Source organism: Amphiura filiformis, chromosome 13, assembly GCF_039555335.1.
Source record: "Amphiura filiformis chromosome 13, Afil_fr2py, whole genome shotgun sequence".
Taxonomy (NCBI): Eukaryota; Metazoa; Echinodermata; class Ophiuroidea; order Amphilepidida; family Amphiuridae; genus Amphiura; species Amphiura filiformis.
This window is the reverse complement of record NC_092640.1, coordinates 43,463,055-43,564,214: the sequence shown is the minus strand read 5'-3', so window position 1 is coordinate 43,564,214 and position 101,160 is coordinate 43,463,055. Positions and strand designations below refer to the sequence as shown.

Sequence of the window (101,160 nt, the reverse complement as noted above, 5' to 3'; positions counted from 1 at the left end):
TTCTCTTGTTCAAATTTTATTGACCTGACCAAGATTATCTTGACCTGACCCAGATTATCTTGACCTGTCCAGATTATCTTGACCTGTCCAGATTATCTTGACCTGTCCACATTACTTGATATAATCAACAGTTGACCAGACTTTGAACAAAAGAAATACAATAGATAATGGAACAAAAGAAGAGGGCTAGACGTATATTGGAAGATAATGATCGAGTACAAGTTACATTAATTACGTCATGGATCAATATACACACAGCGCGGTATTCCCCATGTTGATACCATGCTTGAGGATCAAATAAAACGCCGACGTCAATGAAATTGACCCAATTAGTAAGTTAGGAACAACATTTAAACCATTTTGCTGATAAAATTTTGTCTGATGACATAAACTTTTATTTATTCTTAGACTTCCATTTATAGATGCACGAAATTGGTTTTAATATAATATTGGTTTACTTAAAACAAATAATTACCTCACTCCTCAGTTTGCTTTGTAGCGCCACAATCGTGAAAATAGCGCATTACAGAAGAGTATGCATGTCAAAATCGGCCGTTCGTGGTGCGGCTTATATGGCGGTGCGGCTTATACGCCGCCGTTTGAATCTTATTTTAGCATTTTTTCGGACCTGCGGCTTATACTCCGTGCGGCCAATATTCCGGAAATTACGGTAGTAAATTAAAATCCGGATCAGTTTAATAGCAGATAAGCCGTTACCGAATCATTCACAATCTCTCTTATTTTCAAATTTGTTGATTCTTGTATCTTGTTACCTGAATGGGTGATTCCATTTGCAATCTACACCCCCTGTGTGAGAGATTAAGGTCATGTCTTTCATAAGGGGTGTATGGATTTCAACTGGAATAGCGATACCTGACACAACCCTTGTAAGAGCAGAGAATGGGACCAAAATATATGACTGCTCAGCTATAGTCTGTCTTGTCTCAAGTTGAGAGTAACGGCACGTTTGATTTCAAAGTGGCAGATTCAAATTGCGCGCTAACCTAATTCACAGGACATACTGGCACAGAAGGCTGTTCGTACGCTGCTGATGCAACCGCAGAAATTGCATTGATTTGAGTGTGCCACTACAAAATCCAACATGATGTTACTCTCAACTTGAGACAAGACACAGTATAGTTGGTACTTCACAATATGACAGTAAATGGAAAGGCAAGTGGAAATGTTTGGCATTTTTAAGCTTTTCAGATATTGACAAATTTAATTACTGCACCTATATTTGTTTGATATGTATATTACTGTCAATTTGTAAAGAAATGAGTAAATCAGCCTTGATTAATAGCTATTTTTATGCTGTGTTATTTGAATATGAAAACCAAGATGTAAAAGAAAATGTAATTGGTGATTGTAATTCATGTAAATGTGTATAAAAGAAGAGTAGATTTTGTACAGAAAATGGCAGCAAGAATGGAATTTTCTTGTTTAGGATCAGATTGTTGTGCACAAATTAGGACTGGATGCATATAATGTATATTATTGGCTCAAATATGCTACAGACAAAGGTGGATCTAGGGTGGCATGCTCCCTCCTCCCATAAAAGAATTTTTTGATTTCTTGATGATTTTGATCCCAATTTTCAAAATTTTCCAACTCTTAGAATGGCCAATTGGTTTGCATTTTCATAAGTGCCCACCTTCAAAACTCTGAATCCGCCCCTGGCTGCAGTCTATGGTCGTAAGTCCCAATCGCTTGAATCATAGACCACTCATATATAAAAGTGGTACCCATGCTCATTTATCAACAATCAAAATGTGACTCTAAATGCCGTAACAAATGGTAGCAAATTTGCTATCCTAAATTGATTTAATCGTCTAATCAGTTCCATCTAAATGGCGTAACATCATTTGATGGTTAAATAGAAACACCAAAATATCAATATGGCCCCAAATGGAACCGTAATTGGCAAAAACATTGTCACCTCTGTTTGTGCGATTTTGATCAACATGGATACGGAGCACTTTTATATGCAAGTGACCCCTGAGATCTTAGAATTATGGGATCACTTATGTGTCTTGAAAAATTGTCATGATTTTTACAATTATGGCATTGCTAAATATGTTTAAACATATGCTTTTTGTGATCAAACTTTTACATTTATAGTCACTGTAACCCTCCACAAAAATATTACAATAGATTGGTATTACAATAATACATATTTGTACAGCCACCTGTATTAGTAATATCTCCTATCAATGTTTTTGTGGAGGGTGTCTGCCTTTGTCAAAAAGACTCATTTAGAGGCATATGCTTGCAGATGGAATTCTACGGTATTACAGTCAAATGCTCTGTCATATCATATCAATTCCTTTTTCTCAAAAAGTCGAGCATTGTTCTCACTATGCACTGGAAACTCATAGTTGCATTCCTGGTTGCATGCATGGTCATTATTAACCAAAATTTGTGACTGCGCAGTGATGTTGGGTATCAAACAATACTGTGTCGAAGACTACTATGCGAGCCAAAATGGCCCTGCCAGTAACTGCAAAATTTGTCGAAACTTGTGATTGGATTTCTTGATATCATTGGAAAGGAAAATATTTTCTTTGATTCATGGCTTTCAGGCTCTGTTCAAGAGCACTACTTCCTGTTAACCTTGAAGATTGCTAGCAGGGGAACACCAAGGACTGCACAAATAAAAATCCCTTTAAAAAGGGATGTGCTGGGACAAGTTGCTCACAATTAAAAACGGATAAATTTTTGTAATTGGTAATACTATTAAGGGTACAATTTAACACCAGTTGCGATAATTTTGAAAAGAAATGATTTCGTAACACAATCTGCCTAGCTGAAAACTAGTTGTATAGAACATTGTGATATACATGTTGTATTTAAAAGTAACTTGTGTGTTATTTTATTGACACTACTTTTTTGAAAGCAACGAAAAAGAGATATTAAAGAACACAAGCATCTTGTAATTTTGAATGCACTTTGTCATTGATTTTGTGTCTTTACCTGTACACACTCCTCCCCTCCCCCACAGGGGCCAGAATTTGGTAACCCATGGTGTGCCCGTTCTTTGCAGCCCTGGAGATTGAAAATAAACCTTTACAGGTTGGTGACCCTCTCATGAATATGGATAGCCCTACAAACCATTGTTGACACTTGTGGCAGAACCGGGTGAGGGGGAATTGCTCCCCATACTTTTTCAACTGAAGGGCACCCCACTTGTTGGGCCCCCATGGAAGAGGAGAGAGAACAAAAATGAAGATGAAATTATGTGCAAGGGGAGGGTGGAGAAAGCTCAAAGCCAGTATATCCTCACAGTGGCGCTACCTCTGGACCTGGCTGGGCTTTGCCCCGACCCTGAGCTGTTATTTAAAAGAAACCAAAAAAATATGAAAAAGTAGGACCTATAGGACTTATTTTGAAAAAAAATTCCAATTTCTGATGGGGCACATCTACCGTCAGACACCCCCTGCAGCGCATCCACAACTCAATTGGTCCTGCTCTCACAACATAATGTTCACCAATCTTCGCTGCCCTTGATTTTTGAACATAGTTATGTCCACTAATGATCCACCCCACCCACCCCCAAAACCATTAAAGTTCTTGCCAACATTATTATCGAACATCAAAAAATAATTTTCTAAAATCAGACCATATATAATTTTGTATGATTTTACCTGGGGGCATAAACAGTGAAGAAGAGGCAGACTACCCTTTGGTGAAAAATGAGTTCTGTAGAATGCCGAATATCGATTTGTCTTTGTTAAATGGCATGTTACACATGAATTCTCTTTAAATTATAAAACAGTGATAACCAGTGCAGCACTGCACCATGAACTAACCCATGCCATCCTCTTTCGCTCACTTATCACTGTTAAATTGATATGTGCCCTCTGGCCTCTATTAATTCATGAATTTAACAAAGAGACAAATCGCTGTTTGACATTATGCCAAACGCATAACGATAATGCTAAATGAGCTTCATGGAATTTCTCCCTGGCATGCTTATTTCCACATGGAATGACCATGGTTATGTACTGATCTACTCTCTTGTTGCACGGTAGGATTATACATAAGATCCCCCCTACTAATACTAAGAGACAGACAGAAGAAAGGGAAGGGAAGAGGGAGAAAAGAGTAAACGAATGTAAGAGAGAAATGAAGAAATGAGTCTCAGCTCAAAGTACGGCATTGGCTGAAATTCCACTTTTTGGCGGGGAATACGACGTTCAAATCCCCCTACCGAATTCACATCCCTGCACGTACCCCAAGAAAAGATAGTGCTGCTACTGGAAGCTACTGGAGGGAGTGTGAGAGGGGGAAGTAGTGTGAACTGGGGGAAAGGAATGTGAGAGGAAGTCAGGGGAGTCACTGTGAGAGGGGAAGAGTGAGGAATGGAGTCTGTGAGCAGTGGCGGCGCCAGGAATTTTTTTCGGGGGGGCAGGGGGGGGGGGCAAAGTGAATTTCAGGGGGGGCAAAATTGGCAAATATTGCGCAAAATTGCAGCAAAAAGAGGAAATTTACGTGATTTTGGGGTTTTGCCTCAAAAGTGGGGGGAGGGGGCAAACTAGGGGGCAAGAAAAATATTTGGGGGGAAAATGACCCCCTTGCCCCCCCCCCCTGTAGCGCCGCGCCGCTGTCTGTGAGGGTGATTTGGAGAGGGGAGTGACTGAGACAAAAGGGATGAGAGGAGAAAGGGGACTTCCATGCCCTGTCACACTCTTCCCATGAGTTTTTTCCTCAGTGGTAACTGCCGTGCAATAATTATCTGCCCTCTGGACAAATGTCAAAATGGCATACCAAAAATGCTTGCCCCTCCTCTCAGTGTACCAACCTCTCCGGCTCCCCCTCCCCCCAGCCTGCCAAAATTGCTTTCCCCTCCTCTTGACCTGCCAACATATTTGTAGCTCCTCCCCTTTGCACATGCCAAGTTTTTTTGGGACCCAATTTGCAAACCTATTGTTGTAGATATAGGCTTAAAATGTGAGCATAGCGAGCAGGAAATTTTCCAAACCTCATTTTTTTCAACTGACACATGCTTCCCCTCTTGACATGCCAAAAATCTCTTATCTCTCCTCCTATCGACCTGCCAAAAATTGCTTCCCCTCCCCCCTCTTTTTGCCCTGCCAAAAATTGCTTGGCCCCTCTAACCCAAAAATAATTATCACAGCCCTTTTAAAGTTTGTGTGAAGTTTTATTTGTAAAATTTGTTATTGCTTTTTATTGAAGTCCCAAATCATTAGCCGGTATTAAAGTGACGTATGAATTGGCGTACGTGGAAAATCTCTACTACATACTCGGGTCTGAAATCCTGAGGTGATGCTATAATATGACACAAATTTATACGTCATTAAGAATGAATGGCGTATGAAATAGAGACCTCCACACAGGTGCCTTGACCAAATGTGATAGATGCATAATGTTGAAGTTAAAATTATACGTCGCTAAACATGAACGGTGTAGGCAAGTGGACGTATAATCAAGACGTATAATATCTGAATCCGATGTTGTTCAGTATGAACATAATTTTTAAATTATTAAAATAACTTCATGAGGGCAGAGAAGGTGTCTAACCAGGGGAAGGGGAAGCTGTCCCCTCCCATACCAAGTCATGCTACCCTCTTGCCTCAGTTCCTCAGGGGGATACTTACCCCATGATATTTGGGTTTTTTGCAGTTTTTTTAGCCCTTTTTAATGTAATTTTTAGCTCATTTTTGACCATTTTTGTCAACCCCCTAAAAGTTGGGGGGGGGGTGTGTCACACTTTCATTATAGGCCTATCAGCCCTGAAAAGTAGATGTCTTTCTGTTAAAAATAATGTTTTAAAAACTGAAAAAGGGGTATGATCAAAGTGGATGCCATTGGTGGAAGTGGTCATTGGGTATATAAGATTTAAAAAAGAGGAGAGGATATCATGAAAGGGTCACTGAAAATGAAGGTCACTCAGGATCACTTGGGAAGCCGATTACAAAATGAGGGCATCATTGGCCCAGGTCATTGGGTAACAGGAATTAAAAAAGGGGGGTCACTGGGTAATAGGGTAAAAGAAAGCAGTCATTGGCTAGATTTGTCCACCCCCCCCCCCCCCCATCCTGCATCCTGGCCCCGGTTCCAAACAGAGACAAAAAGGCCTGTATGGCAAGGGAGGAGCAGAGTACCCTGGTCCCGGTGGGTTCAGTTTGTATTTAAAGGTAGGACGTATGACCGTTCCAGATTTAAAATGACCCCTATTTCACGGGGAATCGAGGACATTTGCAGCAATTTTACCCCCTATTTTGCGCGAAATCAAGGAAAATTTTCCCCCAAATACCTCCCCTATTTTTATCATTTTGAGGACGCATTTTCATTTCACCCCCTTATCACAAGGAATCGAGGACATTTTTCCAAAATAAATACCCCTATTTTTACCATTTCAAGGACGGTTTTGAATTTTCCCCCCTATTTCACGGGGAAATGAGGACAATAAGGAAAACTGTAGCGGTAAAACGCGGATGAAAGCCCTATTTTTCATATCAAGGACAATTTTGCTCCAAAACACCCCTAATTTGGACAATCGCGAACAATTTTGTCCTCAAAAATTCCGCGGACATTTCTTGAAAAGTACCCCTAATTGGAACCATCATTGTCAGTGAAGACTGAACCCACCGGGACCCTGGTGGGAATAATTTCCTGCACAAAATGTATGAAAATTATGGTCTGAATTTGGGTTGATTGACGACCAGCTGACAGTGACGACACCAGACTTTTTCCCGTGGGCCAGGGGGCATGGAGGAAGTGATTTACTGAGGGGGGGGGCGGGAATCCCCCCTTGTGCAATTTGAGATTTCCCCAGATTTATATCGTTATGAATTCGGCAGAGTGACGAATCGCGAATTTTGAGCAAATTTAGTTTTTGTATCGTTATAATTATGTTTCACGTTATCTTTCATTTCCACCAAAAATTAATGGTAAATCTTACTCACCGACGTAGTTATTGAAATTTTGATTTGGACGAATCTCTCCCCCCAATTTGACATGTCAAAAATCTCTTGTCTCCCCTCCTATCGACCTGCCAAAAATTGCTTCCTCTCCCCCCTCTTTTTGCCCTGCCTAAAATTGCTTGCCCCTCCCCCCCAGATAATTATCACAATCCCTTTAAAGATTGTGTGAAGTTTTATTTGTAAAATTTGTTATAGTTTTTTATTCAAGTCCCACATCATTAGCCGGTATTAAAGTGACGTATGAATTGGTGTACGTGGAAAATCTCTACTACATACTCGTCATAATTCAGTATTTATGAACATAATTTTTAAATTATAACTTCAGAGAAGGCGTCTAGCCAGGGGAAGGGGAAGCTGTCCCCTCCCATACCAAGTCATGCTACATACCCTCTTGCCTCAGGGGGATACTGACCCCCGGGATATTTGGGTTTTTTGCAGGTTTTTTAGCCCTTTTTTTAGTAATTCTTAGCTCATTTTGACCATTTTTGTCAACCCCTGAAAGTGGGGGGTCACACTTTCATTATAGGCCTATCAGCCCTGAAAAGTAGATGTCTTTCTGTTAAAAAGAATGTTTTCAAAACTGAAAAAGGAGGTATGATCTAAGTGGATGCCATCGTAGAAGTAAAATGGGGGAAGTGGTCATTGGGTATATAACATTTAAAAAAGGGGGAGGATATCATGAAAGGGGTCACTGAAAATGAAGGTCACTCAGGATCACTTGGGAAGCCGATTACAAAATGAGGGCATCATTGGCCCAGGTCATTGGGTAACAGGAAATAAAAAAAGGGGGGTCACTGGGTAATAGGGTAAAAGAAAGCAGTCATTGGCTAGATTTGTCCACCCCCCACCCCCCAATCCTGCATCCTGGCCCCGGTTTCCAAACAGAGACAAAAAGGTCAGCCAAGGGTCCCCTGTATGGCAGAGTACCCTTGTGGGAATAATTTGCTGCACAAAATGTATGAAAATTATGGTCTGAATTTGGGTTGATTGATGACCAGCTGACAGTGACGACACCAGACTTTTTCCCATGGGCCAGGGGGCATGGAGGAAGTGATTTACTGAGGGGGGATTTCCCCAGATTTATATGATGGTAGGACCCCCCATCGTTATTCCGAAGGGTCGTTATAAGGTTCATTACTCCGAATACGGTAAGATTTATTATTCTGAAGGATCATTACGTCAAAGGTGCATTATTTTGAAGGGTAATTACTCCGAATTTATGTTTGTTATTCTGAAGGGTCGTTATTCCAAAGGGTCATTACTCCAAATTTACGTTGAGGGTTGTTATTCCGAGTAAAATTCAGAGTAATGACCCTTCGGAATAACAAGACTTAATTGAAATTCGGAATAACAAACCTAGTTCGGAATAATAAGCCTAATTTTAAATTCGGAGTAATGACCCTTTAGAATAACGAGCCTTGATTTAAATATGGATTAATGACCCTTCTGAATAACGGGCCTTCCGAATAAAGAACCTTCTGAGTAATGACCCTTTGGAATAATGAACCTTATTTTAAAACCCTTCAGAATAACGATTCCCTTCGGAATAATGACCCTTTGGAGTAATGACCCTTTGGAATAATGAACTTTCAGAGTAATGACCATTTGGAATAACAGTCCTTCAGAATAACGACATGCCCCAAGTGCAGCTATGATTTGCTGTGTCATTTTTAACAGTATTTTTAGAACTAGTAAATAAAACAAAGTAAAGCAAATAAAACAAAGCAAAGAAACAAGATCATACTGATTCCATTATGTTTGCAGTTTTTATTTGATATTGTACAGATAATACACTTGAACAATATATTTGAGGAATATTGCACTGATTTATATAATACATTACACTTACTTCAAAATACAAATATTGTTATAGTATTAATGTGTTTATAGACGAATCCAAGTAGCCAAGTCATGGTCAGGATTTGGTCGGACATCTTTGGGTAGCCGCTAGCACCAATCTGGTGTTTTGAGCGCCCCATTGTGCAAATAAAAGCCGCCTAACACCTAGAGAAGATGCAAGGACGAGGAGGGTTAATAGAATAATAGCTAATAATATATACGCTGGCGAAGTTACGTAATTAATCGGATTTACTACCATAGCAATAGGTACAAACAATTTTGAATATACCGCGCTGCACTACAAGCAGGTTGCACTCATCACCTGTCGTCAATCATATAGTAGATTGAATACAATACCGCTCTTTTCAAAGAGACTAATCTTACAGGTGCAAGTGTTTAGCATTTCTTTGATATCTATGGTTCAATGCAGAGGTACCGCATGAACGTAGTAGTCCAGCGCGATATAATGAAAAATTGTTTGTACCTATTGCTATGGTAGTAAATCCGATTAATTACGTAACTTCGCCAGCGTATATAATGGAGATAATTCCGCAGGTAATCCCGTCACATCTATTCATACATTTAAATTCCTTTTGTTTACAAGTACATCAATGCATTGATACCGCGTGTAGTTAATCCGATTATTATATGTCACTTCAACAGCGAATAGTCCAGCTGTGTGTTTTGTCGAAGGGAACTGTATTGTGTTGTAAACTTTAATCTTTTTTTTTCTACCTGTGTTTTCGCGGAAGGTGTAAAACGGGTGATGGAATGCAGTTTAAGTTTTCCGCCAAGGCCGAATCATTTCACATTTTGAGTGCATTGTAGCCGACTGCTACCCAACTAAAGGCTGCTAGTCAGGTGTAGGAGTGCGTGGATTTGGATTCGTCTATACCTAAGGTAACAAAAAAAACCCGTTTTACGGGCGGACAAACTTTTCATGTAGGGTCAATTTGTTGTTTTTTAGGCCAAAATGGCCTGAAAATATAAGGCAAAAATGTGATGATTTTTTGCAAACATCTTTTGAAAATATTCAATTTTGAAAAATGTTAGTCAAAATTAATCAATTTTGGCCAAAAACACAGCTGATTTTCAGTACATTTCGACCCAAACCTGAAACTGTACTTTAAAAAGGTCAAAAAACAGATGATTTTACATGTTTGCAAAATAAACAAAATTCTCCCCAAACATGAAAATGTACTTTACAAAGGTCCAAAAGGATTTTTTACATCATTAGAAATTGTGAAAATAATCAATTTGAAATAAATTGTTACCTCAAGATTGTTGACCCACATAAATAATACTTTATTATATGCAACACTACTTGCTAGTTCTTACCATTTGAGAGTGCACACCTGTAAATAGGGATCCCCTATACCTTTGGAGGAAAATCAGTGTTTTGAAAAGTGTTAAAGTGAAATGAAACTTGAAGTAATACTTTAGAAAAACGGTTAAAAACCACCAATTAGTCCATGATTCATTTTTAATCCTCATTTAGGAATGGGTAATAGATTGTCTTTGAAAAATGAGCAGGATCCAACTTTTTATATATTTTGGCTAAGCTTTCAAAATATGCTACATTTCAGAAACACCCGGGCTATTTGTGAGCTGGCATAAGCTGTGTGGCCAAATGTCATTGGACTCTGTATGTTTCACTGCACTGACCTTCAACTTGCAGAAAGTGTACGTTTTGAAGAGCTGAGCCATTCTCAAGTCAAGAAAATTATGCTTTCCCAGACCCTGTTTGTACAGAAAGTCAATGGGGCTTTACTGGTATGCACCCTAAAGCAAGGACAGACCCACAAAATGAAATAACCAAGGCTAAAACTGGATTAAAATATAAAGTATTTTTCAGGCGGCGAATGGCATGATAGAGCCGGCAACTTGTGAAACCGCCCGGCCGTATGGCATTTTCCATATACTCGGTTAGTTTTGTGGGGTTCATTATCGAACCCCAACGGTTTTAGCATGTATTTATATTATTTGTTAACATAGGCCTATTTGTTTGTGATATTTCAAGCGTTTTAAAATTTAAAAATAATCCCATTCAATTACACGGTTGACGATGAAAATTTACTGAATTTAGAGAATGCAATGCGACCACCACCTGGTATTTTTGCATCATTTGCAGGGGGGTTGCATAGGCATGCACCCTCTCTTTGGTATCTTTCGCACTTAAATTACTTTAAAAAAATAGGGGGAAGGGCAATATTGACATTGTTTTTGTCTTGCATTTGATTTCCTTCCATTTCATCACAACAAATTTCTTGAGGGCAGTGGCATCATAACATCAAATTCACATCAAGGTAAATATACAAAATAGCTACAACACAAATTAAATACTTCTATTTGAATGGAAGACACACTATTTAACAAAATGTATATGAAAAGAACTTATTTAATACAAGAAGAATAATACTATATCTGATTCTTACAAATATGTTATTTCTAAATCAACATAAAAATATGACAAATAATTCATTTTTTAAGCTCTTTGGTAGGTGAAGTCTTCATAATAAATACATTTTTTTATTAAATAAAATATTTTTATTTTACACAAGAAAAATCTATTCTCCGTTGCTTCCTACCAAGAATGTTGTGTAGGGAGAGACCAGAGGGGAACGTCCCTTTGGTATATATGTTCTTGCAATCAAACTACTGTAAAAGTGGTAATTTTCGAGTGTGTAATGTTTCGTGCTGTGCCAATTTTGAACTGCATTTTACAGTATTTTTCAACCCCTCTAACGTTGTACAGTTTGGACCAACTGGATTAGCTAGGAGTCTACTTGAAACAAGACACACACTCACATTATTTCTTGCAGGCAAGACCCTGTAGACGAAGTTGAAGTTACAGCTATAGGAATCATTTGGTTTTGCCAGACATAATTTGAAATTATCAAAATTCTTCAAACCTACAGATGTGACCAGATCAGGCAAAATGATGGCAGTGGTAAGCTGTTCTGGAGTTACAGAAAATTTACTAACACATCACATTATCCCTATTATTATGTGACAGTAACTCAAAATCTATGTATATTTCAAATGGAGTTGCCCGTTCAGGTAACCCCATTTGAAATTCATACACCCTGGGTGGGAGATTAAGATCATGTCTTCCACAGAGGGTGTATGGATTTCACCTGGAATAGCCAAATTTCATCCAAGTTCTTTAGATGTTATTGTGACAAATCACATCAAAAGGGTGGACTTTGAAATCTTGCATGAACAAATAAAGAACGTAGAAAAAATCCTGACTTATCTTCACTTATAAAATCAGAATGTCTTGATCAATTTTGACAAAGTGATGTCTCAAAATAAAGCTGACCATGAAAGTGTTATTTCAACTTAGATTTCTTCTACAAAAAGTACCCTTTTGATGTGACTAGGCTCAGACGATTATTTAATTTTTCATAAATAATCCGTTTTTGTTATTTGTGTACCGGATGGTTTGAAAACATTGTATCACAAGTATTCCTATTTTTCTGATTCTTTAAAACAATAATTTTTTTCTGTGATCGTCCAGAACACACCTGTCTTGGACATGTGTTAGTGAGCCACCTATTGGCAAAACTGCATTAACTGGAATTTTACTTCCTTGAACAACAACAAAAAGGCTGTCATAAACAATCAAATGAATGTTGTGTCGGTGCATGTCGCTGCAAAACTGCAGCTTTATATTATATGCATGTGGACGTGAACATTTGCAGATTTTTGCAATTACTAATAAATAGAATCTGTACAATAAATCGTGATAATCGATTGGTTTTAACATACGCCTGAGGCTGATGTGATTGGTCATGAATATACTCAAATTGAACTGATTTTGTGACATCATTACAATACTTTGTATTTGGAAGAAACAAAATTATACAATATTAGGCTATACCATTTGAAATCCAAACACTTGCTTTTGGAGGGCACAACCTTAATCTTTCAAACAGGGGGTGTAGTTTTCAAATGGAGTCACCCATTCAGGTAACCCCATTTGAAATTCACACTCACTGGTCATGTCTTCCATAGGGTGTGTGGATTTCAAATGGAATTGCCAATTGTAATATAATACTAAATCTATACTAAATTCACGTCAGTTTGTACTCAACAGGCTACTCCATTTAAAATCCAAACTCCCCATGTGGAAGATTTGGAATATCTGCCACAGGGGAGTATGAATTTCAAATGGAATGAGCACATTAGGCAGCTCCCTTTGAATTTCATACACCCTCTAAGAAAGATTCAACCTGAATCTTCCCCTGAGGGAGACCGAGTATCAAATGGAGCTTGCTTGAACAGCTAATGTGCTAATTCCATCTAAAATTCATACTCCCCTGTGGAAGATATTTCCAAAATTTTCTACAGGGGTAGTGTGGATTTTAAATGGAATAGCCCAATACAGAGGAAAACAAAATAATGAATTTATTTGAGATATATTCCTGTACTATTTAATAAATGGAAGATACTTAGAAGGCACAATCTTGTATCAAAAACATAATGGGGAAGTCCTCATAAATATTGCATTCTGTATTGCAAATAATGGACGGCATGAAATAAGTCACTTTGGTGTTGGAAGTAATGAAAATATTACTGATTACATGTACATATGTATTACAATATAAATATTTTAACTACAAGTATGTGTTATGGTTAATAGAATAAACCAAAGAATTAATGAGATTGTATAAACTTAAGGTAATACACTATTTTAAAGTGTTGCGATTTGGTAGTTCACAACATCTTGCGAATGGTAGTGAGCTTTGACAAAAATTGTATTGCTCATTTCCTTGCGAGCGTATAGAAGAATTCAAATATCACAGAAATACTTTTGTAAGTCATGCGGTTCTTGAGTTACGTTGTAAAGAGGGCTGAAACAACAACACTTTTGTAAAATGTACATAACTCATTAAGGGATCTAAAATGAGCGTTTATTATGTTTCGACAGTATTTTTGTGGGACATGAGAGCACCTCAGACCTATCGATTGCATTCTGAATACAAAGCATGTCTTTCTGATATCAAATAATTTTCATTTTTGAAAATCACAATATAATACAAATTTTATGACAAATTATAAAAATTTGATATTTTTCAAATTTTGATATTTAACAGTACTCAAAAGTAAACTTTATAAATCTGATGATTTATACTTAATGTATGTAGCAGGGAGGAAAAGCCGACGGTCAATTGAAAATTTTGACCTTTCATATTGAAGATATAGATTTTTTCCCAAAAGACCTAATTTTTTTGGTGTTTTGGGAAAAAAATCCATATCTTCAATACGAAAGGTCAAAATTTTCAATTGATCGTCGGCATTTCATCCCACCTACATACGTTAAGTATAAATCATCAGATTTATAAAGTTTACTTTAGTACTGTTAAATATCAAAAATATCAATTTTAATGATTTGCCATAAAATGTGTATTAAATTGCGTAATTTCAAAAAACAAAATTATTTGATATCAGAATGACATTCTTCGTATTCAGAATGCAATTCGATATGTCTGATGTGTTCTAATGTCCCAAAATAAATACTGTCCAAACGTTCATACCCCAGCCCTTAACAACAATAAATTAAGCAAGTTTTCAAAGTACATGATTTGTAGAATTAACTTTTGCAAAATATCAAAGTGTTATTTTTCAATATATATTGATTTAGACAATAAAAATCGATTTTTTGGCTGCTTCGACCAACAATACCGCATCTACCCTTAACTAGTTTCATTATACAGCTAACCACCTCCCCACCTGACACAAAACCAAAAGTGGTACACATTTTAAAATGAGTAGACATAAAATATAATTCTAACCCTCTTTCTTCCCATCAGTGCATTTGTCAGTTAGTCCAAATTATACCCAGCAAACACAAAACGTTTTACAGAAAACCTTTCATTGTCGGGTTATATAATGGGTATAAAACGTTTAAATAACATTCCAATTTTTGTTTTGAAAACTTGGTGTAAAACATTCTAACATTAACCCTACCCCCCTCAGGGCTTTATCTGTGAATGGTCCATCTCTGGATGGGGTAGTGCAGGGTCAGAAATTCGGCGAGAATCCATTCTCGCAAAGATTCTCGTCAACAAAATTGCAAGAATTTAAATGGTTTCTTGTAAATATTTCAATTTATCATACAAAATTATATGGCGAGAATCCATGGATTTAAAATTCCACTGGGAGAATCCAAAAGTATTCTCGCACTTGGTTGCAAATTTCTGACCCTGTAGTGTATGCCACCTGACTCCCTCCTTCGATCTGTTACAGGTGATAAGACTGTCAGAAGCATGTTGATTGTCTCAAATCCCATTTTTTACCTCTATATGATCACCTAGGAATTACCACTAGAACTAGGTGTTCTAACTCACTTTATGTGAACATTTTGTAAAAGCCCACTACTTGTTTGCAGCTCTCTGAGTTTGTCTTGATTAGGGGTAACTGCACATCAGGAATTACTCACATTACTGATGGTTAAACTGGCAACACTGGTACCACCCCATCAATACATCACATGTATGAGTTACCACCGGGCCTAGATGTTCTACCTTACAGTATAGATGAATCCAATTTCACGCATTCCTACACCTCAATGGCAGCCATAACTGGGTCCCCCCTTAGGTCTATTCCACCTAAAATGTGAAATAATGTAGCCTTGGCGGGATATTAAACTGCATTCCATCACCCGTGTTACACATAGACAAAAGAATGATGAAAGTTTACAACACAATACAATTCAACATCGATTTTTAAGCGGATTTAATCCACCGAATTGGGCAGTAACAACAACAGTTTTGTGCAGGCGGGACCCAGTAATGGCCGACTGAATTCTGACCATCATTTGGCTCGTTGGATTCGTCTATATGAACATTTTGTAACAGTCCACTACTTAACTGCAGCTCTCTGAGATTGTCTTGATTGTGGACAATTGCATATCAGGACTATTTCTGATGGTTAATCTGGCAACACTGCCATTACCATCATACATCACCTATATGAGTTGGCGCCAGATCTAGGTGTTCTGCCCCACGCTACGTGAACATTTGTAACAGTTGCCTGCTTGGCAGCGGCTCTTTCCTTATAGTGACTAGTAGGGGCTGAGTTTGTCTTGATTGGGGGTAATTGCACATCAGGACTCGAGTAGGAATTACTCCTATTTCTGATGGTTAAACTGGCAACACTGCTAGCACCGTCAACCGATTGCAGTTCCATGGTTGGACTAGCCTGGAATGAAAAAACAGAAGTACAATAATGAGTGAAATCATGAATTATAAGACCCTTGATTCTCTTTGTAAAACATATATATCTTATAGGTTCCAGCCTCTAAGAACTATTTTGATTGGCTATAAAGAGGGTTATATCATGTATTCAGCCAATCAGAGATGTGGTAAGAATAGCAAGGGGGTTAAGCAAAAAATTGCTATAAAGAGATCTAAAAGCTCTCTTTTGATTGGTTACTCAGATGAGTATATAATGTAATTAACCAATCAGGGGATCTGTAACAAAGATAATATATAGTGTCCATGGGGTTGAATGAATTAAGATTTGAGAAAAATACACAATAAATGTAAGCCAACAACAGTTAATTATCAGGATAAAAGTATGAAATTTGCTTTGCCATTTATTTGTGGAGCTAAAAACAAACAGTCAAAGAAACAATCACATAAAACAAAACATTTGTCCGGTAAAGAAAAGGGTTATGGGTATTTGGTCCACATCTCATTATTTTCTTTCAAATAATATTTCAATTAAAGACCTACCATGAGTTGCACCCTTCCTCCTAGTATAACATCTGGACTCATATGAGGCAAATTAGGCTCACTATTGCTCTGCCTTATACAGGCCATAGGGATACAGTAAACACTTACCATGAGTTGCACCCTTCCTCCTAGGATTACATCTGGACTCATATGAGGCAAATTAGGCTCACTATTACTCTGCCTTATACAGGCCATAGGGATACAGTAAACACTTACCATGAGTTGCACCCTTCCTCCTAGGATTACATCTGGACTCATATGAGGCAAATTAGGCTCACTATTACTCTGCCTTATACAGGCCATAGGGATACAGTAAACACTTACCATGAGTTGCACCCTCATATGAGGCAAATTAGGTTCACTATTACTCTGCCTTATACAGGCCATAGGATACAGTAAACACTTACCATGAGTTGCACCCTTCCTCCTAGTATTACATCTGGACTCATATGAGGCAAATTAGGTTCACTATTACTCTGCCTTATACAGGCCATAGGGATACAGTAACCACTACATCTGGACTCATATGAGGCAAATTAGGTTCACTATTACTCTGCCTTATACGGGCCATAGGGATACAGTAAACACTTACCATGAGTTGCACCCTTCCTCCTAGGATTACATCTGGACTCATATGAGGCAAATTAGGCTCACTATTACTCTGCCTTATACAGGCCATAGGGATACAGTAACCACTTACCATGAGTTGCACCCTTCCTCCTAGTATTACATCTGGACTCATATGAGGCAAATTAGGTTCACTATTACTCTGCCTTATACAGGCCATAGGGATACAGTAAACACTTACCATGAGTTGCGCCCTTCCTCCTAGGATTACATCTGGACTCATATGAGGCAAATTAGGCTCACTATTACTCTGCCTTATACAGGCCATAGGGATACAGTAAACACTTACCATGAGTTGCACCCTTCCTCCTAGTATTACATCTGGACTCATATGAGGCAAATTAGGCTCACTATTGCTCTGCCTTATACAGGCCATAGGGATACAGTAAACACTTACCATGAGTTGCACCCTTCCTCCTAGTATTACATCTGGACTCATATGAGGCAAATTAGGCTCACTATTACTCTGCCTTATACAGGCCATAGGGATACAGTAACCACTTACCATGAGTTGCACCCTTCCTCCTAGTATTACATCTGGACTCATATGAGGCAAATTAGGTTCACTATTACTCTGCCTTATACAGGCCATAGGGATACAGTAAACACCTACCATGAGTTGCACCCTTCCTCCTAGTATTACATCTGGACTCATATGAGGCAAATTAGGTTCACTATTACTCTGCCTTATACAGGCCATAGGGATACAGTAAACACTTACCATGAGTTGCACCCTGCCTCCTAGTATTACATCTGGACTCATATGAGGCAAATTAGGTTCACTATTACTCTGCCTTATACAGGCCATAGGGATACAGTAACCACTTACCATGAGTTGCACCCTTCCTCCTAGTATTACATCTGGACTCATATGAGGCAAATTAGGTTCACTATTGCTCTGCCTTATACAGGCCATAGGGATACAGTAAACACTTACCATGAGTTGCACCCTTCCTCCTAGGATTACATCTGGACTCATATGAGGCAAATTAGGTTCACTATTACTCTGCCTTATACAGGCCATAGGGATACAGTAAACACTTACCATGAGTTGCACCCTGCCTCCTAGTATTACATCTGGACTCATATGAGGCAAATTAGGTTCACTATTACTCTGCCTTATACAGGCCATAGGGATACAGTAACCACTTACCATGAGTTGCACCCTTCCTCCTAGTATTACATCTGGACTCATATGAGGCAAATTAGGTTCACTATTACTCTGCCTTATACAGGCCATAGGGATACAGTAAACACTTACCATGAGTTGCACCCTTCCTCCTAGTATTACATCTGGACTCATATGAGGCAAATTAGGTTCACTATTGCTCTGCCTTCCTGTCAAACCATGAGGATTGATGCGGGAATCAGACACTTCCAAATCACCAACCTGGTTGTGCACCCATCTGTGTATGAAAAGTTGTATGGAAAAAAAATTAGATTATTGATGAGAGCGAACAGAATGATTAAACTTTTCAGAGCTGTCAACATCCACACTACTCCAGTAATTGCCAAAGAAATAAAGGTCCCTGTGAACCCAGTGCATTAACCCCATGAGAACTACCTGCCAATTGGCCAAAAAGAAGTTTTCATTATCAATTGGCCCAATCAGCAACATTGAAAGAATAATTTCACCACACAAAAAAAATTGGGGTGGATTATTTGCAAAGCTCCATTCTGATTGGTGATTAAAGTGAAGATATCATGTAATTGACCAATCAGAGGCAAAGTTAGATCAGCAGGTAGTGCTCAGCGGGTTAATCAATCTTGACACCAGTACCAAGCCACCGGTCTCTCCATCATTTTGGACTGGTTTTACATATCCATTATTGAAAGTGTCTGGAGATATTGTTTATTACATGTGTATGTTGGGGAGGGAATGTTGCAAATGAGGATTGGTAAAAAACTGATAGAATACCGTAAAAATTCGATAATAAGCATATGTGCCTATTAACGAGTTGCTTGGATAAGACAAATAGTCATTTCTTTCTTTTAATTTCTTTTCTTATTGAATTTTTACGGTAGTGAATGAAACTGACAGGATCATAGGTCTGTCGCGGCAGTAACTTTAAAGCATTCTATGCTGGTCTGTTGAGTGCAAGAAGCTGACTGGTGTGATGATGGATGACTCTGGTCATCCACTCCACAATTTCCTTATGTCAGGTGATTCCCAGATCTGACCTATGCCGTGACTAACCGATATCTCTCCTCCTTCGTTCCGCAGGCTATCAGACTTCATAAACGGGGCACTATTCTTAACATGTAATGGATTGATCTTTATCCTTAATTAGGCTGTTTCAATGTAATTAATATGTGTGTATTTTTGTATAATATAGTAGCTAAATGCACAGCTGAAAGAGTGCTCAATACCTAGGTAGAGCAAAAATACATAAATTTAACACATTTCCATGATATGGGTTGGTACCCTGGGTTTCACGTCCGTTTACTACGGGCGATCATCAGCCAACTGATTATTTCTTTTTTACACGGCTTGTTACCTTTCTCCTATGACGACAAGTCGATATAAGTTCAGATTTCTTATTTAAAGTGTTTTGATTATTGATGATTTCGATTTTCTCCTCTAAGCAAAGGTTGCATAACCCGATTGACGATCGATGTATTTGACTTTTTACTATATCCCATCAATTTCAAAGTCCCTTTCCTCTTTCTTTAATTTCCATACAAACTTGGAAAGTTCTGTTTCAGTTGAGTATTTTTCGTGCCGGAATGATTTCGTATGATTATGGTAACGTATTTTAAATGGGCCACCAGATAGGCCTACATATACATTTTCTGTGTCATCTGATGACACTGTAGCTTTGTATATTATGGAACTGACGAGGCAATTCCCACGGAGTGGACATGACCCTTTGACCCTACAATTGCACATTTTTTTGGGCGTGGTTTCCTGTTTTTCATTCCTGATTACTCTGGTGTTGTGCGCTGATGATCGCCCGTAGTAAACGGACGTGAAACCCAGGGTACCAACCCATATCATGGAAATGTGTTAAATTTATGTGTATTTTTGTATGTATATTTACTTTGTATGAGCACTCATGAGTGAAATTTCCCTTGTGGATCTAATAAAGTATTACTTGACTTGACTTGACTGTGAGTTGGCACCTGGGACAGGCAAAATGTATGCTCTTGGCAGATGATAAATTATCAAGTGTAATTGGGTATCAAAGACAGAATTACAGACTAGTTTGCATCTGACGTCACTGTCAATCAAACTTGCCATGCCCCTTGATTGGTTAGTAGCGTGTAAAAGCAGGGTTGATCACCTGGTGCCTTCATCGGAGAAAAGGAATCACATAAAATCACAGAAGCTGACATGGTGCCTTCAGGAAAGAAAGTTTGCTATTACTAAGACTTTACTATATATCGTTTTCCAAAAGAAAGTCTTCACTTACTCAAAAGTTCTGCTTTTCTTTTCATGGTCTTCTTCTTTCTTCTCTTGGTATGCATGTTCTATTTCTTCTTCACGGGCTGTAAAGTGGATAAAAACAGATCCATAAATAAAGTAGATTTGGTATTGTATAAGTGCCAAGTGGCGCGTGTCTGACTTAGATCGTACATCAAATGAGCACATACAAAACTGTGTAGGGAATTTCAACAAACATAGATTATCTGATGTATCCAAATATGGTAAATCGTTATCCAAATAAGGCAAGTCGTAATAAACAGCGCCACTCATTGTGACGTCATTGATCATGTGATGTTTCGGGAAAATCAGAGTGCTGGGCGAATCAATATATCCAGATTGGCAAACATTGACTTCCCATTGCAAACCAATAACGATACCCTTCTGGTGTCGTCTTATCTTGCACTATATGTTTTGATCAAGATAGTTTTTACCCTGGTGAATTTGGACAAATGTTACCACACACATACCCCTGAGCTGTACTTCAGAGGATGTGTTTTAGCACACACAGTTATTCCATGGACATAACCCTTTCAAGTTTGGTGTCCCTTGAAATGTGATGATACAAGCTTAGACTGTGAGTGGGTTGAGTATGTGTGTATACATTCTACACATATTTTTTACAAGATCTGAAATTCATCCTGCTGAGGAAACTGCACTGTGTATGGAAAAAAAATCATGAATTACCTTTAAAGTATTCTTTCCTTTGCACTCCTTTCTTTGGTACTTGTGCCACCCTAGATGTGCTGGTATCTTGTGTTTTCACCATCTTCTGATATCGCTGTATTGGATCTGAAAAATATGAGACTAAGTAATATTAACATTTCACTGTTGATAATATCAATAAAAAGACACTTCTGGTTCTGGTTCTGTTCAAATACTTCCCAAGGCTTCATATGAAACCAGGCGAGAACTTGCTTACCCTTTAGGCACAAATACTTCCCAAGGCTTCATATGAAACCAGGCGAGAACTTGCTTACCCTTTAGGCACAAATACTTCCCAAGGCTTCATATGAAACCAGGCGAGAACTTGCTTACCCTTTAGGCACAAATACTTCCCAAGGCTTCATATGAAACCAGGCGAGAACTTGCTTACCCTTTAGGCACAAATACTTCCCAAGGCTTCATATGAAACCGGAGAACTTGCTTACCCTTTAGGCACAAATACTTCCCAAGGCTTCATATGAAACCAGGCGAGAACTTGCTTACCCTTTAGGCACAAATACTTCCCAAGGCTTCATATGAAACCAGGCGAGAACTTGCTTACCCTTTAGGCACAAATACTTCCCAAGGCTTCATATGAAACCAGGCGAGAACTTGCTTACCCTTTAGGCACAAATACTTCCCAAGGCTTCATATGAAACCAGGCGAGAACTTGCTTACCCTTTAGGCACAAATACTTCCCAAGGCTTCATATGAAACCAGGCGAGAACTTGCTTACCCTTTAGGCACAAATACTTCCCAAGGCTTCATATGAAACCAGGCGAGAACTTGCTTACCCTTTAGGCACAAATACTTCCCAAGGCTTCATATGAAACCAGGCGAGAACTTGCTTACCCTTTAGGCACAAATACTTCCCAAGGCTTCATATGAAACCAGGCGAGAACTTGCTTACCCTTTAGGCACAAATGCTTCCCAAGGCTTCATATGAAACCAGGCGAGAACTTGCTTACCCTTTAGGCACAAATACTTCCCAAGGCTTCATATGAAACCAGGCGAGAACTTGCTTACCCTTTAGGCACAAATACTTCCCAAGGCTTCATATGAAACCAGGCGAGAACTTGCTTACCCTTTAGGCACAAATACTTCCCAAGGCTTCATATGAAACCAGGCGAGAACTTGCTTACCCTTTAGGCACAAATACTTCCCAAGGCTTCATATGAAACCAGGCGAGAACTTGCTTACCCTTTAGGCACAAATACTTCCCAAGGCTTCATATGAAACCAGGCGAGAACTTGCTTACCCTTTAGGCACAAATACTTCCCAAGGCTTCATATGAAACCAGGTGAGAACTTGCTTACCCTTTAGGCACAAATACTTCCCAAGGCTTCATATGAAACCAGGCGAGAACTTGCTTACCCTTTAGGCACAAATACTTCCCAAGGCTTCATATGAAACCAGGCGAGAACTTGCTTACCCTTTAGGCACAAATGCTTCCCAAGGCTTCATATGAAACCAGGCGAGAACTTGCTTACCCTTTAGGCACAAATGCTTCCCAAGGCTTCATATGAAACCAGGCGGAACTTGCTTACCCTTTAGGCACAAATACTTCCCAAGGCTTCATATGAAACCAGGCGAGAACTTGCTTACCCTTTAGGCACAAATACTTCCCAAGGCTTCATATGAAACCAGGCGAGAACTTGCTTACCCTTTAGGCACAAATACTTCCCAAGGCTTCATATGAAACCAGGCGAGAACTTGCTTACCCTTTAGGCACAAATACTTCCCAAGGCTTCATATGAAACCAGGTGAGAACTTGCTTACCCTTTAGGCACAAATACTTCCCAAGGTTTCATATGAAACCAGGCGAGAACTTGCTTACCCTTTAGGCACAAATACTTCCCAAGGCTTCATATGAAACCAGGCGAGAACTTGCTTACCCTTTAGGCACAAATACTTCCCAAGGCTTCATATGAAACCAGGCGAGAACTTGCTTACCCTTTAGGCACAAATACTTCCCAAGGCTTCATATGAAACCAGGTGAGAACTTGCTTACCCTTTAGGCACAAATACTTCCAAAGGCTTCATATGAAACTAGGCGGGAACTTGCTTACCCTTTAGGCACAAATCTAAGAAGGCACCCTATAACAATGTATATCTATTCTCCAGTGGCATAGATTTCTTTTTGACATTGGGGGGGATGGAGTTGGAAAAAAATTTCTTGGAATACAGTGATGGTACAAATGCGCACAGAGGGCGTGAAAAATTTTGCCATTTTGAAGCTAAAAAAATTGGGCTTTGGGGGCTAAAATGGCCAAATATGAGATTAATTTGGTCAGAAACCCACATACAGGTGTCAACATTGGGGGGATGATTGTATGAACCATCCACCCTGGCAAAATATTGGGGATAAATCCCCCCATCCCCCCCCCCCCTCCGGATCTACGCCTATGCTATTCTCATATAGAGCAATTGGAGTGTCAAAGAAAGCACAGGCCAAAACATAGGCTCTCAGTCCATTTATTTTTATACCTTTCTCAACCTGTAACTGGAACATCCTGCTGTGTCTGTCAATTTCTCTCTCATTCCCTCCCCCCCTCCATCTCTCACTTTGCTTTTTTTTTATCTCTAGCTCTGTCTGTCTCTCTCCCTCTTTGTTTGTATCTGTCTGTCTGTCTCATTCTCATCTATAGTTTTTGTCAGAGAAGAACAGCATAAACACAAAATTGGGTTTCTGATTGGCTGAATCAATTGTCTGACAATCATAGCAACAGACCGATAATCTGATTGGCCGATTGTACGTCAAATCGTTGGTCGACGACCTTGAAGTGAACACAAAGCTCGGCGTATTTCACTCATTAACAGGGTGCTCGTGTTAATCTGACCAAGGGACTGCTGTTCTTCTCTGACACCCAGTGTACAACTGTATATGTGTCGATTTCATTATTCCATTTGGATTCGAATGGGGTACCAGTGCTCCACCATTTGAGCTATCCAGCCCTATGATGGATGGCGACCCCAATTACCAAGATCTTTGCTCAGGCGCTGGTAAGAGCCATGAAACCGTGCTATCATGTGGCCCCGGTTCACGCCCACATTACAATACAACCCGAGAAGCAACAGTAGAGGGATCAGTGAAGATGTGGCTTTTAAATACTTATAGTAAACAATATATACAGAGAAACTGACTGGGTAATAATATTAAATGTAGAAAAGGAGGAAAGAAACGCTCCCCTTCGTAAATTTCTGCTGTTACAAATTACCTGTTTCTCTCTCCCTATACTCTCTCTTCATTCTATTTCTATCTTTCATTTTATTCAAAAATTCCAAAATTATGCATCACTTACCAAGCATTTTCTTCTTTCTGTTCGCACTGCCTTTGTTTAGTTTCTTAGCTCGTCTCATCATCAGCTCAGCAGTAGTAGAATCTTTGAAACCCCTGTGAATTTAATAATGTAAATTTAATGACATACTATGTATCTTGACAACTGCTACCAACTGACAGCTTCACTTTGATGTGGCATGATTACGCACATGGTTTTAATATATATATTATATATATATATATATGATTTTGGAAATATTGTTATCTATATATATGTGAAATCATGTGTGAATAAATTGAATGAATGAATGAATGAAGTGAACAGCACTGAAATTGAATTGATAATGTAATTTTAGCATCTTCACTGACCAGCTCTAATCTAATCTGGATAAAAGTTTCCACTCTACACTACACAAAAGAACAACCCTTATTTTGGAAATTCCAGAAAAATTTTTTTTTTTTCTTTCAGAAATGTTGACATGCTGCAAAAGATTTTTAAATAGTTCCTGTACACTTCTAAACAGTTTAAAAACTGTTGAAGTGATAGAGTAATAAAATATCCCAATTCACACCAATTTAAGTTCACTTATGAAACTTCTTTTTTTCTCTGTCTTTCTCTCTCTCTATTCTCTCAATATTTATGTATGCTGTCTGCTCTGGGTAAAGATTAAAATGTGTTATTGCATTTTTTTACTTTAATCAGGGGAAGTATTGAAATAATACAAAACCAACATACCACTCTTCTGACAGCTTGTCCGTCTTGTTACTCCTATTACTCCTTGGTGTATCCAGCACTGTACTTGGAGACGGCGGAATCGGTGGTTTACCAAAAGGTGTCCCCTGCTGCGACCTATCGTCAAAAGCGCCCTCATTGTATCCAGTAGGGGAAGGACTCAAATTCAATCGTCCTACACTCTGTCTTGAATCCTGATATGAAGACGTTGGTGGTAATGGGGGCTTACCAAGGATGTTCTTATTATGAGGATCTAATAATGGTGAATCGGCATTCCTCCATGCTTGTCTAGGTTGTCTGCTGAGGGGTCTTTCCCCGGTGGGTGGGGATGGTTTGTGAGGGTGGTGAGGGGCTGCTGGAGGGAGGATTGGATGAGAGGAGGGGAGGACTGGGGTAGCTGCTGGTAACCAGCCTTGTTCTATACTCTCCTGTAATAAATGGTGAAAATAAAATAAAATAAAATATTGAATAGAAAACACTGTTTGCTCAGAATCTAGTAATAAACTTTTCATATAATAAAGTCTCTGTATGAAACTGCCATCGAATATTAGCATTTAGATGTGATGGAATGCCTACAATGTTCAATGGTAAAAACAAATGCATACCGCCTCAGACTTTCAACAGCAGAAGAAGAGCTTTGAGGCAACAACTTTTTAGGCCTAGCTAATTTCTATCTAACAAAAATTTCTTTACCTGGTTTTCTTCTTTCATTTATCGATCGACTCGGAACAAAGGAATCAAACAGGCGTGCTAGTACCATGATAAAGTCCATTAAATTTGATATGTTCTACTACAGTTAGTCCACTTTGAAGTACAAAGTGAGAACGCACGAGTATACAGCGCGTTAACAGTACGCAGTGCTGGGTCTCTGCTGCAGGTATGCGTGCCTTCAAAGTCGGCACAATGTGTGCGTCCGCGTCTGTACTTTGTACTTCAGAGTAGACTGACTGTGTGTACAATGTGAGGCAATAACAGAAATGTGGATATTGTTTTCTGATACCATGCATCTTTTTATGTTGAAAGATCTTTAGTAGTACGCTGTATTTAAGGTACAATGGGTCATAGGCAGAACCTCTATAAAACAGACCAATTAAATATGCTATATATACCTCATTGAATTCAAATGATGTTAAATCAATTTCTCCAAACATGTCCTCCTCCTCATCAAACTTGATGGTCTGCTTTGCCAGTTTTAATCGCTTCCGCACTGAATGACCTCTCCATAAAGCCTGCAATGCAATAGAAGTAATACACGATTAGGATACATACATGTTTACTAATTGGCGACTAAGGCTTTAAGCCTACAAATTAAAATTTTACTCAATCACATGAACAGAAAGTGATTGTTTAACATACCATATTCAACCCAAAAGTACATGGGATTATTAAAACGATGAAACAAAGTCAAAATTGAGAATTTACACACATCAACATGAAAAATACAGTGTACCTGAAGTCATAATTATCATGATCCTAAGCCAGAAGGTTTATATGGTAATTTTATTGGAACATTTGATAGAATTTAGTTGTACTACAGGTGCATTGAAAAATGGGCACTTAGACAGTTGTCACTTGAAGATTTCCATAGCTGACACTTATCAGGGTGCTAATTAAGTCAAATAAGGTACTCCCCTTTTCTTTGAAATTGATAAACATACTGAAGCAGAAAGTGAACAAACAATTGTTGGGACTATATACAGTTTGTCCAATCTGAAGTACAAAGTGACAACGCGCGTATACAGCGCGTAAACAGAGCACAGTGCTGCGTCTCTGCTGCAGGTATGTGTGCCTTCAAAGTCGGCACAATGTGTGCGTCCGCCTCGGTACTTTGTACTTCAGAGTAGACTGACTGTAGTGGCCATGCCTTGCAAAATCCCCTACCTGGCAGCAGGGCAAAACCAAAATTTGATGTCAGGCAACCACAAAATTTGACACATCAGCCCGGTCGGGAACTAGATTTAAAATGACAGATATTGAAAATGGTCATTTTAAAAATCTGTAAGGCTTGATATACTGGCCCTACATATTAACTGACCTGAATTTTGGTAGCAGCAACCATCTCCAGTCGACCCCCTACTCTGGGTGTATCATCACTCTCTCCACTCACATTCTGTACCATATCTCTCCTGGTCACGTATCCCCTCCATGCTGATTGGATGACACCTGCTGCTAGCCAGTATGTTGTATGTTGAGCTATGTCACGGCGTACGGTGTAACCACGCCAGTAAGCCTGGATTTGTGTTGCAGCCTGGTTGATTCTATCGCTATGTATGAAGAAAATAATAACCAAATTAAAGTTATTCATTGATTTTTACATATTTTCTTATTTATAATGTAAACATTTCAAAATTGAATGAGCATTTACATAGTTTGATAGTATCTTGCTAACATAAACAGCAAGGCAGTGAGAGCACAGAGACTTGCCTGACCCAGATCAGAGAACTTCCAACAAACTTATGGGAAGTTGAACGGAATTCTCAGGGTCCATGTTTTGTGTTGATTAATAATGGTAGAGTCTACATTACCAGTCGTTATCCACGGACCCGAGGAAGGGTCTAATGGAAATAAACTTTACAAGAGGCTTTCTTGGGTTATCCAAGATTGTCAAACCTGGACAAATAAATTTTTTTTTAAAGTATTCTTACCTGTTTATATTGCTTGCATTCCTTCCATCAGCAGTATTTATTCTTTTATCATAGTTTTCTGCTGGAATCTTTTCCTTGATGTCCTTTGACCCCACAGTACCCTTTGACCGTGTCTTGTTAGGTTGCCTTGCAATGATAGTCATATCTCCATATTCATGCATGTATCTATGTTCCTCTGCTTGTTTGTACATCTCATCCATATGTTTGGTTCTCAGTTGGGCTAGTCGGAGGATGTCATTTGGGTGTGTTTCAAGGAGATTCCTGAAAAAGATTAGAAATGAGAAGTTTAGAAATAATATATAAGACATATTAGTCATGGTGGTTTGTTTTTTGTATTAAGGCGAAAAAACAAAACAAAAACCTGTTCTGCAGGCCCGACTGACCCAGATTTTTAAAGAAATTGGGGAAAAATTTCCTATACAAATGAATGCCGACCCAAATTTAGAAAACATTGCAAAAGTGTTTTAAAATATTTACAGATTTTGGTGATTTTTAATATCATTTTCCAAAAAAAAGCCCACCCGACAGACTCTACTTCAAAGGTCCATCCGCCCATAGAACAGGATTTTTTCATTGCCGTATCATAATTTTGCAAAGAATTATTCAAAATCATCCCATACTGGTACCTACAAGTACCAAAGTATTGAGAAACTTGGGAAGTTTTTCTTGGAGGGTGACACATATCATAAGAAATTGAGAGTCTTTCAATATCCCATCGGTCGGCATGATGCCACTCGCGATAGATTGCCTTATCACAATGGTTATTTTTGCCAGTATTCGGCTGTTCCATCTTGCACCCTATGAAACAAAGGGGACACTTACCATTGCACTCAATGGTATGAAATTACAAAACATGCCATAAAATAAATACCTCTTGATGAAACAATTTCAAATATTTTTATGAGGGATTAATCAACTTCCAATAATTACAAAAGAAAAGGCAAATTGGTATTTTCTAGGCTGAGAAAATTGACTGTACAAACCAATGTAATAGGGATTTCGCGAGGGTGTCCTCTTTGATAGACGTGAGAAATGGGTAAGTGCAATAGATGGAACAACCCCGACCAAGAGAATACAGCTAGTAAATTAGGAAATTGAGAGCAGTTTTAGAATCTGGTAGCCACCCTTTCTAACACCCTCTGAAGTCGCTTATTATACTTGGAATAAAGGACAGCTATGGTATCAGAATATATCTTCTAGTTAGTAGTTACATTACTAACAATTTACTCACTTTTGCAAAAAAAACATTGTAACATACAAAGTGATTAAAACAGTGTTACTGTCTTTTACCAAAGGTTGGTTACCTGCATGGCACATTCTTTGGCAGAAGAAAGTATCTTGCCTCTTACTGTCTTTACAAGTTGTGAGGTCATTGACATTGACTTACTCAATTTCTGCTTGTTGCATATTTTGTAAGTCATCTTGTGCTTGCATTTGAGATAGACACATAGCTTCAATTTGACTTGGCACTGGTCCTTTACCTCCATGGTTGCTAGGCAATACATCCTCATCTAATTTCTTCAGATGAGGGGCAGCAGAGAGAATGGTTGACCTATGAAATGAAAGAATACACAAAAAGTTTATTAAATTGATATAATATTGATGATTAGGGATTGCCAGGGCAATTAAAAGCAACCGACTGCTTTTCAGCAATGATCAAGGTAGGCCTGTTTTCTAGGGTCTGTGGCCAAATTAAAACAAGGTAGTCTTGATCCGAAGTCTCAGCCTGGTTAGTATAACAAATAAAGACTTCCAGCTGGCATAGAACACCTTCTTTAACACCACAGTAACACACCCTGAACAGCATTTTGTATAACAGCATGAATGATGCAAATAATTATCCAGAGTACTTATGTGTATGTAAAATATTAAGAATGTCACTTAAAGGAGGATTTCGTGATCCTAGCATCCTCTATTTATGTAATTTTTCATTAGATATCCATGAAAAAAACCTATTCCCAAAATTTCAGTTTATTCAGATTTTATGTTCATGAGTTATGCATGATTATGTGTATTACACTGCTCCATAGACAATGCGTTGTAATTTCGTTCTGGTGCACCAGAACGAAATTCAAATTTCACGATATCTTTGCTAAACGAATTAATCTGCAAGAAATATTTTGTACATAAACATTATGTAGCCAGAGGTTTCCAGTGGTATAAAAAACCCAACTTTTTTTGAGAAAAGTGGGGGGATGAGGCTGTGGATCACGAAATGCCCTTTTAAAAGAGCTAACTTGGCTATGGTGTGCCTCCACAGAATTGTTTCAAACGATACAGGATGACGATGTATTGAGAAAACTTGCCTGCCAAGTTTTATTTCCCCCCAAAAAGGGCATTATACTCATGCAATTTTTGTCATCACAAAACCCCATTGAATTATAGGGGAAGGCTTTTTGGCACTTTCATATTTATCCAAATTCAAACATTCTTTTACAAAACATTTTCTCAACATCTATTTACAATGTTCTCAAAAGTTTCAGAAAATATTGATCATAATTTTTTGACAGAAAATGTTTTACAATAACATTTAGACAACGTTGTTTTAAAATTACTTTTTGGGAAATATGTTTTTTTATGGTTTTGGTGGCGGAGCTTACAAGCTCTTTGTTTTTGGCATTTGTTTAAATTTTGGGTCTTTCTAGATGACTGTGCATTTGCTTTGCTTATGTTCACTTGGTTTTATTGTTATTACTGTTTACTAATAATACCGTACTGACGCGAGTATAGTCCCACCTTCGAGTAAAGTCCCACCCCCAAATTTTCGAAAAATTTCTGAAATTAAAAAAAAAAAATTCAAATTCAATGCATTTTGAAATCATAAATAGAGTATAACATGAATACAAATTATCAATTTTCATATTAAAAATACAAAACATCTTGAAATTTTTTTTTTTTAGATCAACCATGAATGATCCTAGCATTTAGGTCTAGGTCCAGGGACACTACAAAACCGAAAAAATAAAAACTTAAAAAAAAAAAAAAAATTTTTTTTTTTGAAATTGAGTATAGTCCCACCCCCAATTTTGAAAAATGTTCACCCAAAAGCGGGGTGGGACTATACTCAGCATCAGTCACGGTACTACATGCAAGTAAAGTACCGTCAGGACCAGATTTACCTTTCTAGGGGTACTGGGCCCGGACAAAATTTGGAGGCCCTTAAACTCCCTGAGAGGAAGGCCTGTACACTCAAGTGGCCAAGTTTTGGGTTACGTATAAGATCGACAGTGATCTCATGAATTAAAATTTAGAGGGAGACAAAAAGATTTTGTTCCAATTCTACTAGGACATTTGCGTGCGAAACACACACAAAAAAAATCAATTTCAGACTATATTTTAGCCAAAAATTAATTATTCAAACTAACTACTAAATGTGCGTAATTTTCGCTGGAAAACTTCAACTAAGTTTCGTGACCAATACTCCTGGACGGATCTTGAGATACCTTGTTAACGAACTTCACTATCAATTTGTGAAGATTTTTGCATAAATTAGGTACCATATTCATTCCAATAAGTGCCCACGGCACTTAACAAATTCATTATGGGTGAGCACTTATTTTTTACATGGTTTTCTCAAATTTTTTCCTAACAGGCGTTTATTAGAGACAAATTTACGTATGTTACAAAAGGGTCCTGAGACGTTCTAGTAGCTTTTCTGATGCAGAAAATATATTGCATGTTTACACAGGACTTCTAATCCCCCAGCTATTTCACTGTATCGATGTCTATCCGTCACTTCAACATTAATGGTACCCTTAGCAAATTGAAATTACCCTGGGTGGGCGCTTATTGGGGCATGGGCGCTTATTGGAACGAATACGGTACTTGAATTTGCATATTTTTCACCCAAAAAGATACAGACACAGAGCACACCTGGATATCCTTCCTCCACCAAGTAGCGTTCCCATAGGTCTTACAGATCAGCACTTACAGCGTCGGCCAGACACACATGGACAGACAAGACAGAAAAGTGGTTAATAAGTCTCTTTCTGAACACAGTTCAGGCGAGACAAAAAAGTGTTTCATGTCATTTATTTCATGTTACTAAATACACTGGAAAATGTTGATTACACTGAAAGCTGTTTAATGACCCAACATCAACAATTATTTACATAAAATTTATTATGTACACTTTATTAAGATGTTTTGAGTGTCCATTAAAGCAAAACTTACAATGTTGCTGTAAGTGTTCTGTGATAAAAAATGGTCACTGTATACGACCTAATAGTACCCCTCCATTAATAAACCCTTTAGCCTATAACATATAAGAGAATGATTACTATACACACCAGGGGAAATGAGGGATTTCACATTCCCCCTTATTTTATGCAATTTCTCCATTTAAAATGTCACATTCCCCACTCTTTTCTGGCAAATATTTTGCTCACAAAAAATTTTGTTTTCACCCTAAAACTCCCATTCCCCCATAATGACCACTCCCTAAGTGAACTATACATTGATACAGAAAAGAAAAGAAAAGAAACAGCAAAATCAAGTTCAATACTGCATAGTTCACTTGATTACAACAGTGCATCACAGCACACATGAAACCGGTTTGTACCAGTACCAAAGTTGGTCAGGGGTCAATCCCACAATGCAACGCAAGCGTAAAATTCAAAACCACAAAATAGGTTGCTAATTAATCACATTTACGCTGACAATGTTCTACATGGATGCATAAAAGGGACAATATTTGACATTGTACATCAGTTTGAACAAAATCTATATATTAAAAACCAATCTGATCACCCCCTCTAAGCGCCTGGGTGCTATATATAGGTTAAAAACGGTAGTTAAAACTCAAGTTTCTTATGATAGTATTTTTATATCTACAAACTTTCACTTATAACTGTGTTTATTCTACACATATGCTGTAGACTTTAATAGTCTTCATTTCAGCTACTACTAGTTTATTGTCATGAGTAACAGTCATTGCCATTGGGTTGTACAGACTACTTGCAAGACGCGATATCAGATGTCCAGTTGTGCTGCAGTATTGATATATTACATGGTGTCCCCGCGTCTCTGAACCTCCTGCCACAAATAAGGTGTTTGTCTTTGGTTCATAACAAATACCGTGTGGTAATATCATGTCCACTGTCCATATCACTTGACCTGTTACAAAGTCTATCACATGAATTGAATTGCCATTTCTGCCTGTTGTGAATGCTATCTGCTTCCCATTGCTGGCTATGGCTTTACATGTACAGTCTACTTGATGTGTCCTAATCAACACACCATCTGACTGATGCACAGTGATGACACCTTTTGTAGTGCTGCCAATCACTATCATGTCATCAAGGGTGGTGGTGATTATATCACCAACACCAGTCAATGTCTTCTCATATCTACCTGATGGTAAGAATATCTTTACAATACGCCCACTGTGGGTAACAAAGAATTTACCTTCTGATGTTACAGCTACACTGAATGGCCCAGTTACTTTGCCATCAGGACCATCAGCTGAGGAGCCAAGACTGAATTGACGCTTGTATTCGCCACTGACTTTGTGATAAATGATAACTTCCTTGACATGAGAATCAATGACAGCAAGTAAACCTGTTTGGGTTACAGCGACTCCCTGGGCTTTCTGAAAAGCACCAAATTCATGAACCAGTTTCAATTCACACTTTCTATCTTCTACTACCTCCCCAAACCAAGATGAACTCACTGTACCAGATCCTGGGTTAAACTGAAGATTAACCAAGTCTGAAGAGGGCATTTCATGTTGGCTTATACACAGTTTGTTCATTTGATCAACAAGCGACTTGTGTTGTTTCATGAAGACGTGATCAGCTGCGGTATCAACTACATTTTCTGTGGCTGTGTAAACATTGCGTAACCGACAGACCATATCATTGGCATGATTCTGCTTTTTTTTCAGTGTGTCCATACGTTGCTGATATGTTGCTTGGATGGATGCAATTGTGTCCTTTAATTTAGCTTCTGCTTCAGATATGACTTCTTGATGTCGTTTCTTCACATCCTTCTCTGCTTGGTCTCTGGCTGCTTGTAATCTTCTTTCTATCTCATTCAATTTCTTCTCATCACCTTCTATTTTCTTCATTTTTTGCTTAATATTATCCATTTTGGCTTTCACTTCTGTTTTGCGCATTTTAGTAATGACTTTCAGCTCTTTTATTTCATGTTGTGGTCTCTCATGTTCCAGCACAAGACAGTTGTGGCATACCGTGACACCACAGGTGACACAGAAGAAATGCTGCTTCTCTCCCTCATGATTGGGGCATATTGGCACACCTTTTTGCTTTTCAACACGTTCAGCATATTTTTCAGCCATGGATTTTAAGCGAAGATTAGTCTTTAGGTTGACCAGCCCACCTTGTGGTACAATTGTGATATGGCGACATTCTGGACATTCAACTGTTCTTCCTTTTTTGACCCATTTCTGAAGGCATTGAAGACAGAAAACGTGAGGACAGTCTAGTTCCTTAGGTTCTCTTAGAAGATTATAACAGATGTAACAAGACAAATCTTCTTCCATCACCTTGATGGAAACATCTGGATCCTCTGATGCTGTTGCCATAGTAACAATTCACAGCTGTCAATCAAATGTTTTACACTTTAACAAGTCACTATTAGTCAATGTGATTGTGTACTAAATTAATAATCTGATTATTGTAGGCTAAAATTGATAATGGTGTAACTTATTCCGAGGCATCCAATATTATGTGTACGACACAGTATACATGAACACAATACTTCCTGGTAAGTAATATCCTTAATAAGCCAGTCAGAACACACACATTGCAGTAGTTCGCATATTGAGGATGATTTCATGTTGATCTGTATACTCAGATTAGTCTATCATAGCTGATAATAATCATCAAGTTCCCTTTAAAACCAATAATTGCAACAAAAGTGCCACACCTATCGCAGTAAAATACAACTCTGGCAAGTGCTAACTTTTGACCTTTCTATAATGTTCTTTCAGATATAGCGCATACAGGTATAAGGGAACAATACCACTAGTTGTTGTTGCGTAGTGTGCTATGGTGCGTGAAAGTTAAAAGTTTAATTTCACAATTATTCTTATGGTGAAATAAATGCAAAAATACATTGATTTTAAAATAAAAACTGAAAACTGAAATGGAATAGTTCTAAGAAAATGTCTACAAAGGAAATGTTTTGTAAATAAACAAATGTCACTCAGAAAGTTCACTCTTTTTGTTTTAATTGTTTAGGATATGGATTGTCTTCAAACTATACAGTCAAATATTGTCAGTGGTTTCTCGTTCTCCAGGATTTTTTTTTTGGGGGGGGTGAAAATGCTAAAATGTTGGTTTAAGGTTGTAAAATGCTCAATTTTCAAAAAAATCATAAAAAGATTGATCAAAATTCAAAATGGGTCCTAGATAATTTTATCTGTTTTTAAAAATCAAACATTTTTTTTTACTCAAGAATTTTGTAGAATTTGATGCAGAAGAATCCTCGAAAGAATAATTATTCTGGGTATAGGGCCAAGTGAAATTTTTCAATCTATACTTAGTTGAGTTTATTTGGGGTGAAAAATGCATTTTTGTGTGATTATTTCCCAATTTTATTCAAAAATGTCAATATATTCGTAGACAGTAAAATGGCAATACCTACAAAAGTAAAACTTCATATTTGCTATATGCACTGCACTGTCATATTCCTGTGATTTTTGTCCATTTTGACCCCAAAATATTGCAAAAAAAAAACACATTCATTTTATTTTCAACAAAACAAACCCTTCTATTGCAAATTTTACTTGGCCCCATATTCAGCATATCAAATGCTACAATTTTGCCAAATGTCATGTTTTTCCTCCAAAGTGCTTGATCATTTCACCAAGGCTGTAAGATTAGTATGGGAACAAAAAACCAAAAGTCTGATGATAAGGAGGGGTCAAAAAGTCTGATTATGTTTGTAAAAACTAGTCAAAGTTGCTATTTTGAAGTTGGAATTTTCAATATTTCACACTTCAATTACAGGGAGGGGGAGTGGTCAGCCACTTTCATTTATGTCATCAAACTTCTGTTTCCCAAGATCTCGCCTGCTTTCATGACCACCTGTCTTAGCATTAACCTTGGGTAACAGAAAGTTTTGTGGATAGCGTGGAGAAGGACATTCTCAAGGATAAGTTCCTGCAAATGCCTCCCTGGTGTTACTAATGATGTTATTGAATTGTGTGATGTGCCCCGAGTAATTTAATTTGATGATTTATCTTTGTTTACAAATTTACATGAGTGATGACATTTTGGGGGAATTCCCCATTCAAATTGAGCAAAACAAGTTGAATCATATCTAATTTGGAATATTTGGAAACCCCCTGAGGTTGTAAAGTGAAAATGATGTAATGGAATTCCCCTAAGGAAGTGATGAAATGAGAAAGGTTAATGTTATAATTAAGACTTGGGAATTCCCAAGATCACATTTGGCTATTAATACTTGGGATTTCCCATTGCTTGATATATAAGAAAATGTAAACACAATTATTGACACAGTTTATAGTGTTGATCTGGGCTAGCTAGCTAATATGCTTACAGTCCAATTCCTTCAAAGAAAGGAAATTGCTAACCAGAATTAATTTAAGTAGTCAATGCACTACTACCTGCCGGTGTTGTCAGAAAAGATCTAGAATACGTCAAAGAACGTACTTCTTCCAAGAAAGGAAAATATATTCTTCTGCCGATTTGCTGAAGTCTGGTTAAAGGAGCAACACAACTGTCAAAATAAGTGGGGACAACTGCATCGTAGTCCTGGTTCCTGAAGATATTGTGTGAAAGGTGGAAATAGCACCAAGTTTGGAGTAAGCAGCGCAAGGAGATAAGTTTAGAGGAGATAACGGTTTGGAGAAAGCAACACCATTTTTGTGTGAGGATTTCGCTGGACTTCGCTGATTTTCGCAGCACAAGCGAATAAGGATATATTACATCAGTCGTCCAGAACATTGCAAGAACTTTATGATCACCAAGAAGAAGAATGCTGGCTAAGTACTAAATAGATAAAGAGTGATTATATTTGATTATTGTGTATGTGCATTTGTTGTCATATATTATACCAATCATAGTTAACGTGCTTTCAATTAAAGACTTAGATTTTGTTAGCTTAATCAAACAGTGTATTTGTGTTGTGCATTCGTGTGAGTTCGGGTAAAAGGTGATTTTGGCCTTGAGTCAAGTACGACTCGTAACAATTGAATTGACGATATGTAAATACCCACCCCAATACAACTTGATTGGAATACCCTGGACAACTTTGGAACACCCCAAACTACTTCAGAACAACCCAGAACACTCGGAACACTCCAGTACACTATAGAAGACCTGAAACCCTTTGGTACACCCAGAACACTTTGGAACACCCCAGAATACTTTGGAATACTTTGGAATACATCCTTTAAATGCCCAGAGCACTTTGGAACACCCCAGAATGCCTGGAAACACCAGGGAACACTAATACCCAGAATACTTCTGGTCACCTCAGGACACTTTGGTACACCTCAGAACAGCCTAAGAGCACTTCCAAACACCACAGAACACTTGGGAACACCCGAAAACAATTGGGAACACATTGGAACACTCTATAATAGCATGGAACACTTATGAATACCATGGAGCACTTCAGAACACCATGGAACACATGAAAACACTCCAGAACACCCTGACACACTTCAGAACACCCTGGAATACTTTGAAATGCCCCATAGCACTTTGGAAAACTTTGGAGCAGCCCGGAACTCTTTGGAGCACCCCAGAATGTCCAAATAACACGGAAGCACTTCGGAAACACCAGGAACACTTCTGATCACTTTGAAACACCCAGTACACTTTGGAACACTCCAAAACACATTGGAACACCATAGAACACTTTGTACCATTACCATTGGTCTTACAAATTCCCAGTTACAGCTCCAGACAGACACACAGACAAAAAAAGTGGTTACTACGTCTCTTTCTAAACATAGTTCAGATGAGACAAAAAAGGTGTTTCATGTAATTAATTACATGTTAATTGTTATTAATAAACTCAACCCAGAAAGTATCGAAACAATTATAGATGGTCAGATATACCAGGAACTGAAATATATAGCAAAAACTTATTTAATGTATATAAAGCGCAGCTTTCTCCTGCGCATTTTGATACCTCTGTTGTTGCTCTACGAGTTCAAGTCGGATTTTGAAAGTTGCACTTAGCTCCTATTCAAGCCAAATGCGTTCGTCGTGTACACACACCCCCACACACACCCCATCAAGACAAAGGACACCGATGTGCTCTGTTTACTTAACCATGCACTTTACTTTATTTTACTCCTTCGACTTCCAACTTCAATACTTGCTACCCTTTACTTATCACTGACTTATCACATGAACACTTTCTGCTGACATATCAATACTGAATTGGTGTGCCCACCATCACTGTCTATCACTGACTGGATTCGTCATCACATGCTCTGAACAAGATGTCTTATCTTTCCTTGGTCAATGTCTCACCATTTCCTTCTAAGGTGGTGTCAGGCTTGATTGCCTCATTGGCTTTCCTCTTAAGAATGTCCCACAAGTGTTCTAGTGGACTAAGGTCAGGGCTCTTTGCACGCCACTCGGGAGTATCCACCACCTCTGTTTCCAAGAACTCTCTGGTTAGGGCTGCAACATGCATCAATTGTCATTTATTGGTCACATTACAACGCATTTGGCTTGAATAGGAGCTAAGTGCAACTTTCAAAATCCGACTTGAAGCCACTCAAGTGCCCAAAGCTCAACCAAATGGTATTGTAGAGCAACAAAAGAGCTAGGTATCAAAATGCGTAGGAGAAAGCTGCGCTTTATATACATGATTAAATAAGTTTTTGCTATATATTTCAGTTCCCGAAATATCTGACCATCTATAATCGTTTCGATACTTTCTGGGTTGAGTTAATAATGTAATACACTGGAAAATGTTACTGATTACACTGCAAGCGCAATTTATTTTTCTATGATCCAAAAATCAATAATTATTTACAAAAATTTTAAACACTTTATTAAATTGTTTTACAGCATTACAGCTATATTGAAATAAGATTGCCAAGGAACCTGTTTGTGAATGTCCAAGCAATACTGTGAGATTTCTGACAAATTAAGATTTTAAAATTTTGTTCTCAAAATGATAAACATTAGTTTTCACTATCACAAAGATTCCCTTTGCATATGGTGCCAAAATATTCACGTAAAATAGCATATTTTAGCATTTATTTGTCTTTTCCATGCAGGGAGCATGTGTGGCCGAGTGGATAAGGCGCCCGACTCATAATCCATAGGTTGCGAGTTCGAGCCCCGCTCGTGTCAACGTGTTGTGTCCTTGGGCAAGGCACTTTATCCTCATTGCCTACTGGGGATGGGTTGGATTGGATGTTTGTTTTCAATGTTGCAATATTGGCGCTGATTAAGCTGCTGCCTGCAAATTGCATTGTGTCTGTTTAGGTGTGTTTAATGTACAATTCTAGCAATTTGACTTGCGGGTCACCATTAGAATTAGAGTTTGAAATAAAACCTTCTTTACCTGTACAACTAAATTCCAACAAAATCAAGTCTAAATTAAATAACCATGTAAACTTTCAGGCATAGGTTTACTTGAGAGATTGTCACTTCAGATAAAAGCTACTGTATTTTAATCTTTCTGTGTGTTAATTGACAATTTGACTTTCATTTCATTGCTTTAACAAGTGCCCTCCCCACACAAAGTAAACATGACTGACTGATTGACAGCTCCCCCCCCCCACCCCTGACTTACCTTATCACTGATGAAATTTCGGTATTATATGAAAGATCAAGCTTTTGTGGTAACCACACTATCAATGTTTTCTCCCACACATTGCATTGTGGGTGACAGTGGGTCCAACAAATTTTACTTCTATAAAATTAGCATGCAGGGAAATTCCCCAGAAAATTCTACAAGCTTACTACAAGTTAGTAAAATTTTACTGCTTTATGATTTGGCACTATTCGATCCTGCTACATGCATGCATCTATAACATGTAAGTGATCTATAAGCTAAATCGGAATTAAAATTTGCAATGCATTGTGGGACAGTTTTTGCAGTTTTGGGACATGTTGAACTCGAACCTATCGGGAAAATTGTTTTTTGAGCATACAAAATATTGTTTAAATGTTTTACTAGAACAAAAAAAACTGAAAAAAAAACATGGTTATCTCACAAATTAGTTATTTGATAATGCAACAATAATGAATGATAAGTAAAGCAATTTCCCCAATAGGTCAGAGTTCAAAACTGCCAAACCATCCCACAATGATTTAGTAATTTGTAATGCCGATATTATTTTTATATTGATGTATATAGAATCACTATTTTTTCTCAAATGAAATGGTAAACTCAAGTTTAACACCACATACATGTAGTTCACTTGTTTACAACAGCACATACAGCTATTACAGCACACATGAAACTGGTTTGCACTGGTACCAAAATTGGTCAGGGCTCAATCCCACAATACAATGCAAGCGTAAAATTCAAAACCACATAATAGGTTGCTAATTAATCACATTAACAATGAAAATGTTCTATATTGATGTATAAAAGGCACGTTATTTGACATTGAACATAAGTTTGAACAAAATCCATGTCCTTTAAAACCAATCTGGTCATCCGCTCTAAGCACCAGGGTGCTAATAAAAACAGTAGTTGAAATTCAGTTTTCTTATGAGAGTATGTTTATATCTACAAACTTTCCCTTACAGTGCTTATTCTAAACATATGCTGTACACTTTGATAGTCTTGAAATCAGCTACTACTAGTTTCCTGTCATGAGTAACAGTCACTGCCAATGGGTCATACAGACCACTTGCAAAACGCGATATCAGACGTCCAGTTGTGCTGCTGTACTGCTCTATTATGGATTGTCTAAGCTTCTTTGAACCTGCAAGAAGGTCTTTGTCATTGGTTCAAAACAAATACCAACTGGTGCTGTCATGTCCACAATCCATATCACTTGACCTGTTACAAAGTCTATTACATGAATTGAATTGCCTGTGCTGCCTGTTGTGATTGCGATCTGCTTCCCATTGCTGGCTATGTCTTGTATGTCTTTATAGTTTACTTTATGTTCCCTAATCAACTCACCATCAGACTGATGCACAGTGATGACATGTGATGCATAGTTACCTATCACTATCATGTCATCTGGGGTGGTGGTGATTATATTACCAACACCAGTCTTCTCGTATCTACCTGATGGTAAGAATATCTTTACAATACGCTCTCTATGGGTAACAAGGAATTTACCTTCTGATGTTACAGCTACATCAAGTGGCTCAGTTATTTTGCCATCAGGACCATCAGCTAAGGAGCCAAGACTGAATTGACGCTTGTATTCACCGTTGACTTCACTGTAAATGATGACTTCTTTGACAAGAGCATCAAGTGACTTATGTTGTTTCATGAAGTCATGATCGGCTGCTGTATCAACTATATTTTGCATGGCTGTGTGAACATTGCGTAACCGACAGACCAGATCGTTGGTATGATTCTGCTTTTTTTCAGTGTGTTCATTCGTTGCTGATATGTTGCTTGAATGGATGCAATGGTGTCCTTTACTTTGGCTTCTGCTTCAGATATGACTTCTTGATGCCGTTTCTTCACATCCTTCTCTGCTTGGTCTCTGGCTGCTTGCAATTTTCTTTCTATCTCATTCAATTTCTTCTCATCACCTTCTATTTTCTTCATTTTTTGCTGCACGCTATCTATTTTGGCTTTCAGCTCTATTTTCCTCATTTTAGTAATGACTTTCAGCTCTTTTATTTCATGTTGCGGTCTCTCATGTTCCAGAACAAGACAATTATGGCAAACCGTTACACCACAGGTGATGCAGAAGAAATGCTGCTTCTCTCCCTCATGATTGGGGCATATTGGCACACCTTTTTGCTTTTCAACACGCTTCGCATACTTTTCAGTCATGGATTTTAAGCGAAGATTAGTCTTTAGGTCGACCAACCCTCCTGGTGGTACAATTGTGATATGGCGACATTCTGGACACTCAACTGTTCTTCCTTTTTTAACCCATTCCTGCAGACATTGAAGACAGAAGACATGATAACAGTCTAGTTCCTTAGGTTCTCTCAGAAGATTATAACAAATGTTACAAGACAAATCTTCTTCCATTACCTTGATGGAAACATTAGGATCCTCTGATGCTGTTGCCATGGTTATGAGTTTATCTACATTAAAGTCACATGATGATTTAGTTTCAACAATGATTTGTGATAAGTTGAAAACACACATCAATTGTCCGCATATTATGCGTAAACAAATTGATGATGGCAAAATACTTCACAACAAACACAAGTTTCAAGAGAATTAATAATGCTATAATCGGTCCCGCATTTACTAATAATAATAATAATAAAAACGCATTTATGGGGCGCCTTATGCCAGAACTGACCTCAAGGCGCCTTACAATGATATACTAAACTACAAATATAAAATATCTTAAAAGTACTATCTTAAGCTACAACAATGATAACAATATTTGCAAGCAATATATATATACAAAAGCATTTGGTTCACCACTGCGTCTAGTAAGGTCAGATGATGTGAAATACTAATACAGACACAAATAATGCCGGCTGGTAGACAAACACTACAAGTTCAAAGTCATAAATGTATAGGGTGATACAAAACAACAATAACTATCTGGTATAGAGGGATTACTTCAGAAACAGATGACCACCCTAACATAATGTTAATAATTCATAATTTTATCTAATCATATCTTGTGTAAATCCAGTAGTATGTCGCAATTTGTGAACATACAGGGTAAATTATTTTGACACAATGAGTTTTTTTACTATGCTCTACATGTGTGATGTGATCAAGCTAAATAAGTCATTTGTTGCTAATATTGATTTTGAAATACAGCCAAATAGTGCTTAACTTCTTTTGTGTTTTATTGTTCTGAGTAACACTAAGATGACCATATCTCTGGAACCGTAAGTCCAATTGTGATGCAGTTTTCATCAAAATAAAGCTATGAAATTGGGACATATGATGAACTTAAGGTAGAAACATCGGCTACGGTGTCATGCACAGATTTGGTTTAAAATGATACAGGATGTGTAGTTGGGTGAGAAAAACTTGCCTGCCAAGTTTTAATTTTTGCCAACAAAGTGTTTTTGAGTTATGCCATTTTTTATCATTAGAAAGCCCCATTGACTTTGCACATAAAGTGGTTTTGACACTAAGCCTCGTTCACTAAAATTGGTAAAAGTTTGAAAATGGATACTATGTTTAAATATTATTTTTCTCCTTTCTATCCCATTTATAGAACTGCTTTTTGGATCTTTTATTACAAAAATGTTACCAAATAATATTAGTGACTTTTTTCCAATATATTGGTCAGTAATATAGGGGATATTTGAAGGTAATGTTAGTACTTGCTCAAATTTTCTTGATTTGATCTAGAAACACTGAATGACCCAATTTCATAATTATTGTCTGAGCTAACCATAGGGCCAATTATAACAAACAAGGTGTCATATGAAAGGTTATTAAATTTAGAAACTTTTCTCGCCAGCTTTTTTTAATAAAGTCTTTCTATTTTAAGTTATGGGTGTTTCTAGATTTCCTAATTTAAAAATAGAAAAATGATTTTTCTCAAAAATAAACACTTTATCCAAAAAATCTGGCGAGAGAATTTAGGTATTAGGCTTATTAACCACCCCACAAACTATGGAGACCATATCACATTCCCTCTAGGCTAGCAATAATTATTAGTAGAAAAAATTAGGGAATTTTCAAAAAAATAAAGAAAAACATAAGAATTGTTTAAATTTTCATGAAACATTAAAAATCAGTGGAGTAAAGACTTATCTTCAATTGGTTATATATTTGAAATGGATACATAATTCTGATTTGAAATAGTGGCTATTTTCCTGCATGGGTCTATTATCCGATGCTCCTACCTTAAAAACTGAATTTTGATGTTACTAGACAAATGACTCAATTTGCTAGATCGCATCACTGATGTGGATGATGATAACTTTATCTTTGTAAATATAGTCATCATGTTATCTTTCTGAACCCATGATATTGAGTTGCATTCTCTTGAACTTTACTTCAGCTAATAACACTAGTAATTATTGTATAATTTAGGTTATCACTGTTGTACAAATTGACATAAGCCGAATGCATTGAAGAAAAAGTAAATGTAGGAAAAAAACATGACAAGAAAGGAAAATTTATTTATCTTCCTTCCTTCCTTCCTTCCTTCTTTCTTTCTTTCTTTTGGCCGAAGTCAGGCAAAACCCGGCAATAGTGCTCAGAGGCTACTAAATTACTGGGATAAAAACCTGCAAGGACGAACATGGATCAACAACCAAACTCACATGTGGCAACGTGGGGTATTGAGCCTGGGCGAAGTGGTGAGAATCGAGTGAGAAGATCACTACACTATCCAGTCCTTTCCAATGTATGTATACTACCCTATGATGATTGAACCCGTGCCGCAGTGGTGAGAATCGAGTGAGAAGACCACTACATGTACACTAACCTGTCCTCCCAATCACCTGCTACTCTTTCACCTGCTTTCACAGTCGATACCCTCACTATACCCTAAGCCTTATTCTATCAGATGACCCCTGAACCCCAGCTCCACCACAACATCCTTTGAGATGAACTTTCTTTATTTGACCTGATCATGTGGTGCAACAATTTGAAACATCCATACACACTCTATGATATGCTGCTTTGCTAATTATTCTGCCATATCCAGGCAGGCCACATCTCCCATCTTCCCAACTTCTGTAAGTTCATCATTTTAAGCGTACAAATTTTGACTATGACATATCTATGTTCACTTTTGTTAAAGTAATTTTATAACATACATACCTGCATACATCTAACTTGCTCTGGCTTAATCATAGACGCTTAAGAGATTTGTGCAAAAAGCTTTCATTGTCATGTACTATCTAAGTGTTTTCATAAATAAAATACAAATAAGAATTTGCAGTACCCTTTAAGAACTCACAATGTATCTTCACACAGAAAAACTTGGCATTATGTTTTTCTTATTGCAACATATTATTCGCTAATGAAGAATACTGCATCACTTTTCAATTTAATTTATTTCTTTGAAGGCTAAAAGCCAACTGCTATTTATTTGAGCTGCCATAAGTGAAGAAATTTAGAAGTATGTTAAAGAGTTCCAGCAATACAAATATGTGACACAATCTGGTCCACTGAAACTAAATGTGGCAAATTTAAAACTGAGATAAAGGCAAAAATATGGAGTAAAAAAACCCAATAAAATACATATAAGAAATAGACTTCACAAAACTTCTAAACTTTAGAACCAAGACCTTAGGTGTTTTCAGTATATGATAGCTAATGTATAAGGTAAGAATTATAATAACTCAATTTTCAAAAATGCCTCATTTTGACCTCCATGGACCAGATCTTGTCACATAATTCTTTCAGTACAATACCTGCAGTTTTGTTCTTCAGTGACAGGATTTCCGACAACAGAGAGTTGCTCAAGTCTATCTAAGATCTCCAACCCAGGAATAAGACAATCAACGTCTGAAAAAAAAAATATTGCAAATCATGTATATTATAAAATTTGTGATGCTTGACACAAGTATATTTTAGTAAGGATAACTTAGTCCAAATTAGTGCCCTCCTCGAAGAACTTTTTGCTTGACAACTTCCTATATTCTGATCAGCTTGTGATAGCCCGGACTCATAACATGGTGGATTGATATAAAATGGCGTACACGCAGCACCTACAAATATTGTGTGATTGACTTGCTTTTGTAAATTTACGACGGCGTAAGTTGGGACTTTATCTTTTACCTAGGTAAACAATGTAAAAATTAAGCGCACCCAAAATGACTTTGTAAGCACCCTGGGAGGTTAATGGAACAAATACGATAATTACGAAAACCTCAGGTGATCGCCTTTTCCTCGTATACTTAAGTTGTTAGAGAATAAAGGTATTATTATTAGCCACTGTCGCGCATCTATTGTCTCATCATTATTTTAAGTCAAACAACTTGGCTTTGCCTCATTGTTCTATAATAAAAAAAAATAATGATGTCACCTGTGTTATAATGAGACGATAGATGCATGACAGCGCTAAAACAATACCTTTATTCTCATTCTTAAATACTTCAATTCAATATTTTAATCATATGTATACCAAATTTGTATCAAATTAAATCCTAGATTTTACATGAGGAATTACATAGGGCTTAGAATTGAACAGTCCTGTTGTTGATATGCGCCTCTGATTGGTTCAAATAGCGCGTATGTGTATCACACGGCTAAGAATCAATAAGATTGCAGAAAGATTGATAAAATATCACATACCTGCTATGAAGTTATGACTGATGTCCAGGACTTTCAAGAGTCTGCATCCCTTTAGAATAGGTACCTTGGGAAGACTGTGAAATATAAAAGTGGAAGGGTTTATTCATACTGCAGTGTAATTGTGTTGTGGAAATCAACTATAAATTTTTGTCACATCCGCTGCAATCCTGAAAATGACTGCAGGTCAAGCCATGTCACCGCATGCAGTATGTTGCAGCGACTTGTGGTGGGATGCTGTAAGATAGAAAACACAATGTGAAAAATTTGACCACCAAACTTTAACACAAATGAAAAAAAAATGCCACTGGCATCATTTAAGCTATTACCTGTTTTGGCTGACTGATAGAGTTGTTAATAATGGTAGCCATGCAGGCATTAGTGAGGACATCTAGATTGGATAGACTAACCTGTTTTGGCTGACTGATAGAGTTGTTAATAATGGTAGCCAGGCATTAGTGAGGACATCTAGATTGGATAGACTAACCTGTTTTGGCTGACTGATAGAGTTGTTAATAATGATAGCCAGGCATTAGTGAGGACATCTAGATTGGATAGACTTACCTGTTTTGGCTGACTGATAGAGTTGTTAATAATGGTAGCCAGGCATTAGTGAGGACATCTAGATTAGATAGACTTACCTGTTTTGGCTGACTGATAGAGTTGTTAATAATGGTAGCCAGGCATTAGTGAGGACATCTAGATTGGATAGACTTACCTGTTTTGGCTGACTGATAGAGTTGTTAATAATGATAGCCAGGCATTAGTGAGGACATCTAGATTGGATAGACTTACCTGTTTTGGCTGACTGATAGAGTTGTTAATAATGGTAGCCAGGCATTAGTGAGGACATCTAGATTGGATAGACTAACCTGTTTTGGCTGACTGATAGAGTTGTTAATAATGATAGCCAGGCATTAGTGAGGACATCTAGATTGGATAGACTTACCTGTTTTGGCTGACTGATAGAGTTGTTAATAATGGTAGCCAGGTATTAGTGAGGACATCTAGATTGGATAGACTTACCTGTTTTGGCTGACTGATAGAGTTGTTAATAATGGTAGCCAGGCATTAGTGAGGACATCTAGATTGGATAGACTAACCTGTTTTGGCTGACTGATAGAGTTGTTAATAATGGTAGCCAGGCATTAGTGAGGACATCTAGATTAGATAGACTTACCTGTTTTGGCTGACTGATAGAGTTGTTAATAATGGTAGCCAGGCATTAGTGAGGACATCTAGATTAGATAGACTTACCTGTTTTGGCTGACTGATAGAGTTGTTAATAATGATAGCCAGGCATTAGTGAGGACATCTAGATTGGATAGACTTACCTGTTTTGGCTGACTGATAGAGTTATTAATAATGGTAGCCAGGCATTAGTGAGGACATCTAGATTAGATAGACTTACCTGTTTTGGCTGACTGATAGAGTTGTTAATAATGGTAGCCAGGCATTAGTGAGGACATCTAGATTGGATAGACATACCTGTTTTGGCTGACTGATAGAGTTGTTAATAATGGTAGCCAGGCATTAGTGAGGACATCTAGATTGGATAGACATACCTGTTTTGGCTGACTGATAGAGTTGTTAATAAAGGTAGCCAGGCATTAGTGAGGACATCTAGATTGGATAGACTAACCTGTTTTGGCTGACTGATAGAGTTGTTAATAATGGTAGCCAGGCATTAGTGAGGACATCTAGATTGGATAGACTAACCTGTTTTGGCTGACTGATAGAGTTGTTAATAATGGTAGCCAGGCATTAGTGAGGACATCTAGATTAGATAGACTTACCTGTTTTGGCTGACTGATAGAGTTGTTAATAATGGTAGCCAGGCATTAGTGAGGACATCTAGATTAGATAGACTTACCTGTTTTGGCTGACTGATAGAGTTGTTAATAATGGTAGCCAGGCATTAGTGAGGACATCTAGATTGGATAGACTAACCTGTTTTGGCTGACTGATAGAGTTGTTAATAATGATAGCCAGGCATTAGTGAGGACATCTAGATTGGATAGACTTACCTGTTTTGGCTGACTGATAGAGTTGTTATAATAATGGTAGCCAGGCATTAGTGAGGACATCTAGATTAGATAGACTTACCTGTTTTGGCTGACTGATAGAGTTGTTAATAATGGTAGCCAGGCATTAGTGAGGACATCTAGATTAGATAGACTTACCTGTTTTGGCTGACTGATAGAGTTGTTAATAATGGTAGCCAGGCATTAGTGAGGACATCTAGATTAGATAGACTTACCTGTTTTGGCTGACTGATAGAGTTGTTAATAATGGTAGCCAGGCATTAGTGAGGACATCTAGATTGGATAGACTTACCTGTTTTGGCTGACTGATAGAGTTGTTAATAATGGTAGCCAGGCATTAAGGAGGACATCTAGATTGGATAGACTTACCTGTTTTGGCCGACTGATAGAGTTGTTAATAATGGCAGCCAGGCATTAGTGAGGACATCTAGATTGGGTAGACTTACCTGTTTTGGCTGACTGATAGAGTTGTTAATAATGGTAGCCAGGCATTAGTGAGGACATCTAGATTGGATAGACTTACCTGTTTTGGCTGACTGATAGAGTTGTTAATAATGGTAGCCAGGCATTAAGGAGGACATCTAGATTGGATAGACTAACCTGTTTTGGCTGACTGATAGAGTTATTAATAATGGTAGCCAGGCATTAGTGAGGACATCTAGATTGGATAGACTTACCTGTTTTGGCTGACTGATAGAGTTGTTAATAATGGTAGCCAGGCATTAGTGAGGACATCTAGATTAGATAGACTTACCTGTTTTGGCTGACTGATAGAGTTGTTAATAATGGTAGCCAGGCATTAGTGAGGACATCTAGATTAGATAGACTTACCTGTTTTGGCTGACTGAGAGAGTTGTTAATAATGGTAGCCAGGCATTAGTGAGGACATCTAGATTAGATAGACTTACCTGTTTTGGCTGACTGATAGAGTTGTTAATAATGGTAGCCAGGCATTAGTGAGGACATCTAGATTAGATAGACTTACCTGTTTTGGCTGACTGATAGAGTTGTTAATAATGGTAGCCAGGCATTAGTGAGGACATCTAGATTGGATAGACTAACCTGTTTTGGCTGACTGATAGAGTTGTTAATAATGGTAGCCAGGCATTAGTGAGGACATCTAGATTAGATAGACTTACCTGTTTTGGCTGACTGATAGAGTTGTTAATAATGGTAGCCAGGCATTAGTGAGGACATCTAGATTAGATAGACTTACCTGTTTTGGCTGACTGATAGAGTTGTTAATAATGGTAGCCAGGCATTAGTGAGGACATCTAGATTGGATAGACTTACCTGTTTTGACTGGCTGAGAGAGTTGTTAATAATGGTAGCCAGGCATTAGTGAGGACATCTAGATTAGATAGACTTACCTGTTTTGGCTGACTGATAGAGTTGTTAATAATGGTAGCCAGGCATTAGTGAGGACATCTAGATTGGGTAGACTTACCTGTTTTGGCTGACTGAGAGAGTTGTTAATAATGGTAGCCAGGCATTAGTGAGGACATCTAGATTAGATAGACTTACCTGTTTTGGCTGACTGATAGAGTTGTTAATAATGGTAGCCAGGCATTAGTGAGGACATCTAGATTGGATAGACTTACCTGTTTTGGCTGACTGATAGAGTTATTAATAATGGTAGCCAGGCATTAGTGAGGACATCTAGATTAGATAGACTTACCTGTTTTGGCTGACTGATAGAGTTGTTAATAATGGTAGCCAGGCATTAGTGAGGACATCTAGATTGGATAGACTTACCTGTTTTGGCTGACTGATAGAGTTGTTAATAAAGGTAGCCAGGCATTAGTGAGGACATCTAGATTAGATAGACTTACCTGTTTTGGCTGACTGATAGAGTTGTTAATAATGATAGCCAGGCATTAGTGAGGACATCTAGATTAGATAGACTTACCTGTTTTGGCTGACTGATAGAGTTGTTAATAATGGTAGCCAGGCATTAGTGAGGACATCTAGATTAGATAGACTTACCTGTTTTGGCTGACTGATAGAGTTGTTAATAAAGGTAGCCAGGCATTAGTGAGGACATCTAGATTGGGTAGACTTACCTGTTTTGGCTGACTGATAGAGTTGTTAATAATGGTAGCCAGGCATTAAGGAGGACATCTAGATTGGATAGACATACCTGTTTTGGCTGACTGATAGAGTTGTTAATAATGGTAGCCAGGCATTAGTGAGGACATCTAGATTAGATAGACTTACCTGTTTTGGCTGACTGATAGAGTTGTTAATAATGGTAGCCAGGCATTAGTGAGGACATCTAGATTGGATAGACTAACCTGTTTTGGCTGACTGATAGAGTTGTTAATAATGATAGCCAGGCATTAGTGAGGACATCTAGATTGGATAGACTAACCTGTTTTGGCTGACTGATAGAGTTGTTAATAATGGTAGCCAGGCATTAATGAGGACATCTAGATTGGATAGACTTACCTGTTTTGGCTGACTGATAGAGTTGTTAATAATGGTAGCCAGGCATTAGTGAGGACATCTAGATTAGATAGACTTACCTGTTTTGGCTGACTGATAGAGTTGTTAATAATGGTAGCCAGGCATTAGTGAGGACATCTAGATTAGATAGACTTACCTGTTTTGGCTGACTGATAGAGTTGTTAATAATGGTAGCCAGGCATTAGTGAGGACATCTAGATTAGATAGACTTACCTGTTTTGGCTGACTGATAGAGTTGTTAATAATGGTAGCCAGGCATTAGTGAGGACATCTAGATTAGATAGACTTACCTGTTTTGGCTGACTGATAGAGTTGTTAATAATGGTAGCCAGGCATTAGTGAGGACATCTAGATTAGATAGACTTACCTGTTTTGGCTGACTGATAGAGTTGTTAATAATGGTAGCCAGGCATTAGTGAGGACATCTAGATTGGATAGACTTACCTGTTTTGGCTGACTGATAGAGTTGTTAATAATGGTAGCCAGGCATTAGTGAGGACATCTAGATTAGATAGACTTACCTGTTTTGGCTGACTGATAGAGTTGTTAATAATGATAGCCAGGCATTAGTGAGGACATCTAGATTGGATAGACTTACCTGTTTTGGCTGACTGATAGAGTTGTTAATAATGGTAGCCAGGCATTAGTGAGGACATCTAGATTAGATAGACTTACCTGTTTTGGCTGACTGATAGAGTTGTTAATAATGGTAGCCAGGCATTAGTGAGGACATCTAGATTGGGTAGACTTACCTGTTTTGGCTGACTGATAGAGTTGTTAATAATGATAGCCAGGCATTAGTGAGGACATCTAGATTGGATAGACTTACCTGTTTTGGCTGACTGATAGAGTTGTTAATAATGATAGCCAGGCATTAGTGAGGACATCTAGATTGGATAGACTTACCTGTTTTGGCTGACTGATAGAGTTGTTAATAATGGTAGCCAGGCATTAGTGAGGACATCTAGATTGGATAGACTAACCTGTTTTGGCTGACTGATAGAGTTGTTAATAATGATAGCCAGGCATTAGTGAGGACATCTAGATTGGATAGACTTACCTGTTTTGGCTGACTGATAGAGTTGTTAATAATGGTAGCCAGGCATTAGTGAGGACATCTAGATTAGATAGACTTACCTGTTTTGGCTGACTGAGAGAGTTGTTAATAATGGTAGCCAGGCATTAGTGAGGACATCTAGATTGGATAGACTAACCTGTTTTGGCTGACTGATAGAGTTGTTAATAATGGTAGCCAGGCATTAGTGAGGACATCTAGATTGGATAGACTGTTGTCATCTAAGTAGAGTTCTCGTAGTAACACATGATTGGTGAGTACTGGAATCTGAAAAGGTAAGAAAATTAAATTGCTCATTTTGTGATTTATATTTTAAAAACACTTGGAAGTCATTTTGCACTACAATTGCCAATAATAATTAGAGTGCAAAAATGACTTCCAAGACATAATTCGTCGGACGCATCACATACTGGTCTATCTCGAAAAACACGCATTTCGAGAAAATCGCAATTGAAAATCTTCGTATTAAGTTTACCTTTCTATAATTTAATAAGACTATAGATTTTCATGAAAGTGGTTTTAAATTAAATCATATACTTAAAAGACTTATTTAAGTGGAATCTTGAATTATATTTACGTATGCAATATTGCATTAAACTACACTAAAGTTGTAGTTCTGTATGTGAAATAGTTAATTTCCCTATATCGTATTTAAAGTGCATCACATACTGGTCTATCTTGTGGGCTATCTCGAGTTCGCGAACGGTGACGTGACTTTAGGCGCATCACATACTGGTCTATCTCAAGCTTATCGAGATAGACCAGTATGTAATGCACTTTAAATACGATATCGGGAATTTAACTATTTCACATAGAGAACTACAACTTACGTGTAGTTTTAAGCAATATTGCATACGTAAATATAATTAAAGATTCCACTTAAATAAATCTGTTAAGTATATGCTTTAATTTAAAACCACATTCATGAAAATCCATAATCTAATTAAATTATAGAAAGGTAAACTTAATACGCAGATTTTCAATTGAAATTTTCTATAAATGCGTGTTTTTTCGAGATAGATCAGTATGTGAAAACCGTATTTTGTAAAAATCATAGATAGTTCAAATTCAATATTTTATAACTAATTATTTAAGAAAAATTGAGGTCTGTAATTTGTTGAATTAGAAGAGCTTCGTAAAAAAGAACTATATACCAATTTTCTCAGAAAAGTAAAAAATTCAAGACAGACCAGTATGTGATGCACCCGACGAATTAAAGTTATAGTACATGTAGATACAATAAAGATACAATTTAGATGCAATTTCATCAGAATGGAAGTGGAATGCTGCAAAAGAAATTTCCAGAATTACATTGTGATAAGGTATTTTTTAACAGATTTCACTAAGTTTTTAAATTTGAACCCAATATGTCTTACTTAACTCATTCTAAAGATACAAACCTTAAATGAAGCTGTATCACATCACAATGTTTAAAATAATAAACAACCTATTTCACCGCATCAATTTTTAAATGACACTGCATATTTAACTTCAAAAGTAGTGTGAAATTTTGTGACACAAATTATTTTGAGGCTGCCTATGAGTTCCAATATCTGTGGTTAAGGCTGCTCCATTTGAAACTCACACTCCCTCTGTTGAAGATTCAGTTTGAATCTTTTTCAGAGTATGTATGAAATTCAAGTGGAGCTGCCTAATCAATTCATTTCATTTGAAATTCCTACTCCCCTGTGGAAGATATTTCCAAAATCTTCCACAGGGGTAGTGGGAATTTCAAATGGAAGAGCCCATTGTGATCTAATTTGGATTACAATTGAATACCTGAGTGGAAGAAGGGCCCAACTCCATCAAAACTGTTTTTGAGATATTAAGGAAAAACTTAATATTTGGAAAAGTTTTATGGGCAGAAGGTTTTCATCTTCAGTGGACCTTTAATACATGAATATACAATATTACATACATTCAAAATTAAATATGATGTTTCCATGGCAACGATACAGGTCTTAATACTGAACTGGAGTTGGGCCCTTCTTCCACTAATGTACTGCACTTGGCAGTTCCGTAAGCAGATGTGTTATAAATAGAATAGAAATTTGGTAATTATCCATTAATTGCACAAGTAGTAGCATGTCAAGAAGGTTTATTGTAGTATAAAGCCGATTTCATGAGTGAACAAAATTCCTGTTTAATCCAATATTTGTGGAAGAAGGGCCCAACTCCATGGAGTTGGGCCTTTCTTCCATGAAAACCATGATTAAGTGTACTTGAAAGACTATTTGGAGAGTTGATTTTGGCTCATCTTTCACACACAAGGAAGAACAATCTGCTGGCAATAAAATGCTGGGTCTAACTCATTTTTGTAAAAATTGGAGTTGGGCCCTTCTTCCACTCAGGTATTCAATTGGCCAAGGGGTTGGAGAAGAAATAGCTATCTAATACAGGGTTGACATTTTTGTCACACACAGACATTTTTGTCACAAACACACATGTAGACATATCTGGACAGTGCTTATTTCATAGTCTCCTCTTGAACAAGTTTGGCAGGATAGGACATTAAACTCATACCAGTGTTTTTATTTTGAAAGTCAAAGTGGATTTCCTGCTTGGAAGAATCACTTTCAGTGTAAATGTATTGCAACATTTAAAGAGAAATTGCAACTTGTGGTTAGAAAAATTATTAAATTCTTGTACATCGTGGAACATTCAACTACGCTTGTTACTCCGCGACTAATCATGCTAATACATGAGCGTTCAACGCTACTCTACGCGTCCATATCAGCGATGTTATCTGCGTACAACAGCTTACGACGCACAGCCACGCAAAGAGTATGTTCCACGATGTACACAAATTAAACAATTTTTCTATAGTACTAATAATCTAAATCTGAATTTACAAAATCAGATTCAAACTGAATTTTTTTTAGGCATGGTAACATAGACAGGAAGTGGTGAGACCATAAGCGACTTAATAAGTAACAATATATGTTTTGACAGGCCAGTCAGTGATGTCTGTATAGACACTTATAGCAACACACACTTTAAATGAGCTTCATAATTTTCATTACTGCTGTTTTCATATGAAAAGGCAATATGAAATATGATAGATGCAATCAGCATTTGTTGGATTATAGATTAAAATTGCCTAGATTTTCTGATTGGCAAATCCAAAATTACTCACTGTTTTTTAGACTTTTGCCATCTTGGCTGATGGCTTCTTCAGAATGACCATTGGGATCCACCTTTTCGGTGATAAGAACTAAGGGATGCGAAAATCAACAGAAGAAGTGGCTAATTCTGCTGGAAAGATGGATCTCATGTGGTCGTTCTGAAGAAGCCATCAGCCAAGATAGCAAAAGTCTAAAAACAATGAGAAATTTGAGATTTGTCAATCAGAAAATCTAGTCAATATCCTTCACTTCTAAGCTGTTTCTACTGATTTCAAATATTTTACACTTTTATAGGGATCACTGAAGTCTGTATAGTACCTTTAACATAAAAAGAAAAACCAAAACCAGTGACTACTATCCTGACGTGAATAATAAGGAAGTGAATAAAGTGCGTTTCAAGAGTAAAATCTTATGTACTTTCTACACAACCATATAATTCTTATAGCCAGTTATTGCGGGGTCCATAGAAGAGTTATTACAGGGCTATGCCAAGCTGGAGTAGCTCTGCAGTAACAGAGCTACTGCACATCTACCCCACCACGAGCTACTGCATAGTGGAGTAGCTGTGCAGTAGCCACCCACTAACTGGCCATGAGAAGATTGGTGTGTATTTTATCAACATGAAAGTGAAAATATGCCACTGGTTTATCAAAATCAATAATAAATAAATTACCGCAGATTGACAGGTAACTCGCAATTTCAGTTTAGAAGTTGAGCTAGAATATTCATTCTAAAAGAATTCATCATGCCTCTACTGTGTAACATCATTCACTTAACACTTTGTGTTTTGATATCAAAAATTCAAGTTGGACATACAACAGTGCAACAAGGTGGAGTAGCAGGTATAACAATTACAGAATGGTATGACTCTGACAACGAGCCATCACTTGCATTGACATGCCAAACTGTCTTTCCTGATGAAGCCACAGACATCACTCATAAATGGATATTTGCTGGTAAAACTCTGGCTACCAATACTGAACTAAGTGAAGCAACCTCATCAAGGTACAGAGTGCAGTTCTTACAAAACCGGAATGATCTTTATAAGCTGAGTATTCCCAAAGTGCCGACATTGGATGAAGGTGAATATATCTGTCAACTCGGTTATTCACTTAATGGCATCGCATATACATTTGAGAAAGGAGTACAAATAAATCTATCTATCCAGAGAGCATTCCTGAGATTCAGACCAAGACAGCAACCTGCAACAACAACATTGCAGTCAACAAATACACCAGAATTAGAAGACAGATCTACTGACCCCACAAAATCTCAAGAAGATGCAGATTATACTACTGCACTACCTTCATCTATAGATCCTACTTTGCCTGATGCAAAGACCTTCACTAGGGGCATTATTGGTGCAGTTGTAGGGGCAGCTGTCATCATTGTCATAGTTATAATCATCAGCCGTATATTCAGAAAATCTTCCAATCAAGCATCTTCCAATCAAGCATCTTTCATTCAAGCATCTTCCAATCAAGCATCTCCCAATCAAGTATCTTCCAATCAAGCATCTTCCAATCAAACATATATGTCAATTCAGCAAGATCCTCGCCAAGAACCTTCTCCTCCTCCTCTGGACCACACAGGTGGAAGAGCACCATCTGACCATCAGTCACCATCAGCTGACCACACCTACATGCATATGGCTCGTCAAGGTGACACTGAAGAAGCTTATGTTGAGGTCATGCAAAACATTGCACCATTATCATCTGGGCCTGATTATCAAAACATGCGTTGATTATAAGAGTAATATTTGCATACAAAATGGAAACTAGACATTTGGACCTTAGGCTCCAACATCAGACCTGAGTTTCTGATACCACCTTAGGTTCTGATACCACCTTAGGTTCTGACACCTTAGGTTCTGATGTCAGATAACTGTACATATATACATGTATCTAACAAAATTTCTAACAAATTCAAGGATAATTATATGGGTTTTGTTTCCTTATGTTAGTCTTTTAAAGATATGTATAATGTTTAAGAATTAAAAGATTTCAGACAGATTTTGGTATTATGTGAATTTACAGCACAAACTTCACAGTTGTTTTAGTATAAATTATGGACTAAATAATGCCAAAATATATTATATTTATTTAAAGCTGGAGCATTTAATAAAAGACTGACGTTCATGTGCACAGTTCTGTTTCCCCTTTGAGGCAAAATTGTTTGAACTATTCAATGACGGAAATAACATTAGAACCAGTGAAAATAAACTGGAAATTTGGAAGATATGTGAATAACTTTTCCATCCCTATAAAATTTGGCTGTGCAGTGGAAAGTTTCCCAAATTCTGTTTTCAAACATCTATTTAATATTATCAATGTACCCGTACCTATCCAATTTTAAAATTACATGATTTTTCAATGACCAAATCACAAAATTCCAGGCTGCCTGATAGATCTACCTCAAACCACACCTCATTGATCCAACCTTGTTCCCCACTTTCATGTTCAAGTTCTGACGTTTTCTCTTTTCCATTTACATTCATTTTTATTATAAAGTTTTAAATAACACTTCTATTTGCATGACTTTTGACATTTATTTCTGCAATGTTCATGACCATCATCAAAATTCCACAACTTTTGAGACCTTGGAAATCAATTATCATGATCAAAACTGAAATTCCATGTTTTCTGGCAACTTTTAAAATATACAGACATATTAGACAGTGCTCATTTCACATTCCCCTGTGGTTTTATTGATTTCCTGCTTTGAAGTATCACTTTTAGTGTAAATGTATTGCAGCATTCAAAGGGAAACTAAACCTGTGGTTAAAGGCACTATCCCTGATTTCCTACATCTGAAAATCTACAAAATCATTGAAAATCAAGTTTTTGTATTTATTTAAGAATTTTCTAGGTGTGCTAACATAGACAGGTGATAAGACTGCAATTGACTTGTGATTCTAGCATCCTCTTTTTACAGCTTGTTTCAGTAGATATCCACAAAAAAAGCATATTCCCAAAATATCAGTTGATTCCAATTATACATTCAAATGTTGACCAGAAGGCCCTATCTGCAATAGCTGCCCTATAGACATTTGACAATTTCTGCATTCTATATATTGTACTCATCTAAAAATATGACACCTGGCAGCTATTGCAGATAGGGCTTTCTTGCCCTAAAGCCCCTATATTTACTTTATCTCCTACATACATAATATTTTATGCTAAAACTATAACGGTGGTTTAGAGAAAGAATGCAATAGATGCCATTTTTTTAGGCTGTGTATAATATAGAATGAAGAAAGTGTCAAATGTTTATAGGGCAGCTAGCTATTGCAGGTATGATCTTCTGGCACTAATACCTCGTTATGAAAAAAAGCCTGATCAGAATTTTTTAGACATATCCTATTTCTACAAATTTCAAATATCCTACACTCTCACTGATATAAGGATCACTGAAGTCTTCAGGATAGTACCATAAGGCTTTAAAAAAGATGACTTGCCCATCGACCCGACCGACCCAAAAATCTGGAGAAAAAAACCAGGATCGTCTTCTTTCTTTCTTTTTTTTAATGTCAGATTTTGATACTTTGATTGATAATTTCAAAATATTTGTTTTATTTATGTTTAACTGCGTATAAATAAATTCTGACTCAATTTCTGCGTTTTGTTTCATATAATTAACCCTGTGACTACGTTGAAAACATGCTCTATTTTATATTTTGAAATGATATTAGTAATCACAACAAATTTCTGCAAATGATGATCTGAGTGTCTAAGGCATTGAATGAAAAAAAACACCACTACGATGTTATAAAGAGTTGCAGCATTACGCATCATGTTTTATGAGGCAGAATTTTTTTTTTAAAAACCTAAATCGACTGACCGACCGACACAGGTGTTGGCACCTAAAGGGCAAGTCAACTTTTTTTTAAAGCCTAAACATACAACATAAAGAAAACAGTACAAAACCAGTGATAAACCTTACTTGATAATAAGGAAGTAAATGATGTGCATGTCAAGGGTAATATTTTACCACAAAGTACTTTCGATTTTAAAAACATGGAAGTGAAAGTCTGAAAATTGCTTATCAAAATAAAATAATAGATAAATAGCAGCATGTTGATAACTTAGCACTTCAGTCTGGAAGTTGAGCTAGAATGTTCTTTCTAAAATAATTCACCATGTCTCTACCATGTAAAATCATTCACTTTACATTTTGTGTTTTGATATCAAAAATTCAAGTTGGACATACTGCAGTGCAACAAGATGGTGGAGTAGTCCAAATCATAGTTAATGAACGGTATGACAATGGTCCATCATTAGTTTTGACATGCCAAACTTTCTTTCCGGATGAAGCCACAGACATCATTCATAGATGGATATTTGTTGGTAAAACTCTGGCCACGGATACCAAACTAAGTGAAGCAACCTCATTAAGGTACACAGTGCATTTCTTACATAACCGGAACGATCTTTATGTGTTGAGTATTCCAAAAGTGTCAGCAATGGATGAGGGTGAATATATCTGCCAACTTGCTTATTCACTTAATGGAATCCCTTATAAATTTGAGAAACGTGTGCAAGTCAATCTACCAGTATATCTATCCACAGAGCATGCAAGAAAACAAGATGCTTCAGAACCTACAACCATACAGTCAACAAAACAGTCTACACAGAAAAGGGCTATCACACCATTGCAGTCAACTACAACACCAGAACTAAAAGAAAGATCTACTGACCCAACAAAGCCTCACAAAGATGCAGGTAATACTGGTGTACTACTACCTTCATCTGTAGATCCTGCTTTGCCTGATGGGAAGACCTTCACTTGGGGAATCATTGGTGATTCTGTAGGTGCAGCTGTCATCATTTATATAATTGTAATCATTATCCGCAGATTCAGGAAATCTACCAATCAAGCATCTTCCAATCAAGCATCTTCCAATCAAGCATCTTCCAATCAAGCATCTTTCAATCAACCACATTCATCAGAAGACCATCACACCTATATGGTTTATCAAAGAGACACTGACCAAGAACCATATGCTGAGCTCAATCAAACCAATAGGTCATCTGATATTGTCCACACATATATGTCACATCAGCAAGATCCTTGCCAAGAACCTCCTCCTCCTTTGCATCATATCGGTGGACGAGTACCAACTGACTGTCAGTCACCATCAGCTCACCACACCTTTATGACTCGTCAGAGCGACACTGATATTGTCCATACATATATGACACATCAGCAAGATCCTCGCCAAGAACCTCCTCCTCCTCTGGATCATACCGGCGGAAGAGCACCAACTGACCATCAGTCACCATCAGCTGATCACACCTTTATGGCATGTCATAGTGACACTGAAGAAGCTTATATTGAGGTCATATAAAACATTGCATCATTATTAGCTGGGCCTGATTATCAAAACCTGCATAACTATGAGAGTAATATTTGCATACAAAATGGAGGAAACTAGACATTTGGACCTTAGGTTCTGATATCAGACCTGAGGTTCTGATACCACCTTAGGTTCTGATATCAGATAACTGTAACTAACAAAATTTCTAACAAATCCATGCATAATTATATGGGCTTTGTGTCCTTATGTTAGTCTTTTTTAAGATATGTACAATTAAAATTTTTAAGAATTAAAAGATTTCAGACAGATATTGGTATTATGTGCATCTTATGAGAATTTACAGCATAAAATTCAAAGTAGTTTTAGTATAAATTGTGGACTAAATGATGCCAAAATATATTATATTTATCTAAAGCTGGAGCATTAAATAAAAGCCTGACGTTCATGTGTACAGTACTGTGGCCCCCTTTGGGAAAAAATTGTTTGAACTATCCAATGATGGAAAATCATAACTGGTGAAAATAAATTGGAAATCTAAAATTTGAATATGTGAGCCACTTTTTCATGCATAGAACATTTGGCTGTGCAGTGGAAAATATCCATATTGCTATTTTTAAACATCTACTTAATTTTAGCAGTGTACCCACAAACTTTCCAATTTTAAAATTACATAACTTTCCAGTAACCAAATCAGACAATTCCAGGCTGACTGGAATAATCAAATATTATGACCAAAATCAAAATTCAATGATTTTTCTCAAATTTTAAAATAAAATGAGTTATCCAAAGTCTACACAAGTTCTAAGTTGTTTAAGTCAAATTTGCTGTATCTTCAAACAGTAAATGACAAGGAATTTGATTTGAAGTATTCTATTTTTAAAGATGAAGATTCTTTCAAACAAAACCAAAATTTATTCCATTTTTAATTTTAAAATAAGCTAAAACATTCTTTTGTCATGCTTTTAACCTGCAGATTATGAAAAGGATAAGGAAGTAAATGTTGAATAAAATAGAAAATAAAAGAAAATTAAAAAAAAGTTATGTGAATTATATTTATAGGTTAATTAAGCCAGTGTAGACCTGTACTGCATAATTAATGTTTTTACATATCCTGCATTTACTACAATGAGCACTGTATAAACTTGTCTTCTGCATTATTAATTTTTCAAAAAGCTTCCATGCTAAAAAAGGCTGCAATCAAGTGCAAAATTCTCTGGGTCACTTGTTCATATATTGCGCACAGGGTTAAATAAAATCGTCCATGTGAAGTTCATTGTATTGGTATACCATCGGAAGATTCAAACCTTTTTTGAATCCCTTCCCGCCTCCACCTACCAATATTGGAGCAAACATGAAGCGCATTTCAAAACTGAGGCGTCATAAGGGGAGCCCAAAATGTGTAAGTGTATCAGCAATTTTGTACTTGATTTTAGGTCAGTTATTCTATATTGTTGAATTTTATACTTGTATGTAATATTGTACATAGTTATTTTCTCTGAATAAAATTCTGACTAAGCTAAAAGATTTATGGCAGCCTCAGCTTTCAAAATAAATACACTTAGACACATCACCACTGGTATTCAGCAGTCTTGAGTTGATATTTTACAATTCTTCCCATTTTAAGACTTTTTTATGCCAAACCTATAATCTAGGCATTAACAGCATGTATCTATAAAGGTAATGAGTTCATGCCCCTGCAGTGTCATAATTTTGTTCTTGTGGGAAAACTGAGTTATTACAAAATTCCTCTGGATAAGGAAACTGCTAATTGTGCCATCCTATCAATACAAAACTCATGGGTTGTATCTGGGAAATAGGGCAACTAATTACCCTAAGTAACAGTTACTGGCCTATCACCCCTCACCCTCCGGGTTTGGGGTGATAAGCCCGTAGTAGTACCTTGGGAAAAATAAGTGTCCTTTACTTTCTAAACCATGCAATATTACAACCTATCAAATTTCACTATTGCTTGATAGCTGTACTGTGAATCATCTCAAGTTGAGAGTGTCATCAGTGTGTTTATGCGGTTGCGTTGTCAGCGTATGGACAAACCGCACTTCTATATGTGTGTAAATTTACTAAATGCACACAGGATTATGTTATAGCATGTAATTTGAAACTGCCGCTGTGACATCCAATGTGGCGTTACTCTCCACTTAAGATGAGACACAGTATTGCTCTAGCAGGCATCAGTTCTTAATTAGACACACAACTCTATAACATCCTACCTCAGTTAAACTATTGCGTGATAGATTTAGTCTCCGTAGCAGACAGCATTTCTCAATCCCAGGCACAGTAGACAGGTGATTATGTGATAAGTCTAGTCTCTGTAAACACGCTAATGCATCCAGACCAGCGGTATTGATGAGCTGATTATGACTAGCGTAGAGATGGGTGAGGGAAGAGACTGATTCTATACCACCTATTGATAAAGGTAAGATAACAAAATACTTTATTGTACCAATTTTTCAATATATATACACCGTAAAGGTTCGCCTAATGGCGCACCTGGTCTACTTTACCTTGGAGTAAATTACATGTACAAATAGAAAGCTCCATCCTCTACAAAATCTCAACAAGAATTAAGGGTATGTCCTCTTATTTCCTGGTGGGATTTTTTATGGGAGGGCACTTTTAGTTTGTGTCTAAAATTCCAGTTATGTCAAGGGAGCCAATAGCGCCATTAGGCGAACGTTTACGCTAGGTCCAAACAGTAAGTGCTGTTGAAAGATCATTATTTTGTTAAGGTTTCCCGATCGACTGTAGCTCAGCAGGACCACCAACCAAAAAAAAATAATAAAAGCCATCCATCATATATATTTTTACCCAAAAAGACCTCAAATTTATAGGTGTTTTGGGGGAGAATTGTATATCTTCAATTCTGTCGGTCCGTGTCACGTCACTTCCGGTTGATGATGTTCGAGTGAAAACAAGTCCCTGATTCGATTTTTGTTGATGATTTCTGTCATTGGTGTTATGTAACTTTCGATCGCAAATAGTCAGTGGAATCAAACAACCGTTTCTAAGTGAAAGAAACTTACTTGATTTACCGTTTATATACTGACAAACTTAAAATTAAATTCCATGGTTGAGTGTCGTTTTTTTCCGAAATTGAATGCCACTCCAGCAACATCGCTATGTAGCCTCCTTCACAGCCGGTTTCTGTTGTTCACAACAAACCGTGCGCTACATGCAGTTTGGGCCGAGACTAGAGATAGCCGGATGTTAGACCGACAGAATACTGAAAGGTCAACATTTTCAGGTCAGCTTATATATATATTATTAGATTTAACAACATTTTACTCAAGTTAGACTATCTTTTGAATAAAGTGCTCAATCCCAAAAGGGAGAGCGTATAAAAATTCAAAGAACAGACCTTCCAGTTCTGGAAGGTCTGTTCTTTGAATTATTATTATTAGATTTATAAATTTTACTTTGAGGACTGTTAAATGTCAACAATTTTTATTTCTAATAATTTGCCATAAATTTTGCATTACATTGCAAATTTAAAAAAAATCTAAATTATCTGATATCAGAAGAACATTCCTCATATTCAGAATGCAATTTGGTATGTCATGATATGCTCTCAGGTCCCACAAAAAATACTGTTCAAACGTTGCTATCCAATCCCTTAAGCCAATCCTACAAATTTTACTTTTCTTAACACTTTCCATGGTATCATTGACAGAACCTTTAAATAGATTGGCTTCTTTAATGATTAAGCATAGAAACTAACAAAAATAACAATCATTTCCTCTTAATTCAACAACTTACTTATTCTGGTAAGCTTATTGTGTTGTACTTCTAGCCATCTCAAGCAAGGGCACCCTTCAAGCCCCTGTAGATTACTGAGGTGATTATGAGCTAGTTGGAGTATTGATAACTGGCTACGATCCCGACAGTTTACACTCTCTACGCCGTTATGCTGTGAGAAAAAGAAACAAACCAATATCAAATGATATCAAAATTATAACTGAATAATCTGTTTTCATTTTGCTCATATGTTTGGGTGATGGCTTTCTCAGAATGATGGTTTCAAGGGGTAAAATTAGCAGGTTTTGAACAGCTCTACTTATGGAAAAAAAAAGTAGGGCCCAGTTGAGGTAGCTATTGTGTGAACCTGGAGCTACATGGAACCAACCAAGAGTTTAAATACACTGCTACCTGTATTCTGCCATGTAATGAGATACGGTATCGAGACTTTCTGCTAGGATTTTCAGGTTAAAACAAAAGTGGCTCCATATCTCAGTGAGGTGCTAATAAGGTCAAATACAGTACCTATAGTCTGTCTCATCTCAAGTTAAGAGTAACGCCATGGTGGATTTTCAGTGGCAGATTCGAATCGCTCAACCTAACCTAATCATGCAGGTTATAGACACATGTGTAGAAGGGCAATGTGTCCATAAGATGGCAACAAAACAGCGTAAACACGCCGATTCAAATCTGCCAGTGCGAAATCCATCATGATGTTACTTTCAACTTGAGACAAGACACAAGATAGTACATACCTGTACATTGACTGTAATCACATCTGGAGAATTGTCAAGTCCCTCTACAGCAGTCAATCCACATCTATGCGCTGTTAAACATTGGAGTCTTGGGCATTGTTTTAATGTAGATAGATTGAATCCTGGTAGGTCCTCTAGTAGTACTGTGCTAACCTGGAATCAAGTAAATTTATTGGAATATAATGAGGGATACTTATAGGGCCACAGTTCTTCAACAGGCCACTTGCATAGGATAGTGTGCATGTGCATGACCCTACAACACTGGGGCATTACTAAATTTCTTCCCAACACCCATAAAAGAAGTTACCTCTTGAGCAAAAGGAATCCTCTCAGCAAGGGCCTTTCAGGTTAAGTAAATACCCTTGTTCTACATGGCAAATTAAAACCACAACACTCTATAAGGGATAAAATCAAAACTTGACCAGCGGTTGACCACCAGTTCTGTTCGGTTGTTATTTTGTAAACAATGGAAACCAGACGGAACCAGGCAGAACCGGCGGTCAACCGCCAGGTCAAGTTTTGATTTCATCCCTTATCAGATATGGGTTCTCATTGTGACATAAAGCACCAAGATGGACTTCCAATCTCCACAAGCTTCCCATAAAGATGATCTTTACATAGTGCTGAGTATTGAATTGAACCAGAGTAAAATGCCTGGGTTATATAGATGAGAAAATGGGTTTGGGACAATGTATTTTTTTTGTACAAGCATTCAGCTCCCATTAGGCCAAACATTTAATACCCACAATTCCCAAGATATCAGCTCACTGGCATACCCAATGATGTTCTTCATATCAATCAGCTTATTTTCTTCTGTATAGGACATATCTGACTTTGTGGTGGAGGCAGACCTCTCCCGATCTTATCTCTTTGGAATTTGTAAACTTTCCCTGCTTATTCTGTCCTTCGAAGGGGACGTTAAGCCTTCAGTCCTGTGTACAGAGATCTATACCTGCAGTTTGCAAATATGTTGTTGTTACAGATTACACACAAATCAGAAATGAGAAAATTCTCACCTGATCCAAAGCTGTTTTGTCCCCTGATCCAGCAATGATTTGATCCTCTGTCAGATCTTGCAGCTTCTTAGCTGATCGTGGTCTGCGTAGTTGGCGTCTTTGTTTGCTGTGATCAACCCTCTGCTTTGAATCACTCAATAATTTACTGTAAGAGATAAAGTGAACAGGATACCAAGATAAATATTCACAAAAATTATCACCTGCTTTCAGAAGATCTATAGTCTGCAAAGTTTACAAAATGTTCAAAATGAGATTTTGTTTAGAACTATTGGAAAATCAATGGTTTCTCAAATATCTGATCAGGGTTCCTACAGATTTTCATTTTTAAAATCCATGACTTTACCATTTCCACAATTCTTGTCAAATTTTGTCCCGATTTTGTCCCAAATGACATGTCCCGAGTCTGCAGGAACTCTCTTGATGCTTGTAGAATACATTTAAAACAATGCGTACATACATTGGTATATTCCTGTTGAATTCCATACACCCCTATAGAAGATATTACCTTAATTTTCCACACATTTTCAAATGGAGTCACCCATTCAGGTAACCCCATTTGAAATCTACACTCCCTGTGGAACATTAAGGCCATGTCTTCCATAAAACTTTTTTCATGCCATCAACAATGAATGACAAAAGTGTATATACTTCCCCCGTTCAAAAAAAGTTGATAAGCGCACTAAAAACTTGAAATCATAACAAAAGTAGTTGTGGCTCCATGTGCCTGAAGTGCCTTGTTTACCTATTATTCTTCAACACTAGAGAACGCTCCTGTCATCTTATAGGTTCTTACGCGTGTGATGTGACATGCTATTACACGCGTCAGTTTGTTCGCTAACAATGGGACTGATCAATTTTAAGCCCTGAGGTAGTTCCTTATAAAATGTAGGATTAATAATGTAATTAAAATTTGTAATACTTATGAAATTTCTATTTGAATTGCATTGTTTAAGAATGAGAATAAATGTATTGTTTTTAGCTGCTGTCGTGCATCTATTGTCTCATATAACACGGGCGACATCATTGTTTTTGGCGTAAAACAACTCGGCTTTGCCGAATTGTTTTACTTAAAATAATGATGTCGCCTGTGTTATACGAGATGATAGATGCACGACAGCGACTAAAAACAATACCTTAATTCTCTAAACCACAAGAGTAAGGAAAGTAAAAGTAAAACAGGTAATCAAACCTACCTAAGAGAGGTGCATTTTTCCATCCACTGTAGTCTTAACTTCTCTATATCCTCTGGTAATGGTTCTAATAGGGTACCAGGTGCTATACACAAATCATCACTAGAGGGAGCCCTTGCATCATCAACAAAGGGAGTCATTTCAAAGCCAACATTTGACCTTACAACTGCATTTTCTCTAGTTTCTTGTGTGGATGCATGATTATTAGAATTACCAATATGTTGATTTTGGAGACTTCTGGGGGCATTTTCAGCTGCAGCAATGGAAGGCTGTGATTGCAAAGTTCTTTCCTTTATTTTGTGAGATGACAAATTACTAATAGTATTAGATGTATCTTTGGTAAGTTTATTGCTATTTCCGTGCTCGGAATTTTTGTTGTGGATGTTATCATTACTGTCAAGCACTGGTTTAGTTTCATCAACAACTTTAGTTCTTGACTCAAAATCTTGACTTTGGTTTGGAATCGAAGACCTGGAACTTCTCAATGAATCTGGATGACTCTGTCCGGTTTCCAAATTTGAATGATCAACATGATCAAGTTTCCCATATTCAGATTTCTGCTGCCTATCAATGGCTAGTACAGCACCTTCCTCCGAATGTTTCTCATCTTTGTTCAAATTGTTATTTTGAGATGACGCATGACCTTTTGAATTAAGGTCACCACTAGATGGCTCCCTATTTGCATCTTTGTTAAGTGTATCCTGGTGATCTATATTGTTTGAATTAGCCACGACAGAATCATCACCAGTAGCTGGTGTTTTCGAATCAGTTGACTGTTCCGATTTGTTCATATCTACTGATTTCTCTCCTGCTTTTTCTGCGGCAATTTTAGCCAAAATGTCTTGGGTCTTCTGTTCCATTTCAAGTTTTTCTTTTTCCAGTCGTTCTTTTTCCTTTTCCATTCTTTCTTTTTCTTTTTTCTCTGCCTCCAATCGCTCAGCTTCTTGCCTTTCCTTCTCTTTTTGCTCCATCTCCTTTCGTTCTTTTTCTCTTCTTTCCTGTTCCTTTCGTTCTAATTCCAACTTTCTTTGAAGTTCTTCTTGTTTCTTTCTGTAAGCAGACAAAAAGAAATGTTAACATGTAAATGTTATTGCAAGTGGGCAAATCTTGAAAAGTTGTATTTTTTTCATAATAATGAATTAAGAAAAGAGTCTATAAATGCTTCACACAAACAGGTCTTAAAGTGGGTCAGAGGGGAGCATGACCTATCAGTGTTTGCACTCAAATATTGAGACAAATAAAGCTGACACACAAGAGGAATGGTATGGGTTATGCAAAGGGGATCCCATGGTTTGATACTAGGGGTGTTCTTTCCACCCCAAGTGCATGATTTTTCTCGGGAGGGGGAAAATGCCCTAAACTTTTATTGTTATATATAATTGGCCTTAGAACCACAAGACTTATGAAAATATAAACATAATTATGGGCTTCTTTGACTAATCTCATATAAGATCAAGATATTAAGACTTATTATAAGTACTATAGTTTTTTAGTTAAATTGCTCAAACTGGACAAATATGGCATTTGCCGTCCCACACATGCCAACAAAAACAAAATACATGTAAGGATCACAAATAGAAGATGTGGGCCCAAGAGGATAATAATATAATAAGCAGCAAGGGAAGGTCACAAAATTTATCACAGAGAAAGTTATCATGATGAGTATATTAGATCAGCAATCCACTGTAGTTCTATGTGGCACAATTAGGTGAGCTCTAGACTAGGGTGCTGGTTCAATCCCCACAGGTTCCCCCTGGTTCAATCCCCACTGGTTACCCCTAGCTTCCTTAACCCTCATAGATACCACAAAATACCACAATGAAAAATACTGCGCATGCGTGAATCCCAGGGTCTGCGATGACGCAATCACCCTAAGTGATATATGCTCACGGAATCGTTGCCCGGGGCAGCGTAACCTGTGTAGCTACAAGTCTGATCGTGTGCTTGGCATGCGGGGGGTCTAAGGTTCGAATCCCCGGGGTGCCAAGTGACTTCTTTGTTCATCTTCTCTCCTTTTTCATTTCTTCTTTAACTTCCGATAGCAAAAAGCAGGGTTGGGTGTTAGCGTTAACTCTTTTCTGAATGAAAAAAAACACCTGTTTAAAACTTTTTGACTGACTGAACGAACATCATCCCTCAATACATACTTCTCAGCTTCTTCTCGTTTCTTTTTCTCTGCTTTATCCTTCTTTTTCTTCATCTCAGCTTGTTTTCTTTGCTCGGCAATCTCCATCTGTCTCAACTGAATCTTACGTTCCTCTCGCCCATCTCGCAGTTGGTGCAACTTTTTCAGGTACGGTTTTCTGGCCCTGTAGAGTAATATATAAAGTTTGATCAGAAACATGAACAGAAACAAAACCCTTAAATTTTTAGGTCTATTTGAAAACATCATTTATATCTTCAATACGAAAGGTCAAAATGTTCATTTGATGGTTGACTTTTCCTCCCAGCTACATACACTTTAAGTACATATCATTATTTATAAAGTTTACTTTGAGGACAGTTAAATGTCAAAAATTATAATTTTCAATAGTTTGCGACAAAATTTGTATATTGCCATTAAAAAAATTATTTGATATCAGAAGGACATTCCTCATATTCAGAATGCAATTTGGTGTGTTTGATGTGCTCTCAGGTCCCACAAAAATACAGGTGAGTTACAAAGCCCTTAAACCCACACATAATGTACAATTTTTTTAATAAAATTTTTAATGAAATTGGTTAGTTTTTCAAACCTGATTTTTTATCATATTTCTAATGTCTACACATTTCCCAACTTATACCTAAATGGAATCAGACAAATTTGTTGTTTATAGGACTACTGAGAAATTGTTAATTAATGTTGTAATTATGAGAGTAAATATAGCACAGAGCTCCACATGAAACGGCTAAGATAGCCAGTGGGGTTTCTTTCATTTTATTTTATCTTTCATTTTACTCCCTTATTTCAACTTAACATGGACATAAAACTTTCTTAAGGGGGTACTACACCCTTGCCAAATTTTGTGCCTATTTTTGCATTTTTCTCAAATATTATAGCGAATTGGTGACAAGTAAGATATGTATATTATAGGGGCAAGGACTACAACTACTGCACTGGAAATTTTATTTCAGCACAGACTACAGTTGTGGAGTTACAGTCAAAAATGAGGGAAAACCAATATTTGATCAATAAATCAATAACTACTTGACTTGAGTTGCTGAATTTTCACTGCAGTAGTTGTAGTCCTTGCCCCTATAATATTCATATCTTACTTGTCACCAATGGGCTATAATTTTTGAGAAAAATGCAAAAATAAGCACAAAATTGGTCAGGGGTGTAGTACCCCCTTAACAGCTATTACTAATATTATTTCATAATTTTAATAAAGAATAATAAAATTTGAATTTGATAGAAATTGTACATTATGGCCTTCATCAATTATCTGGCAAATGCTTTTTGACAGACACAGCATTTATATCACCACAAACATTAAAGTTGTTAAAAATTTTCAACAAAAGTTGTCACACAACCTATTTGGCTTTATATGGTATGAACTTAACACTTGACTGATAATGCATGACAACTTATATAAAGAATTGACTACAATACTTATATCAACCTCCATATATAGAAACCACTTACCCATAACATCTTAATATAATGCAAATCACACGACAGTTGTATCATATACTAGCTCCGGTTTACACAATCACATGATCGCTTTATGAAAGGTTAACCAAATTAGGCAGAACTGCATAGGATTTCTATGGTGTAATACCACAAAAAACAACATGGAATGTTCGCCATGGGTACTTCTATGGATCATATCAATCATCAATACCACACACAGTGTTGTGGGTACTACAAGACAAGGCTACCCCGACCCTAGTCTACCTTGTAAATTATACAATACTACGCTACTTGACTGCACATCCAGGGAACTAACAGCCATCCCACTTCTGGTCGAAAACAATGTTGACAAGATTTACTTAAGCTACAATAAGCTGACTAATCTAACAGGTGTGCCTTTTCTAAATGTATCATCAATACGCTATCTTTACTTGTCATATAACAGCATATACCACATGGAGCCACTGGTATTCTCCGGGTTGAGAAAGCTATTGAAACTAGATTTGTCACACAACAACTTAGTTACTTTACCTCAAGACATTTTTCAAGATTTACTACTTTTGAAAATGTTGGAGCTGAATGATAACAGTCTTGACAGTATTCCAAACCATGCCTTATCGCCACTGAAGTCATTGAAACTTTTATTTCTACACGCAAACAACTTCAAGACGATCCATTTCGGACCCGAGTTTCATAACTTAACTGAGCTTCACGCTCTGTTTGTAAGCTACAACACAGCTGATCCGAAAGAGTTAAAACTCCACAATGATTCCTTTCAAACTCTTACAATTTGTCCACTACGGTTTTTCTTATTTCCAAGTTTAAAATATAGTCAATTAACAACGAGAATTTTTGAAAACTTAACCAGAATTGAGGAATTATGGGTAGAATCATCATTCCAATATGTAGAACTTCGCTCACTGACCTCACCACTGGCGAGCTTACACTTTGTTCTCTACACAGACCTTTCGAATTCAACGCTACAACCTGTGACAAAATGGAATGCCACCTTGTTCAAGTTAGATATGAATGGAGGAAACGTACAAAAAGTAGAGGGCGCTACATTTTCATGGCTACCTATATTGCGTGAGATAAACCTGTCGGGAAATATAATAAACTATTTAGCGCCGGATGCCTTTGCAGGATTACCGTTGCTGGAGGATCTCAATCTCTCTCACAATTTGCTGTCGTCAATATCAGAAGATGTATTTCGAGTGTTTGAAAACATCGTATCTTTCTCAAGATTAGATCTTAGTTACAACAGCCTATCAGATGATATGCGCTGGTTAGATTTACCTCATCTTCAGTCCTTGAATTTAGATGGCAATGAAAATGGACAATTTGATTCATCATCATTTTCATCACTTGTAAATCTGACAGATTTAACGATCTATATCCAACAAATCATGGGAGATGATGCGCAGATAGTTACGTTAAAATATCTGCATCTCAAAATGGAATCAACACACTATTTGAAGAACACCCATAATACTCCTATCTGCCAATTTGCACCACATTTAGAACATGCTTTTTTACAAGATATGAACTCAGACACATTTGCGGATGTCATCGGTGAGACATGTGCGCATTTACAAGTACTCAACATAACACGGTGCGACTGTACGTCTGCAGCTGAAAACATTGAGCAAGCACAGGTTGATTTGCCCCAGTTAAGAAGCCTCAACATGTCACAGAACGGATTGAAAGCTGTATCTCAAATACGGTTTGTAAAAGCACCCCTTCTTCAAGTTCTGGATCTAAGCTACAATGAAATATCGACAATTGAAGATGAGATTGTCTACTTGTTAAGTAATCTCACCCATTTATACATGGCTGGCAACAAACTAACAACCATGGCTAATATCATCGAATTGAAGTTTCTAGTCACCCTTGACCTCGCTGACAATCAACTCAAGTCTGTTCCGAATGAGTTTCTAAATCACACTTTCAACCCGTCTCCGCTTGGTTACTATACCCTTGACCTTAGTGGCAACCCATTTGACTGCACATGCGTGATAGAACCATTTCAGAACTGGATAGCTAGCGACATTAAGGTATACTTGAGAATCACTTCGGAGGGAATGTACACATGTGGACACCCGCACACAGGTATTAGTGTTTCATCTATACAACTGGACTGTACTTCTTATCTAGGAGTTTATCTTGGACTTGGTATTGCAAGTGGAATAATTGTCACACTGATAGCAGCTCTTCTCGTCAAATATAGATGGCACATTAAATATGGATATTTTCTCTTGACTCACAAGCGAAATAACTGGCAATATCTTGACGACGATTATAACATGGATGAGAATGCGAACAACAGTATTCAATACGATGCTTATATTGGGTACAACGAAACCAGTGACTATGAAGAAAGTTGGGTTTTGAATGACCTTCGACTTAGCATGGAGAATGGCAAGCAATGCAAACTGTTTATCAAAGGTCGCGACCTCATACCATCTGGTCCCAAAGTGGACGCCATTTTTGAAGCGATCCAAAATAGTCGCAAAACGATACTAATTTTGACGCCGCAATTCGTGGAAGACGAGTGGTGCTATTTTGAAATGCAGACCGCTCTTATGACACTTTTCCATGACAACATGGACGTGATTATCTTGGTTTTATTGCAAGAAATCCCAGATGACAAGCTGACTATGTCTTTAAGACAATTATTATGTAAGAAAGATTTACTCAAATGGCCAGATGATAGATTTGGACAAGACTTGTTTTGGCGTCGATTACATGCTGAGATGCAGAAATCATCTCAGGTTGACAGACATTTTGATGTTTAGTTTTAATTTGTCATGTGAATACAAGAAAATCTTCCATAGGGGTAGTGTGGATTTTAAATAGAATAGCTTTTTGATTTTTTTTGATTTGATTTGTTCGGGTTTTGACAACCCTGGATAACCCAAGAAAGCCTCTATTGAAGCTTATTTCCATTGGGGTCCATTTGAACACCGGGACGGGTTGGGAACAGTCAGGGGTTAACACCCTACTCTTTTCGAAACTGGCTGCGAGATACATGTACAGGTATGGCTCTCTGTACACGGGACCGACGGCTTAACGTCCCCTCCGAAAGACGGAGTACTTTCATGATTCATTTACCCAATTCTAAATGAACCATGGGGAGAGCGGAAGTCTGAATTTAATCTACAGAAGTTGCCAATTAATTTCAGAATTTTTTTTTCCAAGTCAATATCCCAGCAAATCGCCACCGCCGGGAATCGAACCCGGGACCTCATGCACTAAAGGCAAGTACCCTAACCATTGCGCCATGCTCTCCCCCCAAATGAATTATTACACAGTATGCATATCCTGAACTTAGCCTCATGTTTCCAAAATTTCAAATATTTACCCACAAATGCAAAAGAAATTCTTTTGACCATATTTAAATCAATTAAAGTGATAAACTATATGTTTTGCTAGATTTGTCCACATATTTCTTACGTACCTATAAGACCTATATGCTGCTTGTATAGTAACTGCGGCTCCGTGGACCTGCTTGTCCTTCTTTTCCTTTTCTTCCTTTAGTTGTCGCTCCAGTTGGTCCTTTTCTTCCTGCATCTTTTTGGCGAATTCTTCAATTTCAGCCTGTGGATTGTAAAATTCAGAATGAATCTGTTTAAAAAAAATTCTTCTAGGAGTTGCGTTTTTGACATGGTCTGATCCAAACAGACAAAAGTTGGCAATAATGAAATTAAGATACAAGTAGGGTTGATGATTCATTTTTATTTAAAAAAAAAAAAAAATTAAATTGGATTTGTTTGATTTAAATCGATTTTTTTCATTTTTTTTAATTCCAAGAAAGGCTTTACCCAATGTTAAATTCAAAAGGCACCAGTGGAATGCTAGATATATGCACAATCCTATCAGGTATTTACAAAAATTCAAAACATGTTTTACATGTGAAAATTGAAGACAAAATTTGGCAGAATTCATGGGAAAAAACCTGTTGAATTCTGCACCTTTCAAATGGAGTCACCCATTCAGGTAACCCCATTTGAAATTCAAACCCCCTGTGTGGATGATCAGGGTCATGTCTTCCATAGGGGTGTATGGATTTCAACTGGAACAGCCAATTATGGTATATTACCTGATACTTCTTGAGTGATTCTTCCTGCTCTTTTGTTTCCTTCTCTAGCTCAGCTTTGGCTTTAGCCTGTGTTACCTGCAGAAAAGGAAAACACCATAAAATGAATAGAAGTATCTATTTATTTTTTATTTATCAAATAAAGAAATCAAGGGTAGTGTCCTATCCTTTACACCCAAATAATGTGCCTGAGGAAGTAAAAACGTAAATTGGTGAAGCGCAGGTGAACCCATTTAAATGTTTTTTACTGCTGAGGGCACAAAATCTGGGGGTAAATGATAAGGCAGCAACCTTTATTTCTATTCTATGACTGCGATTTAGAGAATATCACTGTTTTGCCCAAATATTTTAAGTTATTTACATCAAGGTAATATATGTACACAGTATGAAACTGGTTCGCACCAACAACACACACTTTGTAAGTAGTGCAAGGGGCTAACAGCTTGAAAGTCTTGTACTGTTTGGAGTATTTCTGCATGAAAATACTTTTTTCTCTCAACTTATGTTATATATCTTTGTTGTGATTTAGAAATAAAGTTGATTTGTTTGTCATATTTTCATTATCATAATTTTACAACTTACTCATCATACTCAAAACTACATTTGCTCAAATTTCCTTTCTCATATAACCAAAGACAGAAATAGAAAAACTATAGTATTTAGCAAGGTCCCTCAGTGATGTCCAACTGCTCTTCCTGATTATCACGTAAAAAGAACTATGTCACGCGATGCTATACAGCTTATTTGGTGAACAAGGTGCCTATGTGATGATGACGTAATTCTATTAGCCAATCAGAACCCCACTTTTGTGTTTATGCTATAAACAGCGCCAAATTGGCAGACTGCTGAAGAACCTTGCCGAAAACCATAGGTTGTGTCTGACGTTCCTGTCAATCATACTCTCCATGCCTGTGGTTAGCAGTGTGTAACTAGGGAGGGTGCCACCCTAGTTATGCGATGTTAACCAATCACAGGCACAGGAAGTTTGATTGACAGGAACGTCAAATGCAAATTCTGTTTCTATATCTAATTCTCGGACAAGGCATGTACATTTGAAAGCACCCCACAAGAGTATGACCTTTGACTCAAAAAAATTCAACCAATCACGCTACACAATGCTATTACAAAGCAGCTGATCACTCAGGTTGGACCTTCTGTAAAGAATGCACACACATTGACACAATGCACACCTGTGCCTGAGAATTAAATATTGCAACAGTCAGGGATGCAATTCTGCAGAAAAAATTTGAAAATCTGGAAAAAAATTTGGGCTAAAAAAGCCCAAGAACAAGCTAAAAATAGATAAAGTGCAGAAAGTTGGACTACCCCCCCTAAAAAAATCTAGAATTTCAGATTAATCTTGAAAACATGCATCTTTGAACAGTAGTTTTTCTACTTTTGTCTTTGATAATAGCATTGGCATTTCAAATTTGTGACCCATCATATCGAAACACGGCAGTTGTTGTCAAAAATGAACTTGTAGGTTTCTTTGCCAAGCTAGAGGATTGCTTTTAAGCTTTAAAATGACACCTCTTCCATCAATGTCGCATGTAGAATGGTGATTTTATGTGACAAAGAGAGTTCAAATTCCTTATTATTTTCTTTATTTATCGAGGCCCTTTTTCTTTATTATCTTTAAATGTGGTTTTACGACAACTGCCGTGTTTCGATGTGATGGGTCACATTTAACCCCAAGAGAACTACCGGCCGATTGGCCAAAAAGAAGTTTTCATTACCAATTGGACAAATCAGCAACATTGTTAGAATAATTTCACCACACAAAAAAATTGGGATGAATTATTGCAAAGCTCCATTCTGATTGGTGATTAAAGTGAAGATATCAGGTAATTGACCAATCAGTGGCAATGTTAGATCGGCAGGTAGTGCTCAGGGGGTTAAAAGAATTTTCCCTGATTTTGTTTGACCACACCCACGTTATCTCACCTTTTTTTCTTGCGCCAATTTCTGCTGCTCAGCATCCAGCTCTCTGTGTCTCAGCATCCTAGCCTCTTCTAACTGTCTGTCACGTCTCGCCTGTACCTGGAGTTCTTGCTCTCTGTCTTTGTGTCTCACATGGTCCATTTGACTATGACGTCCTTCCAGCTCGCGTATTTTTGCCCGTGCTGCTTGCTCGTATCTGTCACTTGCTGATGTGACTGCGACTACCATGGTATCTTTAAAAAGGATATAAGAATGTTTTGTTAGCAAAATATGGTGTGATATAACCACAGAGAACCCCAACTCGACCGTCATCTTTATACACGCATGGGGCAAAAAATAGGGGGAATTTGGTACTTTTGGGCGATACTCGCTGACCGTAGGCGCAATTAGACAAGCTTCATGGCGTGACACACTTATTGTGTCAATTAAAGGAGTGACGCAAAACGTATTTATCACACAGAGTTGTTTTTATTTATTTCCGCATACCGATGGCAAGGACCCAAATACCCCTATTTTTTCCCTGACGTCGCCATTGTATATGGCAGGAGAAGGAGTCCAGGTTCTCCTTATTAATTCTGTGAGAATAACATAGGTCAACTGTCCACCAATCTTATCAAAGCTATTATCCATTGCATTATATACTGCACTAATTAACAGTTTGGACTTTTTATGTAAATTTTGCCTTTCACAGTGATTTCATACAGAACACTGCTATAAGGCAAAAAACAAATGTTTGGTTGCCCTTCCAAGACAAAAATTTGGAGGGTCGGTAGGTCGATCCTTTTTTTTTTTTTTTTCTCCAATGGGTTCTTCCTTCATTTTTCCTCCATTTTGAAAAGGCAAGCATTGACAAATCCTGTTTTTAATCAAATATGCATATAATAAATAAAATGAGTGAATAGCAAATATAAAATGTCCTTGATACTGTCCAAATTTAAGGTTTCTTCTAAAAAGTGATTGAAAAAAAAAAAAGAGAAAAAAAAACCCGACCTAAGATTTCTAATATTTTGGGTCGGTCGCTGAGGGCAACCAAACATTTTTTTTTTGGCCTAATATAACGTGTGTGACATGATCTGATCCAAAGTCAGCAATGATGAAATTAAGAGCAAATATAAGGAGCAAATAACAACAAAAAACATAAGAAATTAGATATTTTTTATTAAAATTTTACAACCATGTACATTTGTATGCCAGGGACTTAAGGAGTTCAACTTCAGTATATTTAGGTACTGAGCATGAGCAAGCTAGTAATGGTAATAACTTAATTATTGAAGAGATTCATCAGGAAATCCAAAATCAGATTTAAAACTTCAATAAAATCTTATTTTTTCAACATGGAATTTTACTGTGCAAACTTTTAAATCTAATAACTCAATGTCCAAATTCTGCCTTTGCTCCGAGTGGTCACATATGTGAGTGGACGCGGCGAATCAGCCGTAAACTCGGCAAATTGTATTCTGAGTTAAAGTGTAAAATGTATGTGAAGGTCGCATTCATAGGTGTATCAATTCGTTGCGACAAGTATCTTATCAAACGCTCCGGGCAAACGCTGTTTAAATCAATCAATAATACTACTGCTGAAGAGGATAATAAGCTTCTACCTATTTCTATAGAATAGTTCTTGTCTTTGTTTGCTTTGGCTAAATCCTGTTCAAGTGGTAGATAACAAAGCATTGTATTTTGTCTAGGTATGTATAATCAACAATGAACAATGAGAGGATATTTCTGAACCTCGTTGACTTGGGGATGATTTGAAATGATCGCCAATTATGACTGTTGGATATTTATTACCAGAAATGTAGAAAAAGGGACACATGTAGAACCGATAAAAAAATATAATTTTGTCGAAGGAACAGAGTTCAACAATTCATAACCCCGCTTTTGGATATCGTTTGAAGTCAAATGATATACCATTTTAAAGCTTATGGTATATATTTTCTAAACACGAAATAAAACAAAATTGACCGGGGCCGACTTTACTGCTGATTCGCCGCGTCCAGTCACATATGCTGTGAGAAATTCCTAAAAAAGTCTATCAGTACCTACAACTTGTCAATAAAGTAGTGCAAGAAATATATATTTTTCAAGATGCCTATTCAATATTTCAAAGTACTAGTCTTATGCAGTTAAATGAAGTGCCTCTTACTCTGACCCTATTAATCCTATCATCACACTAACCCTAAATGCTATCACTATCTCCTATCCGCTAACCCTAAATTGAACCCTAACCCTAAACAGTTGGAGGGCCATTCAACTTTGACGCGCTATTATTAAACTGTACGCTATGAATACGCACACAACGAAAATTTAAATTTGCTTGATTTGGGTTGCAGTTTTAAAAGCTTCCAAATTTCTCTCTACAACTCCTAATAGCTATATATTTTATATATAACTACAAGAAAGGCTTTCAACATTCCATATATGTTCACAAAAAATACCGTAACTTTGCAAGGAATATGATATGGGCACATAAACACAAATTTTTGTCATGAATTGAGATAAAAGAGTAAGAAAAACTGCGTTATTTTAGAAATGGTGCGAGTTCATAAATCAGGAATTTGCATATGATTAGAAACATGGCTTATTATCCTCATATTAAAAAATCAAGATTTTTGGTTGGTTAAGACAAAAACCTGCCGGGATGAAAAGGGTATTTTACAAGACGGAAAAATACCAGTAACATGCGACAACAGCATTGAGAAGGTTCATGCGAGCAGTGTTAAACTGCTGCGTATTTCACTGAACGCAGATGAATGGCGCGCTTAGGCGCAACAAAGTCACTGCTAGCGTGTACTCGTTCATGGTGCCAAGTCACGCGGTATTGTTATGAAGTTGTTTACTTAATTTTCGGCGATGGGCCTAATCTGGGTAACCAATTTAAACTATTATAACAATTTAGAATTTTAAGTTCAAAATTTGGGACAAAGACTAATCGATAGATAAAGGTTGAAATTACTTGTCTGGCTAAAAATTAGAATGATTAAAGCGTTAAGACAGACAATATCCGGGTTAGAAGTCCTTAGCAACGAAAATAAATTTGAAGGTAAAGCAAACGCAAAAATCACGAATTCTAACGACAAAAGTAGACAAAATGGAAATCAAGTAGAGAATTGTGAAGATATTTTCTAATAAAACTTATTTGTTAATTGCCCAAGATGATTGGCTACACATAATACGATACATTTCAAATCGAAATTTTCCAGGGAAAAGTAAAAAGCATACCCAAGAGTGCGACGGTCATTTTTGCCAAGGTCGCGTCCGTTAATAATTTGACCTTTAACGGAAAACGCGCATGATGGCCCTCCGACTGTAAAGGGCATACCAGCAGTGGCAGCATGCAATTCAAATATCGATAGTGAACACTGGTAACATTTTCAAATCACTAGCAGCATGCAATCACTGCAAGTGTCGGAGTGTCAAAGTTGCCTTGAAGTCAACTGGCTTGCAACTTGATGCACGGATATGCTAGCGACTTATCAATTAGATATCGGCAGTCGCTCTGCAGATTAGCAACGGAAGTGATGTCATAAAAAATGCTATGCTCCTAGTGATTGCTTAGTACGATATGCCATTAAAGTTATACAGCCCTAAGTCTACAATACTAGTTGCTTACATAAAGTGAGAACCAATGTTACCTTTCTGAGGATGTTCATGACTTGACTCCTCCTCCTCCTCCTGGTTACTAGGCAACATCTCCTTTTCATCCTCCTCCTTCTCTAGTCTGCTCTGTGCATCTTCTCTTTCAGCATCTTCTGCATCTTGTAATTCATCTTTCTGGACTTCTGACATCACCTTGATATGAAAACAACATTTTTGATGTGAATACACAGGGTGACAATGTATACTAACTATAACCATGAGGTCATCATTACTAGTTAATTAGAAGTAATTCAGTGCTTTAATAGTGCTACATGTAATCAAATCTACTAATTTAACATGATTGGAGGTTTCAGGGACAAATATTTTCTTCTTCATAGCCTAAAGCTAATGATAGTCCTCAACCTACCGACCCTTATTTCGAAAATCAGCAAAAAGACTTTTCTGTACAAAACACTGAACCCTACAACATTTAAGAACTTTCAACATTCTAGAACAAGTGTTTTTTCTTTCAGGATATTGACAGCTTCAATTATAGCATCAAATTTTTAGTGACTTTATTCATGGTTCTAAATATTTTAAAATGAAGGGATAATGCTGGGATTTAGTAGTAAAATATCTCAATTCATGTCCTATCTAAGCTTTTTTGCTCAAGGGGCATTTCGTGATCCATAGCTTCATCCACCCACCACTCAAAAGTTGAGATTTTTATATCACCAGAAACCTCTAGCTCAAGGCTCCCGCTGGACGCGAATTCTTGCGTCCAGACACATTTTTGTATTGCTGGACGCAATGTTCAACAAATTTCATCAACCCGTTGCGTCTTGTCGGACACAAGTTGATTCAGCCAAACAATGAGTGATTATAAGCTTACCAAATTGGTGTTTGCAATGATCCTAAAAATCATGAAAATTTCTAAACCTCCATCGTGCATAAATTAATATTTTAGCATCATTATTGACCAATGGCCCAATCAGCACACAAGTTATTAACCTTTCACATTTAACCACTAACACTTCCAGGTCACCGGTCAACCAGTCAATGAATGAAAATTCTTACGGCAGCGAGACGTGATAAGATTTTGCTTAAACACGAGAGCAAAAATACAACTTTCTAAACTATCGTACATTGTCAGCAAGTTTGCATTCACGTAATTTGTTATTGACAATAATATTTACATAAATCTTTAAAATCTCATCAAGAATCTGAAAGAAAATAGTCAAATATTTGAATCAAACTGCGATGTAATGCGATGCAATACCCATGATATCGGCAATCGGGGCTTTGTAAAATTGTATTCCCTGTTGCCCAACACATTAATATGTACGGACGCACAAAAATTTTGTGGGACGCATATTTCCCGACCATGTTTTACAGTTGTGCGTCTGATCGGACGCAGTGTTTTTGAAGGCTAGCGGGAGCCTTGCTCTAGCTACATAATGTTTGTGTGCAAAAAATATCTTGAAGATTCATTCACTTGTCGAAATCTACTCAAACATACCATTAAAAGAGGATGCTAGAATAACAAAACACTTCTTTAATTAAATTACAGCAGATTTTGGCCATGATATTAAAAAAAATGTTTTTCCAACTGATTTCAAATGACCCTACTCAAGAAGGACAAACAACACTCAGGCCGGGCACTCAGGACAATCATATTGATAAAGCAATATAAAGTAGAATGTCACCCTTCCTTACCCTGTCCCTGAGTTCTTCTGGATCTTCTCCAAGTTGGAATGCTAATTCCTTCAACTCAGCAGACTCGTAATAAAACTCATCCTCCTCGTTGGTACCTGAAAATGGGGTCAAAGGTCAGTTACAAATTGGTGAGTTTGAAATATGTGAGTTATCAAAGTGAGTTACTGTACCCCTGCAATGTTAAATATTAAATAGAAAGGGACTTTCTTCTATAGATGTGTTGTCAAAGTGAAATATTTATTCAATACCAAGAAAGGAATTGAATTCCCATAGAAACATTACAAGAAGTTACAAGATTATTTCTTGGTTTGAGTGTCCCATATGGCCAAATGTGACAGCTATAGTTCATACATTTTAAGTCGCTGGTAACCAGTGTTTCAAAAAAGGATGTAGCTTTGAATTGATGTGATGGGACTTAATTTTATTCAATATCTATGCTGACCAACAGATCGTTCTAGCGTAAGTTTGGGCCCTATTTGACTCATTGGAACGTTCTAAAGGACCCCTGCGACTGTCAAGGTAAAATGAATTTAGTATAACAAACAGCATAAAAATATACACAAAAGTAGTTTGCGCTATTAAAATATCACTTGCCAGATAAACCCAAATGTATAAACAACAGGCACGGTTGACATGACACAGGGGGCTTCACCCATAACAAAACTAATAACTAAAAACCCTACCCTGGAGTGAATCTGCTCCATGTCACAATGAACACGTCTGCATGGGTGTGTGCTCCCCATTTTTGTCCCCACATCTTGGCACGACCTGACAAATTTGACAAAATCCAACACTTGGAGGGGAATGTGCAGGCACTAGACACCTCCAGTATAACCACCCATACAATGTTGAGATTAAGCAGGACATAACAGTCACTTGGATCTCAAACCTGAATTGGCTCCTGGTCAATCTGTCTGAACCAAGAGACGCCTTTTGGCAGAAAAAACGACCCTTGACTGTTGACCTTCATAATTTGCACCCATGATTCCAACACCTTGAAATTATTTAACAGTGCCCATTTGGAACTAAACTTCTCCTTTGATAAATTATTTTATCAATTTTGATTCTAAGTAAGCAAAATATTATGGTGTTTCCTACTTTCGGTAACAAATAATAGAAGTTTGAATTAGACTAGCTAATTGTGGACTTGGTCCTGGTCACATGAAATCCCTGTGAACCAGGAGTCACTTTGGGTAAAACGTTTTTTCTTGGCTGAGACATCTTTATTCCCACCCTTGCATCCATAGGGGATTAATATGAATATTTTCTTTAAAAACAATGAAATTTTCTTACTACTTTGGTTCTTGGTAGCTTTCTCCAAGAGGTCATCACATTCCTGTAAGTCTTTCTCCACATCCTCTGATCTGTGTTGTACCCTCTCAAGGTACTGCTTTACACTATCTGGTATATCAACATCATCATCTTCATCTGTTTCCGTTGGAACTTCATCTGGGTTCTAAAGATTTAAGAAGAGTAAAGATAATTTTTTTTTGTGTGTGTGCGTCTTGCATTGTCTTGTGCCTGGCTACGATCAGCTTGTAACTGGTGAGAATTGTTTGGTTCTGTTAATGTGCCCGTCAATAATGTCCCAACTTACGCACATGTAAATTAGCTTATATTCACAACAAAAGCACGAGTCAGTAACACAATACACAAAGCACGGTTCGCGTAGGTGTTGCGCCCAGCTGTGTGTACGCCATTCTGTATCAATCCACAATGTTATGAATCCTGACTATTATGAGCTGATCATAGTATAGACCCATCTACATGGAATGTATACAATGAAAAATAACATACCGTATTGTTCCCTATAAATGCCCTGCCTTAATAAAATCAATCTGGCCCTTGGCCAGGTGGCCGAGGACTTGCATGCAGTACCATTTATGGGGGATTGTCCCGGGTATCACCCTTATTCCTAAAAATAGTTTTTTATGCTGAAATACCATTATTCAATTCCGGAAATGTGCCAACAAAATGACATTTATGAAATTTTATGGCTACATTTCCGTAATTTCTATAACATCCCTGATATTAGTAACAAATCAAATGTTTGCCCCACACTCCTTCGCCACTATATTGCCCCGGGTCAGGAGCTCTGTAAGAACGGTAGTAATGCTCATGACTTATACCTGATAATCCTTGTCTTCTTGATCATTATCATCCTCTGGTGTCAGAGCATCAAGTTGTCTTTGTATCTCAGCTTCAATCCAGGCCTCATCTTCCGGGCTGTCAGTCTCTGTGGAATTCATTGTGATGTCTATGGGAGAATATTAGAGTACAATCATCCAAAGTACATAAAATATGACAGAACTAAGGGCTGTGCAATAATTACGAGCCCCCATGTAGGGGGGAAAAATTTCCAAATAGCCCACCAAAAATTTATTGCCCCCCTCTCGGCCCACCTAAAATCACTTTCCCCTCCCCTCGGCCTGCCAAAAAATCTTTGCACGTATGCCAAATTTTGGGATCCCAATTTGCAAACCTTAAATGGTCTAGATACATGTTGCGAGTGCAGCGAGCAGGAAAATGTGCATATTTAAGCGTTTCCGTACCGTTTTCCTAAGCCTTTTTAGAGCGTTTTATTTCACATGCATCCCATGAATGTGTGCCAATAATCGCTTGCCCCCCCTCTCGGTTTGCCAAAATTGCTTACCCCTCCCCTTTCGGTTTGCCAAAAATTGCTTACCCCCCCTTGGCTCACCAACAATTTCTTGCCCCCCCAATTTTACCCTCTCACCAGGGCTCATAATTATTGCACAGCCCCATACCAAATTACAGTGTGTACAATAAGGCCAAAAAACAAAATTGTTTGTTTGTCCATAGAGGCTTATGAAAAAGTTGGGTCGGTAGGTCGGATTTAAAAAAATTTTTTTTAATTTGAAGACTGGTAAATAAGTCAAAACACACAGCACTTTACTGGTTTAACTCTTGAGATGGTTCTGCATGTTATACTGTTCATTTTCTTTACATCTTCTTTCTTTAAATTTATACTAACCACTGTTTTATACGATGTCCCATCGATGCAAAAAAAAATTTTAAAAAATAAATAAATAAATAAAAAAAATTCCACAAAAAAAAATATAAAAAATAAATAAATAAATAAAAAAAAAAATTAAAAATTTTTTAAAAAAGACACGGTCGGGACCAGGGTACACGGTCGGTCGGACGTGGACAAACAAACAATTTTTTGGGGGGGCCTAAGGCCCTTACGAGGTTATTGTTAGTTTCTTGTCACCCGCATCACTATTTTTATGCCACATCAGAAAGTCATTTGGCAGAAATAAAGGGTGTCCCTGAATGATCTGTGCAAGTTTGATTTTGCACAGTATTACAACCGCAGGAGTAACATAACATGCATGGGCGCTAGTAGTAAATTTCAATTTTCTATGCTTTACCTCACTTGTTCGGCTCAAAATTAAAAGGGGACATATTTGACAGTAAAAGCTCAAAATAAATACTAATCTATTTTTACAGAAATGTTATAATATGGCTTTTTAAGTACTCGTACTGTCATGAGACATGATGTAGGTATGCCAGGCAAACCTTAGTTAACACATTTGCGAGTCAGCAAAATTCGCCTAGACCGGGGACCAAACACAATACATATTTACATAGAAATTTCAATTTTTTTTCAAGAACAGGTCGGTCAAGGAAACCTACATAAATATGTTTTCTATACTTCACTTGACCCAAATATATTATTTTTTATGGTGATGAGACACTCATACATGGAAATTTAGAGGGATTTTGATGGCAGTTCCATTAAAAAAAGCTGCTACCATCATGAGACTAAGATCTAGAAACACCCCGTAATGCTTTTTTGGGGAATTTTGCTAGCAGAATCTTTTTGATGAAGATTTTTGAAAAGATGTAACTTTGCCACGGAAAGTGCTATGACAAAAAGGTTTTCAGTTTTGGCTTTCTTTACTCAAGGGCTTTAATTTGATATATAAAATGACAGTGGCGGATCCAGAGCAGTCAGGGGGAGGCCCAATTTGTGGAAAAAAATGTCGCGGCCATCCCGGAGCGCTTGCGCGACGTAGGGGGGTGTCTGAGGGGGGATGTGCCCACGTCCGAAGTTAGAAACTTTTGGAAAATGTAGACCCATTTGAAGCCATTTGGTGGACCATTTTGTCACTATTATAATTTTAGTTTTAAAAAGCCTAAAATTTGAGAAAAACAGCCCAATTGAAGCCATTTGTGGACAAGTTTTGACTTTTATTGTGTGAATTATTGCTTTATAATTATGTACCAATAAAGTTGTGCACGCAGGGGGTGTCTGATGTTCCCCCTCAGAAGTGAGAAAATTTTGTAAAATGAAGGCCTAATTGAAGCCATTTGGTGGACTATTTTTGCACTATTTATTGTGTAAAATTTTATGTTTGAAAAGGCCGAAAATTTGTGAAATGACGGCCCAATTGAAGTCATTCGTGGACAAGTTTTGACCTTTATAAATTACCCGATATTGCTTTAGATGTAAACATAAAGTTGCGCACGCAGGGGGGTGACTGAGGGGGGATATGCCCCCCTCGGAAGTGAGAAACGTTTGCAAAATGAAGACCTAATTGAAGCCATTTGGACCATTTTACACTATCATTGCTTTTTAAAACAAAAAAGGGCCCGAACTCGATTTGTAAAATTTTAAATGTAACACTGACACTTTATAGGCCTAAGACTTGAGATTCGCAATTAAAGCATGCATGGTGTTGAATTGAAGTCGGCTCAGAGTCCATTTTAATAGGCCTACTGACTTTGGTGACAAAATGTGACGGGCTCTACATATCGGTGGGCCCGCCGTAATTTTCACATGCTTAGGCAGAGGACCCTCCTTCAAGCAAAATAATCACCGACCTATAATATAGACTGACCCGACTGCGATTTAGGCATGGGCCTACTGTACTGCACGTGCAATTTAACCTTTTCCTTCTCCTTTCTCTTCTTTTTTTCTCCTTTTTCCTCTTTCTCTCCTTTTCTCTCCTTTCCTCTTTTTTTTTTTTTTTTGGGGGAGGAGGGGCCCGGCCCACCGCCCCCCCTGAATCAGACCTGTAAAATGAGTCAGTCATCATGTATGTATGCCAGGTAAATTTAAATTTGCCATCAAACTGCATCATTTTATATATCAAATTAAAGCCCTTGAGTAAAGAAAGCCAACACTGAAAAACTTTTTCGTCATAGCACTTTCCGTAACAAAGTTACATCTAGTCAAAGATTGACTTTCATCAAAAGATTCAGCTAATTAATTCCCAAAAAAAGCATTTCGGGGGTGTTTCTAGATCTTAAGCTTAAGTAGTTTCATACTACCCTGCCGCTTGCCGTTTAGCGGCGTGGTGCATGCGCATTGCAGACAAACAGACACAATCAAGGCTTGTCATTGGTTGAAACACCATGCCGCTTGCCGCAGCGGGAAGCGGCAGTAAAGTCTGACTGGGGCAATAGTCTCATGACGATAGCAGCTTTTTTTTAATGGAACTGCTATCAAAATCCCTCTGAAATTCCATGTGCGAGTCTCTCATCACCAAAAAAAATCATATATTTGGGTCAAGTGAAGTATAGGTGACCCCGGAGTGACGTCACAAGCCGTTGACCTCCGTTGACAACAAATCCGATTCAGAAGTCAAATTTATAGTTTTCTGTGGTTTGTCCCTTTTCAAATCGGCCAAAATACTACCACTTCTAAAACTTCTCGACATGGGGCCTCCAGCCAACAACAAAAATAAAGACTCTCCTCTACATGTTCATGTGTTCAGCTTCACATAAAATGCAATTTTCGCCAAGTATAAAACCTTTATTTTACCTAAATCGGCCGAGAAATTTGCTCGATTCAAGGTCAAAACAGAACGTAAACAACCGAATGAGCTCTGCTACAAGTCTTCAAGTAGTCGCTCAGCTGCACGATCTATTGTGGGTTGAAAAGCGTAAGTGTAGCTGCCTATAGCGTCATGTAAAATAAGTACCCGGATGACCGGGGTGACCTATAGACAACATATTTATGTAGGTTTCCTTGCTTGAGCAAGCGGTTCTTTTAAATTTCAATGTAAATTTGTATTGCCGGTTTAGGCCATATTTGCTGACTGTGTTAACTGACGTTTCCCTCTCATACCTACTGACTATTAGACTAATTCAGAGGCCGGTCGACTGCATATCCGTCTTTACACGCTTTTCAATACGGAATAAATGCTAACCTCTCGTGACATCATCCAAGCAGCAAAGTTCATTTCCCATTGAAAAGCGTGTAAAGACGGATACGCAGTTTACCGTTCTGTCAGTAGTAAGCTTACTCACTCGATAATTAGTATACATGCGTTCCAATAGATTTTCCCAATCATCTACAGGTAACAGACGTATGGTTATTAATATTAAATATGTTGTAATTTTTGTCAAAACCCCAAGTGGTAGAGATATTTCGCGATATTTTAACACTAAAAATTCCGTATCAGTCAACTTCGGTTTCCAATGTAAACCATTTCAGGTGTTTCTAGATTTTTAAAAATGAAATTATTAAAATACTAAAATAGTAAAAAATAATACAAGTAAAATGGCTCTGAATACATGGTTTTAATTTCAGTTTTATTTAGGATACTAATTAATCAAACGTGTGTCACAGTCACCTAATAACCTCGATAATAATTGAATAATTGATCAATTTATATTATTTTTCAATTTTAAACACTAATTTATAGAGGGCGCTCAACCATTTTAGTTTTCGTCAGGGGTGGTCGGATCTGAGCCCGTTACGGTGTTCTATGGGTAACAGGTCGATTCGGACCCAAACCAATTCGCCACTACTGTCTGTTCAATTAGCTTAGATTCTTGAATTTTTAAGATATTTGAAAAAATAAAAAATTGTGGTCAAAGTCATCAAAGAAAAGTGTTAGCACAGCCTTAGACCTAACGTGATTTATACATGATGCAGTCATGTCTACAGTAGAATTCACCCATGATGCAGTCATGTCTACAGTAGAATTCATCTCGACCTTTGCAGGACTTAACCCCATTACTAGCTATTAAACCAAGATAACACTCATTGAAACAGCTCAACTGATTAAATCGGATCTTCTCTGGTTGTGCACATGTCTGTTTTCATGTGCGATATCGCAATAAAGCTGGTATTATAGCTTCAGTTGGGTAACCGATTATAAAGGAAACGAAAGGAAACAAAAGTGTTAGCACAGCAAGGAAACGAAAGGAAACAAAAGTGTTAGCACAGCCTTAGACCTAACGTGATTTATTATACATGATGCAGTCATGTCTACAGTAGAATTCACCCTCGTTTAGTTGCTGAACAGGCGTTAACGAGTATTTTCGTAGAAGTATTTTCGTAGATGATGCAGTCATGTCTACAGTAGAATTCATCTCGACCTTTGCAGGACTTAACCCCATTAAAAGCTATTAAACCAAGATAACACTCATTGAAACAGCTCAACTGATTAAATCGGATCTTCTCTGGTTGTGCATATGTGTCTGTTTTCATGTGCGATATCGCAATAAAGCTGGTATTATAGCTTCAGTTGGGTAACCGATTATAAAGGAAATGAAAGGAAACAATGGTATGTGTACCTTTGTTCACGAAATGAGACAATGGGCTGCTTTTTGTAAACCAGCATTCTTGAAAATGAGCAACATAATGATTGTTGACTTAACACGGTTTGGAAATAATGTCTTCATATTTTTGGTGTTATCTGTCGTTTACATATCCTTCCTAAAACACAAAAGTGCGACCCTCTCCAAACACCTAAATTAGCTAAAAATTTAGGACATGTTACAAAACTATATTGTCTAGAATTTTAGAAGAGTACTTTTAATATTGGCCGGTTATTTTTCACACAGCGACGTTAACTAGGCAATGTACTATTACCTATAACATTAACACCAAAGTACGAATATTTCCAAACATCTAAATTAGCTAAAATTTAGGACATGTTAAAAACTATATTTTCTAGAACTTTAGAAGAGTACTTTTAATATTGGCCGGTTATTTTTCACACAGCGACGTTAACTAGTCATATCCCCATACTTTTAACGTAGGGCTATTTGTAGAGGTCACGCGTCAATGGGAAAGAGCACTGTGTATTGTGTATAGGAAAACGGACAGTAACTGCAGTATGCACGACCTTTGCAGGACTTAAACCCCATTAAAAGCTATTAAACCAAGATAACACTCATTGAAAACAGCTCAACTATGTTAAATCAGATCTTCTCTGGTTAAATCCACACTACACATGTTTCTGTTTTACCTGTGCAATGAGCAATGAGCTGGTATTATAGTTTCAGTTGGATGAACGATTATAAAGCAAACGCAAGGTAACAATACTGTGTAGGCCTTTGTTTACGAAATGAGACAATAGTCTGCATATTGTTAACCAGCATTCTTGAAAATGAGAAACATAACGGTTGCAGACTTAATACGGTTTGGAAATAATTTCTTCATATTTTTTGGTGTTATCTGTCGTTTACATATCCTTCCTAAAACACCAAAATGCGAATATTTCCAAACACCTAAATTAGCTAAAAATTTAGGACATGTTACAAAGCTATATTTTCTAGAATTTCAGAAGAGTACTTTTAATATTGGCCGGTTATTTTTCACACAGCGACGTTAACTAGGCAATGTGCTATTACCTATAACATACACTAAAACACCAAAGTGCGAATATTTCCAAACATCTAAATTAGCTAAAAATTTAGGACATGTTAAAAACTATATTTTCTAGAACTTTAGAAGAGTACTTTTAATATTGGCCGGTTATTTTTCACACAGCGACGCTAACTAGTCATATCCCCATACTTTTAACGTAGGGCTATTTGTAGAGGTCACGCGTCAATGGGTAAGAGCACTGTGTATTGTGTATACACAGTACATAGTTTACATATTTTATTTATTTCCATCATATCAAAATACATGCAAGCAAATTTAACAAAACGGCAAAATAGAATTTAAAAAAGATGGCGGAGATGTAACAAAAGGCAAAAGCCTGAATTGAGCGTTACACCACCTTAAAAGAAATATTAGGTTAATTAATATAATACTAGAATTACAGAAATTAAGAATTACACTCAAATACAGATACATACATTTACACACACACACACAAACACAAACAGATGTCTCAAGCAACAAAAGCAAGGTAATGTAGGAAAATAACTCACAAAAATAAATCATTATTTTGATCAATAAGTCAGAATTTGGGATGTGATAAGAAAAAATAGTTTCAACAAATCCTAAACCAATTATATACATGTACTAAATACTGATACATAATTTACAACAAAGATATATTATATGCTTAGCTTTTCTCCATGAGAAAAGACGACAAACGCTTTTAAAAGAATTTAAATTTCGAGCCGCTTTAATATCATGGGGGAACGAGTTCCAAAGTTTCGGTCCCAAAGTTAATACAGATTTAATTTTGTGTATTTCGAGTCTGTAATCAGTCTTGTTTCTCGTATCATATTTGTGAATACTTTCCAATTCTGTAAATAGAAATTATCAAATGATTGAGGAAGTAAACCAGTTTTATACTTATACATAAATATACCCAGTTCTTTGTTGTACAATTCGAAAATATTTAAGGTATTGTAGTTTTCAAACAAAGGCTTTGTATGGCATAGATAAGAGCTATTAGAGATGATTCTTAAGGCCCTTTTTTGAAGTTTAAAAATTTTCACAAGGTACTCTTTGCTGGCATTACCCCATAACAATATTCCATAGGTCATATAAGGCAAAATTAGGGAGCAGTACAATTGATACAATGATTGTTTTGGCAAGAAGTGCTTAACTTTATTTAAGACACCTATATTTCTCGAACACACCTTATAAATTTCATTTATTTGTGATTTCCACGACAAATTCTCATCAATTGTTATACCTAAGAATTTTGCAGTAGAAACACGAGTTAATTTACAACCATCTAAGTGAATATCAGCATTTATTTGAGCGTGTTTTGTTCGATATGCTGTTCCTATAAACATAAGGTTTGTTTTTGATGCATTGAGTGATAATTTATTGCATTTGAACCAATTGCATATACTTCTTTTAACTCACAGTTCATTGTATCATAAAGCACATTTACATCACGATCAGTATGAAATACAGTTGTGTCGTCAGCAAATAAAATAAATGATAATAATTTGGATGTAAAACAAATATCATTCATATAAATTATGAAAAGTAATGGCCCCAGTATTGAACCCTGGGGCACACCACAAATTACATTTTCATTAGATGACACAACATTATTATACGATACATATTGTTTCCTATTAGAGAGATAATTTGAAAACCAATTGTGTGATACGCCACGAAAACCATAGTGATACAGCTTACTGAGTAATATATCGTGGTCTATGGTATCGAAGGCTTTCGATAGATCCATAAAAATACCTAGTGTATACATATCATTATCTATAGCCTCACTTATGTCTTTTACAAAATCCAGAACAGCCATATATGTAGCATGCTTGTTTCGAAAACCATATTGTTTTGTACAGGATGTTATTTTTGGTCAAAAAATCATAACATCTATTGTGCATAATACGTTCCAAAATTTTGGAAAAACACGGTAACACAGAAACAGGCCTGTAATTACCAAATATTTCAGGGTTGTCCTTTTTGTAAATGGGCACAACTTTAGCTATCTTAAAATCGTTTGGAACAACTCCACTACCAAGAGATTGGTTAAAAAGTGTTTTTAGGGGGTAGGAAATTTCATTTGCAATTTGTTTTACAATATCAGATTTTATATTATCATGACCCGGACTCTTTTTGCTTCCAAGTTTACCTATTATTTTAGTTATTTCATCTTCGTCCGTTGGTTTTAAAAAACAAGTAGCGCTGAAATAAGTTTTCTTAAGGTAAGTGTTATAATCGCTTCCAGTATGTTTGATACTAGAAGATAACAAAGGACCTATGTTAGCGAAATACTTGTTAAATTCATTAGCAATTTGTTTTGGATCTGTAATTGTTTTTCCATTTTGTACAAATTTATCAGAAATTGATTTTCGTGAAGACCTTATAATTGAGTTAAGAATTTTCCATGTATTTCTCATATTGTATTTTTCTTTTTTTAATAAGGTACTAAAGTAATTTTGTTTCGCCAATCTAAGTAAACTATTTAGTTTGTTTCTGTACATTTTGTACTTTTGGATATTACCTTCAGTTGGTTTATTTAGTGATTTTTTATACAAAATATTCTTTCTACGAATACACTTCAACAATGAAAATGTTATCCAAGGTGATTTTGGTTTGTTTTTTCTAGTATGTGTTTTCAATTTCTTTTTTGGAAAAGTCTCATCGTACAATTGATTAAACTTATCAAGGAAGGAAGTGTATGATACATTGACATCTTCTGATGAGCAAACAATATCCCAATCAACGCAACTCAATTTGTTTTAAAAACTTGTACATTTTGATCATTTATCTGTCTAACTTCTACATTGGTATGGGTTACATCTTTTTGATATATCGATAGATTTGTTGAGATGAAAATTGGTAAATGATCAGTTAGAATAATACCAGCAATTTGCTTTGTATGGGAGTTAGTAAATATATTGTCAATAAGCGTTGCTGATTTTGAAGTAATTCGGGTTGGTTTAGTAATGCTAGGATACAAAGAGTGACTTGTCATTACACTAATGAAGTCAGAAGTAGGTGTATGGATGTCCTCATTCAACAAATTAATATTAAAGTCACCCATTATATACAGAAGTTTGTTTTCATGTTTAGTAACATTGGCTAATATGTTATCAGCAAATTGATTAAACTCATTTATATCTTGATCTGGCGATCTATATACAATGCCAATAATTACATTTTTGATTTTTTACGCTCTATTTCAATAAACAAGGTTTCAGTATTCATAGGGTGCTTTACCTGGCTCAGATCAGTTCTTACAGTATATTTTAAACCATCTTCAATGTATAGGCCTACACCACCACCTCGTTCATGTCGATTGTTTTGTCGATTTGTGAGTTCCAAATTAAAACCATCTAATTGATAATACTCAAGAAGTTTATCTTTCAACCACGTTTCGACAAGGCCTATAATATTAAAATGAATATTACAACTATGTACGAAGTCTTTGAATTTGTCGAAGTTTTTGTTCATGCTCCTTATATTTGCATTTAACATAGAAAGATTATTACCATTAATTTTCTTGTTTACTTCATCAATATTATCTTCTAAATAGTAATCGGAATTGCTATTACATAGAGTATTGTAAATATCACTTGGTATATCCTTTAATGGATTAAATACAAGATGTTCATATTTTTTCTCTATAAAATCTGTCGATTTCACATCGCTATTTAGTGACATATTATACAATTCTAATAGATATTCTCTTTCATCTACAAAATGATTAAACGGGAGAGCAATTAGATCATTACATTTTATACAGTGCCAATATTTGGTATCTATTTTCTTACTAAATTCCTTGGCAGTCACATCACTACAACATTTGTGGACATATTTTTACAAATAGAACATAGCAATTTCCTTTGATTTTTCTTTACAGTTTTGAGACACACTGCACAGAGACACGACATTTACAAAGTACAACAAGAAAAAAAATATTTAAAACCCACCAAAAGCTTGAAATACAATAAATCAAATGAAACAAAAATTCAATTGACAAAAAAGTCATAAAACCAATGCATGATCACCACAGAGTTCATTGAAAGGAAATAAGAAATACTTGGCCACAAGAGATATAATTATTATTATTTGTTTGTTTTTTTTTGTTGATTTTTTTATTTTTCTTTATTTCGTTTTTTGTTTGTTTTGTGTTCATATTTATTTTTATAATATATTTATTTAAATAATTTTTTTCAGAAGTGCTTTGAAGTTCGTTTTTTTGTGGTTTCTTTATGCACAGTCTATTTCATTGATTTATAGTAAATAATAATATTTCACAACAAATATGTACGTATACGTCATCAATAACAATTAATAACTATGTTAGAAGCGCCAACACTAAATAAAATATCAAAAAAGATAAATAAATTACTCATTTCATATCTGAGGTGACAGAGATTTTTTTTTCATTTCATTTCTTGGAAACAATTTTACTCACTACAGAACAAGGTATTAGTTTTATCCTGAGATAACATTTTTTATACATATTTTACAAGTGTGTGCGCCTCAAACATAATTATATTAGCTATGTTTTAGCTTATCTCAATGATTAAATTCATCAGTACTTGCTTGAGAGAAACAGTTGTTTTTCATTTGTCTATTTATATTTTGTATCAAATAAGCTTTCACTTTCATCCAGGCCTACTTCACCTCCTGGTTCTGGACTTCTCTGACAGAATGGTGCCAGTTTTCCTTGATGGTATCGCCACATACCACCGGTGAAGCGTAGTTTGACACCTCTCTTGTACAACTCCTGCACATCTTGAGACCATCTTTGCTTTTCTTCCAAGTCTATTTTTGTCAGATCTTCGGCAACTCTAAAGGATTCACCCTTCAATGCCTGTCTCCAACTCTGTAGAATGATTACTTTGTCTCTAAAATGTAAAAGTTTGATCAGAATGTGTCGGGGACGGGGGGCCCCCGGGCTTTTCACGCTTGGTAGACTCCGTGGTAGACTTATCAATACCGGGTGATTGTTCGGTTGATTGTAATGGTGGTGATGCCACTTCGTTGGTCAACGGGGTGACCATGCTAGCCACGGCGCTCGCACTGGCTGTAGAAACCGGCGTAGCCATGGTAGACTGGCTAGCGTTTAAAGTTCCCTCCTTGTCGTTGAGTTTCTTGCTTTGATTTCTCCTCTGTCTGGTATCCATTTAGCTAGAAAATTCACTAAAATGTTCCTCAGGCAATCAGAAATTAGAATATGAAACAGTTTAATAAGGTGGCACGACATTGATCATATTAAAATAAAATTGACTCAGTGATGATCAGCACCTGACGTACACACTATCGAGACGCCATTTTCAATCCAGTAACTAGGCAATTACCCATATTTTATCATACACTATTTGTAGAGGTTACGCGTCAATGGTAAGAGCACTGTGTATTGTGTATAGGAAAACGGATCAAGTGGATTTGTAAAGCACAATTTACCAATAATTCATTGACGAATTATCTTCATGATTTTTGAATGCATGACGTGCCGAAATTACGAAATCAATTCATCAATGCGCTATCTACTGCTGATAGCAAGTAGTTCGTCAATGCGCTATCTACTGCTGATAACAAGTAGTTCATCAATGCTCTATCTACTGCTGATAGCAAGTACTTCAAATATCACTCATATATTGAGATAAAGCTGATACACACGAGAAATGGTGTGCATTCTTTAAGGCTTGATACAGGGTGTCACTTCCACCCCATGTGCGTGCATGATTCTTCTCGGGATTGGGGAAACGTGTTGATAAGAACAGCAAGACATATGGAAATATAAAAACGATCATGCGATTTTTGCCTTCTGTGTTCTTTGCTTTAAAAAAAATCCATTTTTGAACAAATGCGGAAGAATTACGGAAATGCGGAAGTTTACCTGACTAAAACTGGAAAAATATGGCTCTACCCATTTTATTTAAGTTTTATTAGAATTCATTCCAATTTTATTTTATTTTATTTTATTTTGTATTGTAATGTTTTGTTTGATTTTATTTTATATTGTATTACTATTATTTTATCTTATTTGATATAATTATTTTGTTTAATTTAAATAAATTAAATTAAATTTTGTTTAACTTGCTTTTATGTTTATTTATTTGCATTTGATTGAGTCAAGCAGTCACCACGTTGTCAAGTGTCCGGGTCAAGTAGGTAGGTCAAGTGTAATCTATTATTTTGGCAGGTTTTCGTTTTAGCTAGTATAATTACAGGTTTGCGTTGAGAAAAGGGGGTGTAAATTTCAAATGGAGTTATCCAATCAGGTAACCCCATTGAAATTCACCCTCCCTGCGTGGAAGATTAAGATCAAGTCTTCCTAGGGGGTGTATGGATTTCAACTGGAATAGTCCTTTGAGCATGCGCAGATGTGATAACGTCAAGTGCCCAATTTAGGCCAAGTGGCGCGAAATTGAATGACAATAGAATCAAGCTGTGATGCAGTCCAAGCTCAGTTGCTCCGAATTGTCGTCTTAAATTTCTTCAATTTCCTTTGCAAATTCCGTCAAATAAGTAAGTAAGTAATTTGGGTTATTTGTCATTGTAGGCCTAATGCCTATGCTTTCAATTTTGTTCACATATATGCACATCAGTATTATTAAACTCGTAATGATTCCAATAAACTGGCAGTCAAATATAAACCTGTAATTTTAGACAGGGATCTCGGTTTAGGTGGTATGTCTATGGTCGGAGGGCCATCATGCGCGTTTTCCGTTAAAGGTCAAATTATTAACGGACGCGACCTTGGCAAAAATGACCGTCGCACTCTTGGGTATGCTTTTTTACTTTTCCCGCGGAAAATTTCGATTTGAAATGTATCGTATTATGTGTAGCCCACAGAGGAGTAAGATAGACAGAGCGCGTACCACCAGTCAAAGTCCCCGTGTATTGTATGGTACCAGTTCTCAGTCGCATATTCATGAGGGCCGATTGTTCGATCGTGCTGTGTCAAACAATCACGCCAGCGCTGCGTGCCTTCGCGTATACGCGATAGAGCGTTGCGTGGTTTCGCGATTACGCGATAGACCATGAAAATACGCGGTAATTGCGTAGCAGTCTTGCCTGTCGCATTTCATGGAACAATCGGCCCTCATTATCGGATGAGGCGGAGACTTTGACTGGTGGTACGCGCTCTGTCTATCTTACTCCTCTGTGGTGTAGCCAATCATCTTGGGCAATTAACAAATAAGTTTTATTAGAAAATATCTTCACAATTCTCTACTTGATTTCCATTTTGTCTACTTTAGTCGTTAGAATTCGTGATTTTTGCGTTTGCTTTACCTTCAAATTTATTTTCGTTGCTAAGGACTTCTAACCCGGATATTTTCTGTCTTAACGCTTTAATCATTCTAATTTAGCCAGACAAGTAATTTCAACCTTTATCTATCGATTAGTCTTTGTCCCAAATTTTGAACTTAAAATTCTAAATTGTTATAATAGTTTAAATTGGTTACCCAGATTAGGCCCATCGACGAAAATTAAGTAAACAACTTCATAACAATACCGCGTGACTTGACACCATGAACGAGTACACGCGCGTGACTTTGTTGCGCCCAAGCGAGCCATTCATCTGCGTTCAGTGAAATACGCGCGCGCAGTTTAACACTGCTCGCATGAACCTTCTCAATGCTGTTGTCGCATGGCCTACTGTTTACTGGTATTTTTCCGTCTTGTAAAATACCCTTTTCATCCCGGCAGGTTTTTGTCTTAACCAACCAAAAATCTTGATTTTTTAATATGAGGATAATAAGCCATGTTTCTAATCATATGCAAATTCCTGATTTATGAACTCGCACCATTTTTAAAATAACGCAGTTTTTCTTACTCTTTTATCTCAATTCATGACAAAAATTTGTTTTTATGTGCCCATATCATATTCCTTGCAAAGTTACGGTATTTTTTGTGAACATATATGGAATGTTGAAAGCCTTTCTTGTAGTTATATATAAAATATATAGCTATTAGGAGTTGTAGAGAGAAATTTGGAAGCTTTTAAAACAGCAACCCAAACCAAGCAAATTTAAATTTTCGTTGTGTGCGTATTCATAGCGTACAGTTTAATAATAGCGCGTCAAAGTTGAATGGCCCTCCAACTGTTTAGTAGTAGTTTTGAACATGAACACTCTATCTTCTGTGATTTGTGCTTGGTAAAAAATTTTAGCTGCAAAAACTAGATGTTATATTTAAATTTGTGATGTCGTGCGATATAGGCCTATAATAATCAATAACATTTCTGACCCAGGGTGATGAAATCCACACGCGTTGATGAGAGATTCAACATAATTTTGTGGAAAGAACTTGCAAATCTGTAATTTCAATTTTGATATAATAATAACAGATTTAACACCCTCTGTAATAAACAAAACACTAACAAAATTAAGGTGACTCTCATTTTCTTTGGAAGAGGGGTCCCGCTGAAATTAATGTCAGTGGTCAGACTCAAAGGAGAATTTCGTGATCCTAGCATCCTAAATGAAAATATTTTTAAAAGTTTATTTGAAAAAGGAAGCTTCAGGACCCACACATTTCAGTGTTTATAACCGCTCTATTTCAGCATATCAACATTATGACCCTCGTATTATTAGGGTCCCCTTTCCAAAGAAATTGACAGTAAATTGCAAGTTATTTATCCTACCATACCTATGTATAGCCTAACACCTATTAATGTACATTGCAACACAATGTAACTCAACCTAGCCCGATCTTGCCTAGTGACCCAGCAACCAACGTCGGGACACATGGTATAAAGGAAAGGGTGTAAAACATTTTAAAACATTTTAATAAAATTAAAAAATAATTGTGAAAACTTGCTGCAAAACATTCTGATATAGTGTTTACAAAATATTTAAAAATTTGTCAAGTTGCCAAAAATATTTTACAATGATTTTTTCATATAAAACGTTTTTAACACATTTTCATGACATTTATATAACCCGACGTATAAATGCTATTAAAACGTTTTGAACAAAACCAAAACACGTTTATAACGTTTTAAAAACATTTTTGTGTTTACTGCATGGGAACCCCTTATCCCATATCATAACTTATTTAAACGTAGGCCTACCTAGCACACATAACTAAATCTTACCTAACATAACCCTATATCACAACACAACCTAACCTAACCTAACCATATAACCTAACCTATAATATACCTAACATAACCCTAGCACAACACAACCTAACCTAACCATATAACCTAACCTATAATATAGGCCTACCTAACATAACCATAATCCTAACCCAGCACACTGACAAATAGGCTAGGTCTCTAAAATTCGGTTGAAATTATAATTGATTTTATTATATAAACGCGTTTTATGCCAGAAATATTGATGGATTGTATGGGCCGTTTATCACTACAAAAACACTAAGATTTCAGAGAAGCCCAATATGCCTACATTTCTGCACGATCACTATATATACTGCGCCAATAAAGTATCCTTACACTTGGAAAAATAATCACAATTTCAAAACTAAACAATATTGGGGTAAGTTTGATTTTTTAATAGATGCACTATCTAATCCTGCACATTATGACACCACATTGAATCTAATGTGACTTCAAGAAGTAAAGTTACAAGCAATTGAATAGACGAAGGTCCAATTTTAAAAGTAACAAACTGGCCTTTATATAAAAAGGAGCAAAAAGATTCCAACAAGCCGCAAGAAAGAGAAAACACAGTTTCTTCAATGAAGCGTTATTTAAAGCAGTTTTTATTTCAGTTTTTACTTCTCTGTACATTTCATTCATTTTATTTTTCAGTTCTTTTGTTTCAGTTTTCTTTTGTTTTAAGTTAAAGTCAAACCGCATAAATCAGCCATTCACCACTCTCAAACCAGATGTATAGTCTGTGGAGTTTTGAATAGGCCAGTTTGCCACTTTTAAAACTGGACCTTCGTCCAATCAAATTCTTGTAACTTTGCTTCTTGAAGTCACATTGGATTCAATGTGGTGTTATAATGTGCAGGATTATATAGTGCATCTATTAAAAAACAAATTTACCCCAATATTGTTCAGTTCGGAAGTTGTGATTATTTTTCTAAGTGTATAAGGATACTTTATTGGCGCAGTATACATATTTTTATTTATCGCAAACTAACTTGGCGGTGCTACATGCACCGAATCGATAAAGAGCTTCAGTAACTTGAAATGAATTTCAACCTGCTTATTAAATACGTCTTAAAAGATTATAAATTTCAAATGGTTTGATTTATTATCACTTAGATGTGATGAACATCAAATTCGGAATCCGCGTGGCTTCTACATTGTAAAATAGTTGAATGGAAAAGTTAACATAATGTAGATGTACGCTAATGTAAACGTAAAATTACTCAAATGGGGGCCTTCATTTTTCTCAAAATTACGATTTTAATACGATTGCAATGTACATTTACATACTAAAATGAAATTCCCTGTAACATGGAAGCCTAGCATGTGACAAAATCCAACATTTTGATTCAAATTCCAGGATCCCGTGGTAAAAACAGCCAACCGCTCTAATGCCCTTAAATGATACAAGAGTTCTTTCATTTTACCTTATTTATTATTTCGGCACAAAAAGCAATGAT

The 101,160-nt window shown here is 36.9% G+C and overlaps 2 protein-coding genes across 2 annotated transcripts; one reads left to right on the top strand and one right to left on the bottom strand.

The window, feature by feature from the left end:
* Positions 1–15,704: 15,704 nt before the first annotated feature.
* Positions 15,705–88,424, bottom strand: LOC140167688 (uncharacterized). The gene is made up of 42 exons (XM_072190986.1): positions 88,251–88,424; positions 84,098–84,225; positions 83,262–83,424; positions 81,969–82,063; positions 80,309–80,465; positions 76,677–76,906; positions 74,736–74,810; positions 74,094–74,233; positions 69,171–69,332; positions 67,027–68,073; positions 65,834–65,978; positions 64,818–64,970; positions 64,084–64,234; positions 62,538–62,731; positions 52,007–52,134; positions 51,699–51,788; positions 51,160–51,249; positions 50,390–50,479; positions 49,697–49,786; positions 49,312–49,401; positions 48,696–48,785; positions 48,155–48,244; positions 47,693–47,782; positions 47,308–47,397; positions 47,077–47,166; positions 46,285–46,358; positions 45,397–45,495; positions 41,518–42,137; positions 40,879–41,347; positions 38,418–38,570; positions 32,892–34,476; positions 29,330–29,494; positions 27,943–28,203; positions 27,333–27,561; positions 26,407–26,526; positions 25,301–25,725; positions 24,587–24,678; positions 21,267–21,371; positions 20,569–20,644; positions 17,121–18,561; positions 16,529–16,897; positions 15,705–15,992 (listed from the first exon to the last, which is right to left on the bottom strand). The coding sequence occupies exons 2-42, from the start codon at positions 84,215–84,217 to the stop codon at positions 15,756–15,758; spliced, it is 10,380 nt and encodes a 3,459-aa protein (XP_072047087.1). The 5' UTR covers positions 84,218–84,225; positions 88,251–88,424; the 3' UTR covers positions 15,705–15,755.
* Positions 71,933–74,051, top strand: LOC140168397 (toll-like receptor 2 type-2). Its single transcript, XM_072191781.1, has one exon. The coding sequence runs from the start codon at positions 72,043–72,045 to the stop codon at positions 73,429–73,431; it is 1,389 nt and encodes a 462-aa protein (XP_072047882.1). The 5' UTR covers positions 71,933–72,042; the 3' UTR covers positions 73,432–74,051.
* Positions 88,425–101,160: the final 12,736 nt, after the last annotated feature.

What these genes read in the sequence shown, in the direction of transcription:
- LOC140168397 (XM_072191781.1), top strand. Translation starts at nt 72,043, where the DNA reads ATGGGAGATGATGCGCAGATAGTTACGTTAAAATATCTGCATCTCAAA.
- LOC140167688 (XM_072190986.1), bottom strand. Translation starts at nt 84,217, where the DNA reads ATGAATTCCACAGAGACTGACAGCCCGGAAGATGAGGCCTGGATTGAA. An exon ending in TATCTGAAGCAGAAGCCAAA is followed by an intron (nt 41,348 to 41,517) that starts GTAAAGGACACC and finishes AAACAACATAAG; the next exon opens with TCACTTGATGCTCTTGTCAA. An exon ending in GACAAGCTGTCAGAAGAGTG is followed by an intron (nt 24,679 to 25,300) that starts GTATGTTGGTTT and finishes TTAAATTCACAG; the next exon opens with GGGTTTCAAAGATTCTACTA.